This window comes from Rousettus aegyptiacus, unplaced genomic scaffold (genome assembly GCF_014176215.1).
Source record: "Rousettus aegyptiacus isolate mRouAeg1 unplaced genomic scaffold, mRouAeg1.p scaffold_m13_p_1, whole genome shotgun sequence".
Classification (NCBI taxonomy): Eukaryota; Metazoa; Chordata; class Mammalia; order Chiroptera; family Pteropodidae; genus Rousettus; species Rousettus aegyptiacus.
This window is the reverse complement of record NW_023416284.1, coordinates 42,263,145-42,372,501: the sequence shown is the minus strand read 5'-3', so window position 1 is coordinate 42,372,501 and position 109,357 is coordinate 42,263,145. Positions and strand designations below refer to the sequence as shown.

Genomic DNA, 109,357 nt, shown 5'->3' with positions numbered 1-109,357 from the left:
TCCCTGTGATAGGTATGGGCATTGTACAGTCCCCGTGAGGATTAAATGACAAAATTGTATTGTTTACCGGGAGTCTTCAAAATGCTGGCCATGCAAGGCATTGGGAAGCTATGTAATGGCAGTTGGTAATCATTAACAAATGTGAGGAATTATTACGATCATAAAAAATAAAACATTATATTCCCAACTAGCATTGCCAAGCAATATAATAGTAGCTAAAATATATTTAGGTCCTATTAAATTCCAGAGAGTGTACTCAGCTTTTTATATCATTATTTAATCCAATATACAACCTTCTGAGGTACGTGCTATTACTGTTCTCATTGTACAGATAAGAAAACAGAGGTTTATAAGAGGCAAAGTAACTTTCCAATGAATTTATAAGTGCCAGAAGCCACAATAGAACTCAGGCCTGGAGGTAGATGGAGGAAAAAAGAAAAAAAAAAAAAGAAAGAAAAGAAAAAATATTGAATCATTTCTTCAATTAAAATAATTAATTAATTGATTGATTAATTTTTTAAAAAAGAACTCAGGCCTATTTAACTCTTCATACATTCAGACTTGAGCCAAATTCTTGCTGCCATCCCCTGCCCTACCCAAAACTTGCAAGACTTTAAAATGTTTAAATGTTTCAGGCAATATTTGGTGTGATCTTTTTCTCCATCTCTGTGTTTGCCCATTGTTCAATTCTAAACAATACTTGCAGCTCCATGCTGGCGTAACCAAAAGCATTGGCAGAAGACACTATTTTGTTCCAGGTGCTTCCCTTTGCCACGATCAGCCTCACAACATTCCAGGGGGTCAATGGTGTTCCCTTTTATAGATGGGAGATGGGGAATGGAGGCATTGACCAGTGGAGAGACTTGTCCAAGGTCCCACAGCTAGTCAGTGATGGAACCAGAACAAGAGACCAGATCTCTCAATTTCTGTCCAGTGTTTCCATGTGTTCTCTTGCAAGAGGGATGAAAGGATACTGAGAGCCCAAACATGTTTAATGAAATCTTAAGTACAAAAAACATAAAGGAAGGATAATTCAGATTTACTGAGCATGAAATATTCCTAAGGATTTTAGGGGGTTTTCATAAATTTTAATTTATTTAATAAAGATATTTCAAACAAATAAAATAGTCCATTAATGCTTACCCAGACATATATGGCACATGCCTGGCACATAGTAGGTGTTCTATATTTGTTCAGTCAAGTAAAATTTTGGGCTCTCAAAAGATACTCTTATTCTTTTTTTTTTTTCAGGGAAATAAAAGAGCACCCAAGATGTTCTCCAAATCTGTAGGAAAATGCTAAAATGTAATGCAAGTGGAAGAGAACATCTGCTTTGTATTAACCTAGACTGGTACTGGTTTGTTAACCTTAATTTCAACTGGGAAAAATGGGCAACAAGGAAGAACATATAACATACAAGTTTGGAATGCCCCACACCATGGCAGGCATTGCTAATAGATCATGGCACGATTTCCAAGACAGAGCCACAAGTTCTCAACCACCTTGCTCCCGGCACCTACCACGAATCCATCAGAATTGACACTCATGCTGAAATCTATTTGTCATCCCTGATAGACTTAAAGTCCTTTTCTCTGTGGCCTAAGAGGACCAGAGAACAAATTCATGCTGTTTGTATATCTCTGTGACTTTACCAAGAGGACAGGAAGGGTGCAATCTATAAAGCTGTTCTTTGGGACCAGATTTAAACTTTATTGAAGAATTGCTGGGCTGGAATATAGAATCTCTGAATGGTTACTATGTGAAACTGAAATCTTTTAGATACCTTTATAAATAAGCTAGATCCCTATTGGCCCAGAGCCCTGCCTATGGAAAAGATTGAAAGAAAATAACCTCTAGAGATCATCTCTGGTCCTATTATTGGATTTTCTCCCCAGTCAGAGTTAATAATGGCATCTCTGAAACAAATTTATGCATGTTCAAAGTTTCAAGGAAACCTCTAGCTTAAAAATGTTGTGACAGAAATTGGAAAAAATTTTTCCCTACAATTAAAGGACATCATATGTGCATTTAAAATATTTTAAAAATATACATCTGTAGCATATTAGAAAATTCAAAACAGAAGCTTTTTAGTAACCATAAGCTGTAATACTCCTGATATGATCCCACATGCTAAACCCTTAGAAAATACCATAATACAATTCACCCCTAGAACTGACCAGCTGATTAAAATCTTATCTTTTCATTTACCATTTGGCTTGAAATGGCAGCAAAATTATATAAGATGCCAGTCTAATAAAATAAAAGCATCCAGAGGTTCTTGTCCCAAAGAGGGGCCTGAAGAATTTAACTGATCCATATGAATTAGGACAGGATATCACTGTTATTCCACTCATGGTAAGTGCCACCCTAAACAGCATTGCTATTAAAATCAAATGGGAAATATGTGCTCCTGTGATAGAACCTAGCTCTATGTCAGAAAATCTTCACTGGGGGTAAAAAAAAAAAAAAAAGGTGTGAATAGTGAGTTGTTTTGTTTTTAAATACCATACACATTTAATAAACTCCCTAGAATGTGAATCCCAAGAATAGAAAAAAAAATAGATGTAGATGTAAAATTGTATCAGGTATATTGTATCAAAAATTGTATCAAAAGTTTATGAGGCCAAATATATACCAGTCATATTTACCATTTTTGAATGCTTCCTTGGCTCCAGGCACTTTTTACATATTAATTCTGTGGGGTCAATTCCCCATTTTACAGAGAAAGAAACTGAGGCACATGAAGTTCGTATAATTTTCCCAAAGTCAGTAAGAAACAGAATAGGGATTCGAACTCAAAGTTCATAGTTTTGATCATCATGCTTTACTCCTCTTAATGTGTTTACAATTTTTTGCTTTGTTCTGTTTTGGAAAGGAGGAGGAAGGGAACCATGATTTTTTCCTCTTCCCTTTAAACTGAAATAGAAGGAAAATTTCCATTATGGTCTTCTAAAATTAGACTAAACAATTAAATAATTCTGGTTTTCACAGATTTCAAGAAAAGATGGAACTAAGCCATCCAGTTGTCATTTTGAATACTGTATAAATAGAACTAGTTTTTAAAATCAATTACATATATTTTTTGTCTGAAGTGAGGCATGCTAGTAATGCATGTGACAAGGAGCCTTACATTATTATTTTGAAGTTGGCTTTAAAAAATGTATGGCCCTATAACAGAAAGAGACACAAAAAACAAACGAAAAAGCCTGGAAGGTCAAGTGCAAGGATCTGATTGTCACTCCTCCTTGTACATTTGCAGATTCATTCTCCCTGGATATCTTTACATTGCATTATTGCTCTCGTTCTAACTCCTACTTGCTTGAAGTTTTTGTTCATCAAAAAACCTGTGCATTAACATTTGACTGAATAAAAGCACTGTGAAGTTTCCATAATGAAAATTCTCTCTCTCACACACACACACACACACACACACACACACACACACACACACACCCCAGACGGGTATGGACCTCTACCATGAGAATTATCTTTTTGTGTGGTTGGTTTACATATTATTAAACCACCCATCTGATCTCTAATGGCAGCCCTGCTGACACTGTCTGACCCAATTTGACAATCTGGATAGAAATTGTAGGGTTGGCTGTTCAATGGCTGTGACTTTTAACAGCACTGCTTTTGGGCCTCAAATCAATTCTCTCTGTTTACAGACCATTTCACAGCCCTTTACCTGCAACATCACTTGTGTCAGTCCCATAAATACTTTGGTGTATATAATGCTTGAATTAGCATAATGGTTTAGGTACTAAGCTCTTAGCCCAAAGAAGGACACGTCAACACGTTCTCTTCACTTAAGCAATTAAGAGCCATTATGCTGCTTCAGTGGAAATATCATCAAGGTTAAAGACAATCCCAAACAGCCCTCTCACCTTTTTATTCTAAGTCTAATAAATGAGGCATAGAAATTGAAATGTTAGTAAACAGTCTTACTTGCAAGCTCTTTTTGGATCATGCTTAATCAGATGCCTATTCACCAGACGTTTGCATCAGATTTGTAAATGTGTATATTTATAATTGTTCATTTAGCGCAAAAAAATAGTTTGCTGATTTAATTTTAAAGTCATAGTGAATACTAATTTATTTCTGCCAGATTTTTAAAATTTTAACATCGTTACATAAAAAATATTTCTATATTATTTAATATGACAAAAGTCACATTTTTATGACAAAAGTTACATTTTTTAAAATGACAATGTTGCTGTGACTTTTAAACAAAGGGATATATCCAAGATGTTTCTATATTTTTCTTTTTAGAATTTAAAAAAATTAGCTTCATTGAGATATAATCTGCATATAATAAAATTCATTTTCAAGTATACATTTTGATGAGCTTTGGCAACTGTATATAGTTACGTAATTACCAGTACAACTAAGATATAGACTATTTCCATAACCTGAAAAAGTTCCCTCTTGCCTCTTGGCAGTTAATCCTTTCCCACAACACTGATAACTGATAACCTGCTTTTGATCACTACTTTTGCCTTTTCTTCAACTTTATATAAAAAGATTCTGATAGTATCTGGTCTTTTGTGTTTGACCTACCGTATTTCTTTAGATCTTTCCTCCTATATATTAGCAATGAGAAGGTAATGTGGGAAACATAACTTGGATAGAATTCTGGCTCCACCACTTATAGCTTAATGACCTTGAGCAAGTTATTTTAATTCTCTGGGCCTTAGTTTCCACTTCTGTCGAATGGAGATAATTTCCCCGCAGGGTCTATGGGGGTGTAAATAAAGGTATGCATATACTTAGGTAAGGCACCTAGAGTGTGCTAAATAAATGTTAGTTCCTTGGATTGGTCATGCTCTCTCCAGCCATTGAACGTTGCTAACAGTTGCTCACTACAGTTCTCACTACTCAATGAATCCAGTGACTGCAAAAAGGCACACAGGAACTTTTTCAGATTTTGGAGATATTCTGTGTGTTGAACGTGATGGTAGTTACCCAATTGTACACATCAAAGCTCATCAAACTGTACACTTAAAATTGAACTTTATCATATGTAACATTATATTATAATAAAGTTGATTTTTTTTTAATCTAAAAATAATAAAGAAATATGGAAAGACCTTGGAAATATGTCTTGGTCTAAAAGTCACGAGTGATAAGAGATACCCTTGACTCGGTGCTTCATCAGCTGAGCTTGCTGCTTTGGTCAAATAAGAAACACATTCAAGCTTTTCCTACGAACAGCACATTTGACATCACCAGCAAAAGCTCTACTAGTGACAAATGTCTTCACAAACCAGTGTCTTCGTGTTGACTTTTTAAGTTTAAGAAAGCAGCTGTGCAATGAGAGAGTAAAAGAGTGAGAGAAAGACTGTGTGGTGTGTGTGTGCGCGCGCGCGCGTGTGTGTGTATGTGTAAGAAAGAAAATGCACTTAAGTGACATTGTATGGCCGTCTTGAGCTAACAGCTTCAAAATGTCATAAACAGTTTATTGGATATAGAAAACATACAAGAAAATACGAGCTTAAAAATAGTTAGCTGGAGAGTCACTTCTTTTGGGTCATCTTCGCCAACTGCCACCAATGCCCTCTCCCTATTCTGAGTTGGCTGCCCTTTCTCTGTGTTCTGATATTGCTCTGTCCCTACCTCTATCACATTCGTTATTACACTGCATTTTAATTGTTGGTTTCTGTATCTGTCATCTTCATAAGACTGTGCAATCCTTGAAGATAAATATATTTTTGGGGGGGGGTGTATCTTTATATTCCCAGTACCCCAAGAGGTCTTTAGGAGGGGCTTACAAAATGTTTGATCACATTATCTCTAGTCATAACATTATAGAAAACACTTACCCCAGCTTTCTTTTAATAGTGACTTTGGTCCAAAGTATATGAGCATCTGAAATAATAGGGGACCCACTAAAAGGCATGAAAAAATGGAGCAGATAAGAAATATAGTGGGAGGAAGGGGAATAGTTAAGTGTCATTTAGTTCATCCCTCCCAGAATTCCTGGTTTGGGCAAACGGCGTACCATAGGAGTTCTGAGTCTAGGGTCCAGAACCAGAGGACCTGGATTAAATTCTAGCTCTGCCCTACCGTGTGACATTGGACTAGTTACTGAACTTTCCTGAGCCTCGTTTCACCTGTGACTTCACTTACCACCTATAAAATAGAGAAAATTAAAAATAAATAAATAAAAATAAAAGTTATTTCTCCTTCATAAGGTGTCTGTGAAATCAAATGAGATGATGCATGTAAAGCACTCAGCACAGTGTCTGGCACACTGTGATCACTCACAAACTGTTAATTTTCTAGCATGTTTCAAGAGTGCAGACTCTGGAGTCAAACAGATTAGTTTTGAATTTAGCTCATTCCGGTTCAGCCTTCCATTGTTTGTGTGAACCTAGACAGATTACTTATAACTTCAGGTTCCCCAAGTACATAATGAGGATAATAACAATACCTTCTTCATAAGGTTATTTTGAGGATTAAATGAGATAAAGAGCTAGCTAGCATCATGACCAGCACATAGTTAGTGCTCAGTAAAGTTTAGTTATTAAGCCAGTTTGATAGGATCTGGTTCTACTGTTACCACATAAGCCTTGCTCTTCAGCAAGAAGCCTTCACTTCAATCAAATAGATTCCCTCTCTCATCTATGTGTGCCATGCTCATTCCTTTGTCATTACTTCTTTTATGTTATAGCTGTCATAGGACAGCAGGGGAAAAGGAATAAAGATTTTGAGATCAAATGACCTAGCTTTTAAATTTTGGCTTTGCTGCTCTCCTAAATGTATACAAGTCGCCTTGCCTCCCTGAGTCTGTTTTCATCTGTAGTTGGGGATGATAATCCTCACTTCACTGGCTTGTTTTGAAGATTAAATTAGATCGTATGTGATAAAGTGCCTAATGTATAATAGGTGTTCTGCTGTATAAATTTTAGTTTCCAATCCACTGTATTCTCCCAGTCAGGCACAAGTGCCCTCTCCATTCTAACTATCCAAACATCTTCTACCTCCAAGACACACCTAAAAATCCCACCTTGTTCTGGAAGCTGTCTCATGCTGACCCACCTTGATCTCAAAGATGTGTTATACACTCTTCTTACTTTGCTGATTCTGTAAATTAGTCTTGTCTCTCCAACTGGACCAATTAATCTTCACTTCTTCTGAGTCATAGACCCCTGTGATAATCACATACATGAAAATTTACAAATCATTTCAAGATGCTAATTTCCCCCCGAAACCTCTGAAACCGATTATGATCTCCCTGCGGGCAGTGACTGTGTGATGCTCTTTGTACCTTCCAGGACTGAGGATGCTTAAGGTGTTAGTGACAACTAGGTAGTAGACTGATTAACCTTATGCCTCAAAGTCAAATGGTGGCAGCACCTGCACAGAAAGTGGCAGGATGCTGACCAGGGAAGAGGGTGAGAAACTCTTCAGCAGCATCTCAGTCTTTAATTTTTCCAAAGCAAAGCAACTTGAAGCTTCATTCTGATACCTGAGGATGGGACAAAATATCAGGGCAATAAATAGAAATGTGGACAGGTAACCATGACAATACTCCATTCCTGCGCCATAGACGTGTCCAGTCCACAGAAAAGCGCATCCCCTCTCTTCTCATCTTCAGACCCAGACCATAACTTTCACTGCCTCTCATTCCATCCTTAAGGGCCGGTTGGTTGCTTTGACTGTTCATTTTTATTTAATGACCCTTGGGTTTGTGATAAACAGTTCACTTTTTTTTTCCATTGTTCAAGAGTTTTTATTGAAGTTTCATTGTGCAAATATGATCGATTAAATCTTTGGCCATTGGTGATTGAACTCAATCTCCAGTCTCCAGTTTCTTGCCCAGAGATTGAGAGGTGGGATCAATGTTCCAATCTTCTAATCATGTGCTTGGACTTTCTGGTGAACAGCTGAAACAGTTCGCTTTTGTCTCTGTCCATGCAAAATTCTTTGATTTTCATTTTCTTATCTGTCATACCTCTGATCTAATAAGAGAAGTGCCCTATATAGGATGTAAGCAAAAGAGCCTGGACCTGAATTCTAGCCATGGTTCTGAGTAACTGGCTGTGTGACCTTGGGTAGGTCACCTGTCTTTGTGGTCTCAGTTTCCTTCAGACAACTTGGATATCTCTCCCATTACTCTCTTCATGATTCAGAGGCAGTGTAGTGATTCATCATTGGAACTAAAGGATTTTCTAAAAGCTTCACTGTCATACACAGTAAATATATGGAGAATGGCTAGGAAGGATGGGTTTTAATGCTTCAGTTACTAGTTAAGTGAGAGTTACATATTTTTGTCTTTTTTTTTCTTAAAATAATGAATTACAGCAGAAAGGCAGTTTAAGGAGTACCTTAGCCTGGGGTCCACAGAGGAAAGTAGCCAGAGAAGTGAAATCAGAGAGGTGCAGAGATACAAAGCCACAGGAATAGAATGCCCAAGACGAAGAGGGAATGATCCCCCTAGAAAGAGCCTTACCTCCTGGTTGGCTCGCCACAGAAGATGTTACCGGAGGATAGGGGGTCCTCTGCCGGCACGTTGTCCAGGTTCTTGATGTCTCGAACAAAGAGTTGAGCAAGACATGGAAATACAGTAGAGAAAAGCTTTATTAGACATGGAAATACAGTAGAGAAAAGCTTTATTAGAAGGGAAAGTACACTTCCAGACATGGAAGTGGGCCTGAGCAAGAGAAGCGTGGCTCAGAAGGCCAAGAGTCGCTATATTTAACATACAAAGTTTTCTAAACCATCCTACAAAACATACTTAACACTAGACAATAATGAATAGAAGCTGTAGTTCTTTGATGGTTTGAAAACCTTATGGATCTTGTATCCACCGTTCAAAACTAAAAAAGAAAAATGCGATTTTTCACGCTTTCAGGTTGTGGTGATCTGGAAAAATAGGAGCAATAGGTCTAACCAAAGTGAAACATATGTCTTTAGATCACCTATGGTATGTACCTCTCCCTAAAGCACGAGCACAACATTGCTAATAAAGTAAATGAAATAATAATGATCTTCCTTGCTATGATGAGTGATCTTTTGGCAGAAAATTACCATCCAAACATCTTAATGTTCTAATATTTTAGTAACAATATCAGCCCATAACAAAAAATTGGAAGCATATGAATAGCAGGTTTCTAATTTTATTCTGCCTGCTCAGGCTATGTGAGAGGAAAAAAGATGATAAATAGCCAGAGAGATTTTCTTGACATCATGCTTAACTGAAATTTCACAATAAATCAGTTGGGCTCATTTTTAAAGACCTACGACTAAATTATCATTGGGTCGTTTTGTTCCGTTCCCAACTGGGTTTCTGAGGAACTAATGGTGAGATACAATGAGATCTGAAAATGGGCCACAGTACGCAAACATTGCAGTTTGGTTTGATTTAGTCTAACTCTTGTGTAATAACTTTCTTTGAAGTGTGGGTTGAGGAGCAGGTTAGGAGCCCGAGGCCACAAGCTCATCTTGTGCTTGTTACAACTCGGATGCCCTGCAGTCCCCACACTGTATATCAGAGGCTTGGCACTGGAGTCCCTGGCTGATGGAGAGTGGAGCCTGCACAGCAGAGAGACTGAGAGGCAAACGACATGGTTGTGTTTGCTTGGGAAATCCATCCGATAAAAGGACACAGGTGGGTCTTCGAGGAGCCTGTGAGCCAAAGGAAGTCTGACATTGTTTTCAAGGTAAGAAAAGAGGTTAACAAATCATCCACCTAGCAGAAAGCGTGATAGTTTCCCTGACCGAGGGAGAGGCAGGACATGTTTTCAGATTGCTGGCTGGCCTCTTGCCTTCTCTAGCTTGGGAATTGCTACTTACTTCTCTGCAGAACCTCTGACCCAAGCAAATCTCAAGGCAAGTCCCCTGCTCCTCTCTGGTCTGATTTTTCATCGGCAAAATGAGGGGGTTGGACCAAGTGATCTCTTAGGCCCCATCGTACTCTAAAATTGGGTGATTCTGACCCTGTGACAGTCTTGTAGCCCCCAAGGGACTAACTTTCTTCCTTCCATTGGACACGTCTTTTCCAGTTGTCTGAGTTAGACTCTTAGACCTGAATTGGATCATGGTCGATTCTAGTAAATAATACCTGCACAGTTTCTTAGAATGTGTAAATTGATTTTATATATATTATTTCATTGGACCTTTGAAAAAAACTCTTTGAGGAAGGAAAGGGTATTATTCTTTTCATATTATAAATGAGGTAGCTATGCTAAGGGAGGTTAAGTCAGAACTGCCAAGGCAAAAAGGGTTCTATAGACTGAAGCCAGATCTGAAAAGAAAAAGCTTCACATGTAAGTTTCACACACGTTCTGGATGGATGAAGGCTGGATGAAACATACACACTCAATAAAAGAGATGTGATGAGTATCATAGATAAAAACAGTGGACATTCTGGGAACCTGCCTCTGAATTCAGTTATACTAGAGCCCCACTATAAATTCTGTTTGCATGAAGAGGAAATACTCCAGAGAGAGAGACTGATTTTTGCTTCCAGGACGAAGACTGTTGGCCTGACTCTAGAAGACAAAAGTTATTCTCCAACATCTCACGCAGCACTCTGAAAGGAGAGAAGAGAGGAAGCGGCGGTGGGGCGGGGGGCGGGGCGGGTTCATCTTAGGTAGCTAGCGGAAGGTCCTCAGTTCAAGCCAGGGACACTTAGTGGAGGGCTGCTGGAAAGTGATGATTTGGGGGTGACGATTTACTCTCTGGGCACTGAGTACAGCAAAACTATATGCCAAACCCTCAACGAGCTTATAACTGTTGCTTACAACTTCTATTCGTTTTGTTCCAGCCTCAAAGGAATCCTGTGGAGAGTTAGAGAGTCTGTTAAAAACAAAAACTAAAGGTAGGGTGAAATAAATTGGGTCTGTAACACTGCGGGGGGTGGGGAGAATATTAAAACATGCGCGCACGCGCGCGCGCACACACACACACATGACAAGGTCTTCCACTGTGGCATATAATTAAAGAACTTCTTGGGGGTGGAGAACTTCCTCATATGAGTACAGAGCCTGCTGAAGCGGACGAATGGATGAATGACTAGAATCAAAATGAATGATAGCATCAGCAACAGTGGGGGAGTAAGCAGAAAGCAGGGGAGTGACAAATGCCAAGGATCCATCTGAATCAGCCCCTATCACCAAGGGGGACAGCGGGGCAGTGGCAGCAACGACAGAGGGTAAGGGGCAAAGAAAGGTGGGGCCACATCAGCGGCTGCAGCAGAACCAACCGTGAGTCAAAGCTCCTGAGCTGCTCCGGGATTAGAAAAAGATTGAGCCAAAAAAGGAATAGAAGCAGATGGAAGTGCAGAGGGGATGTGATGAGAGGTAAATCTCAAGGAAAGCTGATCAGATTTGCAGATGACGAAAAACCGAAAGCATGGTTGATAGGATCTTTTAGTCTGAGATCAGTAAACTTTCATCACAGACAAACTCTGGATCTACAAACTTAAGAAGGTGAAATTTTACAGGAACATATAAAGTCCTGCATATAGATCCTAAAAATCAGTTGAACTGGATGAGATTGACAGGGTAAGAATAAGATATGACAAGATAAGAAAGACATATCTTGGGAGTTTTGGTGACCAGAAACTCAGCAGGTACCAATGATTTGGCTGTTAAAACAAACAAACAAACAAACAAACAAACAAACAAACAAGAACCTCAGAATACACTGATGAAAATACATGTCCAGACCTTTGGACTTTTGTGGCCAGACCATGTGTGCAATATTATGATAGACTGTCAGTGTTGCATTTGCAGACGAACATTGATCTTTCATTTTTTGTCCACAAGAGCATGACCAAGATAAGTAACCAGAACCAAGTCTCACAGGGGCAGCTGGAACTGAGGAAACCTAGAAGGGATCCAAAAGTATCATTAATTCTTGAATAAGACTTCTTGAAATAGAATCACATTTGTGTGGCCTTTATAGGTTACCACCAGAACCAAAGAATAGAAAGCCAGTTTGGGCTCAGTGTACAGTAGAAGCTTCTAATAGAGCTGGTTAAAGGTATAAGGACTTAAACTGCCCGAGGAACAGCAAAATCACCATCACTAGAAATGGATTTCAAGTTGAAGCCGGATGATCTTCTGTCTGGGATGCTGCAGAAATGTTTTCTACGTTAGGTAGAAGCTTAACTAAATGACTTGTGAAATTCACTCTTGCTCTTCTCTAAGAGGTTAGGATTCTTTGCCTTGGACACCAACCAAGGTGTAGTTTTGGAATGGAGAGTCCTGCCATGGCTTCTGTTTTCAGAATGCCCTTTCTCAGCAAATGACGAGGCTCTGACTTACTCAGTATCTGAGAATAAGAAATGTACTTTTATGAAGTAAATAGGCGTTTGTCTTCCTCATTTCCCCTAAATGCAATCAACCAAATTAGTTTTGCCTACGTCTTAAGAATGTCTCAAAAGCCCTTTCTTCTTCCCCATCTCCAGTAACCCTGCTTTGGTTCAGGCCGTCATCATCTTACCCTGAGACTTTTTCATTAGCTTCCTAGCTAGACTCGTCACCTCTACTCTTATCTTCTTCAGCGCTCCCTCTTTAGAGCTACACTCTGACCACACGGGATAGTACCAGTTCTTAATGTTGCATGGGAAGCCCTGCCAGCCTCGTGTTCTGTGGCTTCCCACACATACCACAATCCCCTACACACACACACACACACACACACACACACACACACACACACACACTTTGTGCTTCAATAATACCAATCTATTTGTAATTGTCCGCACACACTATGCTGTTACACATCTTCGTGCCTTTGCATATGCCGTTCACTCTGTCTAACATGCCTTCACCCTCTCCAGTCCCCACCTTACTTACCAGAAAAACTCTTATTTATATTTTTTCATACATAGAAGATCGGCTTGGGCATAACCTTTCATGAAGCCTTCTTTTAACCTCCTCTGCATGACATCATCTTCCAACTTCTACTTCTGTACCTTTGCACATGGTTCTATTACAGCGTTTATTACACTGTATTGAAATGCAATTATTTACATGTCTGTTTTCTCTACTGTTCTTGGGCTCCTCAAAGGCAGGACCAAATAATATTCTTCTACAAATCTCCAGGACTTGCTTAGCACATAGTAGATTTCTGTATTTGTTAAACTGACCTGACAAAGGGATCTTTATAAACATGTCTACCATTTGCTATGATATTGAACTCTGTATTAGAGTACAAATGAACACCAAGTTCTACAGTGGAAAACAAAATCAAACTTTTAAAGTTGCCCAATAATTTTAAATTAAATAAATAGAACCCAGGGCTAATAATGAAGACTTAGAATAGATGAAGAGGAAATTTTAACCTATAAATTTCTACCACCTTTATTTCTTCAGTCTTGAAAAGGTTTTAATGAGGGACTGGTCTGAAGAACATTGGATTTCTAGTCTTGGCATTCTGAAAGGGAGATTCTAAATTCAGAAACTGGTGCTGAGTACCGTGGGAATCCAAAAGGGATATTTTGAGGCTAAAGTGAAATAATAAAAGAGCTTTACTATATAGAGTTACAGGGTTATTAATATGTATAAAGAGACTCTTTGCTTGGAGTTATACTATGCGCAATGACAACTTCATAATTGGAATAAAATATAGTTTACATTTACTGAGTTCTCATTATGTACTAGGAACTACTCTAAGTACTTCATTCATTCATTCTACAAATATTTATTGTAGCCTAATATGTTATAGGTACTGATCTAGGTGCTAGAAATCCACCAGTGAACAAAACGCACAAAACCTCTGCTCTCTATGAGTTTATATTCTCTATGGGAAGATAACAACAAGTGAACAGACAAAACATACAGAATACCAGATGGAAGAAATGTAAAACAAAAAATGAAAATAGGAAGAACTGGATGTGAGGGTTGAAGAAAACTGGATATGAGAAGATGACGTGTAAGCAAGTACCTGAAAGACACAAGGGAGCATGCCATGAGAACATCTTGGAGAAGGGAGTCCCAGGGAGAGGATGAAGCAAGTACAGAGACCTAAGGCAGGAGCCTGCCTGGCATGTTTAAGCAACAAGGAGGCCTGGGTGCCTGAGGAAGACTGAGCAGTGGGTGGAGTTGAAGATGAGGCCAATGGAGTAACCAGGGACCAGAATATAAAGGGTCTTGTGAGCCATTATGAAATCTTTGACTTCTGTACTGAGTGACATGAGATATCATTTGAGGGTTTTGACATGATTTTAAAAAGATCACTCTGTTCGCTGTGTTGAGAATAGACTGTAGGAAGGCAAAGACTGAAGTACGGCAGCTAGTGCAAAAATTCAGGTGAGAAATGATAGAGGCTTAGAACAGGATGGTAGCAGTGGAGTGGTTAGGAGATGCTGGTTTCCAGATACTACGTAGATAGCGATGGCAGGATTTGTTGATGGAATTGATACAAGGCATGAGAGAGGGAGGAGTCAAGGATGGCTTCAAGGCTTTTGGCCTGAGCAACTAAATAGATAGAACTGCCATCTATTGAGACAGAAGTCTGTGAAGGAGGCAACCCTTGGGGGTAGGTGTGGAAAGGAGAGATCAGGGGTTTAACTTTGATTGTGTTAAGTTTGAAATGCCTCCTGGATAGCCAATTGGAGACGGAAAGCAGTTAATTAAGGGGAGAATTCAAGCTGGAGTTATACATTTGAGAGTAGCCACCATATGGATGCTATTGAAAGTCATGATCCTGGAGGAAATCTCAAAGGAGTATAAATGCAGAAGAGAAAAAGACTAAAGACTAGGCTCTCGTGCACCCCAACATTGACAGATTAGAGAGCTAGGATAAACTTTAGGAGGAGTGTGAAGGAGGAGAAAAAATAAGACAGTAAAGTAGTTGACAAAACAAATGAAGAGTGTTTCAAGGAAGAGAAAGTGATAATCTGTGTTGAATAGTGCCGATGGGTCAAATAAAGAGAAAACTAAGAATTGTTCATTGTATTTAACAACATGGATGGACACAAGAGAAGTAGGTTGACACCAATAGTGTTGATTCATTTAAGTCTCCCAACAACTGTATATGATAGTAATTATTATTATTCCCCAGAGATGGAAACTGAGGTACAGGAAGATTAAATAACTTGCACGGGGTCACACGATAAGAAAATGGCAGGGTCGGTATCTGAACCCAGACGATGTAGTTCTGGATCACATCCTGGCTTGAAGAAGTCAGAAAAACAGGGGAGTTGACTAAATGGTAAAGAAAAGCCCCTAAAATGTTACTTTTAACCTATTATGCTGAAGCTCTACTTCTGCTCCTGCTCCTTGACTTAATCTGCTGCAGAGCTTTTTGTTCCAAGTCAGGAAGAAAAGCATTGAATGATTTTTAAAATCTGCCTTTATAGATGCTTATTTAATAATCGTGACTAGGTTGATTAGCTCAATTGGTTAGGTCACAATGATTGACGCCAGGAGTGCAAATGCATTCCTTGACGTGAACCAGTCAGGTTTACCAGAACAACTATGTCTTAGTTTTTTTTTTCCCCCCCTTGGACAAATATCCTGTATGCAGGTTCAGTTTGGCAGTTCATCTCCTAGAAAAATAATTATAGTATATGTTCTATTGCTAAGTATTAGTAATATGACTTTTCTGTTCAAAGAACATGTTGTTTTCTTTTTTAGAGCTTAGGAGATGGATAGTTCTCTGTGCCCACATCTTCACAAGATGATAGCATCTTCAACAGCTCATATTTGTAAAGTAATTTGGCTATATTTTGGAGAGCAAAGAGTTGCTCTTATAAAAATGAGATACACTATGTGCTGGAACCAATCAGATAGAGATCAAACCTGAATAAATCATTAGCAAGGATCAGCGATCTCTTTGAATAAAGCTGGGGAAAGGAAATTTCAACCTAGTGTTTTATATAATTTTAGAAATCGACTCTACTTTTTGAGTGAGCATTACCTAGTTAGTAACCTACAAGGTTCTGGGCATTTGATACTAGTTGATAAAAGCTTCCCGGTGTCAATTACTGTTTAAGTGACCTCCAAGACCTCACCCAGTAAATTCATTCTTCAGGTAATTAGGTCCTGGCTTCTGCCCTGTTTATTTGATATAGTAGACAAACTCAGTTCTCCCCACATGGATTTATTGTATAAACATTTTTTAAGATAATGAGAAATGTATAATAAACTTTATATTTGATATAATTGCAATTGGTCACTTTTAACTTTCATGCTATTTGTTGACTCACTAACTTGGATGCAGTGTTTTGATCACTAGGCAATCTTTGTCATGCTTGGTTATGTCTGAGATTAGGCTGATCATTACTCTGAAATCCCCATGCAAATTTATAATTAGAAAATATATGTAGCTCTCTTTTTTCATCTCCCTTTCACCCCAAATTTCCCACAATTCTCACAGTTAAATTAACTGTTTATTTTGTTGTAATTAGAGTACAATACTTCTTCCAATTCATGGGCCACACCACTTGGGTACTAGTCAGCTCTTCCTTCATTCCAGGTCATATCCAAGGCTTGCTTCAGTGTTGCCACCTGTGATAAATGATGCCTAGCAACAGATAGAAATGTGAATCCAGGCCTTAGAGAGATGCTAGCCCAGTCAGGTTCAGTAAAGGTCACACCCACATTCTCTTCCTGCTCTACATAGATGCACCCTGGTGCCATTTTACCCTGCCAGAATAACTCTTCCTTGGTAATTCTCCTCACTCTCACCAAGCCAACCATCTGACTGTTCGGAATAAAAACAAACGTAAACAAACAAAAAATATTGTCATAAAATTTAGTTCTACTTAGTTTTTTCTTATTTCTTTTTAACCAGCATGTGTGAGGATAAGAGAAGACTATATATATATAAGGATGTAGCAACAGCTTAATTTTTCCAAATGGATCCAAGGTTGGTTCTTACAAACTGAAAGGAAAAATGAGCCCAACAAAAGAAGGGTCCTAATCAGAATATTATGAACACAAGATTAAGTTTCCCCTGACTGAGCCCCCCCACCACCGCCTTTTTTTTAGGTAGAAGGGCTTAGAATGGGTTATGGAGCATTTCAGAATGATATCCTGTAAGTATGTTGCCCCTTTTAAAATCACACATAGCCCTCGAATACAACGAGCAAACTGGCTGGGTGGTTTTAAGTCTGTCCACAGCTGGCGGGATAGATAGTGCACTTAGCAATCTCCACCCACCACCATGAAAGGTGGCATCCCCACAAGCCTCCCTATCAGTACATAGATGAAAACGTGGATTTTTTTTTTTTTTGCAGCAGCAGCAGCAGAGAAGCTTATACATAATCCTATTACTATCCTAGGCACCTATTAAATATGATTGAAACAACGCCCATTGGAAGTCTTAAAACCTTAACCACCAGTTTTACTTCTAAAATAAAGTAAACTGCCAAAAGTTCTGATAAAAGTGACAATTTATATTTTTAAGTAGTACAACTGGAATTTTCCTATAGCTGTAGACAAAGGAATTCTTACTCAGATAAGTAGAAGAGCACCAATAAATTTAAGGTAGCTTATGCAAGTTAGGCACTAATGAATGTCATCTTCTGTTTTGTCATGAAAAAAGATCTTTCTGCTGCTAAAGGAGACTGATTTAGATTATGAATAGCTGTAGTGATTTGCAAAAATGGCTCCAGAGAGATAGAATGAGACTCTATATACTTACGGCACTTGAGGTTTCTGCCCTTTTTGTTGAAAATTAATTTGTCCTGTGGGTTATTGGATTCTAGCTCAGCCAATGTATATTGCTCAGTCATCACAAATTTACTTAAAATTTAGTGTAGCTGAAGTTCATTCAACAAGACAAAAGTCTACAGTTGAAAGCTTCTAAAAATCTTTTTAAAAAACTGGCTAACAGTGTAATTGAAAGTGCTGGCGTTTAAGTAGATTCACATAATGTTTTGCAGGTATCAATATGTACTCTATTACTATGTTAGAAATAGATTTTTCACTTGTTTCCCAAGAAAAAGCGGACGGGGGGATTTATCATCCTTTGGTAAGAAGACATTTAGGTCGAAGGTTCCATATTCCAAAAAAATATAAAGCCCTAAATTCAGATTAGATTCTGTAATACATACCATATATTTCATTCATTCGCATATTTTATGTAATTTCAAAACAAATATTTTAAAAGCAAATAGATTATACCACTCCTAAGGCTTCTAAATCCCAAATACATTACACTAGAAAGAAATTAAAAGTACACAAATTCTGTCTCCCTGTTTCAGTAACTCTTATGGCAGGCAACTCGCTACTTAGGACGCTATAGCATGAAGGCTTATAGACTGGGAGGTTCAGGGTAAAGAAAATTATACTCCAGACAGAGCATCAGGATACAAATCACTTGCTTTTGACAAAAGGAACACTAGTTTAATGGCCATGCTCCTTCACCCAACAATAATGAGAAGAAAAGAAGAGAGTATTCTTCAAAAGAGGCTATTGTGAGAAGATACAAAGGAGACATTAAAAAAAAAAATAAAAAAAGAATGAACAAAATTCATTTCCCACTAATTGTGGGAAACAGAGCAGTTTTTAATTAATTCTCCCCTTAAAGTGATTTTTTTCTTAATGTAGTCTATATTTTTCATTTTTATACATTTAAGTATGTATATTTAGTACTTTAGCACATCTAAATATGTGTGTTTGATAGTCTTCTTTCCCTTTGAAAATCTAGATAGATCTGAAAACGTATAATAGCTAAAATCACATCAGAGATCCTCATTTGTGATTAGGGCCATTGGGAAAGCTCCTAATTAAATTGATACACAGGAGGCAACAAACATTATTTATTCATTTCATTTAGAGTTGAAAGATTACTAGATAATAAGACTGCTTTCTACTGAAAGATTATATTACAAAATTATATCTCAAAGTAATTTGAGATAAACCTAAATGGTAAAAACATTAAGATGTGTCATTCCATTAACAAAAGAAAGCAAATACTGTTTGGGGCGACCCAAACCGTAGTTTTGGACTTTTTTGATAGAGGCTTTTGTTTTACTCCTTGCCCTTAGATTACAACAGAACTACACAACTGATAAAGTTCAAACTGAAGCGATCAGCTCTTTGCTTGAGGTACAATTGCACAAAATGAGATACAGAGTGCTAACCAAATCATGACACAATGGACTGGAAATTTTAGATTAATAAACCTCTTTCAGTGGAGAACTAAATAACTTTTACAGTTTTATCTATGGTTATTTGTTTCTGTGAAGATTTATGGTCCTAGCAACAGATATACATCTTATCTTTCACTTTCCAGATTAAAGAGAGATGATTTTAAACAGGCTTCTGACTGGCATAATCTGGAATTGCAGATGATCTCAATTTTTTAAAAAATGCTAAAAGTGAACTTGTAAGTCAAATGAAAATACTTCGCGCATGGCAGGTGCACAGGGGAAAATCTGCATACGGCTAAATACGACTGATCTACCTATACTGATTCCCTCGCCCTGCCCTGAATCAGCCGGGCGCAATCTGTACGTGCTTAACCAGGAATTAAAAACTCCTCATGCTGCTGCTGCTTTAATTGATTGATGCTAAAAGTTTAGAAAATAAAACCTAACCAGCTATTACAAAGCGCCTTTAACCAAGCCTTCTCCTTTGAAAGCAGGATCCTCAATTGAAACTGGCAGACCACATTTTTAGGTTTCAAGCAGCTCTGTCATTCTACCAGGAATGTGTCTGCCACTTCACACGATAGCTTGAGCTGAAAGACATGTACTTTGAATCAGAGAATCAATAGAACACTTAATGGACAATTAGGAGAACAGCTGTAGGACTGTCAGAGACCCATCTGTACACAGCTCAAACAGCAAGCCTGGACAGGGCCCGGAAAACAAAGTACACTGCTCCAGGGCACTCTGGCCCCAGTACAAAACCTCCCTTTCATTTCTCATTTAATGTTAATATAGTGTTCTTTTTCATTACAAATTTTAACACGTGTAGAAAATTATGGAAATTGCTTAAGCCATTTGTCAACTTATATCATGTGAATGGATCAATAAATTTCACTACTTTGTTGTTAATGTAGATAAATTTTGGCATTTAATTAAGCTACAGTGAAAATGTGGCCACTTTTAATTTCAGCAGATGCTGTCGTTTCATTTGTAATACATAACTACAGGGGTAAATACAACCCAATCATGAATTATCACTAAATATTTATAGACAACATAGCAATTCAGAAAACAGACACAAAGATTTTTACAATGAAACAATTACTGTGTGCAAAATCTGAAATAGGTGGCGATGAACTTTAATAGGAACTGTGAACGGAATCTTAATATTGTAGCTCCACAGAAAAATTATATATGTATATTTTTCTTTCATGTTCCTGCCTCCATAGATTGCATCTCTAGTAGACAGAAATCATTTCAAATTCTTTTCACAGAATTGTTCCAAGTGTTTGAAGATAGTTTCCTAAGTTTGTAGAAGCAGAAGCATATTAATATTTATAAATTAAAACAATCTGTTCTTTTATTCCTTTTTTACTAAATTGATTTGGGTACAATTGGGAGGCTTCTTTTAATGGATGAGAGCAAAATATTATGATGCTTATTTCACACACGGGTTGGGTTTGGTCTATAAGGTTGGTCAAGAGGACCCTGGGATGGGAAAAGTAGACAGAATGCCAGACAATGGGAAAGACAGAATGAACTTTTTAGGCACCCTCCATGTGGCCTGAGGGGCCCCAAGATGAAATCTTGCTCCCGACAGCCAGAAGCCCCACAGCCTTAACCCTCCGTGGCACAGTCTGACATGATAAACTGCAGTATCTCATTTGAGAAGGAATAGGCTGCCTCTTGGTGATTCTGCTGGTACCTTCAGGGAAAAGGGATTTGAAATCACATTGATGTCTTTACAGTGTAGCCCACTCCATAACGTCCATTCCCACCATTGTCTAAATGCTTCAGTAAGAGGGCCCTGCTGGCTGTGCAATCACTGCATTTTCAGCAGAAAAGCAGACCTCAGTGCTTGTGTGCAGTGCCTTTGTGAACATTAAAAAAATAAAGTTTAGGGAAATCAAAGCCGATCCCTCATTCCTATTTTACAATGTCTCCATGTCAAATTGGCCATCACTGCTGAGGCAGTTTGGCACTTTCTGTTGGTCTGGCAGAAGGGTACGTGGTCAGAGAAGATGATTCTCTAAATGCAGACTCTATTAGAGAAATTAGAATTAAGCAGCCAACAGGAAAATGGATTGGGTCTTCTTGCTGAACCATATTACACATCTAAATTCCCAGCCAAAATTCTCTCTGGCTCACTGTCAGATATTCATATTTCTTTTTATTCCAAAATTTAAATTTCCTGGGACTTAAGGCCTCGCTTTTATATCCCTAAAAAGTAGAAGGAGCTGACAAATCCACCTCAACTCTAAAACAGGTAATTAGGGATCTTTTTATAATCTCTGAAATCTCAGATTTCAGTCATAATCCTAGTAATTTCCTGAGTCATGTATGTCTGTGAATTTGTCTCCAAGGAAAACCAAAAATATATATATAGGTTATTGCATCGGCTAAAGAAATATTGGCTTTTGTTGAATATTTGATGTGAACATCGAAGTGATAAGATACACTTTGTTAAGAAACGAAAATTGAGATTCTAAAAATTTGAGACCGTATTAGATTAAAGATGGCCACAACATTCTCTACCATTGATTCCATCGGTAAATGGATCTATTTCCTTTACCCATGAATCTGGGCTGGCCTTGTGAGTTGTTTTGTTCAATAGCATTTTGTAGAAGTAACTGAGCGAGATCCCAGCCTCAGCTTTGAGAAGGCCTGGAAGCTACTACTTTTGTACTACTTTTAGGATTTGGCTGCTATACTAGAAAAAAAAAAATTCAGTTTAGACTACCTAATTATGAGAGTTCACTTGGAGAGTGGTCCTGGAAGATAAGAGACCATTGTGGAAGCTCCAGCCTCAGGCAAACTCCCAGCTGAAAGCAGTAGCATGAGTGACTACAGCTTCGCCATGTGGAGCAGAAGAGCCTCACAGCTGAGCTCAATCAACCCACTGAATCATCAGAAATAACAAATCCTTATTAGGTTAAGCCATGAAGCTTTCAGATATGTTGCACGGCAATAGATAACTGAAACAGAGATTTTATCATAAAAACCTCTATTCTTTTTCTTCTCATACCCTACCCTCCTTTTGAAGTTATGCCAACTGGCAATCAACACCTGTTTTCCTATCCCTCTCGCAGAAGTGACCCAATAACAATAAAACAAAGAGCCAAGATACGAATTGGAGAGGGGAGCGGTGGAATTATTTTTGAAAGGGAGCTCAGACTGATTCCCTTTGCAGGTAGTTCTCTATTTCCTTTCTTTAGTGTCACCCAACATCCCAAATTTATATCAATGCCCAAACTGGACATCAAAGAAAAGACAGTTTCTGTAACAGGAACTCCATCCCTTCCCAGGACTCTAGTTTTAAAGTCAACTGTATGACTCAATTTACTTAAATATGAATAGACTTAAGACATCAGTAGATGTTCTGTTGTTTATATTAAAATTGCCCAACCTTACTCTTTAAAGTAACTTCCCTCTCAGCTAAAAGAATGAACTGGATTCTAATCACCATTGTCCTATGTAGCTGTGTAACTTGGGCAAGTAATTCTATCTTTTGAGGCCTTGGTATCCTCATCTTTAAAAAGAAGAGAATGGACTAGTTAATCCTTAAGATTTCATAAAACTTTGCCAACTGTCAAAGATATATGTCATTTTCCAAATGATGCCAGCTCATTCTTAATCCCTTATTGCGATCACCTGTCAACTAAGGTCTTTCTCTATTGCCAAAGGCAAGAATGAATATATCCTTAATTTAATATTCTACCCCTGAATAATTGAGGTGATTGTGTAATTAACTTTCTCTCAGAAAGCATAACCCTAATTTTTTTTACTCCATCATTTTATTAGAATAAAGAAGTATGACAATTTGCCTTTACACGCGGGTCTCTAAATGGATACCCATTCTTCATAAAGTTCATAAGAAGTTAGTACATGTTTTGCTTGTGGAAAAGATCTGAGAGGAACTGAGAGAATAGCAACTTTACAATGAAAGGCAATAGCTTCAAAACGCAACGATTCTTATGTTATGTCCGACAGTGAAAATGCTGCCCCTGAAAATTCTATTGTATTTTAGGGGGTCTTTATGAAAACTTGGTAACTTCTGGGATTAATAAGAAAGAAGATATTAATATGTCATGTAAGTCTAATTAAAAAACAAACAAGCAAACATAAAACTTATGGCTCTCTACCTCATTGCATTATTACACTAAAATATGATAAATATTAGGTATGGTAAATATAGAAAAATTAGTTTCTACTCATAATCTCTAGGTTCAATAATTCCACAGACAATTCCAAAACTTAGTGGTTTCAACCTTTTATAGAATGAAATAGATATGTGGTACAACACCAGCTGGGCAGCCTTAGGCAATCTGATTAATCTCTCTGAGTTTTAAGTTTCTTCCCTAAAAAGCACAGGTTTCTGTTTACGGCATAAAAATGAGATAATGCATATAACGTGCCTAGAATAGTAAGCACTCAGTAAATAGAAACTACAATTAAAGGTGAGTTTCATGAGAACAGGAACCTTGCCTCCAGTGCAGACAAGCTGTGAAAGTAAAGGACTATTTCTCTGGCCAACAGCTCCAACCTCTTTCCATGGCCTTCTTTATCAGGTAGAAAACACTTGGTTTGAGTTTTGTAGCCTTTAACCTCTGTTCATTACTAACAAAGAATGGACCATCTAAAAGACAAGAATCAGAAGGATAACCCCTATATAGATTACTCATCCCTGGTAAATTAAAAGTTATGAGCATGAACTAAAGACAACCGTAGCTCACATGGAATAAGAGAATCTCTTTATCACAAAATAGGTGGTACCTTAGGACATTGTGCTAACTCCCTTTACAAAGGCCACTACTTCGGTGAGTTTCTGCTCTGGTGAAAGTTTTCTCATAGACTAAGAAGTAAGTTAGGTTAATAGAGGATCCCTGTGGAGTAGCTGTAATTAGGTCTGGTTGAGGAATAAAACAGAAAGAGGTTCTAGACAATTTGCCCCAGGTCCATCAGTGACCAGATCAAAATTAGAACTCGCATTACTTAATTTCCCTAATCATTATTCAATTATTGACCATACTCATTTGCCATCTCTATTGAGAGAGAATTTGATTAGTGGCATGAAGCAACAATGGAAAACAAGGTATATCATGTGTGTTCTCAATCTTCATTCAGAGAATCTAGGCTGAATTTGCAACACACCATAAGGACTCCTAAAAAGATCAATGTTCAAAGCCTGCCTAGGGGTCCTGTTGCTCCGGATGGAGAATCAATTCTGGTTCACTTCCACATGAACATTCTTTTAGTGTGGCAAACATTGGTTGAAATTTTCCATCCCCAAATGGTAACGAATCTATGCCTAAAATCAGTCATCTCCCGTGAAATGAGCCAGTTCATTGGGTCTCTACATATGGCAAACATGAAACAATACAATAAGATGCACACTCCAAAACTGCTGCAGTCCAATCTTTCTATAATTATGGAGTTAATATGGTTATTGCTAAAGCTAGAGCCAATGAAGACACAAGTGTAAGACTTAAAAGCAGAAAAGAGAGTTAGGGAAATCTGCGAGAGGTGGGGCCAGACCATAAGTATGGAATCCAGCATAAATATGCTAGGCCCCTGATAAATCCTGGTATATGACATGAACCCTTAGCAAAATGCACGGATACTTCCATATTTGTCCACTACCACTGCTGTGAGAAGGCAGATAGTGGGCAACAGGAAATTGGAGGAGATAGTTTATAAGAAGCACTACTACAGACAGGACTCAGGCTGAAACTTGGGTGTCTTTATACCCAGGGTTGATTACACCAAGTTATATAAAGGCTCTCAGATGGTTCTAAATCTTCACTATGTGAGCTTGTGTGGGCTTTTGATAAAATTTTAAAATTCTAAGAGCTAGTCTATCTAAATGTAAACGATGATAATTTTGATGTTCCTTTTCTTTACATGCGAATATTAAGAAAGCATCTTTCTTTATGCTGTGGGAGTCACGTAAACCACAGTCAAGCTTTGTCTATGGCTTGAGGAGGGGCCGACTTGAATCAGAGACTTGGGTTTGGTTCAATTTCCAGAGCATACCAAATAACTCTAATGGATCACAGTGAACTAATTTTAGCTCTTCTTGAGAAGTTGATGTGTACATGTGCATAAAATGTATATTAGAAGTATATTAATGCAATTCTATCTCAATGGATTTAATTCTTAAATGCTACATATACTTGTTTAATCTCCCATTTTAAAAGTAGAAAAGGTTAGATTATAACATCAGGTTAGCTCTCTTTGAAGCAGGTAATAATTAAGTTGATTCACTGTTGCAATTACTGTCAAATCCCCCTTAATTACCAGAGATTTTATAGCAGCTTCATTATATGTCTCCTGTAATGCATTGTGGCCCTAAGGAGAAGTGTTGCAGGAAATTCTGCATAGCATGGATAATTCTAACCTGCAGTTACAGCTTCCAGCAAAAGCTCCTGCACTAAATTTATCTTTTTTTGACATTTCTCCCTGTTACTCAAGCAGTTAAATGAGGTAACATTACTAAAATACCTACCTAACTTTGAAAGTTAGAATTGATTTCTCCATGGATATTATAAAACAAAACAAAACAAAAAAAGATAAAGAAAGGATAAATTAGCCTTCAATAATGAATTTAGATTACGGCATTCAAATAGATGTGAGATCCTTATCTAAATCACAAATATATCTCATATTTCTACTTCTTGTGGATATTTCTTATATGATTTCTTATATTTCCTATCTGATAAGCAAGACAAAAATTATTACTGAATCCCTAACAGAAAACCTTAAAGAGGATAATCGATTGCTTTTCATTTATTCATTAATTTTTCCACTAATTTCGGGAGAAAGTAATCATTTTTAAAAGGTCGTTTTTAAGTTTCTGTATCACTGCTTGTTTTCGCTGGAAAAATCTTGACAAATCAGAGCCTGTAAATTGAGTAAAGTTCAAAACAGATAACTGAATAATGTCTCTCACAGATCCCTTTTTGACCAAGGAATTTACTCCATAGAATATATTAGATTCAGAAAGGGCTGCAGTGTCAATGACACTATTGGCAGCTGTGTTAACAGTTAAGGGCCTGGCTTTGTACAGCAATACAGTTATTAAATTTCTCCAGAGACCATGACTCATTAATCAAATATTCATACATCTCTGTAAATACACACTGAACAGAGAATACCCTCAGAGCTGAGCATCCCAATACAAGTGCTCTTTCATGTAACACTGACAAAATCCCGAGAACATGCGGTCATGTTTTGCATTTCTAATGCACTATGTACTCTTTAATACTCCATTTCCTAAAAACAGAACACAAATGATCTTACTGATTGCAAGTGTTAGAGGGTTACAATTAAAATTATTCCAGTATTGCTTCATACCATCTTTTTTTAAAACGAGGACAGTGAATCAATTCTTCTGTTCTTTGTTTACCATCAAACAAGTAATTTTTTTCCCAGGCGGATGAAGAAAACCAGGGCCATGCTACTATTAATACAAGAATTTGTATTAGCATGAAAACAACAAATCACTACTTAAACTATGGAGGCCAAATAACTTAACATATTAGCAGACATGAACTTGCTATATTTTGCAAAGTCCTCAGTCTGTTTTACAGCACTGGGAGTTTTCCTCCTATTGTACAGTAACAAAAGGTCTTTGTCAATTGCGGTCTCTGGAAAATTGGGGTCTGAAGGCCAGGCAAAGAAGAGAAGGCTCAAAACGTCGCCTCATAAGGCTACTAAGATCAGACTCTTCACCTCAGGGTGGGCAGGATGTACTATGCAAAGGGAAGAGAGAAAAGGAGCATCTTACATAAACTTCCCGTCTATTTAGCAGTTTTAAACAATGAGAACCTGATTATCAACGCCGATAATATATAAGTAAATCTGTCAAGTGTTATCTCTTCTACACCTCTCCAGTCTACTGTGTTTTTAAGCCTATTTTTCCAAAACCCTGGCCACATTAGGCCAGGGACTTCCCTTCCACAGTCGCCCTGCCACACAGCTCAGCCCGGCTCCACTCTAGGTGCTATTTTCACTAGTACCTTTGGAAACTCTGACTCAATATGATGCAGGGAAAACTAGAACAGGCTTTAGGATGGGAAGTGGTTTAAATCCCAGATCTGCAAATTATCGCCTGTGTTAACTCTGCAAGTTACCATACGGTACCTGACCCTGTTTTTACATCGGTAAAATGAAGACAAAAATATCTATTTTCCCAGGATTTTTGTGAAGATTAAACTAAGTGATAAATAATTATTAAACATTTAGTAAGTGCCCAATAAATGGCAATTGTTGTCATCAGTATCATCATTGCACTCATTAATCGTGTATCTCTTTGCACTGACCCAAACTTTTATTTTTCCTAAAAATCCTAATCCCCTCCTAAACTCAACCAGCAGAGGGACTCTTCCTTCCATTTAAATCCCTCTGATTCAGAGGGGGTAGTTTTGCATTCCCATATCCAGGTGCTGAATCTATCATTTCACACCCTCTCCCAGTGATGGTCAGACTACCTACCTCAAACACTCAACATACTCCAACTCTTAATTTCAGCCTGAAATTCAACCTTGCCGACCATTCTCACAACCTTCGATCATTCTAGTTCTTCCACTTCTTCACTTTAAATCCTTTGCTAGTCTGATAAAGTCTATGGACCCAATCTCAAAATATTTTTAAATGTAAATGAAATGCATATGGTTACAAGGGAAGTTATTAAAATGTTTTAAATTTGTGATATGTGGTAATATATTTGCTTCCTTATAAACACATTAGTAAGTCCTAAAACCAAGTCCTACCCATAATTTCAAAGCCGTGTAAATATTTCAAGATGACAGCATTAATTATGCTATGAAGGTAATAGGATTTCTTTTTGTGACAAAATCCTAGGCTCTGCTGATACTACTATCCTTCGTCGCCTACATTCTTAGTGGAAATAAATACTATGTTTCAGTTGAATGTTAATGAAAAAAGATGTGACCATTTTTACATATGAGTTCATGGACCCTTGAATTCTATTCATGGGTTCATCAGGTTAAAAAACTTCTACATTAAGTGGCCTACTGTTCCTCAGCATCATCTAAGTTTACTAAGTTCATCCAGAGACTCTGTAGAATTATGTCTAAGTAAAACAGACTCAAAGGGCAGGGCTTGAGAAATCATCTTACAATTTTAAGTCTTCATATTTTAAAACGTTAGAACCAAACCTCAGTTCTACTGACTTCTATATTCTTGTTTCTTCCTTCATAGTACCCTTCCTCCCATTCCTCTCTCCCAGGCCCCTACCTACATAAGCATAAATTTCAGCCTGACACTCAAGGCCCTCAGTAATAAATGACAGATGTTTCATCTTTATCACTCATTCTTCTATCCATGTTATTGCAGGATGTTTATCATCATCCCCTTACTAAATGCCAGCAGTAGAACAACCCACATGCTCTTCAAATGTATCCTGTGGGGATAGGCCTTCACCCAGACCCCACTTTCATTCAGAAAACATATGCATGGATCCTGTCTCTGGGTCTTTATGCTGTTTACTTATTTGCCCAAATACTTACCTATTCCTTGCCTGTATATAAATCATACCAGACTTTTAGGACTGGTATGAAGACTACCCTATATGAAGACTACCCTAATCCCCATAAAGAGATGGGTATTCTCTTTTGAAGCCAAACATAATTTTATTTTGTAGAACTCCTAACATTTTTATTCCCCTACCAAGTGTGACACATTTTTTTTTTTTAATATTTTCTCCACCCTTAAGTAAATTTCTAAGTTCCCTGATAGAACAAGTGTCAGTTTTTATCTCAATGTATTCTACAGAGCCTTACATTCAATACTGGAATGGAATTAAGAGGTTTTAGGAGTTTTTTTTTTTTTTTTCTTTTCTAATTCTTATTCTCTAGTGTCTGTTAAAAAAAAAAAAAAAGCAAACATACTCTGAAAGCCTTTTCAAATCTTAAGACAGAAAGATAGATGAATAAAATCTTGACAATGGCTTTAAAGGCTAACGTTTATTGAGTACTCACCATGTGCCAGGCGTTTTCCTAGGTGCTCTTGCATGTCCTATGTGATTCCTCACTGAATCCTCACAATAGAGCAACATGATTGTTACAATTATCCATATTTTACAGATAAGATTAAGTAACCTGTTCAAGGCCATGTAGCTAGTAACTGTTAAAGTCACTATTTGAGCACAGCCAGTCTGACTCTACAGTTTAACCAGTTCATTAATGCCATCTCCACCGAGTAACATGGGAGTGTGACAGAGAAATATTTGTTTTTCCCTAAACAAAAGGGTTCATAACTTTTTCCAAATTAGTGGTATTACTTTTGAAGCACTTATTCTGGCTGATGCTATAATCTACTGTAATTTGATGTGTTCTTACAGAATATGACCATAGCTATAAGACCTGTTTTGTATGTTTTATTCCTTTCCAAATATATACCTTTGGTGTTTGCCAAAATTGACAAGCTGATCCTAAAATTCATATGAAAATACAAGGGATTCAGAACTGCCAAAATTATCTTGAAAAAGAACAAAGTTGGATAACTCACTCTCCAATTTCAAAATTTACTACAAAACTACAGTAATCAAGTTAGTGTGGTACTGGCATTAGACATATAGATAAATGAAAATAAAGCCTTACATTTATGGTCAATTGATTTTTGACAAGAATATCATGTCAAGACCATTCAATGGGGAAAGAATAGTCGTTTCAGCAAATGGTATTGGGACAACTGGATATCCACACTTGAAAGAAGGAATTTGGATACCTATCTCACACCGTATACAAAAATCAAATCAAAGTGAATTAAAAACAACCTAAATGTAAGAGTTAAAACTATAAAACTCTTACATGAATAGGCATAAATCTTTGAGACCTTGGATTAGGCAATGGTTTCTTTAATATGACACCAAAAGCATAGCAACCAAAAAAAAAAAGAAAAAGAAAATAGATAAAGTGAACTTCATCAAAATTAAAACCATTCGTGTTTCAAAAGATACCATCAAGAAAGTAAAAAGACAAACCACAGAATGGAGAAAATATTTGTAAATCATATACTGATAAAGGACTTATATCCCGCATATGCAAGGAACTCTTACAACTCACTAATACAAAAACAAATAACCCAATTTAAAGTGAGCAAAAGTTTGAATACACATTTCTCCAGAGAAGATATACAAATGGACAATAAGCACATGTAAGGATGCTCAACATCATTGGTCAGTAGGAAAATGTAAATCAAAGCCATAATAAGGTACCCCTTTATACACACTAGATGGCTAAAATTAAAAAGACATTAACAAAGGTTGGTGAAGTAGAAAAACTGGAACCCTCATACATTGCTGGTAGGATTGTAAAATGGCGTAGCCACTGTGGAAAGCAGTTCGGCATTTCCTTAAATAGCTAAACATAGAGCTACCATATGACCAGCAGCAATTCCATTCGCAAGGATATACACAGGAGAAATGAAAACATGAACACAAAATCATGTACACAAATGTTCATTACAGAATTACTCATAATAGCTGAAAAACAGGAACAACCCAAATGTCCATCAACTGATGAATAAACAAAATGTGGTCTATGCATCTAATGGAATATTATTCAGTCACAAAAAGAACAAAGTTCTGATACATGCTATAAATCCTAAAATCATTATGCCAAGTGAAAGGAATCAACAACAAAAGGCCATGTGTTATATAATTCCCTTTATAAGAATATTTGGAATAGGCAAGTCCATGCAGAGAACAGGTTAGTTAATAAGTACAGGGTTCTTTTGTTTTTTTGTATTTTGTTTTTTATGTGTTTGGGTTTTTTTTTTTTTTTTTTTTTTGAGTAAGGAAAATGTTCTGGAATTTGATAGTGGTGATCACTGCATAATTTTGTGAATATATTAAAAACCACTGAATGGTTTTATAAGTAATACAAAAATAATGCGGTTACTTAAAATAACATAAGCTACCACTCCACACCCACTAAAATAGATTTAAGTCAAAAGACATTAGACTTTTCATAAGTAATCTGATACTCTTAAATCACCTTAAACATTATAAAATTGGAACTTTTGAACATCAGCTGACAAAAGAGCACTTTGAGCTCTGTCTGAGCTAATGCTGCCTGCCAGCCAGTACCACGATCTTTGCATAGCAGCTTATACTATATTGGATTTTATATTTCATTTCCCCATCTTTTGTAAACATGACGATGTTTACAAAACATTGGAAAATGGAAAAATGAAAGTGCTAAAATGTGTGGTAAGAGATGTAGATCTCATAAGTTTAATATAAGTATAAATAATCATCAGCTTCAAAAAAATGCTCACAGGGCTTTAAGTAGATCGACTGTATGTTTGACTATAAAAGGACAAAGATAAAGAAATCTATGAAATGCTGGAACTATATCATCTAAAATCATGTCAAGCCTATATGATTAAAAATAATTTTATAATGCTTTTAATATTTTATAATATTTTATACTCATTTTCAGAACCTTCCTTAAAACATCATTTGAAAACAGCTATGGTTCATTTCCTTCACATTCAACTGTTTTAAGTGTTTATGGGAACATACTATGTACAAAATCTAAGTGTCCCTCTTGATGTAGACATGAGCCAGTAGCTGCAAAACTGGCCAAGCACAGTGGGTCAGGTGTAGGAACCAGTCACAAGGAACAGGAAAGACATGAACACAAAATAGAAGGGAATATAGGCAAGTGAAAATAATCCATTGAGGTGACAGAAATGTGGGGTGAATTCTCTTCTGTGATGTCTACTTAAAATATTTTGGAAATAATTTAAATATGTATGTATGTGTCTCACCATTAAAACTCCCTAATTACTAACTAGAGTCCTGACCACGAACTCTCTTGTTTCATGACATGATCATCCAAATCCCAGGACTTATATTAATTGTCCCCTTAATCCCCACCTTAGATTCATTAGCTATAATTTAATACAAGTGAACTGATCAGAATGGTGCTAGGTAAACAGCAAGTACGTAAATATTAGCTACAGAGATGCCACACTGCACAACTCCAGGGAGTGGCATTCACACAACATACACTAAAAATAGTGCCCCTTGGAGCTGTGCAATCTGGCAGCCCCATATCCACTTTCTAATATCAGTATACTTTAAGGCCTACATCAAATTTTAAATCATCCTAACCTGCAAGCCTTTTTAATTCATATATTTTTATCTCCGAGTGTTTACTATGGTGTATTTGCCTAGACACACTCAAAACTTGCTGTCAATAATTCTCTTATCTTTTTGTTCAGACTCCTATTGAATTTTTAACTTTCCTTTGTTTACCCTTCCTGCTTATAATTCTTTTGAAACCCATGAATTCCCAATTCTTATCAATTTATATTACTTTAGTATGAAATATAAATATATTTATAATTATCAGTTTAATTTTCAATAATTTAAATAAAAATTCTCTGTAGAGTGTTTTTGATTCACTCTTGGATGACATCCAGTATATATGAACTGTTGATTTAAAATAGGGGAAGATTATGTTTCTCAATTTCTGAAGGAATTAATTAGAGGGCAGCACAGTAATTTTCTACCTAATAACAAACATGTATTCTCCACTTTAAACATTTTTCTTATTTTGAGAGAATAAGTGAAATTCTATAACTGTATCTGTGAATGTTTTGGGTAATTGCTTGCCACCAATTGTCGAAGAGGACTGTAAGAGAGAAAAAAATGCTAACTCAAAAATGTATCTGCAATACTAACTCTATATATAATATTTTGCAAAGTTTATAGGCAAGAAGGAAGTCTTTATATAACCATGAAAACCACACAAAAATGCTTAAGATTTCTAAAATGACTTAAGAGTCAAACTACAAAATGATATAAAATTTATATATTAGAAGCAATAGGATGTTTCCAATTTTTCCAGGTCTGATGTTTCACTTTTTCAATTCAGTATTTCAAGGTATTTGGTCTAAAAGCTCAATTGAATAGTCTATTGAATTGTGTGTGGTTGATTGACAATACTGAGGTTATAACAAATATCATATGATAAATATTCTTCTAAAATATTTTTAAAGACATTTGCTTTTCTTTTTATAGAAAATAATAATCCCTTATACTTTCCAAGAAATTGCCTCTATCAAAATATTCTGGATATCCTTCTTCTATGTGACTATTATTTTAAATTCTCAGTTTCCTCCTTATATCTGTTTCAATAGAAATCTATATTGTTATTTAATATTTTAAAGTGTTTTTTCATTATCTGTTCTTCCTCTTGTTCCCTATTTTTGGAAAATCCTTTATAATATTCTTATGGTTATATGTGAATATACAGTCAAAATGACTTGGATATACAATGCAAGCTATGAAAGTGCGCTGTGATAAATCATGAAAATGAAACTTTTTCCTAGTAACAAAGAAATTAGCAGATATAAGGGGGCAGGGGGAAGCTAGATCAGTATGATTTGACCAGAAATACAGTGCTTTCTGGCATGAGTAGAAGGTAATTACAGATCTCTAAAAAAAATAGATATTTCCGACCTAAAATTGGATAGACTACATAAGTAAGTCATTTTTTTGCTCTTTTGTTCCTTTAATTCTTCTAAAAACAAGATAGGGTTAACATATATACTTTTAGATATGTTTGCCCTTGGACAATGTTAAATCTTAAGGTTAACAGAACACAGAAGTGACCTAAAATTTTAATCTGTTAAAGTTGTCTTCTCACTAATACAGATTTAATGGGGTTAGTTTAATGTAAAAACAGAAAAATTAGTACCTCAGGGAAATCCTTTTGGATATGGTTATACTATAAAGGATCTTTTCATTCACTCGTTCAGCAAATGATGACTTTCAAGATGGTCTGCTGGTGGTTAATACATTGACAAAAAGGGATTCAAAGTGTCGAGTCTTATGAAAAAGAGAGAAAAAAACCTTCCCATCAAAAGTCACATCAAAAAAATTTTTAAATTCATTTCTGAAATGTTAATGGCAAAATCTAGTATCTTAATATTGATGTCCAAATGGACGATCCTCCTAACATAATTCGAACAGAACACCCATCTTAGAATCTTGTCCTTTTTTTATTTTCCTTTATTCCAGGCTGAAAGAGATCATCCATAAGCTTTATTGACTTAGTTTACTGGCGGTCAGAACTTGAAATGAAATCTGTGTTCAAAACAAAGTCTGAAACCAGAATTTACAGGTACCTCTATTATAATTACAATGATGTAGTTTTGTTGCTGCCTTTGCAATAAAAGATTATCACAACTTTTTGTGTGGTCCTCAGCTGAAGTTGAATTAACAGGCAAAATAAATTCATCATCCTCTCTCTCAATTTTCATGAATGTATGCATTTGGTCATACATATTATTAAATACTTTTTATGTGCATATTTTGCTGGTAATTTCTGATTCTAAACATTCTTAGTAATGAGGATGATTGTACTGTCAGATTTATCTGTCTACATAATATTCTTAGTTTTTCAATACAATTTAGTGCGAAAGAAGTTTATGTCTCCTCTCAACTCAACTTTGTCCAGGTGTAATTTTTTCTCATTCCAACAATCCTACTTAAAAATAATCCTAAATTTTGTTGCGAAGAGAACAAAAATATTATCCTATAACTCTAAGCTTTTAAAGAGTGCTTATAAGAGAACACTTACAATTAGTTCTGATTCATTTGAAGGTATGGGTGCTCTCATTTGATGTGCTTGCTGCAAAATCCTGTGAATATGGAGGTGTGTGGGAACAACAAATTGCAATAATTTAGAAGAGAGGACTGCAGTGTATAAAATCAAGACATACCACTGGCTTCCTGTTCCTGTACTGCTTTGACCATCTAAGAAAATTAGTACTAGGCTTAGTTTGTCCAGATCTTATCCAGGATACAGGAACATTTTAAATTTCAGGCTATTTATTTCAATTTAATAATCTATCCTCACTGGGAAATGACAAACCTGATTTCTCTCATCAGGCATACGAAAGCAATCTGCCCACCCTCTGTTTCCATTTTGCATGCAACTCTAAACCTAATAGGCTTTCTGATTGAGAAGATCAATGACTTCAAATGATACACAATTTTATGTCTTTATAAGTCACCTTTCCACATTGAAACACGGACACTCCATAAAATAAGTTAATCTTTTGCTTTCAGAATAACAATGTTATTTGCCTTCATTAAAAAGAGAATTCATTTGAGAGAATGATTTTTCAAATGAAAAGATTAAAATAATCCCATTAAAATCAAACAAAGGCGTTTTATGTTCTCACATCTTTATTATTTATTTTATAATCCTGGCTGGATAGTAACTCTTGTACTTTTATATTACAAATTTGCCTTTAAGTAATACATAATACACTTAAGGCAGATTTAGCTTATGGAAGTGGCCTCAGCTTCTAAACATGACTACAGTGATTTACACAAATAACAAAAATCACATAAAGGAGTATCTACTGATATCTTTCTTGGTACTTATCTTTAGCTCTAAAAACTGCATAGTAAATAGAATTCCTATAAAATTTTATTTTTGAGATAGGAAACAAACACTATTTCTATCTTAATATTGCCTTTATCTGATCTGACTGGATGTTATTAATAATATAACCTTTAAATTTGTGGGAAAAACCAATACTTTACACTCACTCCCCAGAGAAAGCTCAACAGCCAAAACAAACAAAAAAAACGAGCTGTTATAAAATCATATTGCTAAGTACTACCTAAACTCACAATTCTGCTTATATAATTGTATGCATATGACAGCTAACAATTACTATCAATATATCAAGATACACCCAAAACTATCCTTTGGTTGCATTGATTTCAGGAGGCTAGGCAGCATGGAAGATTCATTCTCTGGTCTTCTGGTCATTAGTATAAACTGAAGCTTTTACAACTATTTGGTGATCCCAATTTTGGGGCGTATATCACAAAACCTTCAGGAGACTAGTGGCTTCCGCTGGAAGAAATTGAAGGCTGGAAGGCTTGCAGTTAGAGTTATCATTAGCAGATCTTAGTGGAATAGGAATGCAGCCAGAATTACTTGTTATTTATTAGCAATCGAGATTCATTAAATCACTTCTCTTTCAGAAAAATATCTTTAAGATTTATATATTTTCAACTGCACTTTTTTAAAAGAACATATAAAATTAAGATATTTGTGAAAATAAACCAGTTTCAAGTATACTTGTTTCTTTTCATTTTTTCCCCTTCAAAGAGTTCTCACATTAAGCACAGATGTGATATCTTTTAAAGCAGGACAAACTCTTCTGTGCTAAATCTTTTTAATCTTTTTTCATCCTCTGAGAAAAGGTCTTCTTCATTGGTTGTAGTAGATGTAAAATCATAGTCTCTGGAATGACCATTTACAAAAGTAAATAAGGGATATTTCTCTTTAGAAGAAATTTTCAGCATCTGTAAAAGAAAGCACAGAAGAATCCCTTATTGAATGCAATAGCGCACAGTTGGAACACATAACAAAATCTAATGTTTTAGCCCTGATTCTTTCATTAGCTTTTCTCATTTACATTTATCCAGCGCTATTGCGTTCACTGTTCTGGCTAAAAAATAAAAGTTGATCAGAACTGTATAATTTATTTATAGCTAAATACCTGCTTCTCGATTAGTCTACACTATCAAAAGTACCATTCTCCGTATCCCCAAAGTAAGACTTCTGGTCACATTAGTTTGAAGGTTTATGAAAGAGTTAATATTTATCTTCTCTTAGTAGTGGTAGACGATGAAACAAAATGATATCATTGACTATAGTAAAATATTGCGAAAGATTGTTTGGTACCATAACACAGAAAAAGAAGCATTAAACTGAGTCAGAAGGTCCATTCTAATCTCAGTTCTACGACTTACCTTGATGTGATCTTCGACAAATTCCACTACCTGAGTATCATGTATAAAATGGGGCAACAGATATCCAATCTCCTTACCTCAGAAAATTGTTAAGATGACCAAAAGCAATAATAAAAATTATTTTAAAAATTGAGTTTGGTTTTTCTAAAGATCGCTCATATTTGAAAAAAATATTTCTGCAATTACCTAGTCAATATAAAGAATAGTGTTCTTATACATAGTAGTCATCCATGCTTTCCATATTACATTAGATAATTCAGAAGTGAAAAAAGCAATACTTAGAATTTTGTGCGACACTGACAATCATTATAACCTCTGTCAAGTTGGTATTCGTTGACAGGCCAACCACTCATTCTAAACTATTTTAAATCTTTCTGTTAAACAAGTTCTATTAAAATTTAAACACTTTTCATTTAATAAAAATTTCTGAATGGAGGATGTTTTGATAGAAACCAACTTTTCTATAGGTAATCAGGACCTATAAGAAGGATTCTGAAAAGTTTATGCGTTTCAGAGAATGCTGAAATAGTATCGAGTACTTATACATCCTTAATCGTGATCAATTAAATATAATTTGTATTTAAAGGATAATTTCAGGAGTAAAAACCAAATTCTATCAAACATCAATATTCAATTGAAGGATCATCAAATTCTTATATATTACATTTATAGATTCTCTTGAAACATAGCTAAAATAAATATGTACCCCCAGCATACAGATACAAGGTTAAATTAAAAATATTTCACTGAGTTAATATAAACTATTTTTAATTAAATAGAAATGAACTATTTAAAAACAATTGAGTACTTAAAAAACTAGAGCGATGGCAATCAGATACCATAATTCGAATAGTGCTCCTAATTTATACATTACTCAAATATATTTTATTGACATTCTACCAAAAGAGAAAGAAGAAGGACAAATATGTGGAAAATAAAAATAAGAGATTGAGGAGACTGGCATCTGGTCAGTTTCACTTACAGCCAATGGCTGGAATATAGTACAAAACTGTCATTTTATATTCATTTAATGTACTTGCAAAAGTCCAGTGTCTCATGGGCAGTTATCATCATATCATTTTCAAATCAACACAGCAAACATTATCATCTCTTTATCCTTTCTTTTCAGATTATGAAAGACATCATTTAGGTTTATTAGTTGCTCATCAACTAAGATTCAAATCTATGCCACAGGACAAATGTCAGAAAGGAACCCTCTATTCTTTAATTACAAAATTCACTTACTTTTTGCACACTCACTTGCAAGGCAAAATCTTCTAATACATATATTATTGATTCAGGCTTTAAGAATTACCATTTTTCTAACTTTTCTGCACTCAAAATAATTTCAAAGATTACCAAATGAAATATATATCAAAGATTTACTAAAATAAGTTGAAAACTTATGTCCACACAAAAACTTGCACATGGATGTTTATAGCAGCTTTATTCATAACTGCCAAAACTTTAAAGCAACAAAGATGTCCTTCAGTAGGTGAATAGATAGATAAACTATGGTACATCAGACAATGCATTACTATTTAGCATCAAAAAGGAATAAGCTATCAAGCCATAAAAAGACCTGGAGGAACTTTAAGTGCATATTACTAAGTGAAAGAAGCAAATCTGAAAAGGCTACATATTGTGTGATTCCAATGACATGACATTCTGGAGAAGGCAAAACTATGGAGACAGTAAAAAGATCAGTGGCTGCCAGGGATTTGTAGGGAGGGAGAGATCAATAGGTGGAACCCGGAGAATTTTTAGAGCTGGAGAACTACTCCGTATAATACTATAATGGTGGATACATGTCATATATTTGTCAAAATCCATGGAACGTACCAAATACCAAAGTGAGCCCTAATGTAAGCTACAGACTTTGGGTGATAATGAGGTGTCAATGTAGGTTCATTGATTACAACAAATGTCTAGTTGGGGATATTGATAGTGGGAGAAGAGTATGTGAGAACTTTGTTTTTTCCATTCAATTTTGCTATGAATCTAAAACTGCTCTAAAAATAAAGTGTGTGTGTATGTGTGTATATGTATATATTTATATTTATATATTTATACATATATAAAGCGTGTATATATATAAAGTATATATATATGTTGAAGAACAACTGAGTTGAACAATAAGGTAAGTGATAACATATTAGCACATAAACATGAAATAGAAGGAGGAAATAATTTTAGGACAAATAAAAGTGGAAATGACAAAGGAGACTTTAGAAATTGTCTCACTCTCATTTTATAAATGAAAAAAATTGGGACTCAAAGGATTTAAATTACTTTTCCAAGATGACTTAAAACAGTAGCAGCAACAACTAAAAGAAGTAAATTGATAATGGAATATTAGACCTCAATGACTTATCAACATGTTTTTTTTCTTTTTTTCTTTTTTATGCCTACAGCGTCTGTTCTTCCTAGGTGGTCTCCCATCCAAGTACTAACCAGGCCTGACCCTGCTTAGCTTCTGAGATCAGATGGGACCAGGCATGTTCAGGGTGGCATGGCTGTAGACTTCAACATGTCTTTCAAATGCTTTTCATAGCTATAAGCACTATATCAGAATTTTTTTTCAAACTTTTCATAAAAAATAACCATTGATTTGAAAATTTGATTCTGAAAACTTTTATCAAAAATAAAAACTTTATTTTTTTTTTACTATTACAAGAAAGGACATATTGTCAAAACCTTAAAGTCCCTCCATAATGGATAATATAAAATCGACATTAAAAAAATTCCAAATTAGGTTACCTACATGACATGGGGGATATTAGCAATAGAGATACCATACAAGAAAAGATAATAAAAGTTATTTAATAATTAGGGGAAATGTTTATTATGGAATGATAAAAAAACAGGATATAAAGCTATATATAAAAATTAATCTCAATATGTTAAAGTAATTTAAATACATACTTTCAAAAGACTAGCAGGAAATACAATAAAATATTAAGTGATTCTGAATGAAAGAATTACTGGTGACTTTTTAATACTTCTATTTTCTAACATGTATTTTTCTTATACAGTAAGAGAAAAGAGTCATTTTTTAAAATTAAAAATACTTGAATTTACTATCTCATAGCTGCTTTTCAAAACAGGTTTCAGTGATTTGTTCAACAAAAACTTTAGAGTAGACGAGTCCTCTGTTCTATTTTAATAAGACAGCCAAAGATACAGGAAATAATAGTTTTATTACCTAAAAGGCAAATCACAGATTTCTTTTCAGAAGGTCAAATATTTAACACATTTTTCCTATGTACTAAGTTGACGGGTTTCAGAATTTACAAAGGAAAAAGCCGGAGGACAGAAGTTAAGCAATTTCTTACATCATATTGCTAGTAGATGTAAGAAAGAACAGAAATAGACCAGGAGATGACCACTTCTCCCCAGGCCAAAACCTTTTCCACTAGCTTTGCCAGCACTGATGTAAAATTATACCCAGTACAGAGCAGTCTATACCTGTATGGTCCACAGTTATCACAGTGGAGCTACATTTAATCAGAAGTTAGGTTCTAAAGTCAGCCTATAATATGAAAATCAAATATAGTCAAAATTATCTTTAAAAAGCCTTCAAATTGTTGAAAGGGTGCTATGCATAATTTTGTGTATAAAACCTTGTTTGGTACCATGTGTAAATGTACAATATACTACAGAACATAGAAAAGTACATTATTTAATAAAGAGTGCGCATGGAAAAATACATACCTGTTTCATTATGAGTTCATGTAACTGAGTTGAAGTTGAATGTGCATGTGATATTAACTCCACTCTCTCCTCACTACTTAATCTTAAACCTCTCTAACCTCATTTTTAGCCCTCCTTAGAGAGATTATACTCTCTTCTAGTCCTTAGATTTTAAAAAAGGCCTTTTAGTAGTTCCTATTCTCTTGATATTTCTATAGCAATCAATACTTCTGAGCATTTCTTTCTTAAAATATATACCTCCCGTGATTTCTGTAATATTTTGGTTTCCTATTTCTCCTCCTATTTTCTAAACTATTTCTTCTCTACCTCTTTCATCAACTCCACTTATTCCTGCATTCCAAAATGCATATATTAATCAATTATTGATCCTTTACCTTCTCTGTATATTCTATATTCTCTGTTAAAAATATTATCTACTCTCAGTTTCAACCATGAGCCTTTCTCTGTTGAGCTTTATTATCAGTCATGTTTTACATGAGGGAACTGAAACATTGAGGCATTAAGTGACTTGTGTAAGTTCACACAGCTACTAACTGACAGAGGCAGGAATTAAGCGTGAGCAGTCTGGTTCTATTGTAACCACTATACTATACTGCCTCCTACAGTAAGTGGAGACATGCTGCAAATCAACTCAAATTGATCATACCAAAATAAATTAATCATTTCTTCCTTCCAAATATAGCCCCCCTGCCAGTTTTCCCTATTTCTATCATTAGTAACGTAATTCATATTAATTAGGAATGGTTTTTGTTGCCAAGTGATAAAAATAGAATAAAAAACAATTAATAATGGCTTTAAGTAATAGGAATTATTTTTATCACATAACAAAAAGTCTGACATTGCTACTTTAGTTAATTAATGTCCAATAGTTTCTACAATACTCTGGGTTTTTCCCTCATGATCACAAAGGACCACTGAAACTCCAGGTGTTGAGTTTGCATTCAAGATGGGGGTGGGTGGACACAGAGGGAGTGAGAGCTTTCCAACTATATCCACTATTTCATCAGAAGAGCAAAAGCTTGCCAAGAAACTTCCAGCACACACCCACTTATATTTCAGTGGCCAAACTGTAAGCACAAGGCAAAACAAGAAAGATGAGTATTTGGGTGGGCACACCATGATCCTAAATAAAATCAGAATTCTTGTAGCCAAAAAAGAGAGGCGGCTATTGAACAGATAACTAATAGTGCTTCCACATCATTTAGAGAGAATAATCACCATAAAAATAAAACAGAGTACTGTGGTAAGGAAGGACTTAAAGTTTTCTGTAGGTTGTTTGATCGGAAAAGGCCAAGCTGAGACCTGAATAACAATAAGGTGTCGGACATAAAGGTTCTGCAAGAGCACTCCAAGCCAAAAACAGCTACTACACAAAAGCTTGAGATGCCATCACAGCTAGCATGTTCAAAAAACAGAGAGAAGCCCAGTGTGGCTCAAGGGTAGAGGAAAAGAGGAAGAGAGGTACAAAGGAAGTCAGAGCACATAGGCCCTTGTTAGCCACATTAACACCTGACTTACGTTTAACTGTTCCATTATCTTCCACCCTAAATATCCCATAACATTCTGTCTTAGGGTTTCTGCTCATGATGTTTTTATCATCCAGCTACCCTTCATACTTCCTTTCTGACTGTATAGACTCTATTGGCCCTTAAAGTTTCAGCCCAAATTCAACTGTTAAGTATCTTGGTCCACAGTGATTCCTCCTTTCTCCAAAGTCCTAGAGATGGGTCTAGTACAATGTAAGGAATACAAACATGGACTATGGAACTCAGTCTCAGTCAGAACCTGGCTGATACTTATAAACTGTGTGATCCTGGGCAAATTACTTAACTAGACTCTCTCGTTTTCCTTAGCTGTAAAATGTCAGTATTATAGCATCTATTTCATGGAGTTGTGGTGAGAATTAAATCAGGTAATATATGTAAAGTAACTAGAAGATTGCCTTGGCATCTTACGTGTTGGCTATTATCATTATTATTGACATTATTTCATAATATTAGTCTTCTGGCATTTATTAAATATGCTCTTATATAGTCATTTTATTATCCATTTCATGTCTTCTCAACTAAATAATAAACCCTTGAAGATTTTAAAAGGAATCAGAGTTCCTATCATTAAATCCTAGAGGTAAAAAAGTTCTATGCAAGAAACATTTCCCTCAGATTTCACTTGGAGAATACAGAACTAAACAGAGGGGAAATATAATCATGAACATAAACCTGAAACACTAAGGTGTTTTCAAAAAGACATTTTAGCAAAATAGCAATAAGTATGGGAAACTGTGCACCACAGAGGAAAATGGGACTGGAAGAAGGAGCAAACTTATTCTCTTACTCTATGAGACAAAGGAGTAAAAGTTACATGGAGCCGATTCTAATTCAACACAAGAAAACTTTTAACGATAAGGGTCTGTCTGAAAATGAAAGAGACTTCCAAGGAAAATAATTAGCTCACCATTACCTGAAATAAAGATTAGACAGTCAACTGTCTGGACTATGGCTTGATGTATAAACAGGTAACTGTACAGAACAGTGCTTATGAGCACATATTCTTGAGTTAAACTGTCTTTGCTGCCCACTAGCCATCCCACACACAGGAAAAAATTCTTTGGAAAAAACAAATAAAGCTATCAACTCTAGTATACCAGGCACAATGATGATTACGAAAGCTTAAGAATTTAGTCTAAAATATTAAACTGTCGGGCTGTTAGCATCCTTTACTTCTTACTCCTGGAGCACCACCAGACAACATACATCCTACAGACAGATGGCAGAAATTTTCTCTGAAAAAATAAAGCAACTCTAGGGAAAAGATCACAACTTACTAAGGTGAAACTGGTGAAAAAGAATGCAAACCAAGACACATAATAAAGTTTCAGAATACTTGGTACAAATAATAATAGCTAACAATTTACACATTAACTACTATAAATCAGACATTCGCTTAATAAATCGTGTAATCCTCACAATGAGGCCACAGAGAGGTAGCTGTTATTATTTTCATTCCATGAAAAAAACTGATGCACAAAGAGGTTAAGCAAAATGGCCAGAGGTACACAGAAATGGGGAAGTGGAGCTGGGATTCAAAGCCAAAAACTTTTAGAGAGAGAAAAAAAGTTTACATTTAGAGGAAAATAATTCAGAATGAAATCAAACTTCTCAGCAGCAACATTGGATGCTAGAAGGAAGTAGAGCTACGGCAATAATCCCAAGGAAGCTATGATGGTGGCCCAGGGTAATCATGGTAGTGGTGAGAAGTTATCAAATTCCTAATATATTTTGAAGGAGAGATGATAGGATTTGCTGATTGAATGGACATGGGGTGTGAGATAGAGCAAAGTATCCAGGATGACTCCAAGTTTTTAGAGTAAGTATACAGAAAAATGGAGTTGCATTTCATTTGATTTACTTTATTTTACTTTCACAATTTACTTTAGTAACAACACTTCTTTGGATAGATATAAGATAAAACTGTAACCCTATAGTCCTTTTTATAAATAGTATTCATGTGGTAAAATTCCAACAAAATACAGAAACTAATTTTTATGTTAAGATTTTAAAAAATGGGTTTTTAAAATTTTATAGTCGCCTGTGGCCAAGCCACCCTGAACAAGCTCAATCCTTTTTGATCTCAGAAGCTAAGCAGGATCTGGCCTAGTTAGTACTTGGATGAGAGACCACCTAGGAAGACCAGGTGCTACAGGCATAAAAAATAAAAAATAAGGGATTGTAAAATGACAAGGTCCTTGTAATCTGTGAGGCCAACCAAGGGTTGCCTCACCTAACAAAAGTTAAAAAATAAAATAAAACGAAATGTTATAGTCACATCTTACAACTTAAAAAAAAATAGCTAAAACAAGTATTTTATAAATATAATTATTTAAGAGGGCCAGAATGAGATTAATCCTGCCACCAAGAACAATTTAAGAAACAAAGTAGATAAAGCAAGCAAGTGCTAGAAAACACCAGAAAGTAACTAAAGCAGGCACATCTTAAGATGAGATCTTAGAAGGGGTACAAACATTAAGAAATAACAGAAGCCAGACAACAATGGAATAAATATTGTTAAGGTACTAAACGAAACTACTGCTAAGATAGAATTCTATCCAATGAAAATATCCTTCTTCCCTCCCCCCCTAAAAACACTAAATAAAGATGAGCAAAATAGGCATCCATGGGGGCATAAAAGTCATTTTGTTCTACTGGGTATGTTGGAGCCACACTGGAACCTGGCAGATACCACCCTAATCAAGTGATCAAAGTAACATCACGGAGAAAGGAACAAACGGAAATCATGTACCAACCACCAGGATGCAGTGAGAAGAACAGAGTATCAATTCTGTGATATACTATCAAAGATGCAAAACCTGAAAAAATCATGAGGAATCATAAGACAAACCCAAAATGAGGAGACATACTACAAAGTTTTAAAAAGTATCTTGTAAAACAGAACAAAAAAACCCAAAGTGTTCTGTAATCTTTGAAAATATGAAGGTTATGTGAAAGTCAAGGAAAGATGAGAAACTGTTCTAAATTAAAAGAGATTTGATATATAAATACAACACATTATTCTGAACTGGATCCTTTTGCTATACAGAGCATTCATAAGACAATTAGCAAAACTCAAATAGTGTCTGAATATTACATGGTGATGATATATAGTGCTATTTTCTTGATTTTGGAAATTGGATTGCAGTTAGGTAGGAGAATGTCCTTGTAGGAATTTTATACTCAATTATTCAAGGATGACAGGCACTGGGTTAGCAACTTACTCTCAAAGGGCTCAGGGAAAAAAATTATTTGTATTATACTTACAACTATCCAATAAGGTTGCAATTATTCTAATTTTTTAATGAAAGCAAAATAGAGATGTATTCAAATAAAAACTGAGAGAATTTAATATCAGCAAACAGCAATAAAAAAAATATATAGTAAAGGAAATCTTCAAAGGGAATCAAAATGACCTCAGAAAGAAAGAGTGAAAGGCATCAGAAAGGGTAATATTTACTGTTTAAAACATAATGCCTTGTGGAATTGAAAATATATGCAGAATTAAAATATATTACAACAAAGCACAAAAATGGATTTTAAAGAAATATTACAAGAGATAGAGCATTATATAAAAGAATCAGTTTTCAATAAGAAGATCTAACAATCCTCTATTTGTATGTTAACTAATAACAGCCTCAAAATATGTAAAACAAAAATTAAGAGAACTTAAAGGAGAAACGGACAAACCCACAATCATAACTGGAAACTTTTATCACATATATACCATGCGGGAACCAAAAAAAGAACATAAAATATTTTAACAATATTATTTAACTACTCAGGAGACAAGAGGGAGGGAGAGGGGGAAAGAGAAAAGGAGGGAGAAAGGGAGGAGACTGTTAATAGAAAGTTCCGAGACAGGATTGATTAAATAAAACTATTCCGTAGAGATGATGAAGTCTAAAGAAGTGGTAGATGGAAGAATGGGTGTTTTAGACACAATCCCAGTAAACCTGACTTCATCATATTCACCTCTCAATTCTACCTATTTGCCTCCCTATCCACAGGAATTCCCTGATTGACCATTTCAATGAAATAAAAGATATTCCTAACTCCACCTGAAATTCTGCTATCCCTATTATGCCATTATTATATCAAACTCTATTGTTCATTTTATCTACTTCCATCTCAAGAATTCTAAGCATTTCTTAAAGCAAGTCATGAAACTGTGTTATTTAAGTCCATTATAATTAAGAGGGCTCTCACTATTCTCTTGTTGATTTCTTACTAATTGTGGAATAGGTTTACATGGACCAATGAAGACTTTATCCAAACCTTAAGCAAAATGAAGTGAATATACCTTATAAAATGTTTTTGTACTCCCCAAATTAAATTATATCTTTCCTATTTTTCTTTCCCATTTTTTTTCTTCATGGAATTTTAGTTTTTGTTACACATTTATATGTGTTTAAAGTCCATCTTGTCCACTGGACTGTAAGTTCATGAAGCCAGGAGTCATAACTCTTGTTTGCCACTGCATACCCAGCTCCAGCCATTCAACAAATACACTGAATACTTACTTACCATGGGCCAGGCATTGTTCTAGATGCTTTGAGATACATCGTTGACCCAAACAGGCAAAACATTCCTGCCCTGTGTAGTTTATATTCCACTAGAGAAGATGGGTAATAATAAACATAATAAACAAATAAATTGTGTAGTGATTAGAAAGTAATAAGTGCTAAGGAAAAGGTAAAAAGACAAAGTAAGAAGAAATGGTGAGGAAGACTGCATTTGTAAATAAAGTGGTCAGATTACACCTCATCGAGAGGGAGATATCTAAGCCAAGACTTGTAGGAAGTGAAGGCATCGGCCATGAAGATATCTGAGGGAAATGCATTCCAGTCTGGTGCAAAGGCTCTAAGATAGGAGTCTGCCTGTTAGGTTAGACGATCTGCAAGAGGCCAACATGGCTACCACATGATGAAAGAGAGGCAAAATAGGAGATGACAGGCTGAGGTAAGGTGGAAGGGCGTGGAGACAGATTATCAAAGGCCTTGGAGAATATAGTTCAGAACTTTTTTACTTTTAAGTCAACTGGGATGTCAATGCAGGTTTTTAGGATGGGGTGATATGACTTGACTTATGTTTTAAAAGGATTATCTGGGCTGCTAAATTGAGAATAAGGTGGAGGAGCTTGGAAACTAATTAGGAGGCCACTGCAGTAATGATGGTGGCTCAGACCAGGATTGTAGCAGTGGAGGTGTGAAAAGTGGTCTGATTTGAGATAAACTTTGAACATATAAGTGGTTATGGAATAATGAGAGGTAGAAAGAAAGGATAACTCTAAGGCTTTTGACCTGAGCAGAGAGGATAAATTTGCCATCAAATGAGATTAGGAAAACTATAAGTAGAACAAGCTTAAAAATAAAATCAGAAATTTATTCAGGATATCCACATCGCACATACAAAAGATGGCAGCTAGACATATATAATCTATAATTTGGAAGAGAGGTTTGGGGTAACAATACAATCTTGGTTTTAGTTGACTTGTAATTGATATTTAAGGCTATGTGACTAAGCACTGGGGCATCCAACATTAAAAGGTTGAGGGGAAAAAAGCAGGCAAAGGAGATTTAAGAAGGAATGACTAGTAAGAATGGGAAAACTCAAGAAAGTTTTGTTCCTGGAAGCCAAATGAAGATGACGTATGAAAGGTGCAGTGGATGTTTGGCTAAGTGAAATGCTAATGATAGGATGAGTAAGATGAAGACAAAGAAATAACCAAAGGACTTAGCAATGTGGGGTCATCAATGGCCCTGAAAAGGAGTGTTGGTTGAGTGGTAGGGGTGAGATCAAACATTTGTTGACTAAATGAATTACCATATTAGTGAACTATTAATTTTTCTCCTAGACACCTAGATATGAAACAGACTTGTCTTTGAGCTCTCCCTTTTGCTTGCCCCAAGTCCAGCGTTTGCTTGGTCTTACTAATTCTACTTTCACAAACTCTCTCAAAACAGTTCCCTCCTCTGCAATCCCACAGCTCTGTCCTCCCCAGGTCAATGAAGAAAAGTTAGACCTTTTAAGAAATGATGCTAGAACAATGAATTATTCATGTTTTTTTTTTTTTTTTTTAAAAAAGGTACCTACCTTAAGATATATACAAGTTCTAAGTGCAAAACGTAAAACTTTTGGAAGAAATGTAGGAGAATGTAGGTCTTATGTCTATAACCTTTCGTTACTAAAGACTTCTTTGATGCAAAATTTAAAACCCATAAATAAAAAGATTTACTAATTTGGCTAAATCAAAGATGCCATTAACAAGTGAAAATAATAGCCTAAGAGAATATATTTGCAACACATAAAGACAATAAGTGGTAGTATCCAGAATTATAAATTTTATTTAATTTTCTTTAAGTAGACCTATAGAAAAAAAAGACATGAACAAGAAATTCACAAAAGAGGAATCAAAGGGGCCAATAAACCTTAATAAGATATTCAGTCTCACTAGTAATCAAAGAAATACAAATTAAAGTTACAAAAAGATACTAATCTCATATTTAAGAGATTGGTTAAAAAATTTAAGGTTTGACAATATCGAGTGTTAATAAGGATGTGAAGCATGGGAAATCCACATATACTGCTTGGTATGATCACCCTGGAAAGAATCTGACAATATCTAGCAAACCTAAAATTATGTATACTCCACCACCTAGCAACTCCACTCTAACATACCTAGTGTATCTAATATAATCCTAGTTAAGGTGTTGTACATGCACAAAGAGATATGTATAAGAATATTCTTATACACATTATTCATAATTAGAAAATGAAATAAGTTAGATGACTACCACCAAAAGAAAGTTTAAATTAGTATACTGCAGAATGTACTACTTACTATTCAGCAGTTTAAATGAATAAGTTAGAACCACATGTACATATATATAATCTCTAAGTCATTATTAAATGAAAATACAAGTTGCAGAAGGGTATAGACATTTTTATGTAAATATATCATTAATAAAAAATTTAATAATAACATGCAAAACAATATATATTGTTTATAGTTATAAAAGTATGGGTATTATATACTAATTCAGGATAGTTGTTACCACTGGGGAGGAAAGGGGGAAGGAAGGGAATAAGATTGAGAAAGGGTAGCATATTTCAATTATATACATAATTTTTTTTCTTAAGCTTAATGGTAGCAACATGGGTATTTATTGTTATTTTCTGTATTTCGGTATGCTTGAAATTAATACAAATCAATACATTGCTAAAGTACAAATGTCTTCAGCCTGGCATTCAAAATTGTCAAATATTATTCCAACCTCTTTTCTAGCCTCATCCTCCACTATTTCCAACAACAGTGTTTCTCGAGCCTTGGGCATTATGTACCTCTTTCAGTATTCTATGTATACCATCTCTATTATGCTTAACAAATATTTTCTTTTCATCATTTTTAACCTAATTAGCTTTGTACAGTCAATCGTAAATAGGAGAATCACGTTCGATAGTCCAGTTATATTTTTCAAATATGAATATAAATAAATACATAAGTAATAAAATATCTGTTCTAATGCCACCTAAAAACATCAGGTATCATACATACTTTGGGTTGTACCATCTTACATGGTTCTCAGATCTGGTGAGCAAGACTACTTGGGAGGCTTGTTAGAAATGGAATTGGACTATTTGCCATTCTCTAGACAAACTCTACATTTCCTTTTTCCAATACCTTTCTTCTTATTCCCTCTGCTTGAAGTACCCTTTCTTCTCCTTAAGCCAATAGAAATTAAGCCTAAATGTTCAGGCCCAAATTAAAAATGTCAAGCACTGTGACTTAGGTGAGATAGCCCTCTCATTCCAACACCCTTCCTTCCCCTATCAATTTATTTCTGTTTCTGTATAGAGGCTTATCACAGTCAATGTAATATACATGTATGTGTCTTATTCCCCCTCCTGAACTATAAATGCTACTTAAAGCAGAAGCCTTATAACTTGCTCAAAAGTAGAGATTATGTCTTGGTCATTTTATGTTTTCAGTATGATAGTTACTCAAATACTTGCTGAATTGAGTTCTTCTAAAATTGAATTAATTTAACAATTTTTGTGAACATTTTAGAAATCAAGTAGTTAAGGCTTTAGAACTACTTAATATAGCATTACAATTTAAACACTAGAATTAGACTACTGAGCTTAATTTTCATAATGAGAAAATTCATAACACACCCTACCTAAAAATAAATAATTTTAAGTTGTTTTCATTTTTAAATAGAAAAAAAATCACTGTTTTACTAAAAATGCCACATTCAATTCTTAAGAAGAAAAAGAAACTGCTTAACTTACAATCTTTCAAGAAAAATTAAATGATCAAGTTATTAATTGACGAATGAGGTCTTGATACTGCTTCAAAAAGCTATGAAGAACAATACTTTTATTAAAGCAAAGTTAACTGATGCTGGCAAAATTCTCAATATTTCCAAATGATATTTCAATACAGTTTCTCTCTGCCTTCATATTGCATATGACTCTAATGCACTGAACAATGATTTCTTAAGTATTTTTGCCAATGTAAAAAACCAGTGTAAAAATCTCAAAAACTGTCTGTTTTTAACCAGAAAATATCTATATGCAACTCATTTGTTCATCTTGTTTTTTCAACTTGGTAATAATTTGGTTTGTTTCTATTTCAAGAGTAGACTGCTTTACTGTTCTAAACAGACTTATTTTAACCTAGATGGAAAATAAATTAATAGAAATAGAAAAATGGAACTTTTTTGTGGAAACTGTTCATCAATATCAATCTATATTACAATATCATCTGGATTTGTATATTTTAGTACGGAATACTTCATAAAGACTGAGAATTGTCAAACTAAAATATACAAATATTTCTAATGTCAAGGAATAAAAAAAGGGGGAAAATGGAGAATACATATTTTGTTATGTTCACTTGGCCTTCCAGGTTAAAAAGAGAGAATGAAAAGACGACAACTGTGAGAAATGAAGAATAAGAAACAGTTCTCACATATCTCATTTTCTCCTCTCCTCATTCATTTTTCTGTCATGGTTCTGTTAAATTTCCTCTTTTACATGGCAGGCAAATAAACTAAACCTAGCTTACATGAAACTTTTCATTTAACTTTTTCATTTTATTTTTACAGTATAAAAATCAAATTTCAACCTACTATGTCCATTTTCCTGAAAAAAAAAAAATTAACTGTAAGGAAAGCAGTAATAAGGTACTATTATATCTGAGCTCAAACTAAAATTCCCAAAAGTGATTCTATTATTGGTTTTAATTACACATAAAATGGTAACCTATAGCTATTGATACTAATAAAGAGACCCATTCAGTTATGCTTACTTTCCAAATAAGTAATCTTTTTGACTTTCTAAAGTACTAAATATAGATAATCCTTGAGGCTATTCTATAAATGTTTTAGCAGTACTGTACTCAAGGACCAGAAAAATGCAGAAGTTTAAAGATAATGAGAAGAAGTTAAATAAACCTATTTCAAAGATCCTATAAGTAGAATAGATCAGATTAGACAAGCTTATTGGAAGGTTACAGCACAGCTCATTTGATAAAGCAGTTCTGAGATATCCAAAAATACCATTTCCCTTTAAAAAAAAAAAATCAAAGAAGCAGTAGTAGATGGACTAACAAGAAATAATGCACAATTTGGCTTGATCAAATACTTCATTAATTTTTTTCTACCCCCTAAGGTATTGCCCTTTTAAAATCCTCTTCAAATAAAATATAACCTAATTGCTTGCACATGTAACCTAATCCTTCTGGCAAAGGCATTTTTATTTCAACAGTGCCACCTAGTGGAGCAAGGACTCTCAACTGGTCACTAGCTGGTTTCATCAGCACCGAAGGCAAGAAATCTGCAAAGTATTATTTTCTGTTCACAATATTCCTAGTAATATTAACTTTTAAGGGGGAAATTTTAGAAAAGTATCAAAATTTACAGATTTTTGTATTTTCATAGGCCATCTCTAATAAAAACTGGTCATTTACGAATATTATTATAATATTTTAAATAAACGTACCTTAGTGATTTCTTCAGAAACTCGTTTGAAGTCCTGAACATTTCGACAGTAAAATCCTATTGTACAGCTAGGATCCATTTTTCGAAAGGACATCTTTTTAGGAGAAGGGCAGTGGAATGTCTGTAATTTGCAAAGTTCTTTAGAATTAATTTACTTTTATTTGATGGACAAGTACATACAAGAATATTACTTATTTAAAATTTGCCATCTAGCTTTTCTCAAAACTATAAACATGCTTTTCAAATGGTGTTTTAGTCTACCCAATGGAGATGGTCCTTCCTACTCTCCAAAGCTGTAAAACATGACAGTCAACACAGTATATAAATTAACCAAATCTCTGCCTTATTTGATATTAGTGGCATCCTGCAAAGGAAAGAGTGTCAAGGTGGTATGCATTTCTAACACTTGCAGAAGGCAAGAAAAATGTGGCACTGGAAAAGACAAGAATAAGCTAATATAAGGTTGAGAATCAAGTTAGCCATTTCTTAAAAAGTGTAAGTCTGTTCTGTTAGAATTTTTTTAATATTTGTAAACCTTTTAATAAGGATATCAAGATTTTTTAAACAAATACACAGATCCATGTAACTGTTCCATAGTGATATGAAAAGAGGTCAACTTGAGAGGTTTAGCAATTGACACAATTAATATATAATTGCATATTCTTCTAACCTATTCTTTTACTGTACTTTAAGTTCATGTTTATTCCCATACAGAACATAGGTGAAAACTGTTCTATTATGGTCTTTGCCCTCCTTACCAGTCATCCTTTCCCTTTAGTTCACTCTCCTCACATTGCCATAGATATAAATGGGCTGAGGAGGCAGATCTAGCATCTCTACCCTGGTACTGGGATGTGGCTATAAGTCTGTACCTTTAGAGAACACACAAATAGGAAAAGAGCAAAATATAAAGCTAATGATTCCAATTTTTTCTCACCACTACATTCTGGTACTTTGTTTTAAAGATTTTTGTTTTTTAATTGCTTGAATGCTTGGATATCTTGTCCCTAAAAATTACTGGTGCTACCAAGTCTGTGTGTGTGTGTGTGTGTGTGTGTGTGTGTATGTATGTGTAAAGATGTTTATGAATTAAAGGAGGGCCATAAAAATATATATTTGTTTATATTTGCATAAATACATTCTATAAGAATATACAAAAACTAACGAGCTTAAGGGAGAGGAAGAAAAGTAGGCAGATTGGAGACAGGTGTGGGAAACTCTTTGTAGTGTATTTTATATTTTTGAATCAAAGAACGAGCTCAATTAAGAAACAATCTAGGCTGAATTTGAACTCATAAATTAAAATTTCCCTACATTTGTAGCCTAAGACTTAAGGATTTTAACTTGAAATCATCTATGAAAATATAGGCTTTCATATTTGCTATGTTCCTGGTGAATCAATCAAAATCACTCTTTTCTCTCCTCCTACAACCAAATGATCCAATGAGTATCCCATGTTATCACCAGAAGATATATAAATGCCTATATTCGAGCTGATTTTTTTCCCTATGGATAATTCAATCGTATATATGATTCAAATCTAACATCAGGGAAGTAAATATAGACCAAACAAATGTGTTTTCAAACCTATGATTTCTACAAAATGCTTAGCTAACAATTATTTATATAATGAGATCCAACCTAGTTAAACTGAAACCAGAATACTACTCAACAAAAGTATTCTTAGTTGGACTTTTTCCAATATCGTTTCCTCTGTTTTATTTATAAGGAGATATTAAAAACAGATCTAGGAAGGCATAGAAGTCTAAGTAAGCTCACCAGTTAACAATATATAAAAGTATACTAGTATATAAAGCACAAACAGTTCTAGTTCACATTTACAAAACATTATTCTACATATATGGTATCTAAAAATAGTCATCTGCCTAACTCCTTCCAAAGCCAATAATAAGCAATGTTTATTGAGCTTTTACCTCTTGGGGATAAAGAAGAGGGGCCAAAAGTTTGTACAAGGTCCAAAAAAATATCTTTTAACTCATGTACAAGGCTGTCCTACATTGTACTAAAGCATGATTATAATTTTATGTAAGACCCAGAATCAGCTTAGTACTATTTCACAGTTTTGCTTCAATCATCATAGGTAGTAATGCAAACGCTAAATTGCTATTCATGGTTGTTTTGATATCTACAAAGAACTTTTTAAATTATTCACAAAAACGCAGATATAAATCTTTCAATATATTACTTATTCATTGCCTCGAGAAATAGTTATCAGGCACCTAGTAAACGACAGGCACTGTTCTAGGCTTATTATTTGGAATAATGGATTCTATTACCTAAATATACAAATAATGAAGCAAAAACTTTAAGGCGTAGCTATGCTATTTTGGTGATTTAGATAAAGCTTCCCTAGTTGATTAAAGAATACCTTTACTAAAAAGCACCTCCTACTAACTACAGTTCACATGTGTAATTCATAAAGGGTACATCTTTCACTGATGAATTCACTCATCCATCTATCTGATCACATCATATCATTCTAATAGCTTAATGACACTGTTCTCTGAATTTACTAGGACAGATTTAAATACTTACCACTGCATGAAACTTCAAAAACTTGAAGTTTGAAATTGGAGGCCCACAATTAGAACAGACTAACGTGTCTACTAATGTCTTTTCTTACCTTATTAACAGAATGTTAATATTAAGAATAGAATATTATCTAAATAACAGAATAGAGTTTGCAAGAGGTAAATTTGTAATTCTGAAAGTGTAGCATAAATAACATGAAGGAATAGTCTCTGGTTTAACTTATTAAACACACACACACACACACACACACACACACACACACACACAAATATATATATCTCTGCTAGTCCTCTCATCCCAACAGTTGAAACTCTGCCCTGTCCTAACCATCGACATTGACAGTGGGAACCCACAATTCAACATGCCCATAATTCTAAGGCCTATAAGAGTTCTTCTCATTCTCTTCTAATTTCAAGTTGTCTTTTCATGACTTTTCCTTTAAAGTTATATTGCATCTCTTAACTACATTCTCTACATGAAAATTATGGAATATGAGTTTACACATTATAATATGCCCTCGCACTAAACCATGAGCTCTATTTCTCAGTCTGAACCAGCATTGCCCAAGATCTAACTATGATTACTTACAATCACCTCCCAATGTAAAAATCTCAGTGAAGATAACTAAAGATGAGGAAGATTCCTTAAATGTCAGTACAGAAATCCAATAGTATATTCTAATATATTTTATAAGAAAATGTCACAAGAATTAAAAATTAATACAAATACATATAATCAAAGCTTTTGGAACTTCAGGTTTAAAAAGGACTCTAAAGTGCTTACAACAGTGTCTTACACACAGAATGAGCTCAATAAATGATAGTTTAAAAAGAAAAAAAATAACTTGATTGGGCTTGGTTTCAAAATTTTAGAAGCTCAACTCTACAAATATAGGAATTCCACACTGTAAGAAAAACAAAATATATAATCTAATAAATCTCTTCTTCAATCTCAAATACTCTGAATATCATACTAATTTCTTAAGTGTTCATAATCCTATTGGATTCAGGGTACTCACTTAAAACTAGTTATAGCAATTATTTACATAGAATTGAGTAAAAGATTTAGAATTTTAATTTCTCCATTATTGACCAAAAGAAATATTGATCAAAAAAAGTTGCTTTCAACAATAATTTAATAATTTAGGTATAAAGGAAGGATTTTGAATGTGCATATAATTTATTACAGCAATCAATTGCAAAATTTCAATAGCACATAAACACAGCCAATCTAGCCAGGCATGGATGTTTAGTAATATAGAATAGTTAAAATACCTCCACGTGGAGCATGTTAAGCTTAAAATATGATAGAAAGCAAAAAGAAAAATTATATTTCTGTACAAAATAGACAACCTGCTATAATTTTTATATTATACCCTCATAGGAAAACAAATGATGCAATTCTATAAATAACCTAAGATAAATCCCTGAATTAAGAAAAATTAAAAATTGTCAAGAGGAATTACCTGGACAGGTTGAGATACTCTAGCAGCATCTCAAAAATATAGCGTCTAAATCACCTTCTTGGAGTCCCAATGTATAAAAAATAAATTTCCTCTGTGCATTTAATTTAAGAAGCTACCTAATTTCACCAAAGTTTACTTTAAAAGTCTCTTAAAATCAATTCTCCTTTGCCATTCTCACTATCACCACCCCATATCAAGCTTTTATTGACACTCTCATGAAGTGTTGCAACAAATCTTTCTAAAAATGAACTTCAACCTTTCTAATACTGATTGTGTGGACATAACCAGGATATTCATTCACTTGGCATCTTTGTAGAGTCTCTCAGATGGCCTAAATAATCAACACAAACAATCTTTTAATTTGCCTATTTAAGATAGCAGTAGAACACTATGAAACAACTTTCTATCTGCATCTCAAGTATCTACTTTTTTAAGGAGTCTATTTGGCACATATACACTGGAAATGTAACAGACATAGGAAACAGTGTTATAAGACCACAATGCAGCAGAAAGAGAATGAGAATGTGGTTCACATAGCACAATTCTCTTGTGCCTCCCCCAATATCAATTAGTCAACCAGAAATATTTATTAGAGGCAAATATTTAGAGGCAAGATACCATAAAGAAAGAAAGTAGAAAATAAAGCTGATCCCTGACCTCAAGATGTTTGCACTTTAGTTGAGATAATAGTTTATAAAAGATGCTATAATGTTGTATAATGTATCTTTCTGAACCATATTCTAATCTTGCAGTTGAACTGTTTTTCATAATTTAACCCTTAAATACTATTAGGTACTACCATTAGCCAGCAAGCTATTATTAAAAAAAGTACTAAACCATATTTCCAATTTTTCTAGGCCTTGAGAATTAGCAATCCATGTCATTCAAGTGATTAAAGTTATTTTAAAAGTCTGTAAAAGCATCAACTGAGAAAAAAAGAACCAAAACAATCTAATAATTACATGTCTCACTTATGTACACACAAATTTTCTGAATTAAAATACTGGACCACAAAATGACTGATATAAAGGAAAAGAAGTTGTAAGAAAAAGCTAAAACAATATTAGAAATCTAAGTTCTTGAAAACTTCTTAACCAACGGCTAAGATTTTATTATAATACTCAAAGCAAAATAATGTAGCAGATAGTTTCCTTAAGTCAACTTGTAATTCTAAATCAACTCCATCATCTTTATTTTTCTTTTTTTACCCTATCTTTCTTTTTTTAAACATACCTAACATTTTTATTCTTTAGTACTCTTCCGCTGTATAGCTATAAAATTATTTAGAGGTTTGATCATTTATTCTGGTAGGGCTAGAGTATCTAACAAGCTAGAGACAAAGATAAATGGAGAAGAAAGTATATCATAAATTAAAATTCAGTTACAAATTATTTAACCTTTGACTATGGTGTGGGCTATGGTTTTATAAATCAGTAAAATATTATTAACCTGCAATTTTCATCCCATAAATGCACAGCTACCTAGCCCATCTCTAAATAGAGTTTGCTTCATATGGTAAGAAAACAGCTCTTAATCCATTGTACCTCAAGAGGGAAATCCTTTATGCTGACATCTACAAAAGACTGGCAGTAATGAGGATCCATGTAAATCAAACTGTCATCTACAAGGACAAAACAGAAGACAAGTAATTCAAAAAACACCTTATTATTACACTGCTTACAATCCAATTTCTATGTAGAATAGCTGAAAAAAATCTGGGAGTAACAGCTTGCCAGACTGATAATCATTGATTGAAACATAGGTTTGCACAGGACAAATTAACTTTTGCATAACCAAATATGCTTGTATAAGCAGAATTTTTATAAAGTGATAAGATTGTCATTTAATTTTTGGTGATAAAATTACTTTCACAAACACACAATTATATTCCACAGTTTGCACATGAAAAATGTATCGCACTACTTTATCCTGACAGGAAGAACATATTGCTTGTCATTTTATCAACTAGCACCACCAAACCTGGTAAAAAGTAAATATGTAAATAGCAACTGCCAGAATGTGAAAGCAATGTCTTCTGAAGTTTAGTGGAACCGATAAATTATACCTTGTTTATGCAATAACAGAAATTAAACATACATTTTATGGAATCCAATTATGCTGTGGACCAAATGACAAATGAGTGGCTATGGTAGGACTGATGAATTTATAAGGTACTCATTTTGCTCTGTTAATCATCCTGCTTCCAGATGATCCCATATTAACTTTCTGACTTTTAAAAGAAAACAATGAATATATTTTGCTAAAACACTAACCTTGAAATCCAGCAAAGTAATATGACTGTTTTGGTTTGCCACCAATAATTCCCACACAATATTCAAGGCTTAAAATACCCTGCCAAAAGAAATTAATTCAGATTTAGAGTCAAGAGACAAATGGAAATTATTCAAAACAGCCAAATTTGTATTACCGATATTAGTAATTCTCAAGTTTTTTACCAGCAGTTTTATTTTTATAACTTTTGCCCTCATGTTCTGAAATCCTTTTGCCTATCAAACTACTTTTCCTTTTCTTTAAGTCACTCAATATTAACATGGCTATAAATCAAATATTCTGATCAGCATGTCACTCAACAACATTAAACAACTATAATGTAATGTGCCAGACAGAGATAGGCAACATTACCACATAAAAGCAATAAAATTCCTGTCAAAGCCAAAATACTTGGCCTTGCAGTTGCTGGTACAGCCTTATTGTGATCACTGTAGTAGTACTTTCATCAGGCGTTTTTTTGTTTTGTTTTGTTTTGTTCTGTTTTGTTTTGTTTTGTTTTATGGTGACATGGGTTAACGAAATCCGGTTTCAGCTGTACATTTTAACAGTAAGGCATATATATATTTACACTGAGTGTTCACCTCCTATAGTTAGGTTCTTTCTGTCACCACATATTTGATCCCTTTTACCCCATCTACCTCTCCATTCCTGCCTCCCCCATCACCTCTGGTAACCACTAACTAGTCTATAGTCCATATCCATGAGTCTCTTTGTTTGTCCTGTTCGTTTGTTGCTTTTAGGTTTATAGCCCACATTCATCTGACTTTTTGAAATGCTAGAAATAGTTCTTTGGTCTTTTTAATGTATTTACTGAACCTTGAGTCTTAGAATCCCAAACTAAAAATCATTTTATAATCAATGGCATTTACTTGACAGCTTTTTTATGCTACGTAATTTAGAATAAATATAAAGACCAATGAAAACATTTTAATCCAAGGAAAATAACATTTACTATTGTATTTAATGCCAATTTATTTTACTTATCTTAAAGTATCAGGGATGCCTCAATAAATAATTTAATATGCCCTTTAGCATCTATTCTAAGCAGAACTCTAAGCTGGGCCAAATAACTCTATACTTTAAAAAAAAAAAAAGGCATGTCCAGGGGAGTTGATTAAAAACGTACCCAGTGGAATCAATTAATGTCTTTTCAATAGTTCCTGCATTAATGTTGGTATATATTACGTTAAAAAACACTAATAAAGTATATGTTATAAAACCCCCAAAGTATTTAACAACAGTTAAACTTCCCTTCTTGTAAATGAGAGGATGTTTTGAAATCTAGAAGATATAAAAATAAAGATACATAAACAAATTTTTTTTCCTTTAAAAATAATCAAACCATTGTGGGTTTTTTTTTTTAAGCTTAATTATTTGCTTAAAAGTAATATGTGGTTGTTGTAATTAAAACACACAGTAAAAATTTCCTAACATCTCAACACTCAGAGTTCATCATAATTAACATTTGGGGGAAAACCTTTTGACAACTGTCTATGTTACTTATATTTACATGTAGATTTAAAATACGATTTTATATATGTGGCATCATACAATGTATGCTGGTCTAAGCTTTGTCATTCATGTCATAAATATTATCTCCTATCAATAAATACAGATCTATATTATATTTAATGACTATAACATATTCTATTTTATGAAGGTAACAAAATATGTTTTAAAACCCCCATTATTGATATTTAAATTATTTTCAGGTTCTCACTGTTATCAATAACCCTCTAAAGAACAATCTTGTATATTTTCAGTCTTGTAGAAATACCAAGGGTTTTTTTGGAAAGGAGAACTGCAACTGAAAAAATTAAATAAAAGGCATATAAGGTTAAAATTTTAGAGCTTAAAAAATAAGTGAAGATGAAATTATATCCCCCCTCAACAAAATACTTCATAAAATAGTTATTTGTCACGAATGAATCTGTTGCTTTCCCTCTAAATAAAAATCTTTAACACAATTATATAGCGCCTTACTTTATTTATCTTGAGGTAATCTGATCAGCTGAAATACAATGTTTGTAAGGACATATGGAGAAGTGAAAGTTCTAAGCCCCTCATAACCGAGAAAAGAAAAAAATACATAGCAAGAATCGTTACTGATTCTCCTCAGAAGAAGAATGATTCCAAGTAATGGAAGAAAGACTTTGGTTCTTTACATCTGTATTTCCTTTGCAACAGACAACAGCAGATTTAGCAATAAACACTTAGAAGCAGATTAGGAACCAGAATGTTATTATATATGAGACTGTATCTTTGGAAACTTGAAATACTTCTTGGTTCCTAAAAAAGCTTCTTCACAGTTGACTAGAGGTAAGAATTTATTAAGCCGCATCCATGAAGCAATAAATAAGACTAAAGTTATCAGTCAAAAAGGAAAGTCCTGATTTGTCTTGCTGAAGAACAAGAACACGGTGGATTTTCCTCATTGTTTTCCTTTAAAAGCAAACAAACAAACAAACTCCTATGGTAAGGGCTGATAAAGCACCATACCAAAATTATTTCATCTCATAGAATGCAGCAGAAAAAGATACCATCTCTAAAATACTGTGGAATTAACTTGATTAAAAAATTTGAAAAATATAACTAAATGGTGATGAATTTTAGAGAGTATTATGTATAATGGTTTGGCAGGAAAAAAAATACAACTTCTGATGAAGAGAAAGCAGAGGAGGAGGGAGAGGGAGAGGGAGAGGGACGTGGAGGGGTGAGGTAGAAATGAAGATGGAGGAGGTAGAGAAAGGAGCAGAAGAGGGGGAAGGGGAAACAGAAAACTTGTTTTTCTCAGGGCTATTAGACTATTTTTTAACTTCTAAATGAATGCCTCTTTACATGCTCTCATTTTGGCTTTTGACCCAATCACCCCCTCTGACCAGGCATAACACCTAGCACATACTCTATTTCACTAAGCCGTTTTTACCTAATAATTGAAAAATCAAAAGTCACAACAGTCACTGCTCTCTTATTTTAGTGAACTACAGTATAAATTAGTAGAAGTTCAAAAAAAATGTTAATTTTAAAAAGTCCATATTTTAAGGAAAAATATGAAAAACATTGAAAATTCTAGTCTCTTACCAATTTATCTGAACTTGAATATATTACTTAACTTCTGTCTTTTCTATTTTGTAAAGACAATCCAGTTCCTAGCTATTGTGAGGACAAAATGAAATAAATCTGTATTGAAAGTGTTATACAATTATGAATTAACAAGTAAATTTGTTGACCAACTCCTAGATGCTAGGTACTTAGGATCACTTTAACAGCTAACCATGGTTTATTTCACAAGTCACACTCCACCGAAGAGCATTAGGTAGCCCTGCCTTCTGATAAATACTATCAATACCACCAAATAGGAAAGCCCTCAACCAGATATAACATGTCTCAAAGCCATCTGCAGCCCATTCCACTAGCAATGGGGTTTTGGCTAAAGGGGACAGTTCCAAGATTGCCTCAGTTTCTAATCTTCTCATGGTAGTAGAAAAGGCAGAAGGAATCCAGTTCAGATTTGCTTAGAACCTACTGAGACATGACAACATGCCAGAAACCTCAATGGATTCAATGGTTCATAACTTCTCGCATTCCACCAATAACTCTATTAAAGAACTCACATGTTAGAAATCAAAACCCCATTTCTACCTAGGATATTCATATGTTATCAATATATTATAGTATTGGTATTATTAGTAACAAGTGTGCCTACAAATTTTTAATAACTATTCGACAATGCCAATATACCAGCTAGAAGATTTCCATATACCATATATTTAAAACAACTGCTCTACATTTGTAGAATCAGCATAGTTTATCCTCAGGAGATAGTTTCCACCATATACATAGGGATCACATATGGGATAATGCTTCCTGTAGGGAACAAACTGTTATTGAACCATAAAAAAACAAATTTAGACTTTATTTAGATTACTATATCCCATAACACCTCATTCAAAAGAGAATTCCATTTCTGGCCTTGAAAAAAATGAGATATTTCATTTAAACTGTGAAAATAATATAAATACTATAATCTTAACCAGAAATTAAGTTAAAGTTAAAGTTTTGTGACAACTGAATTGAATGCCTTGGTACCCAAAACAAGATAACATAATCAGACAGGTTCTTTTGGGGGAAAAAAAATTGTGTGTCTGAAATAGAACATATTTTTAACTGGTTAAATTGAAAAAAACAAAGTTGGAACCTTCCCACACTATCTTCATCATTTCTCTCTATATAAATACTCATTCTAACTTATCAACCTTATAGTGGTACAGGAAACAAATTAAGAGATAACGCAGCAGTAACAGAAAAGTCTGTTTCAATAATTACTCAATATAGTTTAATGTGGGTTTTATGAATAAACAAAAGTATATAGTTTTAAAAATCACAAATAAGGATCATGGGAACTATAGACATATTACAGATAATAATTTCTGCTGCATCTGTGTTTTCTAGATCACCTACAAAGATTAAAAGGCTTTTCATTTTGTCACATAACATTGTATTCTTCAAATCACATCTGATCTGAAACTAAAATGTCTAATGTTAAACTTTAATCTACAACTATAAAGTCATCGCTACTAATTTAACAGAATAAAATATCACAAATCTTTTGTATTTTACATATAAGCTAGCATTGCCTTAAGAAACCCATTCCCTACCTTTACGAACTCTAAGTAGTCGGTGTTGGTTCTTTCTCCACCAAGTCTAACAGGAACTAGAATAATAACAGCTTTGTCATCTGTAATATCAGGAGCCATGGAAGCACACTGTTTGTCAATGACATCAGAACTGTAAACTGAAAAAACATAATGAATATATATTAAATTTTACAGAAATGATTTTCAGAAAGATTTTTACCCTGATTTTCCCCACACTGGCTAGTCATCTGACCACTGACGTTAATTACTATCAAGGTCTCAACAAGTTAAAAATACCTACCTGATCTATGTAGTCAATAGATACCTATTGAGTAGCTACTATATAGCACAGGGGCTTCAGCAGTAAACAAAATGGAGTAAAATCCCTGACCTCAGAGAACATACACTCTTATACGGAGAAATAGACAATAAATAAAATATAAGATGTATCGGATGGTGATAGGTGCCTCCAAGAAAAACAAAGGGAAAAAAGGTGCATAGGAAATGCTAAGAGGAGGCTATTTAAAATAAAGCAGTAGGCAAGGTTTTATGAGAAACTAACATTTAAATCAAGTCTTAAAGAAAGTAAGAATCAAGTGATGCAGACGCCTGGGAGAAGAGCATTTCAGAACATGGCACCAAGTGCAAATGCCTTACGGCAGAAGCATAGTAAGCATATTTCAGGAATGAGAGGTCGATGCCTCTGAACACAATTGAGCACGGGGTACAGCAGCAGAAAATGAGGTAAACATGAGGAGATCAAGTTATATATTGGGGCAGAATGAAAACAGGTTATGTGAACTCTTAAAGGCTTCATTGTAAAGACTTCAGTTTTTACTTTAAGTGAGATGGGAAGCCATGGAAGGTTTTTCTTTTTTCTTTTTTTTTAGGAAAGGCATGCCCTGATCTTACACTACTTTACTAGTCTGGTTCTTATATTGGTAACAGACTGTAGAGGCAAAGGCTGAAACACAGAGAAGAGCTAAAAGCATTACAGTTATCCAGTAAGAGATGATGGTGACTTGAACAAATACAGCAATTATGAAGACAGGGAATGGTCATAGGATCGGCATATGAAGGTAGTGAAAAGTGATTAGTTTGAAGAAAAACAAACTCCCTAATATATTAAATGTAAGATGTGAGAAGGGGAAAAAATCATTGGTAATCTGAAGGGTTTTGGTACAAGTAGAGTAAGAAAGCTGCCGTTTACAAAGACATAAAAAGACTGCAGGAAGGAGGTTTGGAATTTAATTTTAGACACGCTTTAAGTTTGAGATATCAATTAGGCGTGCAAGCAGAGAGGATGAGTAGGCAGTTATGGACATAATAGAAGCCTAGATTTGGGGAGAAGTCCAGGATGGACCTATAAATTTGGGAGCTGACAGCATACAGATGGTACTACAAAGCTCTGACACCGGGTGAATTCAAATGCATGTACACAGAAGAGATGAAGTCTAACGGCTAAATGTAAATACCAACAATTTTAAAGATCAAGATGAGGAAAAACCAGCAAAGGAGACTGTGAAGTGGTAGACAAGGAAAACTTGAAGTGGAGTGTCCTGGAAACTAAGTAAACAAAATGTTAGCACAAAGAGGAAGTGGTCGATTATGTCAAATGCTATTAACGGACTGTGATGTGAGGACTGAGGGGTGACCATTAGATTTAGCAAGATGAAATTATTGTTAAGAGCAGTTTTGGTAGAGTTATGGGTATTGGAGCCTAAGAGAAATAATTCAAGAGAAAATGGAAAGATTAAGCAGAAACAAAATTAGACAAAACTTTTTGTTTTGTTTAAAATAAAATAATTTTATTCAAAACTTACACCCGCACTCCCTGTCAGTTTAACGAAAATCTTCTGCTCTTCCAGTTAAATGATTAACAAATTCTATAACTTGTGCTCCAGTTCTCTCTTTTAAATGCCAAATTTAGACTATGAGCTATCAGATTCTCTGTAAACAAGCTTCCCCATCTCCCGTAATCAGTCTAAACCAAAGCTACACAAATGCCACCATAGTTCTTTGCATTTGTTTCAATTCTATCATCTCACCTTTTCCAAATACTCAGTAACGGCATTTTAGACCTTAATATTATAGACCTTAATATTCTCTCACTTTTCTGAGGCAGTGCACACATGACCGTATTCTATCTTTGAATTTTCTGAACTAATACACACTCCAATCAAATGAAGTTTCCCTTCAGAGGGGTCTATTTCCTCCAGAAACAAATATTGCCATAATATTTCCACGGGCATATACAACAATTTCTCCCTTAAGAAATGTTATCTTTGATCTTCATTCAATACACATTTGAGAACCTACTATTTGTTGACATGCTCTGTATTGGGGTGTGGGGGAAGTACACAAAAGCAAATAAGATCTTGATTCCAAATTGTTTGGCTGAAGCACTTTGGTGTTTTTCCTCCACTTCCAACATATGTAAGGGTTGTAAAAAAGTTCAACTCCATAAGAGAGGCTCACTATAGCTATGATTCCCAACCAAGGGATTCTGATACCTTTCCCTATCCTGCTACCTTAACAGTTGTTGATCTTTTGGGGAGAAACAAATCATCATAAGGTGATATTGCAAGTGAATTTACAAGTGCAACATTAAATAGAGGTGTTCCCAAAATGTTACAGAGCGCAGAAAAATTAATTCTGCCTGATGAGAGTTGGGAAAGAATTTACCAAAGGTGTTAACTTTAAGGGTACTCGTAAAGAATGAGCTGACAGTTAACAAGAGGCGTTTTAATAAGAAGGGGCATTCTAGACAGAGGCGATAATAAGTGCACAGGAATGAAAAAAGATGGTAACAGTTTGCCCAAGTAATGAGCCGAAGGTTGACAGCACTTTGGTGTTATCAATATAGAAGGTAGAGTTGGGAGGTGGTGTTGAAAATGTAGGTTGGGTCAAATTGTAAAGGGATTTATGGGCTTTATACGCTAAAATAACTTGAGACTAGAAACAATGAAAAGTCATAGGTTTTTAAATTAAGGAATGTAACCAGATTCCATTTTCCATTCATTTCCTCCTCTTCCTATTCTGTATTCTCTTTCTTTGTGATTGCATCTCTTCCCATGGTTTTACATATTTAGGACTCTGCACTATACACTAGGACTTTTGAAACTGCATTTCCAGTGATGCTTGTGTTAGTATGAGGTAACTTGTATTTTCTGCTGCCTGCGTATATACCTACGTAAATTTTCCCATCTAACTTTTTTAAAGTAGTCATTTTAAATATTGGAATTTTTTTTAGAAACTTACTACATTGCAACTAATAATTCATAGCATATTAAGAAATATTAATAAGTGCCTGCTATTATAGGGTGCTATGTAGAAACAAAAATGTCTAAGATGTGGTCTCTACCTCCATGATCATTTAGAATATAATTGGGATAAGCTAAATACATATGTGAAGTCTGACCAATAACAGATAAAATTAGAATTATATACATTCCTTACCTGTACAATCTTGTGCAACATAAATAGTTATTCCTTGCAACTCAGGGTGTCTTGCTTCTTCAACTGCTTTTCTAAGAAATAACAAGCATGATCCTTTAAAATCTTTACTAATATTTCTAATTGGTAACTAAAAATTAATTTAAGAGGAAAGAAAGCCATCATTTTCCTGACATTCCTATTTAACCTATAGTGTTTGGTTTCAAAACTAATATTTGAATAGTATCAGAAATCAGGTCAGTTTTTTCAAAATTGAAAAAATGTATTATTCTAAATTACTCAAAGAACTTTAAAACATAAGTTACAAAATATATTTTAAAACTACTTGGGTATAAAACTACAACCTCTGGTCCTCCCAACCCAAATTTTCTCTCAACTACTCTCCTGGCTATATGAAACATTTTCTAACCAATGGTACTACAATATGCTTATATTACTGACTAGTAGTTCATTACTGTTTGATTGTTCTGGTACAATTGAACTCATGAAAGTTTTTTTTTCTTTTCCTTAAACAATAACATGACTTTTCTTCTTTCATTAAAAAACCTTTGTGACCTGAACAAATTAATCTCCTAATTTCAAGTCTTAGAATTCTATAAGTAAAACTGCAAACTGAAATCTATTTCTAAGTAAGTATAACATTCTCAACAGTGCACATGATATGAAAAAACATGCACATAATATCTATAAAAGAAAATTATACAAATTGTGGAAATATAAGTATTTTTATTTAACTGGATCTTTATAATTTTTTTAAATTAATAGGCTTTACTATGAATGTTTGTATGTGTTAGTATAGAAGAAGAATTGGCAAACTATGGCCCACAGGCCAAATATAACCTGTAATCTGCTTTTGGTATAGCCTGCAAGCTAAGAATGGTTTTTACAGTTTTAAAGGGTTGTTTAAAAAAAAGAAAGAAAAGAAAAATGGGCAATAGAGCCCTTATAAGGCCTGGAAAGCCTAACTTACTTATTATCAGGCTCTTAACTGGAAAAGTTTTCTGATCTCTAGGAAATAGAACATAACATTTTTAAGAGTAGAACCTATGCTTTTATGATTATGCTTTTATAAATGTCATACCGAGCTGGACTTGATATTATTAACAATCTGCTTAATAACATTATGCAAATACTTTTTCAATAGTAAGCATCTGGCCTATAAAATATAAAAGGAATTTAATACAGTATGCTAAAAGGCTGTAATAATTTGAATTTACTACAATATACTATACTTGGATGACTCAGTTTATAATAATGGAACATACAACAAATAAGACAATTTTAAAAAACTTATGTAGTGTCCAAATAAATGGCACATAAAAAGATGAGGTATAGTGAAATTCGACTTTTGACTTTTTTCTTACTACTCTGAATGTCACAGATTCTTTACTTTTACTATGATATAATTATAATAGTAACAGTCTCATACATTTACAATTCACAAGAATCTGATGTGTGCAAAGAAATGCTGAAAACATCAATTTTAGCTCTTGACATTTCATTATGCTATCAGTACATTACAGCCCCTGGGTTATACTATTTAAAAAAAAAAACTGTAATGTTATGCATGTTCCAAGGTTGAAAGAGTTGTTAGTTTTTATAACATCGCATTAAGATAGTCTAATGAAAACCTGGTTAGAAAAAGACCTTGGATAGCTACACCTATGAGCAAAAGAAGAAAAATTTATCAGTAGATAAATGTAACTAGAATGGCAAATGTCTTGTTTTGTCCCTATTAGCAAATAAAATCTCCTTTATGAATATTCTCATACACTTAGATTTTAAAAGTTCCAATTATATATAAGCACTACAAAAATCAGTATCTCTAAGCCTGAGGGCCTCTGTCATAAAATGAAAGATTTTAAAACAGTTTTACCTTAAAATGTGAGCAACCACAGCTGGTCCATACCAATCTCCAGCTTTTTTCCCAGATTTCTTTCCATATTTTATTAGTTGATGTAAGCCAAAGACAGCCAAGGGGGAATCACCAAACCAAGAGATGATTTTCCTGTGATAAATTTCATTTTGCATTTCATGATCATCAGAATATCTCCCAATTGTTTCCTTCAGAGAAATTGTTGGGGTTTTGAGTTCTCTTTCCCCTGAAAGCGATGCTTCAAATGATGCAGTAAATTTTTTTACAGTGTGAGAAGTCCATGATTCAGAGTCTGAATTGTCAATGTTCAAAGCATCAGGCCAGGTCCAAGCTATAGTAGTTCCAAAGCAAGGTGTTCAGATCTTTTAAAGAGTTAGACTTTAACAATTCTACTAAAATAAATATGTAGCATTTAGACTCATATGGATTACTGAACTAAAATAGTAGACTCAGAAAGAGGCAAATTTATAGAGACAGAAAATAGATTGATTGCATATGGAGCAGGGGAGTATATTGGGAGTAAATACTAATGGGTATGAGGTTTCTTTGGGGATGATAAAAATGTCCTAAAATTAGATTATGGTGATGGTTACAGAACTCTGTAAATATATTAAAAGCCAATGAATTATTCACTTTAAATTAATGAATTTATGATATATAGATTATATCTCAACAAAGCTGCTTTAAAAAGTAAATAAAGGTATGAGCAGAGAAAATGTGCCAATAGATCAATATTTACTTTTGAGTGGTAATATGATTCTGGACTCTTCTGTAGTTCTTAAAATTTCTAAAATGGGACTACATTACATATAAACAAAAAAATCACCAAAGTGAAAGACAAAAAAAAAAAAGAGAGAGAGAGAGAGAAATAGTAAACTCAGGTACAAATGGTCAATTCTAGAATATGCTTTTCTTTCTTTTCTTTGACAGTGCTGAGACAGACTAAAGATTTTTGTATTCCATTACCTATATTGCTTATCAGACGTTTAGTCTGGACCACCCAAAAGTTATAATAAACATATGCACTAACATTCGGAGTATTCATGAGAGAATAACTTCTAAAAGTGGATTTTGTTGTTTATATGTTAAAAAAAAAAAAAAAAAAAAAAGTCTGACCATAGAAGTTTTAAATTTCTTTTCAAATAGTTTTTTCTCATATCCTTTCAGGATAACGTAATCATTGTTTAAAGAAAAATGGCAATTCTCTAGTCAATGAAAAGTTAAAAAATGAAGTCATTAAAGACCAAAGATCTCAAAAAAGTCAACTACTTCCACAAGTTCACTGTTTTTAATAAAAAGACAGACCCCAAACACGCGTGTAATTTTTTTTTATCTGAAAAATTATTCTTTTATTAGAGAATATGAAGATGAAGATAGTCCCCCAGGACAACGGCCCCTGAGGCAACTGAGTTTATTCTGCCGGGACTGACCAGCCAACGAGAGCGGTCAGTCCTTTCTGTGCTGTTCTCCTGATTTACCTCATCATCTTGCTGGGAACTTCAGACTGATTTTACTAATCAGATCCACTCCCTAGCTGCAAACCCCCACGCATTTTAATAAAATGAGTCAAAGATTTAGAGTCCCAGTCAGAGCTATGAAAACTGTTTCAATTCTTTTTCTTTGCATTATCCACACCATTTGTGAATAAACATACTCACAAGGTCTCATCAATAATCCTTATAAAAAGGTCACTAAATATTTGCCAGAGAAACACAAAAAATGGTAACCTTTAAAAAAAATAATATATAATAGCCTAAAATGGTAAAGTAAAATCTTTCCACAATGCACACATTATTTAAAAAATGGACTGATAAAAAATGGTAAGAAAGGCTGTGCATTTGAAAAAATAAAAAAATACATTAAGTTAGGCATCCATGACATTTTTGTGAGTCTAAAAGATTAAGTACGATGATCTTATTGAAAAGATCCTTAATTAATTGAACAGATTATAACCATATTTATAAAGATAAAAATAATTTTAAAGTATATATAGAGAAAAAAATAAAGAAACCAGTGTAAAAATCCTTAAGATTTAAAAATATTAACTATCTGCTCAAAGTCACTGCATTGACCTGACTAGGATTTACCAAACTGGAGATAATCCAGAGTGTTGAATCAAAAAGAAACAAATAATAACAAAAAACTCTACTGAAAATTGAACTTACTTAAGTCACAGTGGCAACCAAGAATAACAGGTGTGTTTAACCTGAATTGTGGAAAGGGGAATCACGAAAGCTTACGTGTAAGTCACACCTAGCCTAATTTAATAACGATGCAATATGCCAGTTTCAACTTTAGGAGACATTTAGAAGTCAAGAAATTAACCTCGGAGAATTTTATGCAGTTTGTAAGCTGAAGTTCAAATTAAATAAACAAAACCCCAAAATACAGAGATTTGATTTACCTCTACCAAGAAAGTGTAGTATGAGTCCTTGAGCCAAAAGCATCTGGCCAGTTCTTAATGTACAGCCCCAACCACAGTCTGTCGTCAAAGCTGAGCCTTCTATTGAAGGAAATTCTTCTCTGTAGGTCAGCCATATTCTTGAAATGAAATCTTTACGAAATTCTTCTACATTTCCCGCAATTACATGGTCTTCTATTGTACATCCTGATCTTGTATGTAACAGTTTATTTTCATCTACAAAATAAAAATATAAACTAGTCTAAACAAATGCCAAGAAATGTAAATAACGGTATTATATTTTCATTACTGTCCATAACATATAGAGTATATCACAATCTTTCTAATCCTTTTTTTTCTGTTTAAGTGACAGTAAATCTTATTCTGCCTCATTAGGCTGTTATGAAAATCAACTGAGAATGAATGCTGAAATGTTTTGTACATTCAAGCACTAATATAAGGTATTATCAATAATACTGTTGTTAATAATAATATCCTATATTCCAAATATAATCAACTCTTTTATGAGAGGATAATGTAAAAATATCTTTTCTTTTTGCCTCATTTAGCTCAGGATATAGATATTAGTGCTCTCTAAAATGAGATTTGCAAATAAAATACCATGATTGTCAATATGTAAAAATGTGTATAAACTAGTTCTAAAAATCAAATAAAATGTGCACACTGTAATTGTTGTCATGAATATTTATACTCAAATTATAAAATCAAAACTAACAAGCTAAAGAGTAAAACATAAAATTCCTAAATATAGTTATCCTTTTATATGGGAACATAATTTTTAAAAACTGTTGCTACCCATATATAGCACTTTTAAAGGCTTTCCAAACTGATTAACTCTTAATATAATTTCTATGTGAAAATTATGGTCACTGTATGCCCAATAATTTATAAAACACTACTGCTCAAAATGAACTAACATTCCTTGATTACTCCCAGAGGGAGGGTCTTAAAAACCTTTACAACCTCAGCAGGTACACAGTGCCTAGCACAAGTAAATCCTAATAAATGTTAGTTAGTTCAGGTGGGTGGGTAGTGGACAGATAAATCTGCATACAACTCTCATTTCCATGGAGTTTAATTTCCAATACCCTTTAAGAGGATGTCCAAGCAGTTTTATCATGCTTTTATTCCTCATCCTTCCTGTATTTATCCTTCAAGCCCATTCTGAGAAAAATAACAATCATCCAAACTTCATATCTATTCAGTAAAGCTAAGTTGCGGCATATAGTTTCAATGATAATAAAAATGCCATTCGCCCATTATCAATTAATTTTTCTCAGTCTTAGAGTCTGAAGTTAATTATAAATAAAAATGTCTGGAAATTGAACATGGCACTAAAAATATGCCCCAAATTTCCACTTTAGAGACATTTAAATTTGTTTAAAATTTGATACAACTGTGCATAACTCCAACACCTCATCTTGCAGCTGGCCAAATATATAGTTCCTAATTTCTTATTTAGCAGAAGTAATTAATTCCTTATCCTCTTAAGATCTACTTTTAATATTTACTCTAAGTATTATTGGAAAACTACTAGTATTAAAAGAACTTTGCTGTCCTGTTCATTTGCCATTATAATGCTAACCCTCCTATTCCATTATTTGACTGATTTCCTTTGTCACAATCTTTATAATATCTACAGTCATGTGTCACCTGATGGGGATACATCTTCAGAAATGCATCATTAGGTGATTTCTTAGTTGTGGAAACATCACAGAGTGCATTTACAAAAACCTAGATAATGTAGCTGACCACAAACCTAGGCTAAATGATATAGCCTATTACTCCTAGGCTATAAGCCTAGACAGCACGTCACTATACAAAACATGAGATTAAATCAAGCTCCAGAAAAAATGATACAATCAAGAGACAAGCAAACACAAGATATATGAGGTTGCTGCCAATGAACCATGGCATACTGTTTTACAGCAAGCTTTTTTTTTATAAGTAGAGTATACTGTAAAATAACAATAAAAAGTACAGTAAATATATACTGTACTGTTTTACAGCAAGCTTTTTTTTTATAAGTAGAGTATACTGTTTTACAGCAAGCTTTTTTTTTATAAGTAGAGTATACTCTAAAATAACAATAAAAAGTACAGTAAATATATAAATGGGTTATATGGTTATTTATCATCATTAACAAGAATTATGTATTGTATATATTATGTACTATATTTTTTATACAACTGGCAGCATAGTAGGTTTGCTTATACCAGCACTGCATTACAGCATCACAATGGCTACAGCATCACCACGCAATAAGAATTTTTCAGTTCCATTATAATCTTACGGGACCACTGTGTATAGGTGGTACGTTGTTGGTTGAAATATCACTAGAGGGGGCATGGCCATGTAATGTTTTTGATCTACATCTCCCTCCCCTCCAGATTTCAAGTACAGTAAGGAAAAGGACTATATTTATTTTCTGCACCTCTGAACCTTCAGCACCCAGCACAGAGTTCAGTCCATGGCAGATGTGCAAGAAACATTTGTTAAATGAATGTCAATAAATGGAACCAAAAGAGAAGTAGGGGTTTTTAAAAATTGTTTTGCTTTGCTTTTGTTTTTTATGACAGGAGAGACTTGAGAGCTTTATGAAGAATGGGACTGTCTGAAAGAATCACTACAAAGAATGAGAAAGAAAGCTGATAAAGGAAATAGAAGAGAACTGCTGGTTCACTAAGGGCTTAGTCAAGGCTGACTATCACAATCAGAAATCACAATTAAATAAGCTAATATGAAAAATAATCAGAAGTAAAACAAATTGCAAAACAAGGCCTCCAGGAGTACAGCTATTGTAACTGTCAGATATGAGATAAAACAAGTATGTGTATGTTTAAAAAAAATAGGACATTGAAAGATGGATAAATTACAGAAAAGAGACTATTAAAATTAACCAGGCACATATGAAAGAAAACCAAATGGAACTACTAGAAATGAAAAATACAATAACTAAAAACAGGAACTTGGTATAAGATTAAACAGAAAATTACATGCAGCTAAGGAGATAATTAAGAAACCAGAAGTAGGAACTAAAGAAATTACTCAGAACACAGCACAGAAAGACAAAACAGAAAATATGAAAAACCAAAGAATTTCAGATACATGTAGAAAAATCTAACAGAAAGATTTATCAGAGATAGAGAATTTAACAGACAGGGTATAAGAAGAATGGGAAACAACTATAATTAAAAGTGACTGGAAAATTTTCATATTAAGAAAGTTAAGAGTTCCAAATAGAATAAAATGGAATCTACACCAAAGATAAACAGCTGATCTTAAAAACAGAGAGAAGAAATAAAGATATGATAAATTCAAAATACTAGAGAAAATATTTGCATGTCCTAAAGTAAGCAAAAATTTATTAAAAAGAACAAAAAAGGCACTAACCATTTAAGGAGATTTAAAAAATCAATTAGACTATATTACGATTAAGAATTATGTTATTCAAAAGATAACATTAAGGAGGTAAAAAAGTAAAAGAAAGTATTTCCTACAGATATATCCAAAAAAAAAAAAAGGATTCCTATCCAGAATATATAAGGAAAACGTAGGAATCAATGAAAAAAGACAAATAACCTAATAGGAGACATATCCAAATCGAAAAATATTTATAAAAATATGCTCAATTTCATTAATTATCAGAGAAATGCAAATTAAAATAAAAAATAGCTCTAATAAAAAGGGAAAAATACCAAATGTTGGTGAGGTGAGAACAATTCATACACGCCTGGTAGGAATATAAATTGGCACAATTATTTTGTAAACTATTTAGTAGCATATACTGAGGCTGAACATATGTATACACTATGACCCAGCAATAACATTCCTAGGTATATGTATGTATGTATGTACACACACACACACACACACACACACACACACACACACACACACACTGAATGAAAATCCATACACGTTTGTTCACCAAAGCACCTATACTAGAATAATCACATCGGGCTCTTAAATAATTGCCAAAAATTGAAAACTATCCCATGCCTACCAAGAATGTCCAAATGCTCACCAAGAATGGCATATTCGCAAAATGCAATACTCATAGGAATACAAAAATATCCAGCACCCAACAACAAGGTATATAACACATGTCTAGCAATCAGTCAAGAATTACTAAGCATGCAAAGAGGCAGGAAAAGACAAGCCAAAATGAGAATACTCAATCAATCAAAACTGACTCGGAACTAACACAAATGCTAAAATTAATAAACAAGGACATAAAAGTTATTACATCTATGTTACATATGTTCAAAAAAATAAGTAGAGACAAGGAAGATTTAAAAAATGGAACCTCTAGACTTATAAACTACATTCCCTATGACAAAAAATACACTGCCATAAAATATGAGATTTATGGCAGATTAGACACTGCTGAGGAAAAGAATGAAAGATTGATGAACTTGAGGATATAGCAATAAGAACTATCCAAATTAAAACACAGAGAGGAAAAAGAATTAAAAAATAAAAAATAAAAGAGCCTCAGGGAGCTGTGGCACAATTTCATCCATGTTAAAATATGTGTAATTGGAGATTCAAAAGGAGAAAACAGAGAGGAAAACGGAAAAAATATTTGAAGACAATATGGCTAAAAAAAATTCAAATCTTGTGAAAACTATACACCAGGAGAAATAGACAAATCCAATTATAGTCAGAGATTTCAACATCACTCTCAAAATAATTGAAAGAAAAAGTAAGATAGAGCAAGGATAGAGAAGACTTGAACAGAATATCATCCAACTCGACCTCATAGTTCTCACAGAACACTCAGTAATACATATTCTTTTTAAGCACACAAAGACATTTACCAAGCTATCCCATATTTAGATGCTAAAATAAGTCTCAATATCTTCAGAGATTAAAGTCATAAAAGTAGTTTCTCCGACCACAATGGAATTAAATTAAACATCAATAATAGAACAAGATCTGAAAAATGTCCAAATTTTTGGAAATTAATACGCCTCTAAATAACTCATTTCTTCCTGCCTGCCTTCTTTTAGTAAATGGCAAGTCACATTTCAAAAAACTCCAAATTCTGGGATCGTATCTCCATAACATTTGGGCATAATCTTGTTAAGTTTTGGAATAACACAGATCCTGAAAACAGCAGAGATGGGGTATAGCACAAGGACCAAGAGCACACATAGTAAGACTCCTTGATATCTTATTTTCATGCTTTTCCTTATGTCCTACAGAGAGATCCCTAAAGTGAAGCTCCATCCCTGGCCTGCTTTAAGTCAGAAAAAGCTATTATTGTTCTGTAGCCTCTGTGTACCCTCTATACTCCTTAAAAACTTTTGTTTTCTTTTTTCCATGTACTAGTTTCATTCCTAGCTAGACTGATTATCTGTGGATGCTCTTCAACCCCCAAATTAGGAAAGAGAGCCTTATCTCTGTTAATTTACATTTAATTATTTTGGTCCCTAAAGAGAACTGGTATATTAGAGATAACCCCAAATTACAGTTTTTCCCTAATGGTCTCTGGGCCTATCGTGGACTGAATGATCTATAAGAAAATCTAGAAAACCTGGCCAGATAGGGACATGGTATCTATAGAAAAAATGGGGCTTACTTAAAACAAGATAAAATCCTTAATTGTTTCTCTCAGAGATAGCTCACAGATATCTTGTAAACATTTTTTATTTTTAATAATTTTGGTCTTTGCTCAAGATAAAACTAACCAGGAGGACCATTTGGGTTTATATACTATAAACCTTGACATAACAACATACAGCATGACACCTTACATTTGGGAAGGAAAAAATGTATAATATAAGAAGAGTTTGTAGCTCAGGAAAGTTAGCAAGATAAATTTAAAAGCTTGAGCGATCAGGACAGGTTTAGCACAGTTAAGCTAATTTTTTGCAAATCTGTCTTAATATTACTAGAAATTAAATAATAGGAAACAGATGATCAAGTTTAAGGATCTTATATTTATTTATCACTATGAATTAGTTCATTGTAGATGACTCAGAGGCTGGTAAAATAAAATCATTGTGATTTAAAGCTACCACTTTCTACATATTTAGATCTGTGACATATCAATGCCACTGCCTTCAAAAGAAAGGGAACTGAAACAACTGAGCAAAACTATCCATCAGATAAACACCACAGAGGATAATAGATGAGTGACTCTAAAGTAATTTGACTAAAAACTTGACCAGAAAAGAAACTACTGGCAAATTTCTACATAATAGAAAAAGAGATAACTATTAAATAGAGAATTCATGAAGGAATATGATACAGTTAGAACTAGATTGGAAATACCAATATAAACTCATGCCTTTCTAAGAAAAGAAGTGAAAATATATAAACATATATTTATCTGTTATGGTTCTGTGTGCTGAAATGACCTAGGGGCAACGTTCTTCCCACAATGTACCTTTGCACTTAGATCGTAGTTTCTAACACTGTTTTTCTGCTTAAAAAAAAAAAAAAAAAAAAAGTTTCATTGGGAAATGGCTGATTTCAAATATGAGGCTGAAAAGTACAAAGTTATGGAAGAAAGAAGTTTCCAGAAGTTAATTAGGTTCTATATAAAGACGTAGAAGCCAACCTTCAAGGGGGGACTTCCACTGGCCAAGACGAGACAGTCCGGGTATCAAGAGGAAATTATTGGTGCAGATCAACCAACATACATATAATGAGTCCATAATGACACACAAAAAGAGAAAAAGCTAGCATTAAAATATCTTAACTGAGGTGATGAGAATATTATATTTCAGTCGAGGATACAAAGAAAGTCTTGACAAAACTGAGTAATAGCCTTGGGACAAATATTATAAACTAGTAATTTACCAAAGTAATATCATAATTATAGGATTCACAAATCTTTACATATTATGGGTTTATACTCACAGAAGAGGAAATAATGAAGGAAATTAGCCCTTCATCATCAATGAATATTTTTTGTCATGTACACTAAGTTTTTAAAACTCCATTAACAAAAAAATATCGCTAATGTTATTCGTTCTATGCCGTATTCACCTTTGTTCTTCTGAATAAATATTCAATTCCCTTTTACCTTACCTTGTTTACTGTGACTCTTCTTAGTCAAATGTATATTTGAATCTCTTTTAAAATGCATATTTGATCTTATTTACTGTTCTTCCTGTTTTCAAAATTATAACTGACTCACTTAAATTTGTGTGTTTTTAAGTACAAAGGCTTCCCTCCTTGTGAATACATACCAAAACAATTTCTGGAAAAATGGAAGAGGATGGGGTTTAGAGTTATACTCATTAGAAAAGGGACTCCATAAAGTGGATGATATGAATAGAAATGTGATATTTTTCTGGCTAATGGTCAATTCCCCTAATTCTGCATGCAGATATTTTTAGTGAACGGTAAATTTCTTATTTCAAAAAAATCTGAGAATATAGTCTTATTTCCACGATAACAAAAGAACATACTATATACACTGTTTATAATGACAAAAAGCTAAAAGCAATCCAAATGTTTATCAATAGTAGAAAGAATAATTTGTGATAAATCATAGACTGGAATATTATGCAGCAATTAAAATAAACCAGAACTACACATAACATGGACAAATCTTAAAAACACAATTTTGAAAGTCATATGCAAGTCACAGAAGTAAAATATAGTTTTATTCCATTTTCAAAAAGGTCAAAAACAGGAAACACTAAATCATCAGGGACACTTTTGGATAGTACATTTGGAGGCAGGGGGTTGCATGGGGAAGACTACCATTGAATAGAAGCACACATATTAAAAATGATTCATAACTTATTTCTCTTGTTGAATGTAGTTTTCTTACTATTCTCAAAAGTGTACAGATAAGGTTTTTATCTTCTCTATATGTAAATAATTCATAATTTCAAAACTTTATAGGTTTAAAATAAAGTATTTAGTATTCAGTATTTATAATAAAGAAATAAAACAAAGGAAAAAAGTACTTCTTCCACTGAATTCTGTCATATCTCCTATCTTGGTATTGAGAGAGATACTTCCTACTGTATAGAGAGGTAGGTGAAGACAAAGCCAATATGCTAAGATTAGCAAAGTGGGAAGATAGATAGAACATGGGTCCTTGATGAAGTCGCAGAGCCGCCAAATAAACCAACCTAAGAGCCATCCCTCCCTCTGGACTTCTGTTTGTGTATAATACAACCCCTTATGGTTTAAGCTATTTTGAAATGGACTTTCTGCTTATTTGCATCCAATAGCATCCTTTCACATTTGGTCTCCTTCTAGAGTTTTATAAGAGTCTCTACTTCTTTTTCATCACAAAAAATCATAATAGGATTAATCGTTTTTGTAATTATTTAAGTCACTCATCTGCTGGACTGTAAGCTCCCTGAGAGTAAGCCTTACGTGTCATACTTTCAACAGTAACCCAAATGCCTGGCATTGGCTCTCAAACATTTGCAGCATAAATGAATAACTTTATTCATCAAATTGCCTACTAGTGAATAAGTTGTTTCTAATTTTTTTCCAATAAGCTCTAATAAACATCCGTATATACATGTTCTCCACACATATAAGAAAACTTCTCTAGGGTAAATACTGAAAGGTAGAGTGGCTGGATCCTAAGTTGTGTATATTTCCAATTCATCTAAGTACTCTTAAATTCGTTACAAAGAGGTTGTACTAATTCACCCTCCTATCATCAGTGTCTGAGATACTTTTTTTTTTCATATTCTTGCTACTAAGATACTATTAAACCTTTAAATTTTTGCAAATCTGATGACTAAGAAATAGTATCTCATTTTAATTCATACCCCCTTTATTAATAGGGTGAGCATTTTCTTATGTTTGGCCATTCAAGTTTCTACTTAAAAAATACCTGTTCATTTTCTTGTCTCATTTTCTGTTGGGTTGTTGCATGTTTTATATATTAATTTATAATTCTTTATTACTCTAGAGACTAATCTTTTATCTAAATATAACTGAAGAGATGATAGATGGATAGATAGATACTCATGTTCACATATACACAGATCTATATACCTACAAAGAGAGAGACAGTGAAAGAGACAGACAGGGAGACAGACAGAGAGAATGAGAGAGAGCATATGCAAATATCTTCTCTCTCTGACTTGCTTTTATACTTTGTGATGGTATCTTTAGTCATGTAGGTATTTTAAATCTTTATTTGGTCAAACTGATCAGTATTTTCCTGTATAGACTGTTTTTATGTTTTATATAAGTTCTTTTCTATGCCAATATCATAACCACTGTTTAAAATAATAATTTCGCTTTGGTGCATAACACAGAGCCACACTCAATAAATGTAGGTTAGCTGCTGTTAATTTTACTTATTTATCCTTACCACTCTAGTGAAACTGCTCTCTCAAAAGCCATCAGCGACTTCTCAATGACGAATCCTAGCCTCTACTCAGGCTATTTCCTGCTCAACCTTTTTTGAGGATTAGGCACTTTGTCCATCTCCTTCTTTCTGAAAATCTCTTTCTTTTGGTCTCTATGATAATATACTATTTTGAGGTCTGCCCTATATATTGCTTATTCCTTCTCAGTTTCATTCACTGATTCATCAGCATATCCTTAAAGATGGATATTCTCCACCTATACTTTCCATCAATGTGACCTTATCCATTGGCCTCAAATGTCATCTTTTTGAAAATAACTAACAAATCAATTTTAAACAGCCTACCTCATTCACACTGTTCATTTCTAAAAAGCCTACTTCAAACACTACGTGTCCTCCCCAAACCCATGCTTCCTCTAATATACCACATTTGGTTATTATTACCTATCATCTAAGATAGTAGTCTTTAAATCTTCTTTATCTCCTCTCTGCCTCTCATGACCCCAAATCCAATCATTTGCCAGATGCTGTTGCTACTTTAAAATTTCTTAAAGCCATCCTCCCCTTCCCAAACGCACTGCCCTACATCAGCATTACCATATATCTCACCTGCTAACTGGCTTCCAATCATTCATCTACATTGCTATCAGTTATTTTTCTAGGGCATATATTTAATTATGAATATCATGTGCTCCCCTGGGCAAGATCAATGTAGCCATCATGTCTTAATACATGATCACTGAATATAAATAAAATTTGGCATTTTGTTGCTCAATAATCTAGAACGATAATAATCATTGTAGTGAAGAAGCAAGCTGGACACCCCACCAACATCTCTCTTAAAAACTTAGAAAACTTGCTTGAACCAAAAATTCTGTGACACTCAGAAATCCAAAAGTAGCCCCAAGATTTCTGCTAATTCTCCACAGCTTAAGCTTTCACTGTTCTCCCTGCTTCTAGTTCCTGCAATGATATGAGCTGTCTTTTTCATTCCAGATGACAAATTCATCCCCTTTCCAAAAGAACTCCTCTTACAACAAGAATTTCATGAGTTTAAATGACTTTATGGAAGATCAGGGGATGTCGATAAGGAAACATTTCAATGGACATGCAGCTTACCACCTTCTTTCTGGCTCTCTCTACTTTCTTCTTCCCAATCCTCACACCATTCTCCTCCCCTACATCCCCCTACTCCAAGTCCAAAACAAAAGAGTCTTCTATTTGTCCCTTTCATAACTCCTATCTCATTTACTTTTCGTCCCCTGAGTTGAAAACTTCCAGTACTTACTACAAAGTTCAAAGCATTTCTTCCCCCGCCCCCCAAAAGATAATGTTATCCTTAAAAGGAATTCTAATAACTTTTACTTAAATTCTTTATATCATAAATAATAATACAGGAGGATAGGGGAGGTAGATGGAGTAAAAGGGGTCAAATAAATGGCGACAGAAGAAATCTAACTATGGGTGGTGAACACACAATGCTATATATATATATATGCCTTACTATTGAATTGTATACCTAAAACTTACTGGATTTCATTAACCAATGTCACCATAATAAAAATTTAAATACATACATACATACATAAATAAATTTTAGAATGCTTACATATACCAGACACAACACTAAACATCTATGAAATGAGTATCATCAATACTTAGGGAGACTAAATAACTCGTCTAAAGTAACAACTAATAAGCAAAAAGAACAAAAATTCAAACCCACATATATTTTACCCCAGACTCCATACTCTCCTCTGCCTGTAAACAAATGACATAACTCTTTAGCATAGTATTCAAGATGCTCCTTTGATCCTTTTCAGAATTCTCTCCCATGAAAACTACACTGGACATCTCTATTTCCTAAATATATCTCATTGCTATTGCTTTCATCATGCCATTCTATTTAACTAAAATGCTTCCCTTCTTTACCCATCAACTCTCTACTCATCCTTCAAGAGTTTTGATAGGACTAAATGAGTTAATATATTTAAATCACTTAAAATACCATCTGGCACATTATATCTACTCAATAAATGTTAGCTGTTATTACTAAAAACCATTTATAAGCCTATAGAAAATTGGTTGATAAATGACATACCAAAGTAGGTCAACGAAAATGAATAAAATACTCACACTTTCTCTCCTTCTTCCCTCCTCTCACTCTCACACACGTACACACACACAAAAATTAACACACTCACACACGCAACATCAAAGTTGTACAGTATAAAGAATGCCAGTATTAAAATAATAGATGAATGCATAAAGAAGATATGGAAAAGATGTAGTGGGTATGTGTGCACATGTGTCCGTGTGTGTATATACAGTGGAATATTACTCAGGTATAAAAGAGAAAGAAATTTTGCCATTTGCAACAACATGAATGGACCCAGAGGGATTTATGCTAAGTGAAATACATCAAAGAGAGAAAGACAAATACCATATGATTTCCCTTATATGTGCAATCTAAAAAATAAAAAATGAACAAATAAAACAAAACAGAAACAGATTCATAGATACAGAGAACAAACTAATGATTGCCAGAGGGGAGGTGGATGAAGAAACGGGTAAAAAGAGCGAAGGCAAATAAGAAATACAAACCTCCAGTTAGAAAATAAAAAGTCACAAGGATACAATACACGGCATAAGGAAAATCATCAATATTAGCAAAATAACTTTGTATGGTAACAGACAGTTACCAGACTTATGTGGTGATCACATCATAAGGAGTATAAATGTCAAATCACAATGTTGTACACCAAAAACTAATATAATATTTTATGTCAATTATATTTTAATTAAAAATGAATAAATAAATAAAATAAGACATAGTTTTAGTTTAAATTTCAGCTCTGTCATTTAACACCTGTGTGACTAGGGACAAATTATTTAACATTTTTCTAAGCTCCTACTTTCACGCTCATAAAACAAGGATACCTGAATCTATCTTCTAGGCTTGTTGTGAGGTTTAAAGACATTTCCCAAAGAGCTTAGCATGATGCCAACACACAGGAGGCACTCAATAAATGGCATAAATTATTACAAGAAATATATGATCGTTATTGAAAAGATGAACATATGTGGACATATGCTCATTTAACATTCAGAAACATCAAAGTTAATTATTTCAGAAACTGTAGCATCCTTAAGAATTGGAAAATTTATCATTTTTCATTTAACTACGATAATACTTTTAATTATTTAACATACACTTTAAAGTTATCATCAGAGAACCAGATAAAGAATATTAAGCTATCAATTAAAATATATTTTACTTAGCACTCACTTAGTCCAAAACTATGAGGGATATAACAAAAGATGATATGATCCTATCCCCAATAAGTTCACAAGAAACCCAAAGTATATAAATGGCAGTATATTATGTTATCTAAAATATAGGTTCTTAAAAGAAAGATGCCAAAACCTAGGCATAAAAAATAGAATGGTGGTTGTTAGGGGCAGAAGGGTAGAGAGGAATGGGAGTTACTGTTTATGGGTGCAGAGTTTCAGTTTCACAAGATGAAGAATTATGGAGATGAATGGTAGTGACGGTAGCATTAATGGTAGCATTAATTACTAATGGTAGTAATTAATACTACTAAATGTAAACTTAAAAATGATTAAGGTGGTAAATTTTATGTCGTGTGTATTTTACCACAATTTTTAAAAAATGAAAGTAAAAAAACAAACAAAATGTGCCAAAAGTAAATAATCTGGAAATCAAATAATGAAAAGTTATACAAATGTCTACGAAGATATTTAAATGCATTACAAATTTTGCACTTACCTTCACATTTAAAATGGTAACATTTTCCAAGCAATAATACAGGGGAATTTCTACTAAAATATGTCTTTGTTTTCAAAACCCAACCTAAATGAGAAAAGAGAAAAATTGTTTTGCAATAAAAGGATTACAGACTAAAGGTCTAGCAGTGTTTTCTTTTATTTAATTACAGATCATCAATTCTCAACTATGGAAGTGCATTTTTTGCAAGAATAGCAAAACATTTGGACAACGAACCGAAAAAAAGGGCCATTTATGCTACTTTCAAATATAATGAAATTTTATAATCATATTCTATCCACTTAGGGAACATGAGAGAGAAAACATTTCAATGTGAATTTATTTTCAAACAGGTCACAATGTTCTTATGGTATAAAATTCGAAAGGTACAAATTCTACTCCAGTTTCCCTGACAGCAACCTCTTTTCCTAGAAGCAACAAATATTACCAATTTCTTGTATTTCCTTCCATCTCAGATAATTAAAGGGTCTAAAGTATTTGAATACTCCAAAGAAATAATTCGAGTAAAAGATCCTATCGTATACTAGTAATTATGATAAAGGTTGATCTCTTAAATATCCCAGGAAATCTGTCATAACCCCACAGGGCTGACCAAATGAGGATCTCTGAAAGTGGTGTATAAAGCTTTCAGACATCCTCATCTCAGTTTTCTACCTCCCGATCCCCAATCCCTACATTTAGGTTTAGTTGCAAACTCTAATTCTTCCAATTTTCTACCTACCAAAACTATGTCTAAAAGTTAGTAAATACCATGTTGACCTTTTATAATGCCACTAATAGTTCTCAATTTCCTGAGAAAAGTGCTTGCCCATTATATTCCTGAATAGTCCCAAGTATATAAAATTCCTAACTGCTAATGGTAGGCTTAAAATCAGCCCCTAAAATCCATGAACATATATATAGAAAGAACCTGAAATTGGGACCCAGCAGGCTTAGAGTTGGTCTTAAATAGGCTATTTGCCATTTTATATTTAACCGAGTTGTTACAAATTGAGAGTCAGTAATTTTTTCAAAGTGGTCCCCTAAAGTACTTTAATACAAATAAACATGAAAGAAAAAACAAACAAAAAATATGTATTTATAATGAAGATGATGCAAGTATCTGAATTTGGTGATGAAAAAGAGAGTGGAAAGTCAAATACACTAATTAGGCTTTCATTAAACTTCACTTGGATTACTGCAATACTCTCCAAATGGTTTCTCTGCCATCAGCCTTTCCCCCACTCTAGCATATGCCACATATCACTGCCAAATTAATCTCCATGGTTCAGTTTTGATTAGATAACTCTTCTACTCAAAAGCCACCCACAGTGACTTATTACTTACCAGATTAAAACCTCTCCAGTACTAAACTTTCCACAATACGATACAAATTACCTTTAAAGCTATCTTTTCCACTACTTATCACCTATTCTCAAAGTGGGCTTTCAAATTTTATAAAAATCTCAAGTAATCAAGAGAGTGTAGTACTAGCATGAGAACAGATATCCAGGTAAATGAAACAGAATTGAGAGTTCAGAAATAAACCTCTATATCCACGGTTAATCGATTTTAGACAGGAGCATCAAGAACATTCAATAAAGAAAAAACAGTCATTTCAAAAAGTGGTGCTGGAACAATTAGATAGCCACATACAAAGAAGGAAGCTGGACCTCTCTCTCTCACACACAAACATGTAAAAATTAACTTGAAATGGATCAAAGACCTAAATATAAGTTCTAGCTACAACAATAAAACTCTTCAAAAGAAACATAGGTATAAGTTTTGGTGATCATGATTTAAGCAAGTTTCTTAACTATGACATCAAAAGTAAAAGCAACCAAAAAAAAAAAAAATAGGTAAACTAGATATCTTCAAAATTTAAAGTTTTATGCTTCAATGGACTCCATCAAAAAAGTGAAAAGACAACCCCAGAATGGGAGAAAATATTTGCAAATCATATATTTCTTAAGGGGTTTTTATCTAGAATATATAAAGAACTCTTATAACTTAAAAATAAAAAGACAACCCAATTAAAATGGACAAAGGATTTGAACAGACATTTCTCCAAAGAATATATGTAAATAACCAATAAGTACATGAAAGGATGTTTAACATCACTATTCATCAGAGAAATGCAAATCAGACTCAGTGAGATACTTCACACCCACTAGAATGGCTCTAAAAAAAAAAAGGGGTCAGTAACAAGTGTTGATAAGAATGTAAAGAAATTCAAAGCTTCAAACATATGGATGGGAATGTAAAATGGTGCAACCACTTTGGAAAACAGTTTGGCAGTTCCTCAAAAAAGTTAAACTTAGAGATAACAAGATCTAACAATTCTACTCCTTGGTATACATCCAACAGAAGTGAAAACGTATGTTCCACAAAAGCTTGTACACGATGTTTATAGCAGCACTTTTAGTATTAGCCAAAAAGTAGAAACAACCTAAACATCCATCAACTGATGAATGGGTAAAGAAAATGTGGTATAACCATATAATAAAATATTATTCAGCCATATAAGGGAATGAAATGCTGATATATACATGGTACAACATGAGTGAACTTTGAAAACATTATGTTAAGTGAAAGGAGTCAGACACAAAAGACCACAAGTTGTATGATTCTACTAATATGAAATGTCCAGAATAGGAAAATTCAGAGACAGAAAGTAGACTGTTGGTTGCCAGAGGCTAGAAGGAGATGGGAAGGAATAGGGAGTGGCTGCTACTGGGTACGGGGTTGCTTTTTGAGGTAACAAAAATGTTCCAGAATTAGATAGTGATAATAGTTGTACAACACTGTGAATATACTAAAACCCACTGATTGATACACTTAAAAATGGTACATTTTATAATATGTAATTATATCTAAAATTTTTTTTAAACTAATGTTCATAAATTTCAAAATGTAATGGCATGTTATTAACAAGTTGTAACTGTCTAAATAGCTGGCCAATACTTCCAATGAACCTAGTGTCAAATGTTAATTGTGTTTTACCTAAATTTGCAATATCAAGGAATTTTACTAAATTTCATCATTCCTATTTTATGGCTATGAACTTCTTCCTGTTAAAACCGGTTCTGCTCAGTATTTCTCCATTTCTGAAGGCTTCTTCATCTCCAATCAAATCAATGTCTGCAGGTACTTCAAGGATAAAGTTGTAGTTATTGGCTTGTGAACTTTATACTGTTTGCTTTGTGTGTTCGATCTATTTTGCTTGCTTCCTGGATCATACATGAGATTATCTGAAATTGAGTCTAAAAATGGAGATATTACCATCACCTGGATAAATTCTATCTGCATTGGAATTTTTTTTAAAAGAACCATATAGTTAGTTTGAGTTTCTAAGCAATGTTTATGATATCTGGGCTCTTTCTTCAGGGGATATCCTTATCTATATTCCTTACAGAAATATTTCATCCAATGAGAACCTTAAACAGTTGTCAGTGACTTAAAGAAGATGATACACATCTTCAAATATTTCTTTGTATTTAAACAACTTTTAAATCATGATACTTACTATATTTCATGTTGTTCCAAGCAGATATAAACTTAGTTTTTAGCTTGTCAACTTCTTCTGTTCCTGTGGCTTCCATATTCAAATTTTAAATAAAAAGCCATCACTCGATTGCATTCTTCTAAAGAGTTTAATCTTTTGTACTGACTAAAAAAAAATTAAAGAAAAACAACTAATAAGTACATATTACATGGTACAATACTTGCTAGTTATTTAAATGATTAAATAAAATTTGAACCGGAAATGAGCAAACCAATTTCTCATTTTACAGAGTAGAATACAATATATTCTATAAATGTTTCAATTACAAAAAACATTTCATTCCAAATATACAATAAAAACTATCACACAAAACCAAACAATCATCTCTCCCAAGTACGCATAATTAAAAATAATACAGCTTTTAGTGCATGTGAAACTATTCAAGATTTGTTTTATTTGTAATTAGAGAAGGTGACTTGAAATCTTATTAAAAATGACTATCTTCAAAATAGAGACTTTCACTCATACTGGTTAAGACTCTATTTTCATATAAGGCTGAATTGTATTGTTTTCTTTTTTAAATTAAGCAGTTTCCTACATTTCCTTCCTATCTTAATACTGCAGAATTATTTTAATAGAATAGCTTAAATTTACGACACAAAATGTTTCTTTAAATAAGAACAAATGTAGCTCATTAGTGTTTGTTTTATAAGTAACTTGAGGGAAAATCGAGATGTGTGCTATAATCTGAAAGAGGAACAAATTCTAACTGAAAATGCTTGAGCTTATTTATAGTAATTCAGAGAGTTTACTTTTCAAGAAAAGAAAGCTACACAGAACATAACCCTTTTAGGGTTATAAATATCTACTCAAAAGTAGTGATGCATTCATTTCTCTAACAACAGACATTCCATTTTTCAATATGTATTAAAAGCTAATAATTATACATTACAACTGAGGCAGGAGAAAGTCTCAATTAGAGGCTTAAAAGAATTTAAAAAGCCAATGTGACTGGAGGACAGAAAGTCCAAAAAAGTGGCATTAGATATGGCTAAAGGGCTAGATAGAGGCCAGAACACACAGGACCTTGAAGATCATACTAAGAACTTTCTTTATCCTAAAAACAACTGGTTTCAAACAGAAATATCAGAATCAACTTCTGTGGGTTTGTTTGACTCCAATAGAAGCAAAGAGAACAGACTGAGAAAGGACAAAGAGTACGTAGTAAGAGTTTACTACTATTGTACAAGACTAGGAGAGAAATGATAGTAGCTGAAACTGGAGCAGTGGAGATGGAAAAATAAGGACATATGAGGAAACAACAAAATTTCAGTAAGTCCTGGTGATAAAATGGATGTGGAAGGTGAGAAACAGGGATCTATCAAAGATACACCCAGGTTTCTGGTCTGTCAAACTAAATAGTTTGGGCCAAACATTGAAACAGAGAACATTAGGAGAAGGGAAGGTTAGAAGATCATGAATTGGATTTATATGGAGTATGAGATGCCTCTGAGAGATATGGTAAAGAATTGTTATTTATTTAATCATTTGATAAATTATTGCCAGGCACTATTCTAGGCAATGCAGATAAAGCTCAAAACAAAGGTAGTGAAATACAGCAGGTCCTCAAATGGCCATTTTGTTCAACAGTGTTTAGTTATAATGTTGATGAGATGCTGTAGGAACTTCACTTTTGTTTACATCAATTAGCCTATGTGAAAGCTAGTCTCATTATATGTCATTTTGCTTAAAGTTGCGGAAGCTATTGATATCATGAAGTGAGGATTTACTGTACTTGCTGTCATGGAATTTACATTCTAGATATACTCTAGAGAGGACAAATAGGCAATTAGATATATAGACCTAGAGCTCAAAGGTGAGTTCTAGGCTAGAGCTATTAATTTGAGGACTGCTGGCATACAACTGATAGAGCTACAAACATGTTCCTCCAGTTCTGTCTTGTTCATGTTTGCAGCCCCAGCCTTGAGGAAGATATTCAAGGCCCTTCATGAAATGATGTCTGCCCAGTCACTCAGCTTCCTGTTTTGCCAATCCCTCACATCTACCATATACTAAAGACATTTTTAATACCAATATTAAAGCATTCTAAACTGGACATGGTGTCTGATACCTCTGTGCCTTTGCATGTGCTATTCCCTCTATCAAAAATGCATTCCTGCTTACCCTCATTTTTTGACTACCTTATTAACATAAGTCCCTAAGATCTATCTTAAGTTTCGCCTCCTCTGATAAGACTGGTAAGATTTCTATCCTCTTCCGAACCTCAAACTAAGACAGATGCCCCTCCTCTTACCTGTCATAGGATCTTTCCTCTATTACAGCATTCATCACACTGGATTAAATTATTTGTTTCTTACCTATATCTTATATACTAGACTGTAAACTTTGTGAGTGTGCTTAATTTCTGCCTGGCATGTGATTGGTTCTCAAAATATGTTTATTAAAAGAAATCAGTGAACTGATAAATTAATGAAATATAGATATATCACTAGTAGTACTTTTTACCAGCTATAATTAAAACTTTAACTGGCAAGTAAAATAAAGAAAAAGAAAGAAAATTTTTCTTTCAGAAAACTGCATAATCGAACAAAATTTGTAAAAGCACGTAGGTAAAAGGCTTATAAAATGAGTGAATTACACATAAGACATGCACATGATGAGTTGTATATCAATTAAAAATATCTCCAAAGAGCCCATTAAAATGGGAAAACATCATGCACAATCTAAAACTTTATGTTTCATATGATACTGGCAGGGGGGCGGGAGAAGTAGGGAGGGTTAGAAAGAAATACACCAAAATGTTGACAATTTTTTCCCTAAATATAAAAGCATGTTTAGTTATTTTTATACCAGTATTGTCTACCTTTTCCAAGTCTTATAAAGACAAAACATGTATGTAATTTTTTGAATTTAAAAAGTTTACTTTTAAAAAGCCACCATGATAAACACGCAATAGAATATATAGATGTCAAATTAGAATGTACACCTGAATATTATATAATTGTATTAACCAATGTTACCCCAATAAATTTAGTTAAAAATATATATATATATATATGCATAGCAAACAGATATGCTTATTTACACTTATGTGAATAGGCTATATATTGCCTAATATGATGAACAGGGTGTTTAGAACATACAAATTGAAGAACAACAAAATAGGGTGACTTCTCATTCCACCCTTAAAGGTAATTTTTAAAGTAATTTTTAAGTGTTTAAACACTTTATGGCTTTATGGATTATAATTATCAAATTTAGAAATTGATGGAGAAGGAAACAAATTTGGTGATAAATCTATATATCGATAGTTTTTTTTCACCATGTGCATCATGGTTTATAAGTACACTTTTATGGCATAGGGATGTTGTTGAAATATAGCTTATAAGCATAGATAAATGCTTGTGTTTGGAGTTAGTTAACTCCAAAAACTGAAGCAACCTGGCTCTATCACTTAAAAACTAAGGCCTTGGGCATATTACTTAACCTCTTTTAGAGACTAGCTTTTTTGTTTTTGTTTTAATTTTTTAACCTTTTAATTTACAGTTTTTATCAATAGTCTTAATTTTTAAAGCTGTTTTAAGCTCACAGTAAAATTGATCAAGAAGTACAGAGTTCCCCTACATCCCTTTCTCCACACACACACATACAGCCTCAAAAAAATAAACAAGGCACCATGAATCTTCTAACTCCAAAATATTTAAAATAAGAGACTGTATGTGTACATATTTTCTTCCTAAATCAGAAAGAAGGTGAACCATAAGGAAAACTTTGGTTCAAACAGTTCCCAACACCAGCTAACAAGTGTACTCTGGACAGTCTTTAGCAAAAGTGTGAAAGTCAAGATGCTTTGAAGTGGGTGGAGAAAAAAAATGAAGACAAAGTGAGACATTTTGTACAGGGAAAGTCTGTATCTTAAATAATGACTCCTAAATAAATAACGAAGGTAAGATGCTGTGACAGATACAGATATTAATGAGACAAATATACTTGACTCTTCATTAAGAATACTTCTATTGCCATTGTTATATAGATGAGAACAACAAAATTATTATCATAAGGTCAAACTAGTTAAGCCGTTCCTAATTTAATAATTCAATATAGTTACTTTTTATATAAGTAAATTCCAATCTTTTATAGACAGAAACCTACTTTATTTCTATAACAAAAATTTAAATAGCTCTAAAAATCCTAACTTTAGAGCAGAGAGGAATTTGAAAGGGGATCACTTGAACCATGCTGGAAGGAATTATAAATTGAAACACTTTTAAAAAGAATGCCCAACAATTCCAACTGAAGAAAAGATTTGCCTTGCAGCATATTAAAACATATTATAAAACTATTATTAGCAATTATTATTATTATTATTATTATTAGCAAACGATAACAGTGAATAAAACATAATAGGGAATGCAGAAATAAATCCAAGTATATTTAAGAATTTAGTACTTGATATAAGATATATTTCACATCAGTGAGAAAAGATGGCTAATGTAATAATGCTAGAATACTAAGCTAGCCAGTTCAAAAAATAAAGCTATATCATACATTATAAAGTGTAGATGGATCAAAGAGCTAAATGCAAATGCAAACACATGGCACATGTGCACATACTACAAGGAAGAACTGATTAAAATTTTTTTAACAATATTGTAGAAAAGGCCTTTCTTAGCATACATTGCAAAACTAGAAATTCAAAGGAAAACGTGATTATGTAATAATGAAATTTCTGTACAGGAGGAAGAAAAAGAAAAAATTCTATCTAACAAAGGTGAGATACAATTCATTAACTAGGAAAAAAATTCAATACCTATTATACAAACAAAGTGTTACTGTTCCTAATATACAAAGAGTTCTTATAAATCAATAAGAAAATGAAAAACCCAAATGAAAAATTAGAGAGGTATTCTAAAAGAAAAAGGCCTATAAACATATGAAAATATTTTTAACCTTACCAGATCGAAGTAATGCACATTAAAGGAACGTCATTATTTTTTCATCGCCGCAGGAGATGAAATTGGTGAGCCTGAGGAAACAAGCATTTTACATAATTATTTCTCAAATAATAAACTCCTCGAGGTCAGAGAATGTGTCTTGTTCACCACCATATCCTCACACATTACACATCGCTGTGGTAATAGACACAACCACCTGCTGGTGACTAAATTATGAGATATGCATACTATGGTGACATAAATCTATACTTATCACCAGAAAAAGATATCTAAGGAACATCAAAATATGTGAGGCAGAACTCATAAAACTGTAAAAAGAAATGCATGAGTCCACTATCAGAAATAGATAGATCCGGCAGAAAGAAAATCAGTAAAGAAAACTACGAATCAATATGAACACAGATGCATAAATCCTCAATAGAATATTAGCAATTGAATTCAACAATGTATAAAAAGAATATACAATACAACCAAGTGGGATTTATCCAAGGTATACAAGGCTGGTTCAACATTCAAAAATTAATTAATGTAATCCATTATATCAACAAACTAAAGAAGAAAAATTACAAGATAATATCAATAGATGCAGAAAAGCATTTAACAAAATCCACCACCCTTTCATAACAAAAACTCTCAGCAAACTAGGAAGAGAAGGAAACTTTCTCAATTTGATAATGAACATTTTTTTAAAAACCTACAGCTAACATCATACTTGATGTTGCAAAATTAGAAGTTTTCCGGCTAAGCTCAGGAACAAGGCAAGGATGTTCCCACTGTTTTTCAATATTGTACACAATGTCCTCACTAATACAGTAAGACAAAGAGAGAATAGAAAAGAAAAGGCATATGGATCAGGAAAAAACAAAATCGTTTTGTATGAATTGTTAATGTACGAATTCAATCGCTTTCCTTTATGCTAGCAATGATCAAGTGGAAATTGCAATTAAAAACACACTAGCATTCACATTAGCACCCATCAAAAATGAAATACTTAGGTATAAATCAAACATAATGTGCTAAGATCTATATGAAGAAAACTGCAAAAGTCTAATGAGAGATCTCAGTTAAGAACTAAAATGAAGAGATATTCCATGTTCATGGATAGGAAGACTCAATATTGTCAAGACGTTGGTTCTTCACAATTTAATCTAAAGATTCAATACAATCTCAATAAAATCCCGGCTAGTTATTGTGTGGATACTGGCAAACTGATTCTAAAGTTTATATGCAGAAGTAAAAGACCCAGAATAGCCAAAGAACAAAGTTGGAAGACTGACACAAGCCAACCTCAAAGCTTATTATAATGTTACATTAACCACAACAAGGAGATATTAGCAAAAGACTAGGCAAACTGATCGATGGAACAGAATAGAGAGCACAGATATAGACCTAAATAAATACAGTCAACTAACTGGTCTTTAGCAGAGGAGCGAAGGCAAAAATTAAAGCCAAGATAGTCTTTTCAACAAATGATGCTGGAAAAATAGGACATTCACATGCCAAAAAAAAAAAAAAAAAAAAAAAAAGAATCTAGACACAGACCATATATCCTTTACAAAAATTAACTCTGGAAGAATTGTAGACATAAATGTGAAACACAAAATAATAGTCCTAGAATACCTAAATGACCTCGAGTATGGTAATGACTTTTTAGATACAACACCAAAGGCACTATCCCCGAAAGAAATAACTAGCAAACTAAATCTCATTAAAATTAAAAATTTCTGCTCTGAGAAAGACAATGGCAAGAGAATAAAAAGACTAGCCACGAAATGGGAGAAAATTTTTGCTAAAGATATGTTTCATAAAGAATTGTTATCCAAAATATATTTTAAAAAAAACATTTAAAACTCAAAAACAAGAAAATGAACAACCTGATTTAAAAATGAGCCAAAGACCTTAACAGACACCTCACCAAAGAAGATGACAAGTAAGCATATGAATATATGCTCCACATCATACTTTGTCAGGAAAACGGATGAAAACAACGAGATACCACTACATACTATTAGAATGGCCAAGTCCCAAACACTGACAATACCAAATGCTGGCAGTGTTGTAGATCAATAGCTACTCTCATTCATTGCCAGTAGAAATTCAAAATTGTGCAGGTACTTTGGAAGACAGTTTGGCAGGTTCTTACAGAACTAAACTTTTACCATATGATCCAGCAATTGCACTCTTGCTGTATGACATTCTGGAAAAGGCAAAACTATGGAAACAGTAAAATAATCAGTGATTGCCAGGGGAACGAGGGAGAAAGGGAGATGAAGATAAGTAGTAGGTGGTACATAAAAGATTTTTAGAACAGTGAAACTATTCTGTATGATACTATAATTATGGATACATGTCATTATACATTTATCCAAATCCATAGGATGCACATCACCGAGAGTGAACCCTAATGTAAACTCTGGACTTTGGATGATAATGATGTATCAATTGTAGGTTCATTGATTTTAACGAATGAACCATTTGTTGACAATAATGTTGATAGTGGAGAAAGTGATGTGTGTTGAGAGACAGAAGGTATATGGGAACTATGTATACTCTCTCTCTCTGAATTTTGCTGTAAACCTAAAAGTACTCTAAAATACAAAGTTTGTTAATTATTTTAAAAATAGTAGAGCTATCCAAGGATTAGAGTGAAACAAAAAGAGCAGCATGAATATGATCTATGTATCTATATGCATATGTATTTTGTATATATATTCATATGCCCACCCACCAACCCTCACACACACGCATCAAACAATGTCTAGAAGTCCATAATGTTAAAAATGGAATCTCTAAGAAATGAAATATCATTTTTACTTTCTTGTTTCATACTTTATTTAAATTGTTTACATTGAGCCTCTTTTAAAATAAAATTATTCAAAAATAAATTGCTCAAATAAAAATTTCACATACAAAATTACAAATGTGCCCAGGTTATATTAAACTCTAACAAAACAATTGAAATTGCTCAACTAAGAAATCTGCAAAAAAAGACATTCTATTACAAAACTGCTAAGCAGCCTAGCTTATAAGAAAAATGCTGAGACAAAGTGCTTTTTCCTTTTTAAGATAAACAACTTTATAATTGTGGTTCTTAAAGACATTGAATTCAGCTATTTAGTCATGTAGAAAACTTTAACTTCCTCAAAGTAATTTCCCCAAAGCTGCTTTGGCTGAATAAAATAACTTAATTCATAACTTTATTTCTTCTCAAAATAAATGTGGTGAGATTTAGAAAGAGGAAAAATAAATTAATACTTGAATCCATTCAGTCCATTAAAATATTTTCTTTATGTTTATCTGAGATAAGCCAAAGGAAGGCAAGACAAACAGTATGCTTAGCTTAACTACAAATGAACAAAAAAACACAAATGAAAAAACCACAATGACAAGTTGTCTTAGTATAAAATGTTAAATATCATCACCCACAAATTCTTTCCTAAAGCTCTAATTAAAAAAAAATTAAATTAAAAAAAATTAAAGTTCATTGTCTATCCAAGTATAAAGTGAAGAGATACCCATTCATTATCCAATATATTTCAATCTCGTACAGTACCTAAAATACTTGGTTTGACTGTGCCAGTGATCAAACTGATACGCCAGAATTCTTGTTAGTTTTATGTAATGTTGGAAAACCATCAAAATAATACTCATCACAATTCCCACTTTTAGAAGAGATTTATGGTTTAGTTCTTAAAATGTTAGAGAAATTAATAACTTTTCTCAAGTAAACTTTACTAATGCATATTCAGCAAATCTTACCATCTACCATTCATTTCTGCTATTCACATTGTGACAAATCCATTTTTAATTAACAGACAGAAGCATTAAAGAGAAAACTCTATTTTCTTTTATCTCAATAAACATAGATAAAGCTACCAGATGAGGTTTATTACTAAACTTTATTGTTAATGATGTGAAAAGCAACGTGAAGACTAAGCAGAGTCCTTTTGGAAGGCACAGCTACAACATCTGATATGAAAATCATCGATTGAGACCAGCTGTCAATTTTAGAGAGTCACTTTTCTAACCATTACCACACATTAAAACAGTTAATAAATTACAAACTGATAAATGTAAAGGGTACTCAAATCAATGTCCTTGAAGGGCGGAGGAAGGTAATCAGCCTCTCCCATATGGCAAGAGAGAGAATGTTTTATCCACAACATATTTAAAACCAAGTAAAAACTCCTGACAGAACTTTGGAGACCGATTCTACAAAATATATCTCAGTCACATAACCAAAAAATACACTGCAGACTTCCAGGATTTGTGTATGCTTGGGTATCTTCCCCAAATGGTATCCTGCAGCAAGAAGAAATATACTGATTTACAATTTTTGATGTGCTTTTAGGTATAGCATCAAATAAAATTAATTGTGAGGTCTTCTCTTAAGTTTTTCCTCTACTGCAACCTTTTCTACCTACTTGCATTTTTAGTAACAAATATCAATTCTTTGTCTGACCCTAAATGTCTCTCAATATGTTGGTCTGTCGTCTCTATTCTCTTATTTCATCTCCCCGTTTCAGTTCCTTATTTACAGAAACATCAATTATTATATCTATTTCTATTCCCTCCTTTTACCTATACTTGACAATCTTCTGTCTTCATGCAATGTACTTTGTGTTTGGTTTGTAAACCCAACAGGCTTATTAAAAAAAAAAGTGGTAAATATGAAAAAGAGAGCACTGGTAAATTTATTTAGATTGTCCCTTTCAGAACTAAGGGTTAGACAATGTAGATGGCAATAAGAGACAAAGACGAAAAGATTAAGAAAAGGTATAGCAACATGATAAGGGCAAGACACATATGTTCAGAGCCTGGCTTTTAAGAGAAATAAAAAGCTGACAGCAAAAATATAAGAAGGTAATTTTGCCTCAAGAATACATCTTATAAACATTGTTAAGATTCCTCAGGATCACATCCTCTAGTTAAAAACACTAAATCAATGCATAGCTACCTTATAATGATGACATAAATAAAATGTACTATTTATGTGTTCTCTTAAATCTAAAAAGTAAAAACATCTATAGAAGAAACTAAGTACTGAGCAGACATTCACATATGACTTATATATATCAAGTTTCTATAGGCAAAAATCTCCACTGTGCAACACTGAGTATTACATGCTCACAAACTGTAAAGTTGTCTTCATAACCAACCTAAATGGGATACAGAGAGTTTAAATGACCTCAATCATTTACTTGAAGACTACAAGAATTATTAATGATATCTGGGACATTTTAAGCATTTCTCGATCTTATCTCTAAGAATATAATATTTACTACAGTTTGATAAACAAATTTTAATTATGTCAGGATCTTAGCAACTTCTGATGAGTAACTCTGAATGTTTGCAGACTCTCTACTTTATTTTTTTAATTAATTTTATTAAATTTACTGGGTAACATTGGTTAATAAGATTATATGGGTTTCAAGTAAACAATTCTATAATACTCTATCCGTATATTGCATTGTGTGTTCACTACCCAAAGTCAAGTCTCCTTTCATCATCATATATTTGACCCTTTTTACCTACCCCACTCACCCTGATTTCCCTCTGGTAACCACCATACTGCTGTCTGTGTCAATGAGTTTTTGTTTATCTTGTTTGTTTATTTATTGCTTTCTGTTTTATAACCCACATGAGTGAAATCATATGGTTCTTGACTTTTCCCATCTGACTTAACAATTCTGTTTGCAATTGCAACAAAAAGATTAAAATACCTAGGAATAAACTTAATAAAGGATGTGAAGGACTTATATACTGAAAACTACATTACTAAAAGAAATTGAAGAAGACATAAAGAGATGGAAAGGTATTCCATGTTCATGGACTGGAAGAATCTAAGAATTAAAATGGCCATATTACCCTAAGTGATGTACAGATTTAATGCAATCGCCATCAAAATCCCAATGGCATTTTTTAAAGAAACAGAACAAAAAAAATCAGATTTGTATGGAACCACAAAAGATCTAGGTCAAATCATTTAATCAACAAACTTAAACTCTATAAGAATTAAAGGATGTCAGAATATCAGAATTGAAAGGGAACTTACAAAGCATCTGGTAACTAGTAAGCAGTAATATTAATAACAGTTTTTCACCATTTTCCCACACAATACACTCTAATCTACCAGTAATCGCTCCTCACCTACAGTACTTGGGATGGGGAGTAGTCGTCAAAGAAAATGTGTAAATTTGAAAAACTGAAAAAAGTATCACTCCATACCCAGGAATCTGATCTGCTCTCTGGTTCAGATACCATAATTACTGAGTTCAACCATTCATTTAGTAGTGAGATCTTTATGTACAACCTTGCATATTCACCCAGCCTCTGGGTGAACACTTCTAGAACAGGGAGCTAAATCAGTACTTAACAAGCTTTGTACTGAGCTGAAAATATAAGTTCAAAAGCCTGATAGTGTTTTAAACTATTTTTTTTCTACCAATATAACGGTCCTAGAGCAGCGGTCTCCAACATTTTTGGCATCAGAATCTAATGCCTGATGATCTGAAGTGGAGCTGAGGTGGTGATGCTAGTGCTGGGGAGCAGCTGCAAATACCAATGAAGCTTCACTTGGTCATTGGCCACTCACCTCCTGCTGTGCAGCCTAGTTGCTGACCAGCCACAGACCAGCACCAATCTATGGCATAGGGGCTGGGGACCCCTATTCTTGAGTATCCACATAACTACATGATACTGGCCAATTTAAAACAACAAGACTTGCTTGAAAGACATATGGAAGCAAAAGTCTGTGTCATTTAATTTCCATTAACTGGTTGGTCATCGGTATGCCCTTTGAAACTAATCCCTCTTCCATCTGATAGCCCATTACATATTTAAAGACACACCTCCTATTCCTCTCCTCCATTATCTCTTTTCCACATTAAATATTCTCAATTCCTTCAATTAGTCACAAGACTGTTATACAGGAGTGGCAACAGCAGCCTCAATCAAGGTACTGGTAAAGGATAAGAAATAAGAAGACATAAGCAACAAGCAGAGATAGTAGAACTAGCAACATCAGATAAATATACAAAATGTTTATAACCTCACATACAAAGATTTCAGGTGTAATGGATAATGATGCCATTAACAGAAACAGAGAGCCCAAGAGGAGGCTAACGAGACGATGAGGAATTCTGTTTGAGACACTGATTTTGAGGTTTGTAACAAGTAAACATGGAAAAGCTTTTTTCCAAGTCCCATTTAATTAATTACTCTAGCCAAGAAAAAGGTATGCCCATATTATTGAGACTAGTAATTACATGTCATTTAAACATAAAATATCACACTTATTTATTCAGTAAGTATTTGAGTGGTTACTTCTATAAGGTACTATGAGAGATACAATGAGCCATGAAACCAGTTCCTGTCCTCATTAACCTTATATTCTAATGAGCAAGATATTTATAGCTAATTAGAACTCAAGACCACATATGGTTGACTCATAATAGAAATGAAAAGTGTTATAATCAGTAAGAGAAAATATTTTCCACTTTCCAATGAGACTATTCACACATGAAAAATATCACAGGGTAACACAAAACAAAGTCACGACTGGCATTCTTCAAATACAAATATAAAAAGGACATATAAATAACATAAATCTTTCTATTCTGGGTGTAAATACAGGAAAACACTAGCCATATTTCTAAGGAATGAGTTAAAGTACCCTAAACAATTATGTCTATTGTTAAAGATTAATGCTTGAATTGTATCATCAGTCAAAAGAGCATTGTTTAAAATGTACACAAACACAATTGTTTTGGGTTACAAGTGGAATTGTTTGATGTCATTTTTCCCAACATTTCTCATTTTAAATAGTATATCAATTTGAACATAGAGCTACAAGTTTAAAACCTTACAAAAGTAAAAACTGTATATTCTCTATCTGATATAACTGTTCTTGAGTTCTCTATAACTATATATTATGATACAAATTATTATGTCTACTTTCGTAGTTTTACAGATAACTGATTTTATAGAGTCTATTAAAAAAGTTTAATAGGAACTTAACTATATTTTAAATCGATAACACAATCACTGAAAAAATTCAAATAATTTTGAATACTTACTTTGACTATACATCTTTAATGGGATATATTCTAAGGACATAAAATGGCTATACATATATATATTCACTTAAGAAATCTGTTATAACTATCAGTAAAGTAATTCCAAAAATATATTAGGGGAGTCAAAAGTTATACTTGCATTTTTGACTGCATAGGGGTAAGCACCCCTAACTCCTGCATTGTTCAAGGGTTAACTGTCTTGTCAATGCCCAAATCTTGGCTTCTAAGTACCATTTCCCACTAAAATGAACCAGTGCTCCGGAGCAAAATAGCTGATTCCAGGGCTTGAACAGGGAATATACAAAGTGAGCTTCAAATATCTCATTGTGCAAAAAGTTAAGAATGTGCCCAAACACCAATGTGGGCATATGCAAAGGCCACAGGAACCAGCGTGAAAGGACTAACCAAATTTGGGATAATTCAATCATCAATAAAAATAGTAACAGGTTATAACACAGGGGATAGATTTTTTTAAAAAAAAAAAGAATCCATCTACAGCCATGCCACCCTGAACGTTCCCGATCTTGTCTGATCTCAGAAGCTAAGCTGGTTTGGGCCTGATTAGTACTTGGAAGGGAGACCACCTAGGAATACCAGGTGCTGCAGGCATTAAAAATAAATAAATAAAAATAAAAAATGAATGAATGAATGAATGAATAAAAGAATCTTTGGATATATCATGATACTAAAATAAAGGAGAGAGGAGGAATAGCTCTTCTTTAAAGAAGAGGATAGCCAGCAAATGTGTACGAGGACTGAGAGAACTGGAAAACCACTATTTGGCAACCACCAATGCAATGATGATGCAGGCAAAGATCATCAATGGTTCTAAAAGCACGAAACAGAAAAATAAATTGTTGGAAAACAAAATACTCAATGATCTTAAAGTATCATCCCCACAAATTAATTAAGCACAAAAGGAAAAAGATACTTGTAGAATATATAAATCTGGCTAACCCAAGTGATCGATTTTAACATCACCAATAATGGGAGAAATGATCATTATGTTACTCCTGATGTGATGAAATGGAAAGTTTACAATATCCCCTATGTAATAGTCTTGAAAAAAACTATTTAACTGAAACTGTGAGGAAACAGACGAATTTATTTTGTGAGCCATTTTACAATACAATTGGCCTCAACTCTTTAAAAATGTCTGTCTTGAAAGACCAAAAAAAAAAGAAAGAAAGAATATTGTACCACTCTTTCAACTTTTTATAGGTCTGAAACTTTCAAATGAAAAAAAGGTGGGAAAAAGTGTGGAAATTAACTTTAGAGCAGCTGATCAGACTTGTAAAGTCTAACTACCTCTGCGCTCTATCCATAAGAGCTAAAAGCAAGTACAAAGTTCAGAAAGGTTTGGCTAAAAATAAAAATAATCTTAACAAATAATAAGTAATTAAAACCAATCTAACATTAATTTCCTATTATAGCAGTAAACTAAACATAATCACTGATAAGAATCTGTGAAAGATGTTGTGTGGTAACTTATATAGTAGTATGATTGCAAATAAACAAAGCCACCTTATATAATATTTTCTCCAACTCCAAATATGACTATGAAACAAATATTTTCTCCAGTTGAGCTCTATTAGCTATAAGGAACTCTAAATTTTAAATGTTGTCAAAAAAGTCCAGATGGCCTCGGACCCCATATCACGATGATGATGATGATGATAATAATAATAATAATAATAATAAAAAACAAACTCTGTACCAAGAGTTTTGTTATGTATATATATCATCTCATTTAATTCTCACAACTCTGTAAGACAGGTATTATTATTATCCTCATATTATAGATTTTTAAAAACAACAAAGGCTTAAAACAGCTTCTGCAAGGTCATACTACTAGTAAATAGCAAAACACACCTTGAATCCAGGTAGTCTGACTCCAAAGTCCATGTTCTTTGCTCTACACATGCTACTGCTTCACTATGAAATGTAAAATTTAAATAATAAACAAATTGTTTGATTCAATATTGCCAAAATTACACAAAGGAAATATTTCAAAGAAAAATCGAAAACATCTCCTTTTTTCTCTAATACACTTTTATATATACATATATACCAACTGAATGAAGTTAAAATTTAACTGCCAAATCCCAAGTGAAAATAAAGATGAAAATATAATTCTTACTCAGTTACCTATTCATATATATGGTTGAATGTTACCTATAAGTTCAAAACAAATACCCTATTCACTCAAGAAAAAAAATACTGTAAAAACTTGTTTCAGGTACACCACTCCTCAAATACACTTAATAAGTAAACAATGACATAAAAGAAAAAAATGAACAATTAAGAAATTAACCCTGAACACTGATGTCACAATAAAAAATATGTATTAACAAACAAAGCATGTCCCACCAAACCTGGTCATCTTGCAATGTTCTCTATTGCAGTGAACTATACCACAGTCCATCCAGTGACATTAAGCCAAAAACCTAGAGGTAGCAGATGGCACCTTCTTCTCCTTCATTCCTCATATCTAATCCATCATCCAGTGCCACCTCCTAAACACCTCTAAAATCCATTCACTTCTACTTATCTTCAATACCACTTTGTCCAAGCATATTATCACCTCTCCCAATCCCACACCCTTCTCCCCTCTGTAATCAGTTTTTCCTCTGTATTACACCAAGTACTTCTTCATAGCACTTACGACAGCTGCAACTCTGTTTCTTTGATGGAAACTGTTTTGTGCCTGCCTCCCCTCTTATGCAATATGTTCTATGAGGGCAGAAACTGTATTTACTGACTACCACATGACTGTGGCCTAAAAGAGTACCTAGTTAATAAATGCTAAATGACTGATTGTATATCAAGGATCACAAATTTATAAATAGCTTGCCTCCCTCCAAAAAAAAAAAAAAAAGTGGTTATAAGGCTCACTAACCATCATAAGAAGTACCTTATTTCATCATTTCTAGATCACATATTTTTACATTTTAACTCTGAAACTGAATACATCTTACAGTTAACAATCTTTAATTGTAAATTTCTTTTTCATAGCAGTTCATAAAATAATAACATCTTAAAATTTAAAAAAAAAAAACCCTCATGATTTGATAAAATAGGAAAATCTACAATACACCTAGTCCACTCAGTTCAAACATGGTAATCTAGCTTTCCTCCTCCTTTGGAAACCACCCTACTCCAAACATTCAATAATTACCAGAGCCTACTGGTTCTTTCACCAACAGCTATTAAATCCATTCCATTCTTCCATTCCCATTACAATAACACTAGATCATCTAATTCCTCATTGCCTCATAGCTGAGCTCTTGTTTCAAATTCAATCAACACTGTGCACCTACTACATGCAAGAAACTGAGCTACAAAGCAGTCCAGTTACCTGTCCTTCCTTCTAATCTCCCCTACAATCCAGAATTTTGTTCATTTTATGACGCAAACTGGAATTACTTTCTACCCAATTTCTACCTACTAAATCCCTACTTATACTTAAGTACTATGTCAAGTCTCATCTTCATCAAATCTTCCCTAATCTCTTTTAAACTTTAACATTCTAAAACACATAAAATCTAATGCATATTGGCTATATTTTCTGCTTCTTGTAGGCAAACTTTACATTTCATATATTCTGTTAGACCGCAAGCTCCCTAAGAGCAGGGCTCTTATCTGTTTTGTTCACTGTTATATCCCCAGCACCGAGAAGAATATCTGGTATATAACAGCTGCTCAGCAAGTATGTATTGAATTAATGCTCTTTATAAATTCTCAGGTAGAGAATAAACCTTTGCAGCTATGTAAGCCAATCTTCACAGTGGGGAAAGTCAAAAAGAACTGGCCTAAATAACTTGAATTCTTTGAGCTTCAGTTCCCTCATCTGCTAAATGTAAATAATGTTCAATAGCTCACTGAGTTGTTATAAGGATTAAATTCAATAATGCTTTAATAGTACAGACCTGAGGGCAAGCAGATGCTCTCAATAAATGTTTTGATTATTTTGTGTCTATAGTCAAATAGTAATAAGTATTTAATAAATGCCTACTTAACTGAATAAAATCTCAGGAAAAGTATAAAAAGTTTGAGTAACATCAAGCCTCATCAGTTATCCAATAAAGAATTCTATGAGTGAATTAATTCTGAAATATTTACATTTAGCCCCAAATACTAAGCATGGCTGAAACCATTCCTGATTAAATAGGAATAATCCTAATTTGACAGGGTTACAGGTATTAATATTTATATATTAGTGACACGCATAGATTATATTGGACTGCATAAAGAAAAACAATGATTTTACTACCAGAATTTTTATAAGGTAATCATTAGAATAGAAGAAAAGTTGCAAACTTTTGAGATACATGGCCCCGCAAAAGCCAGGAAGTACAAAAATCTCTCTCTACAAAACACCAGTTAATAGTATACAATGTTATTTTATCAGACCTATCAAAATATACAGAAATCCTTCATAAGCAATTACAACAAATAAATCTTTCGATATATTTGCATTCATTTTACAAAAAAAAAAAAAAGAACATTAGGTAAATGGTTTTTAAACTTTTTACTAAATAATTCCAAACATGGGCTACTTTTTAACTTTAAACAGTTCCCAAAATTTTACAGGGAATGAAGTGATAATTCAATACAGCATCAGATTATTGGACTAATTAGAAACTCTTTATTAGGGAAGAAGTTTTATTACTTTGTAAATTGAAACATACAGACTTTACCTTTCAAAGCTTTTCCAATCCCTCTAGGTACTTTCGATGACTAATAATCTAATTAAAAATCCCTTGCAGCCAAGGAGGAAAGAGTATTTCCTTGCCTATCTGCTACTGACAGAAAATCATTGCAAAATTCTACTGGCGACATAGGTTCCGAGTAGGAAGAGAAAAAAAAACCTAAATAAGTAATCCAGATACAAAGAGATGTAGGATGAGGTATTCTCCTCTAACTAAAGGTTAGCTGCGAACTCCCTATGGGAAAATAGTCGATATAAAATGAAAACGTAAGGCAAAGAAATCTCAAGAAACATAAACTCAATAAGCAGAGTCATGCTAAGTTGACCACTGACGTCTTTCCTATTCACTAGTTATGATAAGAGTGTATTCGAGCCTCCAACCTAAAAAGCCCTTTGACGTGGATGGAGGTGGCAGAGTTGAGAGTGAGCGAGAACGCAGTAAAGTGATTAAAGGATGTCTGAACGAGAAAGCCTTAAGAAATTCAGGTGAGTGTGTTAAGGTATGAAGCCATAAAAAGGCCCAACTAGAGGGAAGGAGATAGGAATGAGAATGCTGAGATCTCAGGGATCCGATTTTTTGGTTTGTTTGTTTGTTTGTTTTCCCTTCTTTTCTTCAATGGGGAGAAACTGGAAAGGAACAGATGTGATAGCTTAGGGGTCGCGCCTACAACATCTAAGAAAAGCCACAAGGAGAGGAGGAACAGAGGGGAAACAGTTGCTCACAGGAAGGATTATGGTTGCCCTGGAGCCCCCAGAAAGGGCAAGGAGTCCGAAGACAACACTAGAAAGGCGAGATGAGGGAGGAGCCAAACTCTCAGGGTCCAAACGGTTGGCCACAGGGTCTCCGATGATGGCAGCCTTCTCCCACCTTATACACCTCACCCTACCCCGCCGCCCACCGCCAAGAAACCCGGTCATTTGTGTACCACGTCACTAATTCCCAACCTTCTGCCGACTTCCCTAGCCTCAAGTCGATCCCTCACCGAAGCAGAACGCGAGAAGTGTAAAAATTGTGCAGGAGCCACCAACCGGGGAAATGTTCCAGCTCTAGCTCACGCCGCCACAAAAACAGCCCGCACACACGCAGACACTGCGACCTCAAGGCCGCCGCTGCCACAAGCACCTCGGGCTCCGCGGCCACCGTAAGAAGAAGAACGGCCTCTCCTTCAAACCCAATAGGTCAACCGCTTCCGGGACACTAAATCCTTTGGATTGGCGGCAGCGATCGCAGCTGCTTAGGGGCCCATTATTCTCCGCTGACTTCATCCATCCCTGTTTCCCCAGGCTCGCCACCCCTAACCCCCTAAGTCATCAATACGGCAAACGCAGAGCCAAGGGAAAGTATCCATCAGTAAGCGATGTCTCTAATAAACAAACCACATTATACCGGCCGTGAGTTCCTGTTGAACAATTGGACTTCCACTCCCAGCATGCCATGCAACACTACGACAAGTCTCTGTCGCAGAAACTACAAGATCCAGTCTGCAGTGCGACCCTCAGTCTTCGCTCAGTCTCCAACGTCTGCAGACCCCAAAAGCGATTTCAGAGGCCCCATTAAATCTCTTAGACTAGTGTAGACCTTCTTACCAAGCCACTTTGGTAAAAATTGCAGTATTCCTTCCTATCCTGTTGCGAAGGTACTCTAAATCAAGAGGTAATTGGGACTAAAGGTAAATACAGACCAAATATCAAGGAATGTGTGCACTCATTTTCCACTTTGAAATTATTTTCAAGGATTGAAAAGACAGTCTGCCAACGCTTTTTATGAAATGGAAATTTTTATCCTCGTTCATAAGGGATGTTGAGAGAAATACTAAATTATTGCAAAATGTAATCCTATGCCATTTTTCAGTACTATTGAAACGACCACCAGATATGCCCTTCTTTTTCACAGGAAATTGCAGTGAGAGCTAGAAGTAAAAATTAGCAGTCTGTATTACCTAACTATGAAACCACATGGGAAAGAAAATCTTTCAGAATGCACAGTTAAAAAAGTTCAAAATTAAACTTGAAAATATTTTTAAGTCTCTTAATGTATTTAATGGTTTGAATTTTTTTTTTTATTCTCACAAAAACAGGTAACTGGGAAATATATTTTCTATTATATGTTAGGGTAACCAAGTAACTAAGAACATAAAGGATATATTAGCAAGATCATGAACATAACATTTATTAGACTGAGCAAATGAAAAAACTGTTTTCTTGCCTAATTAGATAGCCTGTGGTTACATATTTTAAACCACAGAACTCTGTTTTGATTTCTTAGGACAAATAACATGCATCTAAGAAGCTATCTGGGTCCCTTTTTATTATATCCGTTAAACTTGGATTACAAGAATGAATATATTTTATTTTCGATATTGTGCACTATCAGGCCATGAGAAAAAATGCTTGTATTCTCCAAATAAACTACATGGTACTTAAACAAAATAAAATTGTATGTATACCACAGATATTGGTTTTCTATGGATTTACAGCAAAACAAATTTTAATTGGTTATAAAAACAGATTAGAATAGTTTCCATTTTTACAACCTCGCACAGAAGTCACAGAGAGGAAATTATATTCTATAACACTGACATGACATCAGCTACCATACAAACTGGTTTCCAACTCCAGTGTGCTAAATTATGCAACACTAGCAAGTAAATATTTAAAATCTATGATCATGGAAAACAATCTGCTGCTTTCCATACTCGTGCACCAACACAATATGAACACAATGAGAGAAAACATTTCCTTTGGAATGATTCAGAGGTAATGATAAACTATAATTAGGTTATCTGCTATTCATAGGTATTTGTAGTAAATAAATACATAATTGCATCCTCTTATTAGGGGTGTTATTAAGGAAGCTTTACAATATGCTAAATATTTGATACACATATTTCTAAAGCAGTTTCAGTGATCAATTGGGTAAATGAATGTGGAAAAGAGTTTAAAGAATGCATAATTTATGTAACAGAATTTAGATTTTTAAAAGAGTTTTGCAGCTGCAGTGCTTAGCGACGTTCTCTCTAAATGTGTCTGACTTTCCAGCTCGGTCAATAGCTAACCACAGAAGAGTTAAAATTGGACAAGATGTTCATTTCAGTTCAGCAAATGTACCATGAGTGCTTCTAGGGGCTAAGGCAATACAGTCTGTTTCTGAAGCACAGGTAATTTTGATAATTAAGAAAGGTTTAACAAGAAATGAAAAAATAAGAAACTTTATCAGAATGGAAAACAGAAAGAAAAATATGTGTAACATCAACTTTAATAATCACTTATGGATTTGGTTAATTGGAACTCTATCATAGCTCATATACCTTCTAAAAGTCAGGAGCAGAATCTTAAGCATGTGTCTCTCTTAGCTCTAAGCACAGTACTTTGTACAGAGTGACTGCCTCTTTATAATTATATGCGGGAGTTCACAGTGATGACTGAGTCCCTGAAACTCCCTTCTAATTCATACTATGCAGTTTTAGTATGTTATTATTTTTAAATTAATAATTTGAATTATATAATAAAATAGCTATTAAAACCAGAATATTTGATTAATCAGAACACTACACTCAAAAATCATGAAGGACAGCAATTTACTGTTATGTGTGTGTGTGTGTGCGTGTATGTATATATCTCTAAAAACATTTATCTTAAGTGTCAAGCCCATTCTAAAATATCACCATATCCCAGGCCTACACTTTGAAAGTGTACCCGTCATTCTAATAGCAGTGATTGTAACAGAGCTCCAGATTTTAGTTAATAAACTTTTAATGCTTGACTTCTACCAAGTATACTTTTTATTTCCCTCCCAAACCCAGTGAAAGATGAAGCTTCTGTTTAATAAACATTCCGTGAATGCCTGATCAAGAATATTATTCTGAGATAAATTGAATTCAGCCTTGATAAAGTGAATACCTTGTAGACTTCTAAAGGCTAAAAAATTATTTTAGGGAAAAATTGGTGAAACCTGCCTCACTTCCAAGTGACATTATTACTATCACCTCTCCTATACCTTCAACTTCTCTCCACTTCCCCTTAACCTCAGCCTACAAACATTCACAGAATTCCTTTTCCTTTCATAGCCACATTTCAGCAAGTGCTACAAAGTAAACATTAGTCTTGAAATGCAACACAGGATCTATTCACAGCTAATATTTATTAAAC

At 33.9% G+C, this 109,357-nt stretch overlaps 1 protein-coding gene and 2 pseudogenes across 5 annotated transcripts; 1 reads left to right on the top strand and 2 right to left on the bottom strand.

Annotated features, from left to right (window-relative positions):
* Positions 1-30,849: 30,849 nt before the first annotated feature.
* On the bottom strand, positions 30,850-106,592 carry ATG4C (autophagy related 4C cysteine peptidase). 5 transcript variants are annotated; one of them, XM_016140388.2, is made up of 13 exons: positions 106,238-106,592; positions 102,370-102,432; positions 92,420-92,490; positions 87,465-87,608; positions 83,942-84,025; positions 70,827-71,060; positions 68,423-68,753; positions 66,550-66,620; positions 63,112-63,248; positions 58,435-58,513; positions 57,706-57,782; positions 52,145-52,264; positions 35,077-36,425 (listed from the first exon to the last, which is right to left on the bottom strand). In XM_016140388.2, the coding sequence occupies exons 4-13, from the start codon at positions 87,538-87,540 to the stop codon at positions 36,261-36,263; spliced, it is 1,374 nt and encodes a 457-aa protein (XP_015995874.1). In that variant the 5' UTR covers positions 87,541-87,608; positions 92,420-92,490; positions 102,370-102,432; positions 106,238-106,592; the 3' UTR covers positions 35,077-36,260. The 5 variants fall into 5 exon arrangements, with proteins under 5 accessions (XP_015995869.1, XP_036090593.1, XP_015995874.1 ...); XM_016140383.2 differs by lacking the exon at positions 102,370-102,432 and having other exon boundaries at positions 30,850-36,425; positions 106,192-106,592; XM_016140384.2 differs by lacking the exon at positions 102,370-102,432.
* LOC118605581 lies at positions 39,281-39,399 on the bottom strand (annotated as a pseudogene).
* Positions 100,988-101,106, top strand: LOC118604482 (annotated as a pseudogene).
* Positions 106,593-109,357: the final 2,765 nt, after the last annotated feature.

Excerpts from the sequence above, each read along its gene's own strand:
- ATG4C (XM_016140383.2), bottom strand. The coding sequence starts at position 87,540 with ATGGAAGCCACAGGAACAGAAGAAGTTGACAAGCTAAAAACTAAGTTT. Across the intron at positions 84,026-87,464 it reads TTGGAACAACATGAAATATA|GTTGGGTTTTGAAAACAAAG; the intron begins GTAAGTATCATG and ends TTTCTCATTTAG. Across the intron at positions 66,621-68,422 it reads GTGGTTGCTCACATTTTAAG|AAAAGCAGTTGAAGAAGCAA; the intron begins GTAAAACTGTTT and ends GTTATTTCTTAG.